The 125107-nt window shown below is 40.9% G+C and overlaps 2 protein-coding genes across 3 annotated transcripts; one reads left to right on the top strand and one right to left on the bottom strand.

Moving 5' to 3' along the window:
* Window positions 1-12256: 12256 nt before the first annotated feature.
* Window positions 12257-12882, bottom strand: ctxnd1 (cortexin domain containing 1; the record flags this gene model as incomplete). Its single annotated transcript, XM_080509493.1, has 2 exons — window positions 12826-12882; window positions 12257-12505 (listed from the first exon to the last, which is right to left on the bottom strand). Exon 2 carries the CDS (start codon window positions 12437-12439, stop codon window positions 12257-12259), a length of 183 nt encoding a protein of 60 aa, XP_080365619.1. The 5' UTR covers window positions 12440-12505; window positions 12826-12882.
* Window positions 12883-34539: 21657 nt separating this feature from the next.
* On the top strand, window positions 34540-109463 carry arnt2 (aryl-hydrocarbon receptor nuclear translocator 2). Of its 2 annotated transcripts, none has more exons than XM_080497168.1 (19): window positions 34540-34684; window positions 48433-48544; window positions 53575-53622; window positions 58623-58824; window positions 59414-59627; window positions 64433-64535; window positions 72041-72106; window positions 72942-73027; window positions 76488-76564; window positions 78817-78951; window positions 80172-80246; window positions 88581-88732; window positions 96923-96995; window positions 98085-98208; window positions 98320-98422; window positions 98515-98653; window positions 100519-100669; window positions 106147-106292; window positions 106600-109463. In XM_080497168.1, exons 1-19 carry the CDS (start codon window positions 34654-34656, stop codon window positions 106696-106698), a joined length of 2136 nt encoding a protein of 711 aa, XP_080353294.1. In that variant the 5' UTR covers window positions 34540-34653; the 3' UTR covers window positions 106699-109463. The 2 variants fall into 2 exon arrangements, with proteins under 2 accessions (XP_080353294.1, XP_080353293.1); XM_080497167.1 differs by having other exon boundaries at window positions 58611-58824.
* Window positions 109464-125107: the final 15644 nt, after the last annotated feature.

Here is a 125107-nt window from a genome sequence, read left to right as displayed (position 1 = left end):
GAGCCAGCCGTCCCTCGTTTCTGTTTGGTGAAGTGAGCCGCTCCAAGATTTTTATGGTTGCTCATATTGTGAATTTTACAGTAAAGTCTGGGAGCAGAGTCAGACTCTCGGTTTTCAAAAAAAAGCACATTTTGAGATGATATAGTTTTTATGTTTGTAACGTCAGCTCCAGGTAGCTAATAAATAGAGGGGGTGTAGTAGTACCCAGGACCCAGATTCAATCAGTAACACCTTATTTTAACCAAATATTATTTTTTCCAAAATTAAAAAGAGCCAATAAATGGAAAAAGAAAAGTTAACTAAACAATATGGATAAATTAAGTTGACTCCAATAAAAGCAGGAGAATCATATCAAATCATCGGCACCAAAAGGAAACATGGCTTGTTCCACACTAATCAAATATACTCACAGGCACCTGAACTGTGGTAACCTACATTTACTCACTCACACATCCACTCCTCCTTCAGGGGAGGGCCGTGGCCTTCACAGTAAAACAGTGCAGGAGTGAGTGACTCTGTCATACCAGTAAATAGCGTTGTTGAGTCATTTGGGCTATGAAAAGCACAAAACGCTGATACTTTCAAACCTATAGGTACTGTGAGCTACTGGAAATTGAAAAATAGATTATATTATAATTCAAACAAATTCAAACTAAGTCCTTATTGCTCAGGTCAGACAAACAACTTTCATTGGCCAAATAGTTGCTGTTGGACCTGGTGAGGCTGGCAAGAAGTGGCTGAATATATTCGTCTTCATCAGAGCTGCAACTGTTGCACTCCACCATTTGTTTACTGTAAGAATCCACATGGGAAAGATTAACAATCATTACACTCAACAGCTTGCAAAAGCACAATGATGTTAAAATATTTGTACACACTTAGCAGCTATTGTATTGGTCTTTTTGTTTAAAGACTCAAAATCATCAGAGAGAGAAAGTTTTGACAAATACCTGCTGACAGTCTCTGCAAGATCCGAATCCTCCAAGGGTTCATCATCAGATGAACCCTTTACTTCTGTAATGAAGTCTTCCTGTACTGAGGGAAACCTCCCTGGTTGATCATCCTGAGACGTCACAAAATAATTCGAGTTTTGAATGTAGATGACATAAAGGTAACTGGTAATTTTATGTTGTCATTTATTATGGCAGCAATTTGGAATAAACTTCTAACTGATATTTATCATATCAAAACTCACATAATTCAAACTTGCAGGACCTTCAGGTAGTGTATCTGTGAAGAAAGAGAGAAAGTTGCTTATCCATCAATGTGTGTTAGAAGATATCCTTCTGTAAACTCGCTATGTCAACAATCACATACCTGTCAAATTGGCTGCATTTTGGCTCCTCAGTTCTTCACGCAAATCGTTCAGCTATTTTTCAAGAGAGCTGATTTTCTCTTTTTGGTTGTTGAGGTTTTTCAAATAGGTCGCTGCAACTCCCATCACATCAGTCACTAGTGCTTGCCTATTAATTGTGGGAGCGCCACAAATATACTGTAAAACACAAGTAAAGTAAATCATTAGACCTGCTCAATTTCATTTTTACAGTACCTTAGTAAATGTTATTGTGGTCTTCAGTCTCCCTTTCATATCATTTACATCCAAAATTACATGGTTCTACTGGAAATACCTATGACTGATCAAATGTATTTAACAACTACTTACGTTCAAAATCTGGAGCACTTCATGAAGGAAGTTCCCCTCTTTGGTCTCCATTTCTGGAAGCTGTGGTACCTTCAGGTTGTTCATTTTCGAGTCAGGACAATCTGCAGCAAATATTTAGAATAATATCTTGTCCATTTTTCATAGAAAATCTGTAACACACTCATCATAATTACACACCGATATGATCTATTTTTTTTCTCATAAAGTTGCCTTTCATGAGCCATGGAAGTTCACCAAAAGTACTTTTTTTCATTCAACTCACAGTATTGATGTAAATAAATAATGTTGTCTGGGAGTAATTCCTTGTGTCTTTTGATATAAATGTAATCAAGGGTGTAGGAATGACTAACATTGGGGGGGGCACATATTGAAAACCTGACAGATCCATAAATAGTTTAACCAGAAATGTCAACAATTAACTACATTACAAACCACTCCGAAAAACCACTTCTCTCTCTTTCTCCACAACAAAATGACTTGTCTTAAACAAAACATAATAATTCTGTCATCACAGGACTGTACACTTACTAGCAAGCTAAATATTTCAGAAGTACAAAGACAAATTTAGTAGCACACACACGTACATGGTTTAATGTTTATATTGGTCAAAATCAATTTGATTGTGTTAAAAATCACACTTTTCTGGCATTTACATATTGTTTGAAAAGTTTGAAATAGTTATCTTGTATATTAATTATTTAATAAAGTATTTCTTTACTGATCTGCCATCCTGGACTTCATTCATCATTATCCTAGGGCCGGGGGAACCCATAGTCCTTCTTTCCCAGGGCCCCGTTTTTATGTGTTTTTTTAATTTTTTTATTGTGAGGTATTGTTCATGTCTGCAAAGTTGTGCTGATAGAGACTGTAGCTCAAATGTAGGCTCTACAGAGTCTGAGGTTTGTGTATGGGCTTGATCACTGTGAGGTGATATTTTTATTTATTTCTATTATTAAATGGGGGCTCAGGATATTCTCCCGTCTGCTACTAATTATGATCATTAGTAGCGGACAATTAAATTAGCCATCTCGGTGTGGCATGCACATAGTTAGACTAACTATGTGCATGCCACACCGAGGTCAGATATCTAACAAAGATCTAGCTAAGATCTAACTAAGTTAGACAAGTGCCTAGTCACTTCAGTCAAAAGTTGTATAATATGACTCCTTTAAAGTCCCTCGCTTTGTGTGGTTTAACTTTTCTCAAAATTGTTTTTCTCCTCAGTCCTGCAGTTGATTTTCGAGCTCTGCAGTGCAGAATGATGGATGTGCAGAGATTGCAACCAGACACTTTTTTCACATTTATGTGCCGAGAGTCTTTAAAAAACGTTAAAAAAAAAAAAAAAAGCTGTGTTCACATGATTTGTCGTGGACAATCGTCGCCTCCATCCACTTACACGAGAACAGGAACACCAAGTGTGCACATTCAGGTTGAACTTCAGTGAAATATGAATATTCCTCTTAAGGATATACAGTACAATCTGGATTTCATAAGGAAGGACCACAATGTTTTTGTGTGGAGAAAAATACCATGTTCTGCTGAGATCTGATTTTAGCAAGGTTTTGTAATGATTGGATGTTAGGATTTGCTGATTTACACCTCTTTCACTAATATGTTACCAGAAGCAAATATTAACATCGGAAACATTTTCAGACAATCACAATACTGGTTGTAAATGAAATCATTAATGTAAATTCCTCCCAGTATTTTCTTTCCTTTTGTGGACATTTCACTGCTCTTATGACTTGTGGTTTCAGATCTCAGTGTGTTCTGTTAGTAAATCAGGGTTATGCATATATACTCTTGCACACTTCTATTTTAGGAACTTTTGCCAACAAATATCAAATGATTGTAAAGTCATACTTGAGTTATGTTAGTGTTAGCTTTAAAGTGAGGCCTGTACTTGTTATGATGTGATATAGAGGGAATCGTGTCTACGAATGAGTAAATGAAAATTGGGCAAATTGGGCTTTTTCTCACACCATATGTATTCAACGTCCAAGTTAAATGCAGCAGTTTGATCAAAGCAATGCGTTTTGGTCTGCTGGAAATTGACAGAGAAATTGCTGGGGAGAAATGAGCAGCAGCAGAAGCTGGTAGTGAGGCAATGCTGCCCTGATTACCTCAGGCTCCGTGATGGAAAACCAACCACTACTTGGAAAATAGTTAGTGAATTATTAACTCAGGGAGACTGTTGATTCTTTATTCAGACTGGCAGACAGTGAAAATGACTCAACAAAGCCTGAGTTGCAAATGTGTTTTCAAGGTAAATGTTGGCATAAGTGTTCAGATTTCAGCCCTTTTGTATTTGGGTATAGATTCCAGGAAGGACGATGACTTCAGACTTATCATATCTGTCTGTACTGTAGTTCTTTGCATGGTCAATGACCCAGTTAGAGAAATGGGGTGGTTTTAGGCATTAACACATTAACAGGACCACAGACTGAAAATTGTTGACCCAAAGGTTTCCTACTGTTTCTAATGCCAAGACCCCTCAAGACGTCATTATAGCTTATGCAACTATTTTCAATAACTTTAAATCTGCTCTGATCTTCTATATCTGCCTTAGTCCAAAGACACTGTTGGGACATTTTGAGTCCAAGTCACCACAAAAACATCCAAATCCACAGAGAAAGAAAATTTATTTGTCACACAAATGCCATCATATTTTACCAGGAAGGATTCCTGCTGCAAAAAAGATTCAAGATTGAGTTTTATTGATAATGAGACTCCCAGACACAGTAGTGGACTAAGACCAGTTCTGCAACATAATATGTAGGTATGCACTGAGACCGATATCAGAGTCGGGTATTGGATCCGAGTACTTGTAAACAACCCAGCAAGTGTTACATGATGTAAAAGAGAGCGAGTGATGTCAGGAGCTTCTTTAATATTATTGGGAAGGACAAAATTAAGGTAGACTGTAGTATGTGTTCTTCTTATATCATTTGCATATGGAGTATGACTTAGGCTTCATGCCATTTTATAGGTACTCGTATCAGTACTCCTTTTTGGCAAGTAGCTAAAGGTTAGTACTACTAGTATTCAGTTTTAAAAAAGTGGTATCGGTGCTGAGTTTATTACCACATTCTACAAATCTACAGAGGCGAAGTTGCAAAGGGAATGCTGAAATGTTTAGTAATTGATTAAAAAGAAAAATTAAAATGAACAACACACACAATTTTAAACAACTGGATTCTATACTTTCCCTTCCTTCAATATAAATCGAGTTCAAATAAAATGCAGCATATAAAGATATCTGAGCAGACGCATCTTGATTCACGGCTGCGATCACATGTTTCGCGTCAACCTCTATAAACACAAACTTGCAGTCAGTCGTGGAAAAACAGAAAACCGACTGTAAAGAGTTCTTCGCCCACTTGGCGCAATAAAGACAGTACCAAGAAGAACGGACATGTAGACACCGTCACAATGTCTGCTCTGTGGTAACATCAGAGAGGATGAAACCTAAAAAGCTCAAAAGACATCTTCACATAACAAAACTCATCAGGGATCACATTCATGAGTGGCAGTGGGGGGGGGATTCTGTTTAGGAGCGAGAGATTAGTCCCCAGGGATCTCACTCTGTGCTCTAAAACACTTGGTTCCTGTTGGAAACACACACCTGTGTGAAGCTGGATTTAAAGCCGTTGTGTGTATGAAGTCAAAGCACCGTTCCCGACTGGACGTGACGTCAGAGATGAGATTCGCTCTGTCAACTGCAACACCACACTCTGAAAGGCTGCAGTGAGGCACTAAGGCTCAGCCGTCCCATTAACAGTGCTGAGCTGAGAGAGACAATATAAAAGATAAAACAAACTCAAGCTGAAACAGAAGCACTGTGATACTTTCATTCTTTCAAATATTCACGGTGGCCAGTTTAAGAGGCTGCAGTAGCTTTTTTGTTCATAACATAAAATAAATGTTTCAGTATGACCTTTCAGCCTGTTAAATAAAGCCTATATCTTGATCAGGGAGAAATAAAATTCACTTCGCGCACTAATCCTGACCTACTGTGTATTTGCAATACAGTATGACAAACAAAGATTGAAAATGTAATTCCAGATTAAAATATCTAAGCTGTTTATGACATTGTTTCTTTTTTTAACCAACTAAATTAGTAATGAAAGATGTTTTACCTTGCTGACATGTTTCGACTGGTTTGATGATGTGTTGTCTTAATCAGGGGAAACCATCACCAGAAACCATCGGCTGGCGGGGGGACGTGGCCAGATGATGCCCCGAGGAAGACTGCAGACGCAGTCAAAACACGTCAGCAAAGTAAAACATCTTTCATTACTTATGTGTTGGTTAAAAAGAAACAATGTCATAACATTAAAATGACATAATGAACATAATTCAGCTATGTCTAAGGAGTTGTTGCCAGAAATTTGTGGTGTCAAAATGGGGTCACGGCCCTAAAAGGTTGGGAACCACTGCCCTATGAAATGTTTTATTACCACATTAGTTTTCCTTGCAGCAGCTAACAGCGTCAGAACCAGAGCTTTATGTTGAAGTTGCATAAAGTTTGATAAATTGATGACCAAAATAACACAGACATTGGTGCAGATTAATCCCCTTCAAGCCTCCAGTCAGCAGGACGTTTCAGCCTCTTTCTTTGCCACACCACACCTCCAACTCTGATCCGACCACCTCCAGCCCTCATCCAACCACCTCCACCTTTCACATAACCACCTCCAACCCTCATCCAACCACCTGCACCCGGTTATTAGTCACATTCTCGGCTGTGTCCGAGCCGTGGAAAGCCTTTCTCATCGTAATCAGTCCAGCGCTCCCAAACCTAGAAGATTTCAGATTTCTGTTGTTGTGGAAAGACGTAGAGGACAATTTCACAGCTGAGAGGGAACCATGAGAGAAATATCTCTGAGATAACCGACCGAGGCTCCTGAATCATTGTGGTTTTAGTCTGTCACGTTGCAGCAAGAGGTTTTGTCACGGTGGAGTTCAGGGTTTTATATCCAGCCATCAGACAGCGCACTATATCACAGTGCTCCAAAGGGGAAAGTACGTGCATCAGCATGTCGATGTGCTGAGACATTTTGGGCATAGATTTGTTAAAAAGAGCAGGATTATGCATTCACAGGCTGCAAAGGCTGCGATGCGTTTACTTCCTCTGCTGCTCTAGGTTCACTTGGATCATTAAAAGTTGTTAATGGACTAAACGGAAGGTTCGAGGGCAAAATAACATCACATTAATTTAGAAATTCTAATATGGTTGTAAATCACATCCATGAAGGGTAGACGCTACAGAAGACATGAATTAGATGTGCACGTGCTTGATTTTTTTACTCTTGTTTTAGACTTCAATATCTCGGTCCGGACTTGTTTCTTTCTAATTCTGCTGTCTGATGTCGACTCAGCAGTGCTGGAAGGATCATTAAAAAGAGATTATGTTTCATGGTTAATTCACTCATTTATAGAAATGATATGTAAATTTATGAGCTAGTTGCAAACAACAACAATCCATTCGCTGAAGTAATCCTTCAAGGGAATGAGATCTTCAAGGTTGTGAATCAAGGTCTTGTTTTTTTTTTTTTTTCAGTTTTTTATAATTACACCTCAAAAACGAGGAAGAAAAAGTAGCATTGACTTTTATCTTAGCTCATACGAATTTGTTGGATTTTTCTCTGTAACAGTGTCTTAAAATGATAATTTTTCAAAGTACAGAAATAGAATCCCATCTAAATAATTCTGGCTTTGTGACAGATCATCCTCATATGACCTTTTTTGGGTGTTTCTTTTAGCCGAATTGTCCATTATTTGCTGTAATACTTCGGTATGCTTGATATTCACATCCAACTTCATGCCAATTAATTTTGTGCTTGTTGGGGCTCAGCACTCCATCCAACCACACCCAGAGGAACGTAAGGAAACAAGCATGCAAACAATATTGTGTTACACAGGGCACAAACCTTTACATCATATTATTCTTTGTTGAAATCTATTTGGGTGAGCGCGTATCCAGGGCCTGGTAAATCAGCCCCAAATAGTCCACTGCGCGTGTATTCTCGGAACATTAGAGGAGAAAACAAGCAGAAAAGGAGTTCACTCAGTCCTCACTTTCTTTCGACTCCTCACTTTGATTCTGCTCCAAGTCGTGCTGCAGACTCAGACATAGGCTAACAAGGCTCAGCCGTCGTACTGTGATGTGCTGAGCTCTGGCAATGTTGAAGTGAAGCTTCCAGTGTGTCCCTGCTTCCCTGTTGAGGCTCAAAACTGCATCAAATATCTTATCATGATCTTTCTCAGAGCCCATTGCAGTAGCTGAGATCCTTTTTACATGTAACTTAATTTATATAGTGCAAAAATAAATTGCATTTGGGGAATTTGTTGTGTTTCATTAATGAGGTCACTTCCTGGTGTACAATAAGCTAATTTAAATATGCAGATCACATGATCTCTGTGTAGTATCTGGCTTGATTTGACATATGGGGACAAAGTCAGAGTGCGATGAAAATACCCTCACACTGAGAGATAACATGGAAACTTAACATTGAAAGAGTCTGGAATACAAACATGGGATCTCTTGGCTGAGAGGGGAGAGTGCTAACCAATAGCTACACCAATGAGCGACTTAGGTCTCATTTATGCGACGTTTCAAATGAAAACTCGTAATTTTCAAACAGATCCGAACCTGCAAAGGTATCACCTCAAGTCTGCTTCTAATGACATTAGGCCCTGTTTCCACGGAGATGGTGGTGAACATTTCCAAAAAAAATGTGTTTTGAGTGGCTCTGAGTACTGCTGTCATGTAAACGAACAACAACACAACAAAGATTTCCATTTGCACTTGAAACTGTTGTGTAAATGGGGCCTAACTTCCTATTGTGTCTCCTAGATAATTGCTTTAAATTGATTTTCATATTAAAACTCCTCCACACAAGCCAGAACTTTCCAGATGCTGTGTTAGTTTGTGATGACAGGTGCTCCAGACTCCCACACATCAAAGGAAAAGGTTGAAGAAGGTATGAACCGTTTCCTGGTACCCAGTCTGCAGTAAAATGGACTGTGAAGGCCAGAGAGACATTAGCTGGAGTCTCCCACGTGCTCGGATGCATACTGAACGCTGTCAATGGCGCCCTGTGCCACGATAAGCATGCTTAACATGAGAGAATAGATGACCTTTCCATAGGCGCAGAGCGGCGGAGAACAAGAGGCCGTCTGCACTCAGCCAAGGTTAAAAGCAGGAGAGGAAACGGGACACTGTTTAATTGTCAAGTCAAATTAAATGACTGTTTTACATTCTCACAATGTAGAGCCGGGCTCATTATCATACTGTATGTACCTTGAACTTGACCTTCAAAGCCCTGTGGATCTCTGTATGTGCGAAGTGCGTCCTGGACTCAGAGCAGATTTTCCTCTCTGTACCATGTAGCCTATTATGCAAGTCACAAGTTGATGAGAAAAGACCTCAAGGATCGCAGACGCTTAACAATGAGTGAGATATTTTTGTTCAGTTCAATTGCATTCCTTAGAAAAATGAAACACAGAAACAATGGTAGTTCTGGCTGATTTTACAATCACAATAGATTTATTGTACTGCAGTCCAGTCTGATTGATTAAATCATTCATTCATTCATTCATTCATTCATTCATTCATTCAAACGTCCAAGGATCAGTTTCCGCTGCAACATTTTCAAGTGAAAATGCTTTTATTTTTTTCATTTCAGAAAAGTTGTTGCATTTCCATAGCAACATTTTGAAGACGATGTCCTTTTACATGGAAATGGCCAAAATACATAAAACAATATATTTAGCATGTTGGGCCACTAGTGGGTGCTGTTGTTTGGTTTTGTAATGAAACTGCTATTGGCCGCAATTGTTGTTATTGTCCGTGTGTCTACTCACTGCATGTGCAGAAGAACTATTTACGATGGCCCGGGTGCAAATACACAGTAACAGAATTTCAGAAAACTTGCATTTTTCCCCAGTTCCCATGCAGAGTGTTTTCAAAAAGTTACACCTTGGTTACCTTTTCAAAAGGTAGCCTTTTCAGAGGCCCTGAGCATGGTTGTGGTCTAAACCGATGCCCAAAACATAACAAAGATTTTCAGTTTTCACTCAAAAACACTGTTGTATAGACAGGGCCCACGTTTATTCCACAAATGCAACTCTGGACTTTACATCAGATTTAACTACCTTCATTGACATTTTTGAGCTATTCCTGTATTTGAAAATTGAAAATCTGTCTCAGCTGAAGCAGCTCTGAGCTACAGAAAGAACTATTTTTGTTCAAGTAGATGTGAAATATCAGAAATGTTTCTGTACTATTATGTTAAGGTTGTCCATACTTGTGGCTCAGACATCGATCAGATCATGATTTAGGGCTGTTTGATGCAGAAGACGAAGGCCTTTCAAAGTATGAAACGACTGTCTACTTGGTTTGCAGTGTGCTGTGAGGTGGCTGCACATAATTCTTGATGTAACATCAAAAATGGAAAAAAAAACAAAACATGGAAATGGAAAAAAAAAACATGGAAATGGAAAAAAAAAACACTTCTCACATCTTCTACCACTTTTCTTTAATGGATATTTAAGATCACCATAAAGCAATACATACAACTTAAACTACTTCCCTGTTTCCTCACGCTAATGTGCCACTTTACCCTCTGGGTATCAGGTTGTCCTAGAAATCGGAAGTAAAGGGATTTGTGGCTGATGTGGAACTCAGCACAGTCACGGAATGGCTCTTTTCTGTTTGACAGTAAGCATAGGCACTTCATTACATGCAACCACGATCATCTCAGAGATGATGAATAGTGTCGATTCAGATCGGCAAATAACAGCAGCAAGAAAAACCCAAGTGGATGCTGAATTTAAAGACAGGCAAAGCAAACAAATAGCGTGACAGGTGATGCTGCCCTGAGCTGGGACTCATTGGACAAGATTGGATGCCTGCGAGGACATGCTCTGGTAGCAGCAGAAACAAGCATGACCGCTGCCGGAACAGCCAAACGGCTGCAGATCGTCTGTTTATGTCCACTGTGGAGACCCAGACAAGCAACTACAAGTCAATCAAGTCAGAATTACTTAGAAAACATACAAAAACATCTGCATGTGTGCTTTACAGAGAAACAGCAACTCGAAGGCCACCTCCCCGGACTCTGCATGTTGTGTGACTTAAAGGGACGTTCCTGTAATTTGGCATTGCAAGTTAAAGGGTCCGGCCGATATTGAAGCAGAAGAGGTGCAAACACTTCACCAGGAACCCAAGGAACAAACTCAGAAGGGACATTTCCCCAAATGCAACAACTGTTTTACATTTGGTTTATGGTAAAGTAAGTTTGAATCTAAAGTACATAAGTACCAGCTACTGAATGATATGACTTTCCCAGGAGCTAAAGCTTGTTTCATCACATTATTCTGACATATAGTCTGTGAGACCACCAAGTTAGCATAAGTAGTAGAGTTTTAAGCCAAGTAACAGTTTAGTCTTTTCCCTACATAGGAAACTGAACAAAGCAGAGCACAAATCAGAACTATGAAAACTGATATTGATCGTATTAACAGTTTAAATTATATAAATTAATGTTTGGATTGAATGGATGGAAATACAGAATGTTCAAGAATCAAATCTGATGTATTTAAATGGGAAGGCATTTGTATGTCGACTTCAGAAAAAGTATTCCGACTGATTTGCTCAGTGATAATCAAACTTTCTGATCAGTACAGATAATGCTGACCCACCCAATTTACTCGATGCAAAAACAGTAGATCCTGACTTTAGGAGCATCAATGTTCTACTTGTGTACATGATCTAACAAAACAATAATTCCAAATGTGCATAAATAACATGGCTAACATGATATTCCAATTTGAAAGTACAGATTTTTGATGTATTTTTCACAATTAAGGCAAAACCTCCGCAGTAAAGCCTCTGAACCTTCCCACTGTTACATCTTCAGTCTTATTTTGTATTCTCAGTCTGTAACAACATAAAGGGAAAGCGCGAACGCCAGCATCCACCTGCCATGACTGATTGTGTTTCTTTGAATGTATGGCAGCTCCAGGGACTACTGAGACAACTCTGGGCAGATACAAAAAAATCCAAGTTGGTGTGCTTTGCTGGGTAGTTGTAATAGTAATCCTCCATCAGAGGGTTTTCTCTTGCAGCAGCCCCCCACTTCCTTTCTCCTTGTAGTTATTCCATGTATTGATCTAACAATCTTTACTTATTGTCCTCAGCATGCGCTTGGATTTCTTTCATATTTGTGCCTGTTTGTAAAAGGATTTCTCCACTCTGAAACAAAAGAAATAGCTGTGCAGTGTGAGCTTCATCAAGTGACTTCAGACCAAGTTACACACATACATACTCTGAAGTGCTTCAACATTTAGAAAAACTGAAATGTTTCAACATTATTAAACATTCCTAAATGAGAAAATTCCATTTATTTTTAATATATCAGTGTGCTTAAACTGTTTTTATCTCGTTTCCAAATGGAAACATCTGTACTTCCATGCCGTGGAGTCCATGAAGCCCCCTCCTGCTCCGAGATGTCTGCTGGTTTGGTCATTTGTTGTTGCCGGCAGGAACACACATATACATTCACTGCATATGTGTGTTTGGGTGTGTCAGTCGTCTAGGTGCTGCTCCTCCCAGGTGGAGGTGGGGATGGCGCTGTACGGGTCCATTATGACCTTGGCGCAGCGGATGATCATGGCCATCAGCAGCAGGCAGAGGAAGGCGATGCAGGCCAGAGTCAGACCCTGATCCACATCCACGTAGTCTGGCTCTGTAGTGCCCTCCACCTCCATGACTGCTGGCGTCGGCTGCTGTCCTCAGACGTGGCCACATGCCCTGCTACCATGCTGACGACCCGACTGGAGGCACACAAGAGGGGAGAGGAGGGTACTGGTGAATCTTAGGGGCACAGATTCAGGCTACGTTTACACAACAATGGTTTAAAACGGAAAACTTTTGCATAGTTTTGGTTTTCCGTTTACACGACAACAATGGTCGGAACCACTGAAAATGCAATATCTCTGTGGAAACGGGAAAACGCAACTTTTCTGAAACGAAATACATAATCCTTCATTAATTACACAGGGCATTTAAAAAGAATCAAAATAAAGATTTGATTAAGCCAAATGTAAAATCAATGCACTTTTTGAGGGAAACCTTAATAAAGGAACAGGCAAACCTGATTTCCTCAGACAGGTCATCCCAGAGTCTGTTCACCCTGCAAACCGTCTGGATCCTCCAGAGTTCAGCCAGGTCGCCTGAAACAGATGACAGAGTCCATCTGATCATCCTCAAACAACAGAAACAACTGAAAGATGAGAGAGGTATATACATGTGAAAGAGGACATCAACTCTCTTGTTGAGATTTGATTATTATGCATCTTCCAGATCTTTCTTTTCCACCTTGTTAACAGTGTTTTTATTGTTCTCATGAATTACTTCTGGTGTTGTGTGATTGCTGTGTATTATGTTCATGGCAACGGCAGACACATGATTGTATGATCAGTTTGCTAATCATCTTCCCTTGGATCATATTGGTGCTGACAAGTGCCAATATGATCCTAAACATCCTAAAAGAGCTACAGTTTTAGAGATGCCCTGTCCAGGTTGTCAATGCCTTATGCTTGCCCATTTCCTGGTTCTAACACAGCGTCTAATTGGATAATCACTGTTATTCATTTCATGGCAGTGGTGATATGGCTGATTATGTAAATCGAGCCGTCATAAGCTCATCTGGTACACATTGAAATGCTTTAGATGTTGATAACACAGAAGCCTTTGCATTATACAGTGCATTCATACAATCTCAAGGCCAAGCACTCATCCAAGGTAAATCCCTATAGCTCCACTTTGGAGGTTTACCTTTAAGCTTTCAGTTTAAACTATTAGTTCACATACAGTACAATGAAAGTCTCCTACTTTAAAGCTGTGTCAAAAGTTCAGTTGAATTTTAATGAGACTGTAGTAATCATAGTGCAGGTCTCAATGCACTCGACATGGTCAGGTCAAGACCTAACTGAGCGAATTTAAGTAATTTCGCCTTGTGTGAACTTTGGGCAATGTCAGCCGGCATGCAGGGAAATGCGTTTTCTTTCTTTCTTCTTCTTTTTTTTTTTTTTACATTTTTCTACATTATTAAACACCAGCCAGTGAAACTACTGTATGCTTTTAGATTCAAGCAGGGAAGAAGGAAGGTTTTAAACAAAGTAAACTGTTGACTTTATTAACAACTTTGCTGAAGGCTCACCAAGTAGTAGATATGGTTGAATTCAGAATAATAAATGCTGGAAACAAATGTAAGTCAATACAACCTCAATAAAAGGCATGAATGCACAATGTCTTGTCTGGTACAGGAAAGCATCTTCGTGGACTGAAGAGGCACAATGTGAAGGTGATCTAACAACGTAAAGTACCATCAATATTCACAATGCATGCAAAGTGTGCAAAAGCCTAGGAATTAAAGTCCCGTTGTTTCACAGTGATTTGTCTTGACTATGGCGCTCCATAAATCCATGCTCTGCCGCTCTGAGATAAGCTACATTATCCAGAGTGAAGAATTAAAGGGCAGCACAGAGAGAATGAAACAGCAGTGCTTTTTTACCTTCACTGTTTCTGTTTGTCCTTCTGCTTTGAATAAATTAGAACATTAACTGGGACCATGGTCAGGATTAACCTGGCTGAAGGGAAACACTAAAACAGATGGTTTGAAGCCAGCTACCATGTTTCCTCAGTTTCTATTTAATCCTGTGGATGGCAATGTTTTTACTGGATATGGATGATTTCATACTCTACATCGTGTACATTTAGGGGCAGATCCAGAAGTAGTCAGAACTGGGTCAGACATTTGCACGTTGTTATCTAGGGTCTGATTGACCTGATTCATTAGGTGAACACTTGTGAACTATTAAAGATCTCCTTGATGAAGGCAGCTGCAACAGGATCCCCTCAGTATTTAAACAAAACAACCCTTGTCTGATCCCAGTACTTATCATAGGGTACAATCACAGCTTTCATAGCCTCATCCTGGTATGCAAACTAAGACTGGCCGAATCGCAGATAAACAAGTTAGCTCTGTTTAGAGTTAGCAGATTTGTGGTTAAAAACATCTTAAATGATTGGCGTGTTTTTTCACGGATGGGCCACATGCCAGGCCGAATCTCACAGTACCACAGTGTATAAATATGAGTTTACGCTTGTCAGGTTTGGTCCAATTTAAGCGACCGTGTGACTGCTCTGTTGGTGCAACGCGTGGATGCATGATCAGTCTTGAGACGAGGTCCAAAACCAAACTAACTTTAATGAACTTTGATTAAAATGTGAAGGGAGCACAGACTGGTGGAAAAGCAACCAAATACAGAAAGATACCTGACGGTGATCATATCCCCATGTTTTGTTTTGAATTACCTATTTGGGTAAGGACAGACAAGCTCCATATGGTGGAGGAGTTCAAGTTTCAGGAGGTCTTATTCACCAAGCAAAGTAATAAAGCATGGTTCCCTGCCAGTTTACACCACATTGTTGCCTGCAGTCATTAACAAGACCATGAATCAAGTTGAGTAACTCTGTGAAGGACATCCCCTGGAGGAGAGGCTCAGAGCAGAGTCGTTGCTCCAACACACTGATGGACACTTTTCGCCGTGGTTCTCACATAAGGATATCATTTTGTTGCAAGTGAAGATTTTGTAGTTTCATTAATCCATCCATCTTCAAGCAGGGACTCGAGCCGATCCCAGCCATCAATGTCACTTTGAAGGCCTGGTGACCAAGGACAACATGTAAACTACTCGACAGTCTTCTCACCCTGAGCAACAGTGCTAACCAATACACCACCATTCAGAATGACCAGCAATCTTCCACCCAATTTTGCACCGAACAAAAATATAAATGCAACATTTGTGTTTTTGCTGCCAATTTGTCATGAGCCAAACATTAAGTTGTTACACTTTTTCTATGCACACAAAAAGCCTAATCTCAAATATTGTTCACAAATGTGTCTAAATCTGTTTGTGAGCATTTCTCCATCCACATTGCACGCATGGAATTTAAAGATGCTGATTAGACAGCCGGATTATTGCACAGTCATGTCTTAGCCTCAACACAATAAAAGGAAGGACACTCTAAAATGTGTTTTATCACAGCATGATGGCACAGATGTCACAAGTTTTGAGGGAGCGTGAAATTGGCATGCTGATTGCAGGAATGTCCACCCGAATTGTTGTCCATGAACTGAATGTTCATTTCTCCACCATAAGCCGTCTCCAAAGATGCTTCTGAGAACTTGGCAGTACATCCAACCGGCCCCTCAACCACAGACTAGGTGTAACCACACCAGCCCAGGACCTCCACATCCAGCATCTTCACCTCTGAGATGGTCTGTGTGAAATTTTGACGGCAAGACAGATTCCGCGACGAGATCTTGAGGCCTGTTGTTGTACTGTTCATCCACAAACCATGTTGCAGCATGATGATGCACAGCCCCATGTTGCAACGATCTGTACACAATTCATGGATGTTGAAAACATCCCAGTTCTTGCTTCTCATGTGACTGGTTGAACATTCTATTTAGATGCAAACACTTATGCCCTATGTTGTTCTGGTCCAGGACAACACAACACCAGTTTCCCAACAGACTTTTTTTTTAGATCTTTGTCTAAAGCGGTGTTTGTTGTTTTCAACTTTTGGGTTTATTTAAGAGTGTCAAGTACCAAATAACAAAACAGAATTAGACAGTGATGTGATGTCAGTTTGGGAACTGTGCAGAATTATCTGTAATCAAATTTTTCAGAAGTTTTCTCTGATAGTAATAAAACAGTTTTCTGGATTTTACATATTAGAGTTTTCACTGCAAGGCAAGAAATCCCCTAACCTAAAACCCTTTCATTTTTCTGTAGCACTAATGTTGCATTATCACTCTGAGTAGTTTCATTCATCTCCATAAGACAGAAATCCTAATGTATGCAGAAGAAAAAGAAAAATCTGAGGAGCAGTGAAGCTGCTTTTGTGTTATGGGTGATCAATGATAATTGCTTTTCTGTGGACGTGTAATTAAACTGATTAATGGGTTTTCAAAATACAGGAATTCTGCTCAAATCACAAGTCAGGGACTCATGAGGAGTATCCCACTGACTTATATGTTTTCACTGAGAGGAAATGATTACTCACATTAGTGGATGCTTTCTGATGTTTCAACATAATATGACAGGCCAGAAGTCATTGATGAGGCTGAGCCGGCACAGCTGAGCTTCAGTCAATACAACATCAATGGACGGTGCTCTTCAGACCGTCTGGGTCCAATTGATCCATCCAAAGCAGGGGTGTCAAACTTATTGCCTGAAGGAAAAAACTGGCCTGCCAGAGAGTCCAATCCAGTAAAATGAAAATCACCAGCTTTGAGAAATAAAGACATTACGGTAAGTGTAATATATTTATTTGACCACCAGTAGCCCACAGAAGCATAACTTATTTTCTTTCTTTTTAGTTTGTATGATGTGGTAAATCAGTTCAGGTGATCAGGATTACTACAGAGATGTAGAAATGTGTCCACAAGTTATTCTGACCATAATATGAACTATTTTGCAAATGTGTGAGTAAATGGACAATAAGAACAATGTTTTCCTCTGGAGTGTCATGACTGTCACTCCATATTCACATGTCTGGAATCGTAACTCTATCAATTTTAGCATCCAACATTTCTCACAGGAACAAGCAAAAACGATGTATTTTAAATTGAAAATGTTGTTGTGTAAATGGAACCTAAAACAGACAGCAGCCAACACAGGATATAACAATTAGGACATCAAATCCAAAATGAGGTATTAACAGGATTCAACCAGGGATTGAAACTACAAATACAGATATAGACTTGTCCGTAATCGACACAGCCTGTTTTACTTCTGTTACAAAGCAATAACCGAGGACTCAAATGTCTCAAAAACCTAGCAAGTTTCAAAAAGATACAGTAGTTATTCTCGAGTCCAAAAATCAGGTCAGACAGAAACAGGGCCAAAACACTGGAAGACTGAAAACTCAGCGGAGGCACAAAAAGGGCAAGGCAAGACAGAATCCAAGAACACAGGTCAGGGAAAACCACAAGGGAATAACTGACAAGGAGAAGGCTTGCAAAGGAAACAAGACAAAGTGGCTCACAACACAGAGTTTATGACACAATGAGGCAGACACAGGTGAAACACATGAGGACGGGGCTGCTGCCATCACTACACAGATGAGAAGGAAGCAGGGGACAACAAGCAATTGCAATGTGAAGGAACACAGAGACATGAGGATAGAATAAACCCAAAACATAGGGGGAGAAAGAGCGCTCATGAAAACACACCACAGATATGCAACATGAAGGCAGATGTGAGGTTGAAGACGTATTAGTCACAACATGAATACATGAAGCGTGCAGAAACTAAACCATGTTTTAAACGTTTACGCACAAACATGAACATGAAACAAGAGCATGGGTAATAAAACCTGGACCATAAATAATGACCAAATCAGAACCAGGAACATAGGAAATAAACAAGAAAACGAATTAATACTTGTGCTTCGAACTTACATCTATTTCACACACTGCAGGCGAGAGTACTTAGAATTCTAATCACAGAGGAGAACAAGACTGTCAGTGAGGGTATGACTGCAATAATAAGTGTCAGTCTGTCAGTCTTTGGCCCTGATTATGTTATCAGGCGAAAACTAAAAACTCTCCTTGCGTTTTGAGGTGGTCAGAGCTACAGAAAATCCAACTATTTGAAAGCAGTCCAAGTTCGTCTCAATGTAAACAGGGAAAAGTGAACTTTTCTAAAAAAAAAAACCTGCTCATGCGCACCACGGCCGAGTAAAAAGTTCTTCAGCGAATGTGCAGGTATATGGACAATAACAACAATGGCGGCCTCCAAAGCATCATGACTCCCAGTCAATATTCTCCTGGGACTTGGGAAGTTTTATAGTTGACAGTCAATGTAATAACAAACATAATCTGTACATACTGTGTACTCCCACTGTTATTATTTATATCGTATTGTTGTTTGAGTGCATGTGTGTTTGGTTTTATTATAAAAAAGAACAAACAGCGCCCACTAGCGTCCCAACACAAAAAGGACATTATTTTCAACGATCCTGCCATTTCCATGGACACCATTTTCAAAACGTTGCCATGTAAACACAAAACCTTTCTGAAACGAAGACACATTTATAAAGCAATTTTCCTGAAAATTAGTGTAAACTAAATAGCTCAACAAACTAAAAAAAAAATTCTATGATTCTAGAGATTGGGTCAATCAGGACGATACAAGCAACATTTGAGTGTATTTTTACCGTTCAGAGTACATGTGATACTGAGACTTGTATCTTAGCTGGTGCATGAATCCAAGCAGAGGGTGGAAGAAGTAAAAAAGCTGAAAAAAGAGAGACATTGAGGAAAAGGGTTGGTAAAGCTGAGTGCTGCGGGCTGAGATAAATGCTGTGTGTCAGTGTTATCACTTAAGCTGTAATATATGGTGACAGCCAACCAACAGCCTTTCTATAATTGACTTGGGTGATTAACAAGCTGCACTCGACTTCAAACGCACACACACACACATTCGCACAAACACACAGACACACAAGTACAGTGATAAAGGTCCTCTCAGGAAGTGGATTTTGAGAGGCGAGTGGTTTAAAACAAGGAAAAAAAGCTCAATTCATCAGCTGAAAATATGAATTCCTGCACGTTGTTCCTCATGCACACTTTCCCCCACACTTTCTCCTTCACCTGTGTCACATTTCCAGTTTTCTTCTTACCTGTAATTTTCAGTCAAACTGCCTTTCAGATTCTGTTTTTGAAACAAACCTTCCTCTTTACAATCGACTCTTCATTCTTCTTGTTTATTCATCTCTTCTCATTTAAAGTAAGGCTGGCATGGATATTGATAAATGCTCCAAGAGAAATCTTGGCGCATCCATAATCCATAATGCATGATTATTGCAACAACACATCATCAGGAGGGTGAAACTTACGGTAAACCCAGCTCACGTTCCCTGATTTTTAAGACAAAGGTTTGGTTTTCTTCGGAACTTCATTCTTTCGTATCCAGTGTTAGCCGCTGGCTTGTATCTGACCACATCTCATCCTCTAACATGATTATCTTGACTTTGTGTGGGACATTTTAACTGCTGTACATTGTAACGTGGTATTTTGTATGGGGGGAAACACAAAATGGTTCAAACACCTCAAATGTAAAATGAAATGAAAAATGCTTGAAAAGGATGTTGAAACTTCTAGAATCAGACATAAAAATAGCCAAAAATGTAATGAAATGTTTACTATCCTAAATTGTAATTGAAAACAAATGTTACACATTAGACACAGGTTATGTTTATATTTCAAAAGTTGTGTTAGCTTCTTTTTTGGGATGAAACCTGTTTTGCAGCTCTGGTTAAATTTAATTTTGTGGAAAATGACAAAAGTGGCTCTTTTGGTGAAAACGGTTGCACAGCCACGGGGCGAGAAACTAGAGGATGTGAACTTTCAAAAAACTCCAAGGTTGGTTGCGTTTACTAATCATTTCATTGTGTTTTATCTGTTCCTTTTTTTTTGACACCTTGTAAAAATAATTGCAACAGCTCCATTCAGGACCGCACCCTGACTTTTTATTGCTTCGAAAAACCTCCCCATGGCTGGAGGTTTCTGGGTGGTTGTGTTTGCTCCTCAGAGTTGAGGCTGTGTTCTTTCATTCGATGCTCATATCTGCCGTCGCTTTGAATGACAGCTGAGCATTCATGAGCCGTCTGTCGCGACATGGATCGCGGATCACTTGTATAAAAGTACTCGGTGTGGTTCAAAGTCAGCCCGGCTCCTTTGGGTGCCGCAGTAATCCGCACCTCCCCCTCCTTTTTTGTTCGCTCCTGATCCACAGGGGTGAGAATTTGTGGCCTGCGCTCCCATTCATCTCAGCCCATCTGCCAGCCCGGGGAGAGAAGAAGAAACATAGGGGGGGTGGGGGGCTTCAGGAAAGAAAGGGAAATAAAGCCTGGACAGAAAGGCTCAGGAGGGATGAGCGAGTGTAGACGGAAATATAAAAACATGTTGCCATAGAGAAACAGCAACTTTGTTTTGTTTTTGTTTTTGTTTTGTTTTTTCCAGGAAATTGTTTTTCTATTTTTCAACTCGGGAAGGTTCTTATTTAAACCAACTGTGCTACTGTAAGCCTTTAGGAGTTTGTTTTTATTCCTATACTACCAAATATTTTATTATGCTAAAGTACATTTTTCAGGTATTTGCTCTTCAGTATGGACATTTTTCTCACTCCCTACATTTAAACACAAATATTTCCACTTTCTTTTTACATTATACAAATTTCTTTAATACATTTAACATCTACGGATGATAAATCGACTTTTTAAAAAAAAGAGTTGAAGTATCGCATTTGTGTAACCGTGAGATTTAAAGTTAATTTGTACAACTTCAGCAAACCCCTTGAGAACCACATTTTTTTAATGTTGTGACTTTTAAAGTGATAAATAATTCAGTGTTTCAAGAGCAGCACCTAAAGGTAGTAGTCCTATACACTAAAGAAGATAAAGAAGTAAAATTAAAACCAATGTTTCCATTCCCCAAAAATAAGTAGACTACACCTTAACTTTGAATATGAGTAATACACTATCCAGTTAAGTGTTTGATGTGAGCTTTTTACCAACCACTAAACCAACCATCTACACATATCAGGCTATGTGTATATGGATTTTCTCTAGCTACTCCAGCTTCCTCCAATAATCCAAAGACACGTGTTTTAAATAGTGACTCAGAATTGCATGTCTGTCTTTCTGGGATCTTTCCCAATCCGTGCCCATTGTGGGCTGGGATCAGGTCCAGTTCCCTGTAATCCCAATTAGGATTAAGCAAGTACAAAAGGTAAATATATTCACTGTTAAAATCAGTCATTTGGGGTTTAATTCAAGTTCAAAGAAGAGGAGCATTGGATTAAACTTACATACTTTCATTGATGTGCAGGCCAGAAACAAATAAATTCAAGTGCACCCCATCTGGTATGAAAAAAAACAATCCTTCACACATTTACACAGCACTCTCACACTTAACTAAAGTTAGGGATGTAATGCAGCATCTTAAGGAAAAGCAATATAACAGTTAGAAATGTGGTAAAATGTATTTAAAGTAAAAGCTGTGAGACCATCTTGAAGCACCATTTTCCATTAAGAAGTTGTCGTTTCATGCAGCTGAGGCCAATCTCCCTTTGCAGAACACTACAGAAAGAAAAATACATCTCATTTCATACAGGAAAGCAGAGAATGGTTATCTTACCAAAAGAAATGTGCTGAATTGCAAGATGAGTTCGCATCCATGTCTGATTGGAACATGTTCTATTCAGGGGTTGCAGTTGAATCTGAACCAGATCTGCTGAGAGGAAATCATCTTGTTTAGATGAGACACAGGAGGAATGTTTCCGAAAATCTTTTAAGGCAGCTTTTTGATGAAAGAGGACGAGGCTTTGTTACGACTTTCGAGATCTCTCTGCCTTAACTTTATGCAGTTCATGCTGAAATCCCAAGAATACCATAGTGTTTTTGGAGGTAGATATACTGTGCAGGAAGCTCTGGTTTACTTACAAGTTAGGGCTCCTGTGACAGGGTAACCATTAAAAGAAGAAACAAAAAAACTCAATGTGAGTACATTTGGAGAGATATATTGCAGAAAGAACTGAGACATTGTTCAATAGTATTCGCAGTATATAGTGTTTTTCTACTGCATTAGAAGCCCCAAACATACTTTATAATCTTAGTGTAGTTCACACACAAACACAGTAAATAGGGGTCCAAACCTGTTGTTGAAGTCAAACCCAAGGCAACTGGAGGTGTTTCTTTGTGAAGTGAACCAAACTCATTGTGTGTGACACAGAAACTGCTTGGTTATCATTGATAGAATGCAAGAAACTACAAGGTGGCTGGAGGTCGTCTTTGTTCTCATCCATCCATCCTGGACGTTCCCTAGATTTGTTATAGCAGAGATAATCTGGAGACTCTCCAGTGAACAACTTAGCACCAGTGATTTAGCCAACTAGTATGTCTTTAGAAGTTACCAGGAGCACACAGAGAAACCTCAAATGGGTAAGAGGGAACATGCTGAGAGTGAATTGACAGTTGTAATCACATCACCAGAGGTGCCAAACGCATTTTAGTTGAGGGGCCACATACAGCTCAATTTAATCTTGAGTGGGCTGAACAGGTAAAACAGTACCATGTTAACCTTTAAGTTTAAACTTTAATGTGATATGTGATGAGAATGTCAACATTTTGCAAAACATAACACTTATGACGGAAAATCGCTCCAATTGCACCATTAAGCCAATTTTAATGAAACCTTCTAATAATGTGTGTAATGTGTGTAATGTGTGTGAGAGTTCATATCCGTTTGTAATGCTACTGCAGATGGCTCTGCATCTTGAATGGACAAAACAACACAGTATCCTCAAGTATACATTTTTTTATGTAATCTTCCTTATTACACTCAATTTGTCTCATTTAACTGAACAACAGCTGGTGCAGGAGTCTCCGCCATGATTTAGAAGCGTTCACAGCTCTGTGCACAACGACTGTATAGTCACATTTAGCCGTCTGCCTCGTGACATTTTAAAAGTTGCTCAGCAAAATGAAAGGTCAGAGGCAAAAGGAAATGTGGAGCACAGAGAGAAAGAGAGAGAGGAGGAATAAAAAGAGGGAATTTTTCCATGCATGCAACCAGGTTTTGCAAGATAAACGAGTTAGTGAATTAGTTTGTCCTTTGTCCTACTTCTTTTCGGATATGGTTGGGCATTTTTTCTTTAATTACTTATTTTTGGCTTTGATCTGTTATGTTAATTTGTTCTGTGGGTTTTTCTTGAATTGTAGTGTTGTTGTTTTGAATAATCTCATTTGTGCTCACATATCCGAAATCAACTTTTCAATCAAACATTGCAGAACCACTTGTTGCCATGGGGGGCAGTGTTTGAGCATCAGTGGCAAATAGAATAAATGGTGAAATTTTTAGAGCTGCAGGTGTGTGAGAAACCTCCAATAATATTCACCACATTTAATGGCCTTGTGTAAATGCAGATTTACTTACACCGTTTGAAACACATCTCCATTTTTGCTTCACACATAAATGAACCTTTGGGTCAGATATTTAAACTGACTAAACCACTTGGTTGTCAAGAATCTGGTGATTCAGGAATATATCAATGAACAGAATATTTGATTTAGTTGTGTAACTAAAACAACAAATTTCAGTTCAGTTGTTTGGATAAAAATAGAAGAGCTTCCCCCTCTGTCTTTCAGTCCCTCTCCATTCAGTTCAATTCAATTCCACTCAATTACAACTGATCCTTGGTCCCAGGATCACCACGCCTATTGGCATTCAAACATGTGAATACAATGGTTTTAGTTGGATAATTTTGCAGTATTTTGGGCCTATCATTGTTTCCACAGGCGTCAGATGGCACGAGCAACCTCAGGTTGAACTGCTGTTCCCCCCTGTGAGCCCCCCCTCGTCCTGCACATAATGTTTGCTCTGGTCACTCAGCTCTGCCTCGCTTTGTTTTCTGCCTCAGGCCCAACACAGCTCTGGGGGCTGGGAGGACATGGACAAGAGTGGCCAGGTAATTCTCACAAACAAATCCTTAGAAAGCTGCTGGTACTTTCATCCATCAGGTGTGTGACAGGTGAATGGCCTGCAGGAAGGCCTGCAGCTCTACAGCCTTCACGTGCAACACGATCCTGTATGTGTCACAAAAAGTAATGGCTTCGAATTGTGACGAGAGACTGCGCTGAGAGGTCTATGAAATCATAATTGTTGTGATTGTCAGAAAGTATTTCTTTTGGTGTCCAAGTGGTTTCAACTGAGGGGATTGTTAAAGCTCCATGCCTGCTTTCGTTCAGACAAGACTCTGGAGAAGTCACTAATGGATCACTGAGGGTCAGACAAACACACACTTTCACACCGACAGGCAGGCTATCGCCACACATTGACATAACCTACATGACAACGACGCTCATAGAAAATGACGGAATAATATTCTGAAAACAGCCTCCAAGGTAGAACGCTCCGACTGTGTCCTTGTAAAGGGGGGGAAACAACTACCTTTCTGAAATGCTGCTACTTCTCACATACGCTCTGGCGCAATACCTAAATAGTTTGTTTTTTTTCAGATATGTGAGTAGATGGACAATCAGAACAATGTTTCCTCCAGAGTGTCACGACTCCCAGTTCATATTCTCCTAGGACTTGGGAGTTTTATAGTTGACAGTCACTAACAACAATCCAATTTAGTCACTGGGTCCATAGGAATGTCAGTGTTTTCTTATTGTTAATGTTTATAGCGTATTGTTCCAGCAACCAACCAACAGCGCCAACCTATGCCCTGGCATGCTAACTACATTGTTTTCAGGATTTCTGTCGTTTTCGACAAACAGAAGTCACACACACACACACACACACACACACACACACACACACACACACACACACACACACACACACTGGTGATAATCCATCATCACGTTAACTCAACTTAGCTTTGGTTAAAAAGAGCCAAACTAACTTGTAGGTAAGACTTTACATACATCAGTGCAGAATGTCTTTCCAAAGTCCAGTTTATCCAGCCGCATTGAAGAACAGTTTTTTTGTCCTTTTGCGCTCGGACTGGATCCAGATCCAGGACAGGTACCCTTGGTTGTAATTTACTTGGCAAATAACATTTGTTTGCTGCCAGTAAGAGCAAATAGTAGAGTTTACGTCCGGCCGGGGTATCGACTTCCTCATCCTCCTTTGTCATCGATCAGCATCGGGTGATGTATAGCGGCGCTGAAGGCCTCCATTACTAAAGCGTCTTGATGTAGTCGAGTCTCCAGACATTATGAGCGGACACTATGAGCATACTGAAAGGCTCTGGTCCAGTGCTGCCTGACTAAACCTGGGAGTACAGCTACAAACACAGGTCACCCTCATCCCCTCATTCTCAGCCTTTACCTACATTCCTATGGTCTCCCAGTTGTTCTCTTCCCTTATTTCACACATTTACTTCTATCCTTTACTTATCCTTCCATCACTGCTTCTCATTATCTACCACATGCATCACTTCATCCACTCACCTTCATCCCTTACTATATCTCATTGCATCCATCCAGCTGTATTCATATTTCATTGCATTGAGTCATCCTCATTCTAGCAATACCATCCAGTATATCCATTCATCAGATTTAATTCCTCAACTTTAGTTTCATTTGTTCATCCTCATACTTCACTTACTCTCCCATGTTTCATACGTTCATTCATATCTCTCCTTTATTGTCCCTCATTGCAAGTATTTCTCATTCCAAATGCCTAATTTCATTCATTCATCCTAATCTTTCAACCAGTATTCTTCCATTCAATATTTCATCCTCAACCATTCACCCTCATCATGCTCAACCCTCCCATACAACCACTTATGTCATCCATCCATCCACATCCCTCACCACTGTTCCTCATCTCATTCATTCATCATCATCTCTCGCTTTCCATCCATCCCTGCATCATCGGTGTCATCATCATCATCATCATCATCATCATCATCATCATCATCATCATCAGACCCCTCACCCACCACTAACTGCTTTTTTTTATTCATCCTCATCCCTAACTGACATTCCTTCTTTTAGTCCTTCATTCTCATACCTGATCTAGTCTATTTTTTTCAATCAATCCATTATCGATTCACATTCATCTTCACTCGTATCCTTTATTGAAATGCTGCACTCATTACAGCATGTCGAGCAGCTGATGTTATTCGCTTGTGAAAGTTCTTGGGTTGCACCACTCGTTGCTCATATTCCTTTTAAAGGCATAAACTGTGACGAGGACGCAGGTAATTGCTTTGAGGAGGTGAAGGCCGAACACTTCTGGAAGCACTGCCACTGTAAGCCCATGCCATAGGAACACAGCAAACACAAAAAGTGGTGTGTGACCAACTACCTGCTTCATAGATCCTGAAACAAACATAAACCCTTCTACATAATGCTGAAACATTTGCTTGCTAGGATATTTTGAGCCATTTTCCAGCTTTTAAAAGCGTATTTTATAATTGAGTGGCTTACACAACCCCGCAATTAACTCCATCACACTTTCTTTCATTCCTCATTAGTATCATGACAAATTGCTGCTCTGAACTTCAATTCCACTGCAATGTTTTTATGAAGGATTTCCCTCCACAACATCCTTCACTCCATGAATCTCGTCTGTCCCTGCGCCAGCCCCTCAACCAAGTTATTAAGAGTTTTATTGCTTCAGTAATTTATTGGTTGAAAGTCTATTTCTGGTGTCGAGGCTCAGACTCTGACTTCTTCCTCTGCATGGAGACCAAAACTACACGTCTGTGGCGAAAATCTGCATAACGAAAGCTGAGTCTGGAAGACGATAAACAAGTGGGACGGATGCTATTATGCGCATCTGGTTTGTTTTTATGTGGCAGACAGACCGATGAAACTCTTTATTGATCCCGGGGTGAATTCAAATTGTCAGCTGCTATTACAATAAGATTAAATTGATGCACTGCAAATATATTCATATATGCATATATATATATATATATATATATATATATATATATATATATATATCAACAGAGAGACATACAACCACACACACACACACTCACAGTCACACTTGGGGGCCATTGAGGGTCACCGGTTAACATGCATGTTTTTGGATTGTGGGAGGAAACCCAAACACACACAGGGAGAACATGCTAACGCCACACAGAAAGACCCCACTAGTTTTTGAACGTAAGAGTTTCTTGCTATGAGGTGAGAGTGAGTGAGTGAGTGAGTGAGTGTGTTTCTTCCTTGAAACGTGAATGGTACTGTAAGGAAAAGATAAATTGTGTAGCCTCATTCATTGGATAATTTAGCCAATACTGCAAAGATATTGATGCCCTGGAGAAGGGCATTAACCTGCTTTCAAACCTTTTCTCCTCTGAAGTGGAAAGAGGACACCAGAACACTTTCTTTTTACGACACAGACTGAGATCAGACTGAGGTTCACTATTAAAGCTGTCGACCTCTCTGTATATCTCCATGATGAGACTCACACCTGACTTGATAGGAACTGGTCTGTACAAGGCCGGGCATGCTGTGTTTACTGGGGAGTGAAATTTCCAGCGATGAAAGGATCTTACTGCAGATTCATTTGTCCAGCATGGCTGATGGGTGAAAATGGGTCATTAACGTGGTCCTTTAAATCAAATAGCTGGCTCCCACTTCTTGCACTGAGTACAGAACTTATCTGCCATGTTTCTTTGACACCCCCACCCCCCAGCCCCTCTCATTTCTCTTATCACTCAGCAGTCACAGTCCATCCCACAGAGGCCAAACGCTCCAACAGAGAATGTGCAAACGCTGCCATTGAGGTTCCTGATAAGTCACTGTGCTGTTTCAAAGTTAGAAGAGATGAAAGTGTAACAAGGTGAGAGGCTTCAGAGACTCATCATGTGGCATTTGTTGGTGATGAGAATACAATTGGAGTAGAAATAATGTCCTGCAATGATTAGCCATTAGCCGTTTAACTTGTCCAATTTAAGTGTGGTAGAAGCTTGCCTATGTTTACAATAATAATCAAGAAAAAGGTTAGGAATCACTGGTCTAAAGCACCATAATTGGAGATAAATGGTGTTCCATTGCTGTCTTGTGTAGGATTTTAGCTGTTTACAATTCCTGAACCTTGGATTTGTTTTGTTTGTTGATGCACAACATGTTTTCTATTGATGAAAGATGTAAACGGCAGTTCAGCAAACCAGGCTATCTGCCAGGATGCCATGGTGTTGATGCAGTATGTGATGTAACCTTGTCTTGATGAAATATGCAAAGCCTTCTTTGAAACAAACATTGTCAGCATTAAACCTTCTATGTACTTTCCAGCTTTGAAGGAGCCATTACAGATGTGTAAGAAGCTGTGGCCATAAGCTGCTGACCTGCAGATGCAGATCCCAGAACCTGGCTGAGTTCTTTCCTGCAGGAGACCTTGTCCACAGTCCAAGGACAGTGGTCTCCAGGTTGTGACTGGTAGATTAGGGTATAAATCCCAACTGACCACCAATTCCACTGAAGGTTGAAACAGGAAGTGCATCAATTTGTAAAAGTTATGCCAAGTCAAACATATGGATCACAAACCCTTGAAGTAAGCCATTACTGAACTGGAAATAGATTAGTACTCCTTGAAAAAGTAGTAATAGTTTATTTGGAATAGAAAATATATAACTCGCACATTACATGTATTATGAGCTATTATAGGTCCCATATTATGCAACATTGACTTTATAATGGTTTTCTCACAGTAATATGTTTCCCAGGGGCCTATGTATGAGGGCCCAGGAGTCAAGAAAGTCTGCCATCATTTTCCAAATGGGAGATTTTCCCTTCATGATGTAATCTGGAGAAATGATACACACAGAAACAGCCAATTCCCAGTTCACTGGAGGGATTTTTAGAATGGCTGTAAATCAGGACCAAGTCTGGATTTTGGGAAATACACTTTGAATACACTGCTGTGAGACCTCTGACACATATGCAGATTTGTTTAAAACAACAACAACAACAACAACAACAACAACAACAACAACAACAACAACAACAACAACACATAAATGTATAATATGGGACCTTTAATGAGGATTTCTTAATATTAATAGAATATAGTGTTGCGGAGCAGTCAACTCTGTGCAGGTCAGTTAAATTACATAATTTTAATGATCTTAATGATTTATTCATCCATTAAGATCGTTAAGGAGTTGAAAGATAGATAGACAATCGAGAGTACGACCCATCCATACGCCCATCTGCTATACTGCTTTATAATAGCAACATGGACCTTCATTGGAAATGATTACGATGAAAATAGTTCCTGTTTCCAAAGGCTGTTTGATTAAAAGGGCCTCTCATCCAGCTATTTTTAAGATTGTTTGCACTGGTTTTAGTTTTGTTTACTATGGACTCTTTCTGATGTGTTTATGCTATAATGAAATGGACATTAACGCTGATGGAAAAACAATGAGAGTTTTTGGCAGCTCTTAGCTGGCAGAGCAAATTGAATAGAGTGAAAGCAGGTATCAAACTTATGTGAACTAGTTGAGCAACGGCTCAGTTTATTTACATGTAAAAATGTTTTTAAAATCATCTTGCTTCAACTTGTGTGCTGTGAATAAATAAAACAACCTTCTGCTCCTCCTGCATAGGCATTATTTAATTATTACCGTACTGATGCTGAAAATTGCAATTCAAGACTTTCACCCGTGAAGCACAAAGTTAAAAAGCAAAACATTTCTTTGTCCTCCAGCCTGATTTGATCCATATCTTTCTAACATGCTACAAGAACCAAGAATACAACTTCACGGGTCGTCCAGTATCAGTTTTAAATTGATTTAACCTCTAAGGACAGCTTCACTACATCAGCCACAAGAAAAACCTCACCCAGTCACAACAGAACCCACCATCTTCATCCAGAAGAGCCCTTTTTTTAAACAGCATCCTCAACCTTTTCTAGAAGTGCACTGTAAACATATAGAAAAGACAGCAAGCAGGAGACAGAAATGCTCCGTCTTCTTACCTGCTGCCCTCACATCCTGCACAGCAGCTGAAGGTAGGACGGCTGCCGGTCTGCGCTGGGGAGACGAGGTGAGGAGTCGGCAGTGGATAGCAGGTTAATGGAGAGGCGGGATGGAGGGAGGGCGGCTCAGATGATGGGGCCAGATGGATGGAAAGCGGGGGGAAAGAGTCACTGGTGGCTGCTGCATCTTCTCTCTGCATACTGAGCCCCACAAACCGGGCAGAGCAGAGAGCTGCACACACCCCTACTCCACTCTCAGAATCTCACTCACTGTGCGCTGCTGCATGTGTGTGTGTGTGTGTGTGGAAGATGCAGCAAGTGTGTGTGGCAACATGTTGTTTTAACTGCCATCGGAGGGTGTGGAAGACCCGTCACTCCATAAAGACCTGTGGGCTTTATAACCTGGGTAACTCTCATTTCTTAGAAACATCATTACACAAATTTGATAATTACTGTACGTATGAATAACAGGCAGCATTAAAACAGCCCACAATAAGGCCTGATTTACGCAAGAAAGATGAAAACAGCATTGTTTTTGTATTTACGTGTTTCAGACGTAACAAACATTTTGTTTTTCGGTTGTTTTTATAATCAAACCATGTTTGTATATGTTCAGAGTAAAGTAATATATAATATCTATGCACCTTTTAGCTGTTCTTCATTGTATACACCCATTGAATGTCCTGTGTGTAAGAATATGATCCACTTCCGCAGATTATGGTTTAGTAAATGTTAGTGAAGGTATGCTTAATTAAAAGGTTTGCATTTTGCTTATCTTATGGGTGTACCTGTGCAGAAAAGTATTTACTGTGACTGCAGTGCGCAAAGATGAATTGTTTTTTGAGATGAACAGCCACGATTTTAGCTTATAAACAGAGTGAAGATATCAAAGCTAAACTCGAGTTGCTTTTATTGCAGTCTTCAGCTTAACTGCACACAGATTTTGGGCAGATATCTGGAGCAAAAAAAAAGAAAAGAAAAGTTCTCCTGAGAATGGTTGTAATCCTGTACTGTACATGTTTGTTCACGGTGGTCGTAGAATCAATTTTATCCAACCTGAGGTCCAGGATCCTGTGATGGGCTGGTCCAAGGTTGTCACAAATAGATAATCTCCAGTATCCAACTTACAAACCCCTACCCCCTACTCCAGCCAGGGTTTGAATCCTTCCCAAAAATCTGTCCTCTGCTTTTCTCTCTGTCTATCCTCTAACCTCAAACTGGAGTAACAGGGAGTCTCCGCCTCTGAGTCTGGTTCTGCAGGTTTCTTCCTGTTAAAGGAGAGTTTTCCTTTCCACCATCTCCTCTGTTTGCTCATGTGGAATTGTTGTTTTGGGAAATTATGTTTGTTTGGCACTATGTAAATAAAATTAATCTGAATTGTTGGAAGCATCCATTATTGGAAGCATCAAGCATTGTAATGTTGGTGGAAATGAGCTTTACTATGATTTTTAAGGCCGAAAAAAACAACGATTGAAGAGATGGTCCACAGTCTCTCTGAGAAACAATACCTTTCTTCAAGGTCAAGGTCATCAGTCGGGAGTAGTCAGTGATCAGTGCAGGCTCCAATTTCTCTGCAGACAGATCATAACTTTTTCAGCTACTTCCATTTATTTTGTTATGAGACAACTACATGTTGATGTTGCCGAGCCCAGTTCTTGATATTATAAATTGATAAATCAGAGAAATGTGGGATACACATTAATTTCTGCATTCTAAAAACATCAAGGAACTAAAAAGAAATGTTACCACTATGAAAATTTGCTTTTATGGTGGATTCTAACCGATTTTAATACTAATTTCATCACTAAAATACACAAATCATCTTTCATGTGATTGGTTTTATTAATTCACTGCATGCAGACAGCATGTCCTAGTTGGTCACATGGTAGATTATTTCTCCCAAAGCTTCTTCGGAACCTCATTCTACTGGAAAGCCTCATTATTTCCTTTTCAATTATGCCACATTTTTGAGGAACATGCATTTGTGGGATGAGCAGCAGATTTCATCTTGAGTGGGCTAAGCCAGTAACATAGTGCCATAATAACCTTTAAATTTAAACAAAAAATGTTGTCATTGTTATGGTGCAGAGTATATGTGATGGAAATATGTATATCTTCAAAAAACCAAACAATTACAACAGAAAATGAATTCAATCCCAATGCAAAGATAATTTTACTGAAACCTGGTGAAAAATACAGTGGAATGTTCAAAAAAATCAGTCTCACCGTTGCGTTTCATCTGCAACTCCTATGCAATTTGTTTAAAAAAGTGATTTAATTGAAATGTCACTATTTTCTAGCCGGATTGGGGTCTCTTGCAGACCAGTTTTGACCCATGGGCCTTATGTTTGACACCCCTGTGATAATGTCACCATATCTACTATAGATTTAAGCTCAGTATAAGGTTTAATTAGATTAATGCGTAAACGTGTATTAAAAGATGTGCTTCAACCTTATCTTATGTTTCAGTTCTTACAAATTATTAAATAGGCGATCAAACTGCGGCAGGAGTGATGAATTGTTCCTCTGTGGCTTTAAGTTACACTGTGCTATAAAAGCTATTAAAATACCCAGCTCCTCCGGGTGATGTGTTCTGTTCATTCCCATCAACAGATTGTAGATTTTATTTCAATTCAGTCCCGCGGATGCCATAATTACCTCCTCAATCAACAACCGTCTACCAATCTGTGTCTGGAAACAGCACCTTCTTTCCCTCCTTTCTAAATAGCTTGAAGCTTACTAATATAAAGTTGTGGCAGAGCATTAAGTGTTCTGTTTAAATTAAGTTCATGTGCTCTGCACATTCCCGCATTTATTTGTTTGAGCTGCCTCACATGTGAGCCGAGGGAGTCAGAAACAGAAAAATATACACGTTGTACCGGAAAACCACTTCGCATTCATTTGATTCAATTCATTTTTATTCCTTCAGTTACCACACACACCCATCTTAAGAATAAAACAACAGCAAATCCTTTGTGGGAACACTGAGTTTGGCAGAAAGGAGAGTTTTAGTGAAAGAAACTATTTACCATAAAACAGAGAACAACAATCACAAATGTGATTAATGCAGCACAAGCTCATAGAAACAGAAATTTTACCTAATGTTCAACCTACAAACACTTCGAATTCAAGAGTTTAAATCAGTTAGCAATATAATATTGTTCGTTTTTTATTACCGGTAACATTGTTTTGACAATTTGATCCCTTAAATTATTTCCAGTTTATTTTATTTTATTTGTATGTGGTTTAGGGTATTCACTGAATCATTGAAGTTAATAAAGTTGTTGATTTGTATGTGTCTCTAGAACATCTTCACATCTTTGACAAAAGGTTTTGTGAGTGTGAAACCCTACCAGACATCTTTTAAACTAGCGTGCTGTGTATTTGTGACTGTAATTTCATCATCCATTTTAAAAGCAATCATTTTGTACTAACCAGACTTGCACAGCACACTCATGTATATTACACAGATTTACAATTTTCAGCCCTGACCAATTGAAATGCTTAAATTAATCAAGCATGGACTTGACACCACCAATGGAAGTAAAATTACTTATAAATTTAAATCTGTTATCAAAAGTGCAACTTCTATGTTTAAAAAAAAATAGACACTGTATGCATGATGCACATGTATGCTTCAAAATGACTTTTTTGCTGGATGCACAAGACTGTAGAGCTACTTTAATAAATGTAATGTTACATAGTTTGACTGGTGGGCTGATGGCAGCTGTGGATGGACATTTCCGCTGTGTTTGAGTCTGTTTGTGAGCTCATATGCATCCTTCAAAAAGTAATATTGAAAGAAGCATCATGCAGCAGAAAGACTTTTTGCATGCACTGTGCACATGCAGCTTCAAGAAGCCGTCTGCAAAGAGCGTGCTTGCAGCAGGAATAGTTCCTTCAAAAAGTCTTTCTGCTGCAGACAAGCATGGATGCATGTGCACACAACCGGTTCCAAACACAGTGTAAATCTCCATCCACAGCTCTCATCAGTCCACCAGGCCCACTGTATAACATTTAATGTATTCAAGCAGCCCTAAAATCTCGCGGTGTTACCATTCAGACATCTTGCATTTAATTAAGTCTGCTCTTTCGGATTTTTCCCCCCTCATTAAAGGTAGAGATTATAATCCCATCTGTCGGTGCACTTCTGCACAGAAACTGTTTATTTTTTTGTTTCTCGATCGCATCCACGCTGGGTTTTTTTCTCCACCCCCCCTCTTCCTCGCGCTAACGGATGTGAGGTTGGAGGCAGGACCGAGCCTCGCGTGCCAAATCCGCGGAGTTTCGACGGTTCTCTCACGGGGGCTCTCCGGCCGTATTGTGCGTCATCTCCATCGCCGCCGTTTTCTTTTCTTTTTTCTTTTTTTTTTTTTTTAAAAACCCTGCTGAGGAAATATGGCAACTCCCGCTGCGGTCAACCCCTCCGGTAAGTGTGTGCCGGGTGTGTCGGTGCAGATCGGTGGTTTTGATTAGATTTCCCGTCCCGTTCCCGAGCGGAGCGGCGAGCAGAACGAAGCGGGGTTTTGTCTCGACTGTTCCCGGAGAACAGGCCGCCGAAGCCTGCCTCCATCCAGCATCCAAACCCCCCCCTTCTCGTCCCTTCCCCCCACCGAGTCCCGACGTTCACATCGCGGCTTGCTCTCCGCCGCTAACCCAGTTAGCGAAACGGGACAAATGTTGCGTGATTTCTGCGTTTTCTGCGTCTTTGTTGTGGTATTTTTGTGTCTGTGAACCTGGCGCGGTGCGTTCGCTTCGCCCCGGCCGTTCTTCTTTCCTCACCCCGCGATACAAAAGCTTATTTTGCATACCGCTGCCCTACATCTTGTATTCTGTGTTAGCATTTGTTTACATGTTCTTGTCACGTTATTGTGTTTTTCTTCGTCTCGCCTGTTGATTGCTGATGCCGTAGAGGATTTTTTTTTTGGGGGGGGGATGTTGTGCATCGCTTTTCAAAAACGCTGGAAAAAACCAGCCGATGCAAACAGGGTTTTATTGACAGCGAACGCAACTTGGATAATTCAGGTTCCCTTCAAAGTCCGTGAGCAATCTGGCGTCAAGCCACAGTGAAAGTGATCATCCACGCATAAAATCAGAGGAAAACTTCAAGGAGAAAAGACTCTTCTGTTACAGAGTCGAAAAATGTGCAAACAACCTTTTTTTTAATTGCAGCTCAGTCCAACATAAATTACAACACATCTGAAATGATGTGCAAGAAAACTTCTAAATAACTAAACAGAATATAACATATTTTATAACTCTTGAATCTATGTGGTCTATGTGCAGTAGGTGTGTTGCCTTGTGCATATGTTATGTGTTGGTGTCATACTGCAAACTAGATTGGTAAAACACAACTTAGTTGTGTAACACACATTGGTACTGAATCATCTGACTTTATCCGCTTGTGTAATATATATGTAAAGCAGGAAGGTTTAGATGATACAGGCCAACATGTGAGCTGGAGACAGGCTGCTGAATGATTCCAAACTGGCCCTTGAGTTGACTGCAAATGACAAAGTAACAGATATATTTAATTGTTCGATAAAAGTAAGAGTTTTTTTGTGCAAGTGTTTAATACATACCAACCCTAAGATCTCAGTGATCAATGTTGAAGTGACAGATGGCTACCTTATTCTTCTAAAAGTTCACGTTTTTAATTTTCTTTAAAAACATTTGATTAAATGTTAATAATATTATATTGATCTATCTATCTATCTATCTATCTATCTATCTATCTATCTATCTATCTATCTATCTATCTATCTATCTATCTATCATTTTCCTAAAATAAGGGGGAACTTGATCCATTGCGTAGTCAGATTGTTTTGTATGTGGCTCCTAATCCAGGATGAGCTTGACACCACTGATGTAAGTGTTACTTCTGTGTCAAATCTAAACATTTAAACCTCTAACAAGGGTGCGGCTTTTATATAAAATGACAGTGTGTTATTGGTGTTCGCAAGTCTTTGGCTTAACTTAAATGTTTTTGCAAACAATAAATCAGAGATTTTTTGTTTGTTTGCATTTTTGTAAGAGACAATATGGAGCTTACAGTAAAGAAAGGTTTGGAACAAGAGGATTTTAGGATCACGTCAAAGGAAACTTGAAGGTTGAATGAACAGAGGAACTGTGTTTGCGCTCTTGACTTTGTGGCCCGGCCGTGGACATGGGGACCAAGACGGGACCTCTGCAGGGTACTTGATTGAGACTGTCAACTATAAAACTATCAAGTAGCAGGAGAATAAGGACGGGGAGTCATGACACTGGAGCAAACATTCTTTCTTTTGTGCATCTACTCGCGCATCTGCAGAGGAAGTATTTAGTTTGGCAGTGGTGTGCATGTTGCGCAATACAATCCAAAATACACCAAACGTATTCACTTAAACATTGTTGTGTTAACGGGGCTTAAGACACGTGGCCATGGGTTTATTTCCAAGATTGTCTTCCAGTTACTGTGCCGAGTTGTTGACCTGCACTTTGAGGTTAGTGGCAGGACAAGGATCACTAAACGTTGCCGTTGGAACGCGTACCTCAAGGGGTAATATTATGCAAATTCTCTTTCTAATGGTTGTCCCACAGTAACATTTGTCCCCATACCTGGGAATGACGCTCCAGCAATTAAGAAAATCTGTCATCTCTGTCACTGTGGCTTGTTTCAGTTTTAAAAAGGGTGTGTTTCAATGAGCAAATCACAAATCAAACCCTATATAGTGTCACTGGGAGTTTAGCCAATCCCAATCAAGGTAGGCCCTCCCTTTGACCCTCCCACAATTAAGTAGCTCTGCTCTGGCACATGGCACCACGATGGGAAGTATGTGATGTGTGGGCGGACAGAGCAGATTCTGAATGGAGCTCCTATGATCCAATATTCAGATGGGTGAAAATCAAGCAAAAGCTGGATTTGGTGAAATAAACTTTGAATACAATGCTTTTGGATCCACAAAGCCTATGTGAAAGTATTGAAAAGATGCATAATAGCAGATCTTTAAAGGTGCGGCTTGTTGGGTTAATGTAATTCCTCCTTGGGGCTCTGGGAGGCAGTGACAGGTGTTTGTTGTTATTGTTTGTTGACACCAAACACTAGATTTGCCTTTAATATTGGTGTGAGAGTTCCTTGCTGCTGCTTTCTCTCTTCTTTGCCCTGAATGTGGGAAAAGTGGTGGATTGACTCCCGCCATCATGTTGTGGTACAATGTGGAATCTCCAGGCTGGTTGATTGCACTGAGCTGTGGAGCTTGTTGACTCTTCTAGATTAATCTACAGCTTGCTCATAGTTATTTGAGGCGGTTTTGTTAATGTTTGAGACCTGAACATTCCCATCATGGAATCATGAAGTCGTAGAATTAGTAATACTTGGTTGAATTTTGAATTTTAAAATGTTTTTCGGATGTTGCTGTAAATCGGGAGCTGAAATATGACCAAAACCTCTGGTTTGAAATATCTGGTTAATCTTCATATGGTTATTATAGATTTGTATGTAATCTTATCATTTAACTTTGTCCCCATTAGCCTCCTGATAATGATAGTTTTGTTGAATAATAATCACATCCAGTAATTTGGAGATTGGTCTTTTCAATCTACGAATTACTGTAACAAGTATGTTGAGCCACAGTTACAGATGGATCCAGATTCATTCACCGAGTCACACATCGGCTGACTGAATTTAACCTTAATTTAACCTATAGGCATAATTACAGTGTTGATATCTCTGCAGGCTTCACTGGCTGCTGTTTTAATGTGGCTCAAGCTGACTGTCATGACTGTGAATTACAGTGGAGGTAATTGCAAAAAACGCACTCTGGCAATAACGCCAAAGAGTGGCCAAGTAATTATTCTTGTGAGAGAGGGGGAGAGAGAGAGAGAGAGAGAGAGACTTGAAGCATCCGAGATCTCCATCTGTAACAGGTCAACCGTATTCTACCTCACGCTCTGTATCACTTCATTGACGATGTAAATGAAAAGGGAATATAAATAAAGAATTGCTTGTTATTAGCGCTATAGCTGCATGCAGAGTGTTGAAATGAGGTGCTGTTAGAATGAACAATGAATATATGGGGAGGAAAACATTCTGTCAGATAATAGAAGGGCGTTGAGAGAGGACAAGACTAAATCCTTCCTCTTCCTCTTTCTCTTGGTTGAAAAAAGTCTCCCAGTGGTTGCAGATGCAGCAGCTCCGGGCCATGCACATGTTTTAAATGTTGCATGCTGTGATCCAATGATCTGCTCAGATCTCAGATGCGAGATATGTGCTGCTTCTCGATCCCATGATGAGTGCGAGTTCCAGTTAAGTCAAGCTCGCCGCCACTGCTGGTTGTGCTGCCGGGGGCTGGAGCAGGGTAAAAGTTAGTGGCCTGATCTGTGATGGGCCTCGCGGCTCACCCTGTGCGTGGCTGCTCTGCCAGGTAGAACGACCTCGGAGCAGATAGATAGCCCCGGGGATGCTGGAACGCTGTGTCACTACAGGATTATCTCCAGCTGGCTCTCACCCAGATCCAATTGGTGTAAGAGCATGACAAGTGAAATGATCTAATGAGGGTTGCGTGCCTGCGAAAGCACAGGGATGATTCAGGGCCGGTAATGAAACCACACGGCATTACTAGAAACACAAAATGACCGAGAGCAGATCCTCACACTGTTGCTTCTGACTCTTTTTAAACCTGTGTTGTTGTTTAAGACACTAGGTCCCACTGAGCCATTTGTCAAATAGTGGATAATGATTCTACATTGACATTATTACCCATTGCTGTAGATTTATTCTTCAAGTCATTTGTAATTTATCAGACACAATTTTCATTCACACACACACACGTTCACTGGTTTCAGCTCGTCAAACGTGATGGCCCATGTACAGGATGATCTAGTTCAGTAGTTACAATATTTGTGAAGATGCACGTAAAGACAGAACCATGGAAAACAATTGTATTCAAAAATGTGTGTTTTCTATTCCTGCAACTTTAACTTAAGAGGTTTTTCCTTTGAAGTATGTGGAGTATCTCTATATATAAGCTGTGCAAATGTTGTGAATGTTACACTTTTGTTGGAGCACTGGATTTGTTCAAGGTTTGTTCCCACTATGGCCCAGTTTATACAAGATGTTTAATGAAAATGCAGTGAAATTGCTTCAGAAAAGTTTCTCGTTTACAAGGCAACGTTTTGAAAAGGATGCAGGTTTACATGGAACCAGCAGAAACACTGAAAACAATGCAGTTACAATGCCAGGCCTTGAGTTGGCACTGTTGGTTGTTAGGGTTAGCAGGTAATCACTATAAGTTACTCTGCATGCATGTGGAATATTTTGGCCCCTTTTTTATACAAAGCGAAAACACATTTTTTGTTTCAGAAAAGTTCAACATTTTCATGGTAATGCAGAAATGCTGAAAACAATGTAGTTTCCCTGTCGGGCCATTAGTGAGTGCTGTTGTTTGTCTTTTTAATGAAACCACACACACATGCGTGCAGAGAACAATACGCTATAAACATTAAGAACTTGTCACAAGGGCAGTGGTATGCTGGTGCAGTAGCAGCGTTTTAGAAAAGTCGCTGTTTCCACAGAGACAGAGTTGGAATGTTTTCAAATTGTTCCACCTTGGGAGCCATTTTCAAAAAGTTTCGGTTTCATTGGCTTCGAGCAGCATGGCTGTGTAAACAGACACTGATAATCACAATGAAAGTCTTCTGTTTTTGCTCAAAACAATGTTGTCGTGTAACAGGACTAAAGCTCACTGGTGTCTCTAGAAGAGGCTCGTCTTCACTTCTTTTGTTATTGTTCTTCAACAGCCGTGGCGTGTTAGTGGAAGGTTGTGGTTTGAATCCCACTGAGGGCTCAGTCAGGAAAGTAATTTGTTATAAAACTTGTGCGAAATCAAGCATGTAAATCATCGTACGCTGTGGTGAACCTGGAAGCAACCAGCAGAAAGACGATAATAATCCATCTTTTATTGTCTTAGATTTCATGTGTTTGAATTTGTTGGATCACGTTTTACAGTCGATGCACAGTCTGTCATCATTGAGTGCTTTATGCAATGAATGAATCAGATTTCCAAAGTTTGCATAGAAAATATAGATTTATTTTAACAAATACATTTGCGGAGTTGTTCTCATCTCTCATTTCTGTGGTTTGAATGTTTTACTTTAAATTCAAGCCTTGTTATTGATTTCCTCAGATTTTTTTTAAACTGCAACCGGATCCAGTTTTCTTTTTCTTGTAAATTTGATGCATATGACCAATGTTAGTGTATTTGTGGATTGTTTTGTAACCCAAAGAAATGTTGACCCTTGTGATACAATGCACTGATCAAGTTCAAGTTTCGACAAAGTGTTTTGGTTTTGATGAGTAAAATTGCAAACCCATGTGTAGCTGAATGCACATAATGTCATGACATAACCCCAATGATATATGTGTAAACTGTATTTTAACCCTAACCCTATTTTTATTGTGGTAGCTCATGTCATATTCTATTATAGCAAAGCTATATGTTTGAATATACCGTATTTTCCGCACCATAGAGCGCACCTGAATTTAAGCCGCACCTGCAAAATGTAACAAAAAAACCCACATATACTAGCCGCACTTGACGATAAGCTGCAGGTGTCCATGTTTTCTCACTGCAAGAATTTCACTGCAGGAACATGGAGATTGCTTCTATTTTCATTAATTCTGGCAAATCTGTCTTTCATAGCGCAGGAGCTGCACAACACTGCGCTGTGTTGTGTCGCTCCTGCGCCTGCTGCGAAGCCTGCAGACATACAGAGAGAGGCACAGAGAGACAGATGCTTAATCAGCAAGTGTTTTATCTCCGTTGATAAAATATTTTATCGGTTATTTGCTGATTGTGATTCTGAGAAAGAAGATTTGTCAGCCATGGAGTCCAGCTTGCTAGTTTACGTGATGCACCTGAACGCAACATTGGCGGCAGTCAGCTGCCGGAGCTCTGGATCACGGGAAGCAGCACAAGACGAGCTCACGAAGAGCAGAAATGTCACTTTTAAGGCACATTTTGGAGAAGCAGAGGCACTGTATACATGCAGAAGTAGAATCTGGTGGCATGAAGCCCTCTAGCCCGTAAAAATCCATAAATTAGCCGCACCGTGTTGTAAGCCGCAGGGTTCAAAGCGTTGGAAAAAAGTTGTGGCTTATCGTGCGGATCTTTTTAAGTTTTAAAATGTTAATGACATTTACAATCATTGAACTTTCCTTGTGCATTAATTTCAAAGAGTGGCAATGCTGAATGGGCCCTCATTTACACTCTTACTCGTATTACCGGTACTTCTGTCTTTGGGGCCTATGACGTTTCGTAGCTCGCCGCTCTAACACTGTGTAAACAAAGCACTGCTCCCCTTTATTGGTTATTACAGGCAGCGGGCACAATGTCGGCCTCCTCTGAAGCTTGTAGACCAGAACATGTTGACATACAGGTTGAGCTGCATTTCTATTTGCAGTTGTGGATCGTCGGTCCTTTCATCAAGTTTTGTGTCTCATGATCTTTCAAGGATCACGTTACTGTTGGCAAGCTAGCAAAGTTCTACTTCTTTTTTTTTTAATCAATCAAGCCATCAACAAGGCCATGGCCCAGGAAGGGATTCTCCTCACATTAAGCGCATTCAGTTAAAGCAGTTCAGGTATCTGCTCAGGATACGCCCTGGTTGCCTCCCATTAGAAATGTCCCAGGTACATCCGACTGGGATCAGACTCCAAGGTCAGCTCAGGACCTGCTGAAGAGATTATATGTCTTGCTTTGTTTAGAATTGGTTTGAGGGTCAGTGAATAAACTAGCGGAAGTTGTAACCCAATGTGGACTAAGAAAGTACGAAGATCAATTTCTTACTTCCAAAGACTTACATTATTTCAAGCTGGTACATTAAGAATAAAAGTAACTGCAGGTATACTGTAAATTCATCAAACCTATTTACACTGTTTGGCTGAATATTTCCGATACAGTTATAAAGTTATTACAGAAAATTGGACTGCTGTTGTCATTTAGACTGATTTTAAAAAGGCTAAAATGATTTGCACCAATAAATTCCAGCATCATCTCTGGTCATTAAGATTTCTTGGTTGGGCGAGTAGGATTCAGCTCAGCCGTGTTGACTTCTTGCTTGTCCTCTTCAAACCTTCTGTCAATTTTACTTGTTAATTACAATTTAGTTTTTTAAATCATCAGTGTCCTTGGGGAAATTCCTTTTTTCACATTTACGCATCCTATTTGTAGGATGCAGTGGGCAGCTGTATTGGGTCAGACTGTGGTAATCAACCTTTCAAACTTCTGATCCCAAGTCTATTCTCCAGCTGCCAGGCCACCACTGCTCTCATTAATAGTTGTGGTCTTGGTTTCTAGCGTGTGTAATTACATTTCTGGGAGACATAAGAGCACAAACACTTCTTTCATTGCATTTTGTTGCCCATCCAGTTGGTTAACAAGTTTTATTTGTGTGTATTTTCTTTCTTTTTTTTTTTTTTTTTTTAAGTCCCGATGATCCGCAAATATATTGGATTGTGTGTAATTTGTGTTGTCTTTGAATAGCCGCGTGATATCCTCAGGCTGTTTGTTAAACATTGCAGAAGTTTTGCATGATAGGGAAGAGCAAATAAAAGCCACAGTGTTTTGAAAGAAGTGGTGATGGCAATGGGGAAGGTATGCTAACGTTTCCTCTGGTCTCCGAGCTGGCTCATTAAAGCATTTGACCCGAGGGCTTTTTAGCTTTTTGGCAGTCTGCAGATGCATATATGACTGAATTTAAACCAGCCTTCTGATAGAATAAGCATGTGTCCTTTAAAAACTCGGCAACACATAAAGGCTGGAACTCTTCCATGCATGTAAAGCACCGAACAATCTCTCAACTTATCCACTGAGAGACGATTGTTATCTGTGCATTAGTGTGTGACTGCAAAGAAACTTTAGCAACTGATTTACAGCAGCACAATGTTAAATTATAAAGTGAAATGAACTTCCTTGTGGCACATTATCACTGGGCCTTGTGCACGTAAAGCTTTTTTCAGTTTTACATAAAGCTCTTTGCACTGCTTGCTCAGCACATTGAACAGCAGATGGCAGGATGTACATCATGTTACCTTTCACTAGCTAGATTTTTCCTGAAAATGTTGGTGTAAACCAATCGAGAACTGAAAGATCTAACAGGTTATTCACAGACAGATTCCTTTCAAGGATGATGTGCTATTAGTTGTTGTTTTTCTTGGTTATCTGCTTATTGGTTGGATAGCTTGTGTGTCTCTAGGACCCCTGGAGCTACCCTGGCCCCGAGTATTATCCTCCTGGCAGGGTTGCCCATGCCGAACAGGTTGGAGGGTAAAGAACAGACGACCAGTGATCCCCTGGCCCTCCAGGTTGGGGGGATTCGGCATTGGGCTAATAACCTGCTCCCATAAGACCTTCGTATTGCAGAAACTGAAACTAGGCTGTGCCCTATTGTGCGGAAGCAGAGGTTCGAGGTGGAACATGAAGCTGTTCGACCGGTTGTCCAGAGGAATACAGCAAAGTGCATGAAACGCCCAGTAATAATACAAATGTACATTTGAGAGCTTGATGCTAAAAGAACAATTCAGACAAGTATATAGAACTGTAATAGTATAGTCCAATAAGTGTTCCTCCACTGCACTCTTAATGTTTGTGTGTCTTCATCATGGATTTAGGCAGAAATTGGTGTTTTGGGTGTCCATCCAAAAATTATGGGGCAAATGGGTTGCGGTTGCTTCATAACCATAATAATATATTTCCTTTTCCCATTTCGTTTTCGAAGTAAAAAATAGATCGATCATAGGGTCATATAATTAATCAATCCATATATCCACTTTTCCATCGATCTTCCTCACTCATCATTCTGTTCATCAATCCACCCATATTCCATCACCAATTTATCTATACGCTTATCTATTTGCCTACAAGGCCATCAGTTGACCTCCCCCTTACTGATCTGTCTTTCCATTGATCCTCTTACCAACAGAGCGATCTACTTACCAATGTATCCATCAACCTAAACGCCTACAAATGTATCCCCTGATCTATTTACAGATGTATCCTCATTGCACCACAATACCAATCTATGAATCAAACTAAGTACCCTACAGATCCATCAGAATTATTACTTGGTGTTCGATCTACCTACTCATCAATCCAAGTACTGGTCTATACCTCAGTCTTGAAAGTGTCAACTCGCAATATGCTTGATTGATTGCTTTCTATGAATGAAGATTTTGTGGGGGGGAAATTACCATTAAAATGTAACTTCATCAACATTTTTGGACAGAGAAGTGTCAGTTAACTTAAGACATACACACTGTGGTTGGCTTTTTGAGTTTTGTTTGCTCCATTAATGGTCAGGTCCTCCAAGAATTCACCTTGGAAGCCAATTATCCTTTGGTTCAGACTATTTTTGTCAGTGATGATCTGGCACAGTTGAGCCAGATTAAGCACAGAGTTCTACAGGATTTTTTGATCATAATAACACTTTGACAAATAGCCAGAGGGGGATTTTCACGGTGCCTCAGTGAATTTCACCTTATAAATTAATATAGTGTGTTTTGTGCTCGTGTGCAGCGAATGTCCATCAGACAGATGAGTCAGCTGTTCGCAGATTAACTGTGTGTAAGTAAGCATTTTAAAAATATCTTTCATAAAATGTGTTTCTTTTTACTGTCACCTTTTGATTTCATCTCAACATAGTTTATGGAGCTTGTTGCTTTGTGAAAATGTCAGTGGGTTATATACTTTAATTGACATTTCTCTTCAATCGACGACCTTTTATGGAGAGAAGTTTGAGAAGATACCATCTTGAAATCAAGATTTACCAGATAAGTTGGAGTGGAGTTGGAAAAAGAGGCAGAAGCAGTCACATATTGAATGTTTGATCATTCTCCAGCCAAACACTGAAAATAAATCAGGGTTTTCTAGTCACAAGTGGCTGAAAGTGACTGACTGATATTTGACACATGTGAAATCCTGTTAACTGTTATATTGATCCTGAGCGTATTACCTAATGGGGCTGGCTGAATAATAAACTATACGTAACACTTGAGTGGCGTGAATCAGACTGCTTCTTTAGACCATTTCAGACTTGTGTGCATGTGCATCTTTACATGCATTGGTAGTTGAATGTTGTATTAATGAATGTTGTGTTTTTGAAATACAAGTCTATTTTAATTCAATTCAATTCAACTTCATTTCTATAGCACAGAAATACAACACAGTCATTTCTAGGTGCTTTTGATAGAGAAAAACCCAATGAAAGGAAAGGAAAAACTCCCAGAAAGGATAGAAGAGAGGCAAGGATAGGACACATAGATAGTTTGAGTAGGGGGAGGTAGAGAGAGAGGCGGGGTGGGGTGGTGCATGCAGGGATCAGGAAATGCCCCAATTTTTTATCATGTAGTTTATACTGGACCGAAGTAAAGTTTGATGAAAATATTTTTAAATAGAGGCTGTCAAAACTCGTCTCCATAGGAAAGTATGAAATGTACAAATGTATGCAAGTATTCTCTCAAAATGCAACTTGAGGTTAGTATAAGGTCAGAAAAGGAAGCAGTACAAATTATTTTTGTTCAAGTTGGACAATGTGGGGGTCTGCGTGACGTCATCATCTCATAATAAACTTGGTCTAACTTTAAAACCTCAGAATCAATTAATTAATTCCTGGGGAAAGTGTTTCGCAATGCAGCACACACAGCAGTGTTTCCAGCTCTAACACAGGACAAATGATTGGGACTATTTTCAGGGAGTTTAGCGTGGAGTAGGAGGTGTGAATCGCCTGCTACCACGGAGGAACTTCTGTTCATTGTCAGTGTCGTTCTCCTCGGCGAGCTAGCGTTTTTAAAACGGTGACGTCTGGCGGCAGAGCGGCGCCTCGCTGTACAACGGCTTTGCAAACATCCACATTGATGCTTTTGCTGTGTCTTGATCGTGAAATACATCCAAACAGCGAACATGTTGTCATGAAAAGTTGGATAGCTGCAATGCTACTTCCCAAGCAACTTCGCTGGCTGCAAACTGTGGAGTGGATTTCCTGACTCATTACTCCGCGTCTCATTGAGGCCTGCCTCCGTTCAGGAAATCCAGTCCACATTTTGCAGAGCAGCGGAAATTCTGACATGAGACCGGTTTTAAGAGGATATTAACTGGACCAAGTGCATTTTTATTGGTACTGTCCGACCTACTTCGTGATCACTGGGCATGGCAGTGTTTGGAAACAGTCCTAACTGTAAGCTTTAGAAAATAAAAAAAAGTCTGGCCTTAAAAGTTTCAGTGAGGGAAGCTGACACGGCCTGTACTGTGTCAGCTTCCCGAACTGAAACTGGGATCTGGTTCCACATAAGGGGAGCCTGAAAGCTGAAAGCTCTGCATCCCATTCTACTTTTAGAAAACCGAGGAACCTCCAGTCAGCCAGAGAATCTGAGAATGAAGAAATGAAAACATGTTTCACGATTAAAATACACCAACAGTGCAGTATGTGTTATTGGTTATATAAGCAATAGTTATGGTCAGAGTGGGTGTAATTCTGCTGAAATTGAACTCGAAGTTGGTTTGTGTGAGGTGCACTGGAGTCGAGAAAAAAACTGTGTGAGTGAATCCTTGTTTCAATGTCTACCTGGGGCACACAACTGAGGAGACCACCACATTTCTCAAGTCCAAGTTGACTTGTGAGGATCAAAGTGCATCAAGATTTACATGGACACATGTTTTGAGATTTGTTGGCGTTGTGTTTTAGCGTTGTGACAGTTGTGTTCAGGCCGGGTTTTAGCTTTTTAGTGACTTGTTGTGAACTCATTGTGTAAATGAGTGTCCCTCACTGGTTATGTTGTATAAACATGTTTGTGTGTGCACACAGTTCTCTACAAGCTGAACGACACCGCTGATTGTCAGATGAAGCACTCTCTTCATCAGATTACGCTATTTTAGAGCCGTGTGTTACCCGGAGCTACTTCATGAATCAATGATGGAACGCTGCTGCTGCTTGGATGGCTCTCACCTTATTGTGTGTGTGTGTGTGTGTGTGTGTGTGTGTGTGTGTGTGTGTGTGTGTGTGTGTGTGTGTGTGTGTGTGTGTGTGTGTGTGTGTGTGTGTGTGTGTGTGTGTGTGTGTGTGTGTGTGTGTGTGTGTGTGTGTGTGTGTGTGTGTGTGTGTGTGTGTGTGTGTGTGTGTGTGTGTGTGTGTCTTTGGAAGAAAAGACATAGGGGGGAATACACACTGTATCAAATATTAACTGTGTTACTTGGTGCACTGGGTCATACTGGAGGGTTTGTTTGGCCTATCAATTGCATCTGGATGAATGAGTGACTGAGTGAATACAGTGGAAAGATGGTGAAGCAATCACAATTACCTGTAGTTGGCTATTGGACATAATTTGTGCTGTTGGAGTCTGCGTGCATAAAACCCCCCCCAAAAAACCCTGATTGAACTCCAAAAGCATCACCACAATGTGCATACAAGTTGGCGTCCAGGCTGTGAGTTGCACCTGCAAGAAAAGCAATAATTCAGCCCAGCACTTTGAGTTTTGACTACAAGCTTCTCCCACATATAAAAGTTTTCTTTGAATCCCATGAAGCACATTTTGCTTAGTGCAGCATTTGGCATCCTTTTCTTGGCATGTTTCTTTTGTGAGAAGCCCACTAATGGTTTTGTAAGGTCACTGCATTGTTTGCAGTCTGACATCAAACCAGTAATGGTGGCTTCATCTTAATGGGTCAGCTTTTTTGCACCAAGGTGAAACTTTTTGAAAACACTCTCACTCTGTCTCCATGGAAACGGGGGGGGGGGGATAGTGCACATGCGCACCGTGGCCGTGGTCTATTGCTCCCCTGCACATGTAGGAGTCGATGGACAATAACAATATCGATGTTCTCCGGGGACTTGGTAGTTTTATTGTCGAGTGTCGGAATAGCAATCCTTTTTGTTCGTCTATCTATACAAATGTTTATGTACTTCCACTGTTAATGTTCCTTGCTTTTTGTGCTCTGTGTGCATGTGTATGTGATTTGATATATTTATATAATACATTTTTTATTTGCATTTATTCCATGTCTGTTTACAAATCTGATCAACTCGCATTAAAAAAAGTGACCGTTTTGACAATTTCTATCAAACAAAGTCCTTTTTCAGCATGTTAACCCAGATAAATAAATCTATTGACTGTACACGTGCTCATCCTCTCCCTCGTGTTCCTTCCAGAAATGGGCAGCGAGTTGCCGGGGACGGTAGCGATGCCAGGGGCAGTTGGGTCCGGCCAGGTGAGGATGGGAGGCGCCGTGGCAGGCCGCGGGGGCAAGAGGAGATCGGGAGGGTGAGTATCTCCACATGCGAGTGAAAATGACACGATTGTCCATGTAAAATTCTCACTACGGTTTGATGGAACATCACTCAGACCAGCAGCACCTAAATGAAAAGCTGTATTGGTATTCTTTAAAGACTCGTCACAATCTTTACATATTTTATCACCATCAAGACTTAGAAATGCAAAAATCAGGATTATACTTCTTTTCTTGAAAATGTGCACACTCGATGCAATGTGAACGGGAATTCCAACTTTAATGAAAATCTACGCTGAAGACAAAAATGAGCACAGATGAAAAATACTGTGAAAATCAGCCATTGAGACAAATAGATTCAGAAAATTGTGAACCACTACAGTAATATATATTATATATTTATTTGTATTTGTAATGTGTTTTTGTGAAAGAATCCTGATGGATTGACTGCATGACTATTTATATAGACTGCAAGAGTTAATAGATTTCCCTTTCAAATGACTAATAACGTTTTTATCCTCCATTCCAGCTGTGAAGCAGCACAAGTATTAAGTATAATAAGTATTACGTATTTGGACTGGACTATATTGATTTAGGGAAACAATTGCTAAAATGAGTCTTTCCCGCTTGGATACATTGTTAGAAACACATGAAATGTTGTCTGTATTTCGTAAAGTTCAATATATATTTTCACATCTTGGCAGTGCTATTACTTCAAACCTTTTGTGTGGGCATATGATTGCAACATAAATACTCCCTGTTCGCACTGAGTCGAACAGCATTTTAAGTGTTTTCAGTGGCTCCTGAGCACCGTTGTCATGTGAACGGACAACCAAAACGCAACAAAGGTTTTATGTTTTCGCTTGAAAAGTCCAAGTCAGCTTTCCTGGAGATATAATGGGGATACAAGGAGTGTTCATATAGGAAAACGCTGTACATTCATGTGTTTTCAAAGGTCAGCTGGCTTTAACATTAAATTTTTTTCCTGATGGCTTTTACATCCGTTGGGCTTTACATAGTTATACACAGTTAGACACAATATCACTGGTGTATTACATTTTCATCACGTTACGTGTCTTTTAACTGATTCATTGGTTAGTGAGACCCTCCTGGATGTAAGAACAAAGAAGATCTCAGCAATCCTTAAAGCACTGATTGTCATGCACACGTTTTGGATTTCATTGTTCTATCAAGATGGAGAGCTTCAACAAAAGAAAAATCCATTATGAATAAAGCCACATTGGACATGCAAAAGGCATTTGCAGCTTCTGCATCGGTGTGGAAGGAACAGCAAAGAAACGAGCCGGATACAGGACACACTGCGAACTACAGTGTCGACAATGCGACTCTAATCCTCAGGGTGCAGGCCAGTACATTTAACCCATGCACAGGCAATAGGCCTACATAAACATGAATAAATAATACAGACCTAGATATGGGCTGTGTGGTAAATAAACACGGCACGGCGACCCAGCTGGGACTGCTCTTGTCTCAACTGCTTTACTTATTCAGGTGTGTGTGTGTGTGTGTGTGTGTGTGTGTGTGTGTGTGTGTGTGTGTGTGTGTGTGTGTGTGTGTGTGTGTGTGTGTGTGTGTGTGTGTGTGTGTGTGTGTGTGTGTGTGTGTGTGTGTGTGTGTGTGTGTGTGTTAAGCCAACATCAGGTATGCAACAATCATCTCTGTGGCCTCCGTATGCAGACAGTGTAGTAGTGCTAAAAGCATCCTGGCAGCTCACGCTTACACTGTACTGTTGTTTTTTTCTACCTCCACTATACAGGGATCAGCGATATTCGTTTACACGCATAAGAATATATATATATATATAATATTTGGTCAAGCTGAAAGCAGATCAGTCATCGAGGTCAAGACTTAATAAGACAACAGAAGTAAAGCCTTGATATGATTGGGATAAGATAAGCAAGAAGTTTCCCTCTTTACTGCTTCGACTGGCTGAGAGAGAAAGGGTCAGAGGAGAATAGATAAGTTCTTAGATTCCGCAAACAACCACAGAACAGGCGGCTTGTGGATGGATCATAACCCAGCAGCTCCGGAGTCAGAGATCTGTGCAGGACGGCTCAGAGGACAGAGAGTGCTATGAGGACAGCGAGGACGACACACCGGGCCTCATGCATGCGGCAGGGGCGTGTAAATGAAAATGAGGAGGGGACCGCTCAGTGCGTCACGAGAGCTGCCCGAGCAGCATAACTAAGCAACGGTTCAGGTTCACCTGAACTCCGCTTACTTCAGATGCCTCGTCAAAAGGCAACTTTTAAACCTTGTCTTTTAAAAGTCGGAGAAATTGTTGTCCTTGCCTCCTCAACCCAAACCGAGAGCCGGTTCCTCAGACAGCAGCCTTGTGTGGTTACTGAGAGTGACTGTACATGAAAACTCTGGGGCATGTTGGTACTTTCAATATAACATTTTTGTTTCATTGAGGACAATTGTTTGTGACTCTAATTAAGGGATTATGGCATTCTGGTCTTGAACTAGATCAGCAAATGTTTTTCTTCATGATGTCAGAGTACTGTAAAAGGCCGTTAGCTGGTCCGTGTGGATGGTCGTATGCTTTTGGAGATCTTGAAGACAGATTTAACTTCCAGTTGGTTTTCTTACTGCTTCTGTCATGTCTGAAGACGAGAAGGAGCTTCTTCCCCCAGGCTGTCTGCCTGTTGGACCGAGAAAAATAAACACGGCACGTTGCCTCGTATATACTGTTTATTTGCAATATTCAACCTTGGCCTACCCACATTCATCTATTTATCGTTTCTCTTTTGTGTGCCCTGAATGTCTTTATTATTATTAATGTCATATACTTTGCTATTTTCATTATGTGTGTTCTAGATTTTTATTTTTATTCTTCCATCCCATACAACATGTTCTATCTGTGCGGAACAGTTGCTTAAAACAATTCACTGCAGATTATATTATGTATAATTGTTGTGTGTGACAAATAAAAGCCTTGACTTGGCTTGACCAATTTGTTATTTTCTTAGTTTCATGTGAAAGTACATTGTTTTTGCATTTGTTTTTCAGAAAAGTGTTGTAGTTACACTTCAATGTGACTGTCAGCTATAGAACTCCAAAGTCACAGGAGAATTTGCACTGGGAGTCATGATACTCTGGAGGAAACATTGTTCTTATGGTCCAGCTACTGAGCATGTGCAGAAGAACTGTTGTTGTACACTGAGATGGAGTTGAAGTGTTTTTTTGTTGTTGTTTTTTTAAAGTTGCGTCCGTGGCTCCGAGCACCCGAAACTCAACAAAAGTTTTCTGTTTTCACTTGTAAACATTGTTGTGCAAATGTGGACTTAATGACCCAACATAAAGTTAATGAAACCACTCCTTGTTCTACAAAGAAGCTTTGAATATTTAAAGTCTCTTTGAAAAGAAATAATTTCAGAAATTTGGTTCAAATAACATTCTTCGTGCTTAAATTGTCAGCAGATTCTTATTTTTCTAGTTTTGCATTCTGGAGTTAACTAATTAATCAGCTCCTGATGCCTTCTCTTGAATTTCTAGACCTCTAGCCTGATTCTGAACAAAGAACTTGTGGTGCTCATGAAGTAATCGTCTAAACGGAATGCTATTACATTCCTTCACAATGATGATATGAAGAGGTTAGTTCTCTTGATTGAAAGTTGATTATTAACAGCTGAACCTTTTGTATGAATTATCTACTGTAATTGCCAAAAGAACTGAAATACAAATGTGCCATTTCTAGTTGATAAATCAGTTTCCTTTGACATTTAGGACACGTCTGTGGTTGTTCATGTCTGAGAACAAATAATAAAGCAGACAACCAGAGGAGTCTAATTTTAAAATGGTTTCTGGTTATTCATTAAATGAAAGCTTTGCAGATTCATAAGTAATAAGTTAAATCAGATAAAGATAAATCATAAGTTATAAGAGTTTTAGGTCCATTTGAGTAATTTAACACATCAGATGTGATTATCAAAAGACAGTAAGTCCTGTCATGGTGGCAAAAATACCTTGGAACTTCTGAAATTGCACAGGCTTCTCTCCAAAATGAGCACAGTGTGCTGGTTGCTTCCTGTTTTTAAGCTTCTGCTGACTCAAACTCCCCAGTCAGCCCCCACCCCCCATTTTTTGAAAACCTATAGCTTGGCGCATAATGTCTTCTACTACCTCTCCATCAGAGGGCGGTAACGAGGTGCCCATACGCACCTGGTTGCTTTTTTGTAGTCTTTACGGTATCTTCTAACAGTCTTAAAAAAAAAAAAGGGGAAAAAAATCCTAATTACTCAGGATATTTGTAACAATTGACCTTTTTTATTACCAGGACACATTGAAATGGCTCTCAATTTCAAAACGGTTGAAGATTCCATTTCTAGGCTTTCATTAAAGCGTTTTTTTTTTTTTCCCCTGAAGATTTGCCTCTTGATGAAAGTGTCCATTCACGGTATGATGATAGTCTGGTAATCAAATGATAGTTGGAATCTTATCAGAAAATGTGTTTGGTAAAAGCTGTCAAACTTGTGCGTTAGCTCGGCTTTGACACATTCATGTTGGCCTTTCAGATAAAAAAAAAAAAAAAGGTTTTTATCTCAGATGTGTTTGTCACTGTTCATCTCATCATTGTCGTTTAAAAATTCTGCTCGAAGCCTTTTGATTCTGCGTAATATCCAAGACTGCACTCTGTTGGAGAGATTCGATCTCGGGGCTCGAGTGGAGTGAAGCTTTCATCACGTTTCCCTGCGATGGCACGTTGACATGAAAGGATCCACACGAGGCGATTGATTTATTGGTGCGAATGTCATCAGACTCGGCTTTACAGCCATGTGAGGAACAGCTGTCAAGTCAAACTCATGTTCCCCTGATCATCTATGCATAAATGGCTCTGAAGGGGGTGGCAGGGTGCTGCTGGTCTCTGGGTGAAAAGGCCGGTCTTCAATCCGTCACAGGGCTGCTGTTAGGGGATGATGGAAGAACTTCATGAAGAACAAGCACAAGCCTGGAGTTAATGTTTGGTTTTACTGCCTTTCTGCGAAAGGACTGTACCACACCGGGAATTGACGGAGTAACCCTGTTTCCCTTTGTTTCTCAGAATGGACTTTGACGATGAAGACGGAGAAGGACCCAGCAAATTTTCAAGGTGAGAACACAGATTGCAGACAACACCGGTCCTGTTCAGAGTGTCCGAGAAGTAGTTTATAAAGACTTCCTGGTTCTTGTTTCAGGGTATCTGCAGGTAAACAAATTTAAATTGATGAGATCAAAAAGTTTAAATTGTGTGGATTTTTTTCACAGTCATACAGTTTTATCATAGAAACCCTGCAGGTACCCTGTTTATAACACTGACAGCAACTCAAACACCTCATCACATATATTTTTAGTTCTCTCCCATCCAAATACAATGTTATGCTTATATTTTCCTTTTTTCTTTCAAGAGGAACTGAAGTTTTCTCTGTCACTGCATCTCAACTGTGCCTTCACTTTTTATTTCACAACCTCTGTGTTCTTTTCTGTCTGTGTTGTGTGTAAGTCTGTAGGATGTGCAGTAAGTTTGTTTTTCCTGAGGATTTGTATCTTCCACTATGGGTGTTGTTAGTGGGGAGGAGGAGGAGCTGCTGCTCTCTGCTGGCCACAGGAGGAACTGCACACGTAATGATGGACGTGCGGTTCATGTGGGGTGGAAAGCTTCATGTTCACACTGTAAAGAGTTTTACTTCTGTTCATTCACTATCGACATGCTTCTCTCATCAAAGCGCTAATGACCCTAATTGTCAGGAGCTTCAGTTCATCGCGATTCTTATTGTGTGATTGTGTAAAAATGGTTCGGATCATTTGGCGGGACATCATGGAGAGGTGAATGGAAGTGTGCTGCACTTTATGAACTGGTAAATAATGGCAAGAGTCAAATCATTCATAGACTCATGTGGGCACAATGTTTTCCTTTTTGGCTTAAAAAAATAAAATCACATTAGTGATCTGTAAAGTTGTTTTAGTTTTTAATTGTTTACTAATCAGCACTTTTAACAATGTTATTTTTGGTCAGTAAATGGCAACATGTGTGTTCAACCAAATTAAAATAGTACGAGTTGCAGATAGCATCGTTTGGCAACCATCTAGAACAGGGCTGTCAAACATAAGGCACGTGATATAAAATCGGACTGCAAGAGGCTCTAATCCGACTAAACCACCAAGCAAAAGGTAAACATTTCAAAGAAAAGCTAGATTTTTTTTAAACTAATTTCTTAGGAGTAGCAGACACAACACAACACTGAGACCTGAGCTGAAATATCAGGGATGTTGTCAGGGAGTGTTTTTAAAACATGCAGAAAGCAACAGCTGTAGGAGAAGGTTTTTTGACATTTCACTGTGTTTTGCACCAAAACGTTTCATTGAAATGGATTTTATGTTGAGAATGTAATTTGAGTTTTCAGTAGTAATTGTTTGGTTTTGTGAAATTATAAACATTTTCATCAAATATTCTCTGCGCCACAACAAAGATAAAATTCAAAGTTTAAACTTGAAGGTTATTATAGCCCTATAAAGAAGAACACTTCTGTAATTGCGTTCAGAGCTGTAAACATTATATGAAACGAATACATTGTTTCTAAAAGAGCATTTGTTTTGTGTGCACTTTACTGACATCTAGTGGACTTTTCCAGTTTTAATATGAAAAGTGTCCAAATCATGATGTCCAGACCTGGTTGTGGATGTTATGCATGCATGTCTCCAATATACATCATTATAGTGAATGAGCAGTCGTCAAAGTCTGCAGACGGTTAACAAACTGGTTGTAGTCAGATGATCGGATCATTCAGATCGGACAGCCCTTGATTCAATGATTTTGGTTACAGTTACAGTTTTTACGCAGTAAAAGTTCTTGAAATGTATCCTTATAAAAGTTAATACATGCTCAGGAAAGGCTGTTTAAATCAATTTAATATGCAAAATAAAGCAACATTAATTACAAAACAAGCAGTTGGGGTTAAAATAACATTCTGGGTCATTCTGGGGAAGATTAACGGAGGGTTTTCTACTGATTTCCTTATTTTTTGATATAACGTTGCCATTATGACTTACAACAACTATGTAAAATATGAATACTTTGGATTTTACTAGTAATTCAAGATATGAACATTCATTGTTGAGGGGTTTAAAAAAGTCTTTGGGGTATTTTTGAACAAGACTCTTTTTTTGTCCTCTGAATGGGTTCTTATCAGAATAACTAAAGATATGCAACTTGGTACACGAGCTGTTGAACAATCAAACTAACTAACTAACCAACCAGAAAACTACTTTGTTCGCCTTTGATTGGTTGAGAAAACACCAGTTAAGGTTGTTGTACTACACTTCAACTTTTCTCCCAAATGTTCACAAGGTAGCTGGGTTCATTGTATTGCTGAAGAGCACACAGGAGCCACAAGAGCAATGGAAGCAATGGGAACGAAGACGCAACCCAACGAGTACCAGGCTATTTTAAGACGGAGGCGGTTACTTGAGCAATGTCTCATGTTTCCATTTTTTTTCCCCATGATGTTGTCATCACATTTTAAACATCCATCACCATCAACATATAATTATTGCATGCAAGGAGTGTGGACAGTGAAGCTGCTATGCAATGCTTTTGAAACTTGTGTTTGTACACTGCATTACATGCTGTCCCCCTTTCTCCTCTCTAGGTATGATGATGATCAGATTGCTGGTGGGGATAAGGAGAGATATGCCAGGTAGGCCTAGCCAGCTGGGGCCACAGAGGATTTCCCAGGGGCTCAGGGATCGACAGGCTGTTGACCTGTTCTGACCCTAAACAAGGGAAACGCTAACGAAAGGCGCGAAATGATCAGAGCAGTGTTTGCTTTCAAATCACATTTGATCGAAATTGATACAGATGTGTGGATCGAAGTCAAACACTGAACAGTTCAAAAAGTGTTGGTGGGTGAAGTTTTCCTCAGCTAAGTGATCTTTCGTCAGATATCATGTAGACAGACTGTAGTCTTAGTAGATGCATTTGATCAATTATTGAATAAAGGAATGACCCCAGAGGCCGACAATTTCAACAGTTGGCCGACCAACCAACCATCTTATCAACCACCTACCTTAACCCAGTCTTTAAACAAACCGACGAGCAAGCAGGAAACAAAAACGACAAATTCTCCGACCAAAGCAATCAATCAACCAACACTTAACCAACCAACTACGTACCAACCAAGATGACGGCAATCCACCAGCCAGCCAGCCAACCAACTAACCAACCAACCAACCAACCAACCAACCACTTAACCCAGCCCTTCAACCAACCAATGAAGAAACGAGCAACAAAAACAACAAACCAGCCAGCAAACTCGCCCGATCCTTCACCAAACCGACCACCCAATCTACCACCTGACCTTCCGACCCGAGCCACCAATCACTCAAGCAAACTAACCAACGAACCAACCAGCCAATGAAAATTACAACAATCAGCCAAGCAACCCGTGATCCGATCATCCAACCAACACAATCAACAATCCAGCAAGTTGGCCAAGCAATTCCATCATCAAACCCACCCACCAACCCATTACCCCACTAACCCAGCTCTATTTGAGTAGCATTTTTCAGCCTTAAAGGCTATAGTTATAGCCTTAAAGGTTATGTACTATAATAACTTAAAAACATTCACTTGTAAAAGAAAAGGAAGTAGAGATGTTTGAAGGCTGGGTAACGCTGATTAAAGAAGGCAAACATTCCGGAAATGAGAAGTCAAAGAGAGTCAAAGTGTGTTTAAACCCCGACACAGAATGAATCGCTTATTACACAGAGCTCGGAGCTAATCTCTGTCAGCACAGCAGGCAATTCTTCTGACATAATGTATCAAACCATTGGCCAAGAAAACACTCTAAAATCATCTTGTGTCAAATAGCAGGAAGTATTCAGTAGCAGTAATATCACTATGAGTTTATGGGATTAAAACAGTCTCTATTTCTAGATAAACACATTGGACACAAGTTGATCCTTTTTAAAATAAATTTACCAGCGAACACTTGCTCTTGCTGATTCACAGAAGAAAACTTGTTCTCCCTCGGGGGAATCCTTCTGTATTATGAGGACTGCAGTTCTTTTTTTAAATTATTATTTCATTAATGTTCTGTTTTCATCTCAGCCCATTTAATTTTCCACTTATTGATTTGAAGAGAAGTGTAAGCAAAGATGAGTCGTGAAGCCATGTAGAAACATAGATGTGATTTACATAGCCGGTTGTACTGCTATCGACTTGCATGAATAAAAAAAAAAAAGCTGGTACTGCAATTTTTTCTTCCTCTGACTTTATGAAAGCTGTGGCTAAACCTGCTGCATTGCTCCTGATGGAGCCGGAAACATGATCACTGGTGTCGCATTTGGATTTTCTCCCTTGCATAAATGCATTATGAAGAAATCTAGAGATTTTCGGCTCTTAATTTGTTCGATTTTGCAGTAGAAGTGACCAACATATTAGTTATTTAAAGACAAAAGTCAGAGGCCCCATTTTCACAACACTTTCAAGTGGAAATGCAAAACTTTTGTTGTGTTCTGGGTGCCCGCTGACCTAACAACATGCCCGAAGTCAACTTTTTGAAAACGGGTTCCAAGGTGGAACTTTTTGAAAAGGCTCCAACTCCGTCTCTGTGGAAATGGGGCATGCTGGCAAGCTAACTACATCATTTTCAATGTTTCTGCTGTTTTCATGCAAACAGATAAGATCGTTTTCAAAACGTTTGTCTAAATGCAAAACTTTTCTGTTGGGCTTTTCTATTTTCTCTATAAAAGCACATTGGAATGACTGTAATGTATTTAAAAATGTCTTTTTTTAATTAAAACAAAACAAAACAAAAAAAACTTTTCTGAGATGGAAACGCAAACCGATGCAGATTCACTAGAAATGTTGTTGTGTAAGTGGGGCCGAAGATTGATGAAAGACTGATGACAAATGGCCAGTTTCCCAAAGGGGATTGTGACTCCAATTACGACAAGTGTTGTGTTTTTGGTACTTGAGTAAAACTAAACCTCAGTAATGAATCCAAACGCATCAGTGAATTCCAAATCCCCAACAGTACACAGGAAGTGGTTCGTCGTGTGAATCTTCCAAGTACCTGACTGCCTTACCCTCTGTTGTAGGGAAAACCACAGCGAGATCGAACGACGCCGGCGTAACAAAATGACCCAGTACATCACCGAGCTGTCGGACATGGTGCCGACCTGCAGCGCTCTGGCTCGGAAGCCAGACAAACTGACCATCCTGCGCATGGCCGTCTCCCACATGAAGTCCATGAGGGGCACCGGGAACACGTCCACCGACGGGGCCTACAAGCCTTCTTTTCTCACTGAACAAGTACAGAAACTTTGTGCATATACAAACAAGGCTGAATGTTAAGAAATGTGTGTTTGTTAGGGCCACGCATGAATGTTAGCTTTTGCATATTCAAAGAAAAAAGCCTTTAAAAAGTTTCCAGACGTTAAACGACTCAACCCTGAATCCTCAGAGTGGTTTGCGCACACTCTGTGACGATGTAGATAAATACACAGCAATGTTAGAAGAGAAGCTAAATGATCCAGAAACTTTGTTTCTGCCATAAACAAGCCAAGTGTTTGCTTATTTTTAGCATCCAGGATAATGACGCCATAGTGCTTCTATGGGATTATCATGCTGATTATGATGAATTAGTGCATCTAGTACTGCTGATTGTAAATAGGTCACCTCCCACAGTTTGAGTTGATAATTCACCACCTCTTTAATGGTACACAACTTATAATAGCTGTTGCATTTGGGTGTATGTGTGTACGAGCTTTACATGTGTTATGGATACCTGAATTTGTGTGAAATACCCAAAAAGCAAGGGAAATATACTTGACGGCATTTAGAATAAGTCTGCAGGAAATTAATGTAAGTCGATGTCTCTGTCAATGTGTGTTTCCTGCAGGAGCTAAAGCACCTGATCCTGGAGGCTGCCGACGGCTTTCTGTTTGTGGTCGCCGCAGAGACAGGGCGGGTCATCTACGTGTCGGACTCTGTGACGCCGGTGTTGAACCACACGCAGTCGGAGTGGTTCGGCAGCACCCTGTACGAGCAGGTCCACCCCGACGACGTGGACAAGCTGAGGGAACAGCTCAGCACGTCGGAAAACTCCATGACAGGTACAGGTCTTGTTGTTTTGGTGAAGCTGATGCCCTTCACTTGACACATTCAACATCTGATGTGCATTAGGTTTAGATTTGAGTGTTTTCTGAACTGTTGTTATGGTCAATAACATTCATTACTTATCTACCTCTCTGTAGTCTAGCAATTTAACATTATTGGTGATTACACCGTGGCCACACCCATAGGCTTTTTAGACTTACTAATTAGATTTAAACACACATTTTTTATCATAAAAGGACACCTGGGCACCTTCTTGTGTATTTACAGGTAGAACATGGAGTAGAGTCGTGGACACAACACTGAGACGCTGAGATCATTGCGAGCAAACTCGCATTAGTGTCATAGCCATACTGTTGGGGTGAATTTGTAAAAACCCATAATGCAACAGCTATAGCAGAAGGTTTTTTTGGGGGACATTTCACTGTATTTTGCACCAGAAGGTTTCATTAAAATTGGATTTATGTTGAGATTGTTGTCATTTCTGGCAGTAATTGTCTGTTTTTGTGAAAATCTCGATATACTCTGCGCCACAACTAAGAAAAAGTTTCCATTTGAAGGTTATTTTGGCACTGTTTAACCGGTCAAGCTGCGATTGTAGTATATGTGGCCTCTGAGGTAAAATTTGCAAATATTTGATCTGAATGCAATGAATGTAGAAGACGTTTACACTTCCTGTGAGCACAAATAGGAAACGTTTCTATTTAGAGGGCGTTATGGTGCAGCGGTGGCCTGCACACTCGCCTCACAGGAAGTTTGTCTGTTTGATTCCAACCTGAGGCCAAACACCTTTGGAGTTTGCATATTCCCACTGAGACTGGGCTTTTCTCTTAGTTCACGCACAAAAACATGTATGCATGATGAAAAGTGGACTTGTTCAGGGTGTATCGTGCTCAATGACCAGCTGGGATAAATTCAACCCAACCAAAAAGACTAGATATTTGCTGGACATCTGACTTTATTTGCTTGTACTCCGTTTTAATCAGAGAAAAGGTCAAATCTAAAATTAAAGACACATTCAACTGTGAAGGTTTGGTCTTCTGTAAGAAGGGAGCAGTGTTGTGAGCTCGAGTTTGCTCTCTAGAGGGCAGCGTTGTCTTGTTGAAATTCCGCCTCTTGACGCCGAGCGGTCGACTCCTCAGTATCTCACACTTTGTGTTTGTGTCCCTTCGTCTTCACATTCCACCCGGTCGGCCCTGTGAAGCGCTCCGTGCCCAACAGCACCATGTAATCCTCATAAGGCGGTAATCTCCGTGACAGATGAAGGCGCCACAAACGCAGCCTTTCAAGATAGGCTTCATTCCCTGAATGAGAGGCACGATGTTTTGGAGGCACGGTCTGAACTTCGGAGGCTTTTCAATGACACGAGAGGACCAGAGCGAGATCCCAGCAGCCACAAGCGGGCCAAGTGGTCATTTCCTGTGTACCAGTTGTTGCTGCCTGTATCTTGTTGTGGGAATTCAATTACTGGTTTTTGTGTGTGTGGGTCCAAAGGCTTTCCTCTTCTACACTAATACAACGTGGCGTACGTACAGCAATAAACCATGGTTGTACATTAAGAGCGTTTCCAAACGTCACAGACTGAACTGCAAAGCCATCTTCTTGGAGTCTCTGTGGTGTTTTGCGGCACGTTTCAGTAGGACCACCTTCATCTCACTCCGACCTGTTTACACTTCTCAGTGCCAGTCTTTCTCAGTTTTCCCAGGTTTTTGAGTTATTGATTGTGGTCGTTCGTGTAACGCAGCAGAAGATATTCGTGCTTCAACAGTCTGCTTTGGATTGTGGCTCAAGTCTTAATAAAGCGAGGAATTCAGCACCAAGAGCTACGTTTAGCGCAAACTGAGACTGTCCTGAAATCGATTAGAAGTCAGGAAAACAACCGATGGTGTTCATTAGACCGGTCAGCGTAAGCATTATGACAGGCGAAGTGAGAGTTGATGTGTTAAGAAGAGAAAAAAATGGACAATTGTTGCAATTTGATAGATTTTAAGGAGAGATGATGTCGCGACGTCTTCATATTGCAGCTCTTGTGAGGCGTTTCCAGTCCGCATTGGGCAGTATCCATCGAATTGTGGAAGGAAGAGAAATCAGTGAACCGGTAATGTTGTCTCGGTCAACCGAGGCTCGGTGATCCACCTGCGTGAATGCTGTCCAGATTACTGTATGTCAGGTTGTGACAGACGTCTCTGTTAGTGTTGTTGGTAATGTGTCAGAATACAAGGACAGTGCAGAGGCCAAGCCGATGCTTTAAGCCTCTGAGATACGACACCAGGACAGGTAATCGCTTTTGAATCAATGACATTGTGTGTTCTAATTTAAGATTGCTGCAGTCATTCATTTATTTCTAAGGATTTTGTGGGGGGTTTTTCTGCTGAATTCAAAATAATTAAACAAGAAAAATAGTTACTTTTGATGCAACCAAGTTCATCTTAATCTACAATGACACCTTGTTTTATTATATGAATGTCACTCGAATCAAATTTAGTTTATATTTTTCATGCAAAATACCATAAACTGTAATTTCTGGATATTACAGATGTTAGTTCCTCTGAGAGTCAAAATTACATTTGCTCATGTTGACTGAAGCTAATATTGTCACTTCTGATATTCATCAGCAGGCCGACCTGTGAAACAGATAGTGAATGGTTTGTGTCTCTGCTCGCATTTGTCATCACTGCAGTGTTTTGGCATGTTGGCGATGAGACAGGACGATTGCAGGCTTTACTTGAAGCAATCTGTTGGATTCCTTGGGGAAAAAAAAGTTTACAACCAGTGTCATGTTACTTATTTCGACGGCACCAAATTACTGAATTGAATGGCTTTATTCTCATTATGTGTCACATACAGTGAAATTATGGGTATTGCTCCCTTTATGCGTCATTTTAAAGTGTAAACAAGTAGATAAATAGTTAAAATCATTTTTAAAAAGGTTAGACAAATTGTACACATAAGGGAAATTGTAAGGTAACAATGCAAATGCATTCAATAAATTTAGTCTTCTTGATTAGCAGATAGTGGGGGGAGGGGGGGGACCCAACAGGTTGCATTCTTTATTAAAAATGGGGATTCTCCACTAGTTGCTGAGTCGATCGAAAGATGTCAAATTGTTAATTTTTCCTTCCACGTGGAGCCTCTTCAGTCATCGGTCTGATCCAGTGTTTGTTCTGTCTGTTGTTAGTTCGTCTTGTTGACTGGAGGTGTTCTGTGTAAACACATTCGGCTCCAGTCACAGAAAGCTGTCATGTATTTTTTCCCTGGGTGGGTGAGGATGACGCAACTGTCGTCCAACTGTTCCCCGACAGAAAGTTGCAGGCTGCGACTAATAAACTGGTGCTGGAGTGTAAAACGAGACACCCCCCCACCCCCGCGCGGTGGCCATGCAGGTACAGCCGAGCCGGAGTGAGAGAGAACAGACAGTGTTTGTGGAGTTGTTGATGTAATCGTCTGCGTCCCGTGTTTACCTCCTTCGCTCTCCGTCATGCATCATCACGGTGTTTGCGTGAGAGGTTCCAGTCGGCTTCATAGATCCCAGATTCTCTTCATTCCTGCTCCAGCTGGAAGAAATCAGAGCCGCGTTAATGATGGCCGAGAGCGCTCGTGCAGGTTAAAGTAACAGCGCTCGGCAGGGTGGGGGGGGTTGTCTCTGACTTTTCCACTACGTCTAGTCCTGCGCTCCTCTTTCGCTCTGGGATCAAAGGTGGAGTTCCTACAGCGAAGTTCCACCAACCTCGACTCACAAGATTGATTCCTCTTTTCTTAGTGTCGCGACCTCTGTTCAGCGGTGTTGACAGTTTCAGAGACGGAGCACTGGATGAAGACTTGGCAGGTCCCGTTGAGCCGTCTGAGCGAGCCGTCGTCTGGCAAGCCCCGACGATCAGCTGTCTCCCGCTCAGGAATGCCTCTCGCTCCATCCAGAAAACAGAAACTGCTGGAGGAAATCAATGTGCACTTGTGTCACGCTAATGGCAGTTTGATGTTCGTCCACAGTGGCCTTTTACTGTAATTCCAATAACATTCTGCGGAATGATGAATATGATACAGCTTGATTAAGTGTAGAGACTGATTAGGCCATTCAGCTGCTCTATTTTACACAGACTTGAAGTTTTTACACCGGATGCCTTTCCTCATGTAATCTGGATTTGATCCTTCAGAATCTACATCAATTAGGTTTTAAAAAAAAAAATATTTATTCTTTATCATTTTGCACATAGGGGAAAAAAATCATTATGCAATCACAAATATTTGAATGTTATTTTTTAATGTTACACATTTTATGTATGAAAAATTTTTTACCAGTCTGAGATAAACTGGAAAATCTGCAGCATTGGGATTTGCTCTGAAGGAAATTTCACAGAAGATTGATTGCACCCTCATATACATTTCACATACTGTACATCAAACATTCTAGTATTATTGAAGGGATGCAACTTGATTATGCAAAGCGAGTTGATTCTCATAATGTGAGCTATTTTTAAAATGATAAATCACAATATTTACATCAAGAAATTAAGATCTCCTCTTAAGAGGAAAGAAAAATCGTATCTTTATGTTGCATCATTTTGACACCACTGTAGTATCTTACGAAGTTCAAATTCGATGGATATCTTTAATATTACAGTAAATTTAAATGTCCGTTTTTGTTTCAACTCCACTGAAAACCCTCACATTAATTGGGATGATTGTTGGATATTTAGTTGTTTGCCCATTAAATGGATGAACGCCACATCACCAGTAGACACAAGCGTCAGCCTCGTTTTATACAGGCAGAAAGATTTAGTGAATTGGTCTTTTAATGTCTCACCAGGACGGATTCTGGACTTGAAGACGGGAACGGTGAAGAAGGAGGGGCAGCAGTCCTCCATGAGGATGTGTATGGGCTCCCGGCGCTCCTTCATCTGCCGCATGAGGTGGGTCATACTGTGGGACTTTTTTTTTTTTTTTTTATGTGTTTCTATCTCATCTCTTAAAAACACACCTGACTGCAGTCCTGAACAAGTGTTACATTTTAATAACTCAAAAATGGAAAGCTTTTAATTTCAATGAAGTGCATATTAAGACATACAAAACACATGAACTTGCAGCTTTTTTAAGAAAAATCCCTATTCTGATACTGCCGTTTATCTCAGCTGAGATGTTGATGCGAGTATTGGTAGTCACAAAAACAAAACAAAAAAGTCTGGTCAGTTTTTCATTTATTCATGAGGTGTAGTTTGAAGACATTAGATAGTACACCTTTTCATGTGAAACCAACTTCTAGAAGCAAATTGCTTAATATCGGTCAGATTAAAAAAAAAACCCAAAAAGAAAACCAACCTCCTGATCTTTTCATAGCTTTTTGAATCTAAATTGAGCACATTTAACTGAAAAGTATCTTTTTAGTCATTTCTAAACCCAAAACACTTTCGCTAAAGTTAATTGGGTGAGAAAATTAAATCAGTCATCAGTTATGACGTCTCCTGAAAGGTACCTCAAAATGAGCAAACATGGATATGTAATTCATTCACATTGCTATAGAATTACACATCTGGTGACAGGATCATTGTAGAAATTACTGTAACGTCATTAATGTAATCGGATGTAACTGCTGCGACAAGTCAGACCCTTTTTGATCTTCCACCATCGTCTTTAAGGTTCCACATGGAACCTGCAGCCGATGATCTGCTTGGTGTTTTTTGGCATCAGCAGTTTGTAGAAGAGGCTTTTCTTTTCCACTATAACTGCGCTCTGTACACAGAGGGAGCCACATGAAGACATGTCTGGATCACTTTGGCGTGGAGGGACTTTAACCTCATCCAAAAACATGCTCTATTGGACTGTGTGGGCAAAAATGTGACCTTGAGAAAACCTTTCTAGGAAAGAAAATGCAACTCACTGGTACTAACAGACATCACATCACAGTTTTATAATCTCGCCACTGTGTTTTAAGATTGTATTGATCACTTTTAAAGCTAAAGTACAAACTGTAGACAATAAAGAACCAAGCTTTTCTCATCAGATCCCCTCGGTTTTTTTGGAAAAATCGGGAAATAAAGCTCACAGACTCAGTGACCATTCACCCCTTTTTAGAGACTTCATCATTTATGTGATGATGGGCTGTTTTAATATACTATTGAATGAAATTTCACTCTGAGAGCTTGTTACTTTTTTCATTTTATATCTGACTTTTCCTGCTATTTTATCATTATTTTTGAGATCATATTGGGTTTTATGATTCACTTGTGCTCGAATAGTTAGATAATTGGTTTAAGCACTTTGTAAAGATACTATATGAGTCAAGATATTGTTGTTGAATAACTGCTCTATTGATTTTTAATGATATTGCACAAAGTCCATGTTGATTTCTATCTGTAATGCCACTGTTGTCCATAAGATGGCTGTCTTCAGTCTCTGTAGGGTCCAATATTGTCTCTGCTTTCAGCAAGGAGTTTGATTGTGAAGTTACATTGTATGAATAGGCAATTAAAATGGCAACGCGTTCACTGAGTTGTAATGACTTGGCATTGGGTTTGGCTAATAGAGCAAATCAGAAAGATGACCACTTTGTTTACTTCAGTCGGCCATCAAAGTGATCACAGCATACGTTCAACTTTTGACGAGATCGATTTTTAGAAACCCTCTTTTGTGAATGGAAACACCCAATTTAGTTAAAAATGTAAAACGAGAAGCACAATAGGTGCTATTTTGATTGTAAAACCACAGTGTCTATGTGAGATGAGGTTATCTGTAACATGTAGAGATGCTTTGGGCTGAACTGGCTCTCGTGGTTAGCAGCAGGGGCTCATGCAACGTGACGGCCAGCCGGCAGTATGGAGCCGACAAAGTGACAGCCATTAGACGCTCACAAAGACACAAGTGACAGGCTCTTTATTTTCCCCACTTACTGCTGAGAAGCAACACCGAAGAGCCACGCTGAGCTGTTTCTAATTAGCTCCACAAGTGATTTACATTAGAGTTTCATATGTGATTGATTGTGTTGTCGAGGCGGTTGCTGCCACAGTGGTGCCGTGCCGACCCTGCGTGGGGCTGTCATGGTGCCCGGGGCAGAGGAGGAGACTTGTGAAGGCGTCTCGGGGTGGTGAACAAATAGGTTGTATAAGTCAACTGAAGACGAATCGTCCATACTTTGATTGGCAAATGAAGAGGAAAAAGAAAACATCAGTTTTAGACAAGAGACACACGGTAACATGAACAGCATCTCTCATTCAACAAGTTTGATTGATCGGACACATTTAAATCACAGACCCACCACTGTGAACTGTATGCCAGAGCTGAGTGGCCTTCGCTCAGTGCGAGGAGGTACAGGCACTGGATGAACTTGGTATACAAGGCTCATGGCAAGACAAGGCAAAAAAAAATAAAAATAAGCCATTTCTGGGCTGCTTTAAAAGAAGACAAACTCGAGTATATACCCACATCTCCAGGGAGTTCTACTCTCCTGGGAAAGACCCACAATTCCCCTGAAGAATCCAATCTAAACATTTGAATAACAGCTGATATGAGGCTTTGAATGGTGATTACTGACTGTATGAAGCCGGCTGTATCGCACTGCGATCCGTGTCAGCTTGATATCATAACTTTTAAAAAGCAACAAACTCCTCACCTTAACTGTGTATTAAAATATGAAGAGCTTAAAGATTAAAATTGTTTTAGTTGGACAGTGGCAGATCAAGTCAGTCAGTCCACCATTTTCATCAATACGCAATCAATTTAAATGGTCAAACAACATGCAACAGTGTGACGATTTGTTTAACCCATCCATCCATCCATCCATCCATCCATCCATCCATCCATCCATCCATCCATCCATCCATCCATCCATCCAGTTCAGTTTTATTTATATTACACACATAATCTCATAGTCATTGCAAGGCTTTCTTCTCCTGGTAAAAACTTACCTCTTCCACACAAGCGAACATTAATAGGTTGTTGAATTTATCAGATTAGAAACACAGATCACTGCAAGAGAGACATTTCTTCACCAAGAACCTGTTTGAATAGAAATGTTTTTGAGGTTTTTCTTTAGACTTAAAAGAGCCGCCAGACTTCAGGAAATGTTTTTATCAGTAAAAGTAGGTCTCATCAATGATTTTCTATTCATTTTAAATAAGAATTTGTATGAAAACACCTGTTTATATTGTGACCCGACTGTTTTGCCATCCAATTACCAAATGTAATGAAGTCAGACTGCTGAAAGAATGAGATTTATTTAACTTTTGTTCAGACAGTGGTGAAGCAGAGGAGACATGAATTGACATAATCTGAACAGCTTGAGTGACAATAAATCTGTAGTAAAGCTCAAGATCGAACAATTCATCGTTGACCCATTTGACATCACGTGTTAATCTGATGCCTTGAGAAAAGGCTCAAATGTGACATGCTGCTGCTGCTGATATCAGAGAGATGCAACCAAACGGACTTTTGCTGTATTCTGTACAATGACAATAAGGCTTCTTAACTTAACTCTTAAAAATAGTAAGTAATCACTTCCTAAAGTTTACATCTAAAACTACAAGAATCTCTATAAAATCCGAATTTCGTTACCAGGAGCTTTATTGTGTGTTATAATGGATAATGGATGATGGCTGTACTGCATAAAGGCCTGTTGTTTGAGGTGCTAATGTGGTAAATGGCTGGGGTTCATTCCTAAAGCTGAAATAAATCTCCATTTCTAACTAGTGAATCAAATAAAATCGGATTGAATTATGATCAGTTATACTCCTCTTTCTGATCGATAGGAGTTTGACCTCAATGACAGTGTGTAAATATTAACCGTGACTAAGCGCAGATTGACAAACCATGGGGGAACCGAAAAGCTTTACATGACATTTTTAATTTAAAACGGAATACTTTTGTTGAACTTTGGAAAAAACTGCTTCCAAGGTGGAACTTTTTGAAAACGCTCTATCTCCGTGGAAATGATTTAAAGCTTCAACTCCGTTACCGTGGAAACTGGGAGGAATGCAACTTTTCCGATACCCTGCTACTCTGCCCCACGGCATTAGTAAATGATTTTTCCGCACATGTGCAGCAGCAGGACAGTAAGAACAACGTTTCCTCCTGTGTGTTGTGACGCTCAATCAATATTCTCCTGGGACTTCAGGCTCCAGAGTGATGTCTGTTTCACATCAATTCAGCAACAATAGGAGGTCATCAATGAATCCTAATCTTCTCTGGTTAAAGTTAGTAATGTTACCTGGTGTAAAGTGATCACTGCAGAGGCAGACCAAGCTTTACTTCCAGAGAATGGGTAGTAAGCAAACACTAGACTTTTGCAGGTGGCGATCATGAGAACCATCGACACTCATGGTGGTGAAAAAGTTCAAATGAGAAGTTTCTCGTCTCGCTTTAAAAATGCATGTGGTTCACGTGTTATTTCAGCAATTGCTTTTCCAAGATGAAACATAAATGTATAAATGGGTCTCTGAATGAGCTTTGCACAAACTGTTTTTACAAAGTACTCGCGTCTTCTGAGTATACGCAGCGGAATTGAAGGAGTTGTCGTAGGCTCTGTGTGTAGATTCTTGTTCTGTAACGTCGGATTTTGAAGCTGGACATCTGTGACAGTGTGCACACACCGGGCTGCCTAATACCACTCGGCACAAGTACAATATATGACTCATACCTGCCTTTTTAAATTGGGATGTTCATGGACCCATAACCTATTTCACACTACCCGAGCCTCAAGCCATATGCTTTTCTATCTCGACGTAATGGCATTAATATTTTTGCTCCCCAAAGGTTGTTGGTTAAATGACTGATGTTTCCATACTTCACAGATAATTAGACATAGCAAGCTTGCCATCTTACATACATTTCAGTAATTATTCCCGTCTGTTGTGTATCAGTGTATCTCCGCAGCTTCGCAGCCTTGAAAACGCAGATCCTTGTTAATTTCGTCTCATCTCCTGCGCTTCATGTGAGGATATGAGATGGTTTGCCCTACAGGCCTCGTTGCTCCTTGGCTCCAAAACGACATCAAAGCGGCTTTTGACTGCTTCGAGGGTTTGGAAGAATTTGTGTGTCAATGAACAAAAAAAACCACACCTTTTCCAATTTTGCCTGACACGCTGTGCCGGTGTCAGTGCCAGAGTGTGTCGAACCGTCAGGGGGCTGCTTTAGCCTTGTTTTGTCTGGATCCGTCACAAAGGGTTGCGAGTTGCACGAAAGCCACACTATGTTATGCTCCTATGAAATTGTTGAACTGACTTCTTTTTTTTTTTTTCCTCTTCCTGTTGCTATTCAGACTCTGCATAATTCAAACAACATGCTGCTGGGACAGTCTGAAAGAGGCTGCAAGCAAACACTGAAACGCAAACCCCTTCTGTGACACACACATAAACATCGCTGAGAGCAGCACAGTAGATCAGTGGGCGAACGTTTCAGGGAAGCCAATATTAAAGCCAGGCTGACTTATGCAATGTTCAGACACGGGACATGGCTTTTCACGGAAAAACACAGCGTTTCTGAACACTGCAGGCCTCGAGGAAGCTTGGCCAGAGGCTGAAACCGATCAATCAAACCCTGGGGTTCATACATGTCGTCAGGCCTGCGACGGAAAGGCTAAATAGATCCAACGGTATGGGACACCGCCGCTAACAGCGGTCACTCACTCATGAGGCCAGCGAGCTGCGAGATGATGGAGAGGAATGTGTCATAAGGAGGATGTCTCAATGTTTGAACCATTTCAACTGGATTTATAGTGGGAGGAAATTTGTAAAAACAATGAAAGCAACTGGTTTTGTGGATGAATTGGTCGTAAAGAAATGTGAATATCATATTACTTCCCACCTCACCCTAGTATCTCTTGACTTTAACCAACAAAACTTGGAAACATTCACAGTGCTGCAGTCAAGAGTAGTAGAACCTCACCAGATATAATAAGGAGTTGGAACATCATTTGGCAACAAGTTCATCCAGTAGATGCAGATCACATGTGCATTTGTTCATTTTTTTTTTTTTACAGAACTGCTTCAGTTCAGGGAGATTCTTCTGCAGGGAACATCCTCGTATGAATCCGGGCTGAGCCGTGACTGCAGATCTAAAAAGAGAATTTGTTTGTTTTAGGCCCTCCTTTACATGTTTTCCAGTAGAAATGGAACCAGTTCATTGCATTTTGGGTGTTTGTTTATACGACAACGGTGCTTGGAGCCACTGAAAACAATATTTCGAACACACTTTGACTATATCGCCATGGAAACTGAAGAAAATGCAAACTTTTCCGAAATGTTGCTACTGCACATGCTCACCATGTAGATGGTAACTTAACTGTCATGACTCCCAGTCTACATTCTCCTCGGACTTGGCAGATTTATAGTTGACAGTCACTGTAATAACGATCCAACGGATGTCTGTGTACTCCCATTCCTAATGTTCATAGCATATTGTTGTCTTCGTGCATTCGTTTGTTCATCACAAAAACAACCGACAGCACTCACTGATGACCCTACATGACCTCTGAAGCCAACTCGGCCACTTCCAGGGAGAGTAGTCACAGTACGAAATGGCCTCCGTTTGTGGACTGGTGAACCTCAACAGTCTTGACTTTACAAATCCTTCCTGTCTAATGCAAATCTACAATTCTTATTGGAAGGTAATCAAAGATTTGACTTCTGATCCCAATGAGCTGTTTTTGTAATCATTATCTCTCTCTTTTTCTTGAAACACAATTAAGTGATGCATATTGTATTTGTCTGTGCTTGTGACTCAGATGATGATCGGGTCATATATCATAATATGATAATTCCGTAATTCAGGGATTTATGTAACAATGTTGTGTAAGGAAGGGGAATCAATAAAACACAAAACCAAGTCGTCAGGAGTTTAAAAATAACATAAAATGCTAATAAAAAAACAGCCAATGCTGTTCTGATCCTCATAAAATGCGATTCTGTGTTCCAGCTCTTGTGGCTGAAGTTGCTGTTTTCTGGCTGTTCCCTGGTTTGTTTGCAAGATGCTGAGGAAGAACAGAAAAAGCTGTGGCTCTGTGCTACTCATAAAACAAAACAAAGCCAAAAAAAAAAGTTATTCCTAAACTTCAGACCAAATTTTGTGAAACCAAATCCAGCTGCCCTTGAATGCTTGTACTTGCTGTTTGTGCAGAGACGTTCAGTCCCTAAACACTTCCAGTGAAAAGGATTGCTAATAAGAAACACTGTTCAGACTGCGGTCTGCCTATAATGAATGTTTCCTGTGATTGAAGCTGTACGTTGAGTATTTGTTGAATGATTATGTCTTTGTTAGTGACTGTTTGTGCTTCCTCTGCTGCATTGTTGTGCTGCAGTTGTTCTGTTGAGCACATCATTCGTCCCCCACTGTGGAATTACAGTCTGAGGCACTTTGTGACAGCGTCTGTGAGAAGTGCTCCATAAATAAACTTAATGTACTTCCTTATATACTCGTCTTTGTTGTGTAGGTGCGGCAGCGCTCCACTGGATCACATCTCCCTAAACCGCCTGTCCAACATGAGGAAGAGATACAGGTAAGAGACCCTCGGAGCATGGCCGGGGCCACGCTGCAGCAGTCCCTGAGTGTTTCCAAATGGTTCAAACTGTGGAGTCTCTAAATAACTGCAGACTTTGTGCAGTTTACTGTATAATAGCACAGTTTGTTTTGTTTTGTTGATGTTTCACTGTATTTTGCACTGGCAAAGGTTGCTGCATATAAACGTAGAGACATCTCAACCATGATGACATGAGAAAAGCATGGAGGTATAAATACAACTATGTTAAACAGGAGCTCTGCGCTAATGTGCACATACTTGTTCCGTGTGTGTGTATCAATTTAATTGTATTATTTTTATTGTTTTTAAGTAGCAACGCCATACAGAATGAGTCAATGGTCTCCCTCTGTTTGTTCTGTTGGGTGGGGATGGGGGTGAGTCGGAGTTGGTGAATTACATTTTTGTAAGGTTTCTAATTTTCACAGGATATGTGTACATATAATTGTATTTTGTTAATGGAAAAAAGGCAATTAAAAAATAAAGTTTAAGTTGAGATTGTAGTTGGCTTTGTGAAATATAAAATCAACATTTTCATCACGTATGCTCTGCAGCACAGCAACAAAAAAAAAAAGTTCAAGTTTAAATTTAAAGGTTATTAGGGGACACATTTTGGGGTTTGATGTATTTGAAGATAAAAGTGTGTTGTATGTGGCCCCTGCACTAAAGTGTGTTTGAGCCCCCTGCTCTAAATCCTCCTTGGAAAGTTGACTTTGAGCGTAAATTCCGACACTGTTGAGTAGCAAATGTGCGGTTTCTTGTTAAATCCCCGTGTCCCTAACACGCTGCTGTATGTGTGTGTGCGCTTGATGATCAGGAACGGCCTGGGACCGTCCAAAGAAGGAGAGGCTCAGTACTCGGTGGTGCACTGCACCGGCTACATCAAAGCGTGGCCTCCCGCAGGTAAACAAACGCACACACGTCACATTTCAACTCTCTGCTCTTCTGCTTCACCCAAACTCCGTTTCTCCCCCGGGTGGGGTCCCGTGCAAAAGTCAGCGCGGCCCGGCGTAACCTGAAGCAGCTGTGGGGCTGGCGGATCAGCAGCTGGATTCCGCCGCAGATTCACTGGGGTTTTGGAGGGGGACTATTTCTTCAAAGTCTGCACCACGCTGCACTTATCGCTCCGTCCAGCTGATGCGTGAAAACAACACAAAGCAAACACGAGACGTCTTTGTCTCGGTGGGAGTTTGACAGCCTGAGTGTTTTTACGGTCTGTCTTCTGGGCTGATGAATTTGTCCGCCCACAGGCGGATGTTTGTAGTGAAAACACGCCTGTGTTTTTTAACCGGGTCCTTCCCGGGAGCTCCAGGTGTCCGTCCGCTCCGACTCCACCATCCCCGCCATGAACTTTTCCCCTACCAAACCTCTGCATGTGTAACGGGCCGAGACTCTGTGGAATTGATGGAAATTGCAGCTCCCACGCTGACCCGCTCTGCTCTCATCCACACCACAAACATCTGATCCAACGATAAGCCGTCAAAATAATATTTGCAGTCCTAAATCTCACCCTTAGAGCTTTAAAAAAAAAAACTAAAACTAAATAAGCTGGCTTTCTGATGATGGACGACAGTTGTTGTTTGCTTCTCTGTAATAAAATCTGTCCAGAGAGATTCCTCTGAGGTCTCCTGGTTTTGTTCCAAACATCTAATGGAACTGTCCTACTGACACGCCGAAGAAACACCGAGCCAAAAACACCGAGCCAAACCCCCCCCAAATCTGAGGTCCTGCTGTCCCCACGTTCACCTCGGTGTGCTCCCTGGTGGAGAACGGACAAAGAGGTCGTGTTTGGCTTTTTAAAATATCGCACATTTCAGTCCAACTCCTCACCACAAGGTTTATTCTTCTTTCGAATGTGTGTAGAGCCCTGCGATGCCTTTCAGAAACATGGATACCGAAGATGGAGTCTCATGGATCCAATAACTTATTTACAACCTTTTGCAATATATATTGCACAAATATGGATGGTAGAAAATGTTTGTTTATATAGTAGCACAACACGCCATCAAAGCCTCGACGAGTTTTTAAAGTCCATCAAAGCAAATTTTGTTCACCAACACTGTAAATGTAACATTTTCAATCAGTCTAGAAACCTCATTTTCAGCCATTTGTGTGGTGACGCCACTAATCTCTAGATTATAGAGCATCTTCCTCCACCAACTGATATAACTTCTAACGTCCAGTAACATCAGATTGATCCTGTAAGGTTCTGTGAAATTTGAGGTTTAGCAAATGGGTAAATAAAAGATATTTTACAAAAGATAAATTCTTTAGAAGATAGATCACATTTGTTTTTGTAAACATTGAAGAGACATTTACACAACTTTGGGCAAACATCGTATGAACACACATGTTGACACCGTTTACAGTGGTATGTGTGTGTGTGTGTGTGTGTGTGTGTGTGTGTGTGTGTGTGTGTGTGTGTGTGTGTGTGTGTGTGTGTGTGTGTGTGTGTGTGTGTGTGTGTGTGTGTGTGTGTGTGTGTGTGTGTGCGCGTGCGCGTGCTCTTTGTCTGAACGGCCGAGGTGGTGAAGTGTGGCGATGAGGCCGAAAAACACAGAGTAAACAGGAGTAAATCCCCCTCTCCAGGCTGGAGCGCTTCCAGGCGACCGCGGATGCACGCCATGTGTGTTTTGAAATCGGTGACACATGATTCGCTTCCTGGTGCTAAAAATACCCCTCAGGAATGTTCTGGACACGGCGCTGCTGGCGGCGGCCATGAGGCAGACACGTATATGAGCGCGCGCTCACACACACACTCATAAAGTGCAGATGGAGAACAGACCGGCGAGTCGCACACATGCGCCGCACGCTCAGGTCCGACTGTGTCGGGACGGGAAGGAGGATGAAGTCATTCTCATACTTGTGGGAGGAGGACGACAGCCCTGTGGTCATGGTTTGATCTGCCGTTATACAATTAAACCTGAATCCAATTACTTATAAAACGTTTGACTGCGTCGTTTAGTGAATTCAGTCCACATAGAGGGTTTTAACTTTCCGAATTCCAGGAACTCTGATCAGATGTTAACCGGAGGCTCTGAAAAGGCCTCTTTTCTAAATAAAGACCACGTTTGATATTGTTTTGAACAATACTTTCAGTTTGCACTTGAAAATCCTTCACTATCTTAATCATTCAAATGTTTTGATTATTTTTAATCAAACATGTTTAATTGTTTGATTTAATTGTTTGCTTTTTTAACAGTCTGTTAGGAATAACATTTCCCACTCGGAAACTTGGAATGTACCACTGGGAAAGTAGGAGGTTTTAAGGCAATATATGACAAACTGGGAACTTTCCACTTGGAAAGTGGGAGATTTCCTACAATATATGGCAAACTGGGACATTTCCACCTGTAATGTTTCATGCAATATTGGACAAACTAGGAACTTTCCACTGAGAAAGTGGGAAATTTTATGCAATATTTGAAAAATTGTGAACTTCCCACTGGGAAAGTGGGAGGTTCTATACAGCATGGTTGCAGTTTTGGTGGAAGTTCAAACTAAAATAGTGTCTGTAACTGTAAAGATTAGTAGGAACTGTTACATCTGTTTCTGTGTATGTTGTCTACAGAAAACGGGACAGGCGTGCGTAAATGTGTGAAAGTAGATTACACGATCTTAGATTAATTTAATCCTTCTTTAGCTTGATGTTTTAATGACAAAGTTATTTGTCTCCTCACAAACTGGGAATCTGGACCTTGCCAACTGGTAACTCTCCCATTTCCCAACTGCATGAGCACAACACTATAATTGCTCTGGTTTCAAATGCAGATTTAAACAAAACCGCCTATTTTCAGTCAGTAAGTGTTACTCTGTCAGTTAAAAATGTGGTTTAAATGTCAGTTTTGACCAGGAGCTGCCCACATATGACTTCAATAGAAGAAAAGGTCCCACATTTTGTTGAGAAAAACACATTTCCAGCCAGCGATGGTGGAGCCGGCTGCACACAATGGCTCTGTGAGCGAGCTCCAGTGTCTGATCTGAGCCCACTATAGTTGAATTAACAGCACACAGACGGTGGAAAGCTCTCATAGCAGAGGTGATATTGATGTGTCTGTTTGTGCGTTTGTCTACCCCCCCCCCCCCCCCCCCCGCCCCAGTGGCTGGATTACCGTGAATGAAATCTGTCTGCTGCTGTGGCTCAAAGCCTGCGTGCAGCGTGGAGGCTTAATGGTGAAAAAATGAGCGATAAATCATCGGCGAGGAGCAGCGGCTGTGTCAGCCAGTAGATTACCTCTCTCTGCTGCAAAGTTCAAGGAGCAAATAGAAAAATGAGTGTTTACACGTTTGGAGAAGCTCTTGTTAAATGACTCTCGTGGCTCCTTTTGGCTTCACGCCTCTCTCATTTGCTTCTCTCTTCCAGGTATGACGATACCAGAAGAAGACACGGAGGCGGGTCAGACTGGGAAGTATTGTCTAGTGGCCATCGGTAGACTGCAGGTGTGTGTCGCTTTAACGACTTTAACGTTTCAGAGTGTGTGTGTCAATTACCTGGAGTCGGCGTAAAACCATCAGCAGCTGTACTTTCATGTGTTGTGGAGGATTTCTTACCAACATGTCTTTTGGATTTCTCATGCCTTTCACGTCACAGATCTCACCTCAAGTTTAACGTGTTTTCTATCAACCGCAAAGTCTTTGTTCTCACTCCAGATGGCAGAGTGTACGTGGACTGTGTATTAAATTGTGAAACAAGAGCGCAAAAAATATACGCTCGAAATATTAAAGCGCCACAAAAACGTAAAATGAAAGAGATCAGAAGAGCATAACGATAAAAACCATAAAATAATCAAGTTAGAAAAAACACAATATATGTAACATAGTTTAATTAAAAGCTCTATTAAGACTGTTTATACAGCATTTTAAAGTGAAAGTTTACAGGACGACCATGCTCTGAGTCACTTAAAACTAGTGTTTGGAGGACAAACGGAAATCATTAGTCGACTAGTCGGGTACCGCTACTCGTCGACGACTTCTGATGGAAAACAGCAGCTAAAATATAAGCATTGACGCTCGAAAATGTACTTTATTTAAGGGGGGAAAAAAATGCAAAATTGCGTATGAAATAAGAGAACCTGGCGTTAACCCAGCGGACTTTATGTCAATGTTTGGGGAGTTCTCTACCCCGGGTGCAACACGGTGGACATTTCTTATCAGTAAAAGACATAAACAGCTCCATAGATCGACACTGTGTTTAAAGCAGAAAGGCTTAAACCAAATAAGTAACACTCGGCAGATTTGTCATAACACTTCAAACCCCAAAGTGAGTGTTCAGATTATTTTGACGGCCACATGCTGCTGCTTCCATTTACTGAAAAACCTTCGTGTCACATAGAGGTTCAGTTTCCTGTTTCACTGGATGCTCCAGACTTGGAGAACTGCTCAACTTAACAGACCCAACAGTGGGTCAGTTAAGTGGACAATGGCAGGTTAGGCCTATTTATTTAATAATATAATAATAATATAACAATATAGTATGAGAACAATGAGCTCACTTTTCGAGAGTGTTTGAGATCGTCGCCAAATAATGTTGATATTTATAGATGCCGTGTGATACCATATTACCGCCTCTCATCTCAAAATAAAATCTGGTTGGGAGCTGGTTCAAGGTTAGTTTGTGTCTCCTTACATGTTCCTTTGTGAGTTCAGAGAGTTTTTATCTCTTTGTCTCATTTTTCAATATCATGGCTCAATGGAAGGTGGACATCCTGGAAATTCAATTAGTGGGAAGGGTCAAGTGAAGATTTTGATTAAAAGTAATGATCTGGGTGCAGAACTGGTTATGAAGCAGAATTACAGTTCAGGGACAAAATTAATGGAGCATCGTGCTTTTTACTGTACCTTCATATGTACGTCTTTAAAGTCTGTGCACGAAGAATATATTCTTCTATGTTTTGATACACTAAAGAACTGATTTTTTTTTTCTCCAAGTTTGTCAAATCAAACAATTTGCAGCTTTAGCTCCAATTTATGAACGCATGCTAACTTAAAGTTATCAGCAGGAATGTTATTCTACTAATGGTGTCAACCCGTCCGTGGCTGCACGGTGGCTATAATGGTCCAGAGGTTAGCGCTTTCAGCTCACAGCAAGAAGGCATTTTGATGTGCTTTTTGACTCCGTGCTGCCATTTTCACATAAACCCAATCCGCTTTAAATGGTAAAAAAAATTTCAGTTTTGTTCAAAGGGTGCCGGCCATACTGTGGTCCAATGCTTGTAGAGGAAACATTTGCTTCTTTCAAAAACATATTTCTGCATATGAAATATGCAAATGTTCCTTTTTAAAAGATCTTCCGTACCTTGTGTACTGTTGCTTTTCCATTTGTAGACATGTCCAAACTTCAGTAAATTACTGTTTTGGTTTAGACGCTCTGATCTTTTGTTACTGGCAAAAATTAAACAGTTGGATGTGCATCAAGGAAATTAATTACATAGGAACTAATATCCATTCACTGAATTAATTACTGTGAGGAATTTCTTTGGCTTTTTTTTTTTTTTTTAAGAAACTGCCAAAAGAATAGCGGATTATATGATTTCGCATCATTAATTAAACATCAATGAGTTTGTTTCTAATCTGTGTGTGAGTTGGCTGTGAGCTGCTGCCGACAGTCCAAACAGAAGCGAGGAGACTCGTGACGATAACATCAGACTGTGAAACACTGACTGAGCAGGATTTCTGCGTTCTGCTGCCTTCAGGTAACCAGCTCCCCGGTCTCCATGGACATGAACGGCCTGTCGGTTCCCACAGAGTTTCTGTCGCGACATAACTCTGACGGCGTCATCACCTTCGTCGACCCGCGCTGCATCAACGTCATCGGTTACCAACCTCAGGTATCAAGACATGGCCAATGAAGGGATTTAAGGTTCCTGTTAAATACAGCCTCTTTACTGTCTTCTGTAACGATGAGATCCTTTTGTCTGAGGATAAACTCTTTGGGATTCACTCCTTCTCGTGGTGTTTGTTGGGCTGGTGCTGCTTCAGCTTAGAGTTCACCAGTTGTTCATGTAAATAGATGCATTTAACTCTGTCCATTGCTTTTATGAAGCCATAGTCTATGTAACACCGTCGGTAAGCGTTTTATTCCTTTTGAGAGATTCGTCTTTCTCTTCAGCCTCACGCCCCACTATTTAAAAATTGAAGAACCTATCTTTTTTCAAAAAAGCCATCTCTTAATTCTCTTTTTTGGTGTTCCGTTTGAACCCATTAATGACATCAGTTTCTTGTAGCACTTTGAGGTTCTTTAATGTGTGTGTGTGTGTGTGTGTGTGTGTGTGTGTGTGTGTGTGTGTGTGTGTGTGTGTGTGTGTGTGTGTGTGTGTGTGTGTGTGTGTGTGTGTGTGTGTGTGTGTGTGTGTGTGTGTGTGTGTGTGTGTGTGTGTGTGTGTGTGTGTGTGTGTGTGTATAGTGACATGAATTGATTAAATGCTGATTCGCCTAATTTTAAAACAAATTAATACCCCTTGAAATCAAGAGGGCTTCACCAAAACGAACAATTATTACCGAAAATGACTACAATATCAACATAAAGCCAATTTTAATTAAACCTTATGGTGCAAAATAAAGTGAAATGTCCAGAAAACTTCTCTTATAGCTGTTGCATTTTGAGTGTTTTTAAAAACTCACCCTGACAGCATGACTTTGAGTTGACTATAATAATAGTTTGCTATCCTTCATGGCAGCATCGACAATATCAGCCCAGGTCTCAGTGTTGTGTTGTGTCTGCTACTCTTAAGAAAATTGTTTAAAAAAAAAAAAAAATGCTGCTTTTTTTTACATTGTTTCAATCAGCTTGGTGGTTTGTTGAGATTGGAGCCTCTTGCAGGCCTGCTTTGGCCTATGGGCCTTATGTTTGAAACCCCTGGTCTGAAATGACCAGAAATGCATGTCTGTGCATATTTTCAGTTCAAAAATCTTTCAAGACATTTAACCAAGTCCATTCCACTAATATACAATTGCTTCAGCAACATAGACTAATTTATTTTTGGTTGGATGCCTTTTTCCTACTCTAAACCCACATAAGCTCCAAATTCAACGTTGTCTTCTCCTTCAGGACTTGCTGGGAAAAGACATCCTGGAGTTCTGCCATCCCGAGGACCAGAGCCACCTGAGAGAAAGTTTCCAGCAGGTAAGACTGAATGTTTCTGTCCCGATTGGATGATCTCTCTGATGCTTATCTTGAATTATTTTGTGCTCTGGCCAGAAGAGCCTGTGTACAGTCAAAGAAAAGAAACAGAAGACAGAAAAGTCTTTGTTTTTTTTGTCCTCATCTGGAAAACTGTGGACATTTTCAAAGCAGAGTCAAAGTGTGCGAGCGGGAGCCACCGATTCCATACTTAAGAGGTTATTTTCCCACCACACAGCATCTTTGTTCCGCATCAGCAGAGGAAACAGTGGAGAGCGGGCTAATGTTCCTCTTAGTGGAAGCCAAATGTTCAAAGCTATAGTTAAACTTCACCATTAGGGATGTGAATGCAGTCACATATTTGGAAGTGGAGATCATGTCCCGCAGGGTGGCCACAAAACCAGGCTCACACGGAGAGATTCCACAAAGACGACGGCACTGCCTCAAATTGACCGTTTTCAACAGTTCGCACAGACACAATCAAAGTGTCCGACTTTAAACGGCCACAACAGAGACGCAGCAGATCTGAGACCTCCCAATTAGTCGCTTCACCCATTCGGAGGAACACCACGTCACCGCTTCTGTGCCTCTATTAGCACCCCTGGATACCATGCCGCCATTCTGCCTCCGTACCATCCGACGGTGGCATAAAACCACAACAATCCTCAAACCGAGTGAAAGTGTGAAACGAGTTCAGAAGAGATAAATCGCTTTCAGTAGCCGGTTTCTTGCCTCGGGTTAATGGTTTGAATCGGAATGAAAGTACCAAACAGTCAAGACCGTCAGTCCAATATATCAAACATGGACAATGGAGAGGAAAACAAGATATGCAAGTCATACTCACATGTACAAGTCACGTTTATTCTTCGACGTTCAAACGGAACTGTTGAAATGGTAACAGTTTCTCTGCTTTTCTCCAACTCCCTTTATTCTGCTACGTTTCAGTTTTCTGATGTAGATTTTATACTTTTATATTGTATTATGTAGCTTTTTCTATCTGTTTGTTTGTTCATTCATTCATTTGCTGTTTTTTCCCCACGTAGTTGTACTGCAGAAGTCAAAATATTTCCAAGGCCCCCCATTTCAAGTTAAAACGCTTCATTTTTGCAAGTTCGTTTCAGGAAAGTTTTGTGTTTATGCACCGACATTTTAGACATTTTGTTTACACGGAAACCGCACAAACACTGAAAACGATTATTGTCCATCTCCGCGCACATACGTATGCATGCTGAACTATGTACTATGGCCTTGGTGCTCGTGGGTTCCCAGATTCTATGGAACGGGAGCATTTTCAAAAAGTTCCACCTGTTTTCAAAACGTGTTTTCAGTTGCTCAGAGCCGCTGCTGAGTAAACACTGCCTCAGTCTACATATCAATCACAGTTCAGTCAAACTCGTTTCATCTCTGCTGAGTTCAGATCAGTTCATCGGGGATGCACACTGGTAAAGAACTGCACAAATTATCGTGGTTCTACTAGTTTTTCTTCCCGAGACCTTTTTGATGAGCACAGCTGCTCTGTCAGTGATGGTAACTCCACTTCAATCATCAGTCATTTTAAATCCAGCACAAACCGCAGAGTTTTGTATTTCTATGTAGAATAACATTTCGATCGGTTGATCTGTGACAGCAGAATTGGGCAAATGCCCTTGGCAGTGGATGTTGTGTTTCCATAAGCTTCACAAGCCGCTCTCCTCCCTGCACACCTCCGACGAGCATGAAAGCGAGGAAAGAGCACCTGCGGTACAAAGTGCTGAAAAGCTTCCTGCGGGTTCTGATGGAGTTGTGTCGGAGCACACCGAGCACCAATGCTCGGCTCTGTTTGGAGCCGCAAGGCTGCAGATTGCTTCGAGTTGCCCCGCTGACCCCCGGCCACTGACGGAAGCCCCTGCTGGGGGAACACTGAAAGGAGGAGGCCTGCTTTGATCAATCAGGTTTTTTTTTTTAATATCCCACGGACGGCGTGGATATTGTGCGTCTCACACTGTGGGAAGGAGGCAGCCGCAGGTGTCCCAGAACTCACGTGGACGCCGATTTGGTTTCCTTCCTGCAGATAGTGGACACCCCTTGGTGGTGGAAGTGTCCCCCGCTCGGTGGGCCTCTTTTAGCGGGGTAATGAGCCCCGCCGCTCTGCAGAAATGGTTCGGGGATCCTGCGAGGAACAAGGCGGAGGGTTGAAGGTGTTGACTCCAATTGAACATCTGCAAGATGTGTTGGAAAAACAACACAGATGTAGGTTTCACCTTGAAGTTTACAGCTCAGAGCTCCATGTCTCAATATCAGAGTTGTTTCTACAGAGAAGTGGGGGCCACATGATGTTGGTGGGTTCGACTCCCACTGCCGACAAGTTACCAGTCTCAGAAAACTCTCAAACCTTCAAAGAGGATCTTGAAGTCTTTTGAAAAGGTGGTTAAAAGAGAGATGATTGACATGCGTCACGCATGCTCTTTCTGTCATGCATGTCGACGTGGCGAGATGTAACCAAATGTGAAAAACGAAGCCGGGTCAACACATAAGTGCATGGCTGTATGTGGGGACTGTAAATAGGCATACCCACAGCTGAAGGGCTCCGTCCACAATGAGGACAAGCTGATTGATGGCTTTACATCAGGCTCCTCTGGTCCGGCAGAGCCGGTTTCTTTCTAACCAGTCATCCGTGCACGGCGCCTCGGTGTACCGGCCGCCCTCCTTCTGGATGCCCCGGGCCTTGATCTCTCACACCACAACTTCCCTCCCTTGGCTGGAATGTATCACCGCCTGGATGGAGGCCTATTGTCTGTATTCAGCAGCCATGAGGTGCAAACAGATGCAGGACTTGAGACTTTTTTGGGTTTTAGATCACAAATGCCCTCCGACTGGAGATGTTTGCAGTGGTAGGACCTGTTAGTCTGTCATTTCTTGTGAACTTACTTATGTTTGTGCATCTTTAGATTTTAAACTTTATGTTTATTAGTTATGGCTACATGTTTGCTTACATTTCCTCATTTCCTCTCTTACTCTACTCTGGGTCGTGTTCAAAATCTTTGGATTTGATCACTCTCCACTGCGACCACACTCTTGATTTTCCAGCATATTTAACCTGAATAATTTTAGAATCTCTACTGCGCCGCATTCTATGTTTTCATTGTTGGTGGTTTCTGAACCTATGGTGAAAGTATTTTTCGATCTCTTTATTGTTGAAAATGTTCAGAACCTGCAGATTTCCTCATCAACTTCTGATTGGCCAACACATTCCAGTGACGCCAAATACTGCTGGACAAACACACCATCACCAACATGCTCAACCAGGACCTTTTGAAATAAATTCAATGAGTGGTTTCCTTTGTCCGATCTAGACTTTATAATGTGCAATATTGTGATTGTCTTTGACATGTTCACAAACTTAGATCAGGCAAGGCCTCAGTCCACCTGATCTACATTTCACTACTTGCGATAACATAACGATGCAAACTCCTCATGAAATATCCTCCAAGCAAGTTCAGACCAGGAGCCTTTTAGTTGTGAAGCAACCATCCTGCCATTTTCCAGCCCAGATTGGAATTTAATCGTTGGAAAAGGAAATTGTAATTCTCAATCTGGAATCAAGTTGAAGCAAAAGAAAAAAAAAAAATAATAATAATAATAATAATATTTTTTTTAAAAGTGCCTACAGGGGATCGTTGATGTGACGCCTGTGTCAGTTTGAGCAGGTTGATGGTAAATTTCTTCTACAGCTGGAATGTTTTGCTGCTCTGCTCACTGCACAAACCTCTGGCTTTCATCCAGCTAACGCACGCACGCACACGCACACACACACACGAGCCTCCATACATGATCCATCAATGTTTTTCTATTCCAGCAGTGGCGTGTCTCAGCAGACGTGCTCTCCGGCATCACACCTGTTTCCAGTCTGGGTTCACTGAACGTGCTGTTTGAGTTTGTCTGCCAGTATTTAGCGTCCTCGCTCAGCAACACGCCACGACTCTGTGCAAATGTGGGACACCTTTAATTTCCTTCCGTGTCACATACCCCTGCGCGATATTCACAGTTAAAGTGATGGAAGCGCTTATCCCCCATGCCCGATCGATTTAACACATCCCCGTGATTTCAGTAAAGCGCGGACGCTTTCATAGACTGTACAGACGGATGTGAAGAGGATCCACATCTTTCATTTGGTGTCCTCATTCTTAACTTTGCCCAGTGCTCCTCGCTGAAGATTCATGATTAAGATTTATGATTATTATTAAACCTCCTACTGAAGCTTGCAGTCCCTCCAGGATTTTGCAAACTTTCCTGTCATAACTGCAGTCATGAAACTTTCATTTCACAATCGTTTTTCTCCCAAAATTGCAATGCCTTTTGCAGCGTTCCTGACTTTTTTTTTGCAGAAAGTTGCATTAGTTCAAAAAAATTGGAGGGAAATAAATCACTGTCTATTTCAAAGTACTGGCTCTTAAATGTGATGATTTGGTGTGATCAAAATTGTGTTTTATATCTGCGTTTGTTCACTAATGTTTTGGGAAATCAAAGGTCAGATAGCTTCAGCTGCTTTTCTTGGATAATTTCCCAGTACAAAATATTTGAAACCCTCATCAAGGCATGGATATAAAAGTCATCTGGTCTTCTTTTTTTTTTTTAATTTCCTCTAAATAACAAGACAAAAAAATAATTTATTCGGCGAACAGAAATGTTGATGAAAAGTTCAGGCTCAACAGCGACACCTCTTATCTTTGCTGTGGTCACTTTACACCGCTGAGTATTACAACATTTGCTCAAAGAAGAAAAGATTCATGGCTAATCTGAAGGTTTAGCTGAATGAACCAGCAGGTTCGGATAACCTAGTGCTGATTATATGAAATTCATCGATTCAGATTTGGATGAATGGTTGTTAATAAACATTTTGAGACGTGCAAGTCGACTGAAGTCCATCTACATTAGCTGACAGAGACTCCAGCTCTCCATGACTCCTGCTGAGAATAAAGTCGGTCTAAAAGATGATTAGACCCATGGGATTCATTCAGTTTTCAGAGAAATATAATTGGCCACTTTTAATAAAAGTCCAGTGAAATGCCAAGGAAGTGGTCCGACCATCTTTCTTCTGACAGTCACTGTGTTCATTTTGTCTTTCTGGTGATGTACAAATACCTTTGTCACACTTACAAGTCAGTCTTTCCACCCCATTAAATGGCTGAATGGTTTAATTTCAAATCATCTCCTGAAAAATGGTCAGAAGGAGGGCCATTTATGAGTTACTACTTGTGTTTTGCTGCTCAATTTAACAGTTTTAAATGGTATCAGTCATCTCCATTTATTTGATTCCCCCAAAGACGTGGTGACTTACGCTGTGCAGGATTTTCTCCAGTGAAAATCCCTCAATGCTTTGCCAAAGTAGTCAAATTGGGCAGCGACAGAAATGTGGCAGTGACCTGATTCCTGCGGGCATGTCTGGTTTTTAAGGACACGTTCCCTTTTTATTGTAGGGCTGAGAAAGAACAGATTCTTCAGTTGGGTTCCCACTGTTGGGTGGTTTTATAAGAGTCTTTTTCTACAACCCTTGTCCCTGTTATCATCTTCAAATAATATAAACTATATACTGTATCTACTGTAGAGTTTCAATGTCCGACCTCTCCTGTTTGGAGAGAAATCCCCAAAAGGTTTCTTTTGCAACGCAAAACATCCCTCTATTTGGGATTAGCTCCAGTGGTCTTTGGCCACAAGACCGTGACAACGGCCATCCTCAAATGGTCTCACAGTCCAACGTAGGACTGATCTATATCGCCACGACTCTCTCATTTCGCCTGTGACGGCCCGAAAATTGCAAAGCATGTAACGACCATCATCCCGATTGGTTTAATAACATCCTTAAGTGTCCACGCCGGTTCCTTTATTGGTTGGTTTTTTTTTGGTCAATATGTGTACAAATGTATGTCATCATCTCACTGTGAAGCAAATCTGAGAGTTTAGATAAAGGAACCCAAACCTAAACCCGAGCATGTAGAATAAAGTCTGTGGAAACATTTAATGAAAGCCATTCATTCAGTCCTTCCTGTGCTTTGTAAGCAAACAGGCAGACGCATTTCTGCACAAGAAAGCAAATGATGGAGGAGGAGGAAGCAGAACAGATGGAAGGAAAGGTGCCTCGCTGAGCGTTATTGTATCACTTTGGAGTGAATTACAGCACAATGCATCATTCATATGATCATGCCTCACAACATCATTCATGTTATTTAATGTTGCATTACTAGAAATGCAACTGACGGCAAGTATGTTGCTGAATGCAGAACATGGATTTGTGTTTGTCGAAGTGAGACAAACAATTTGGAGTAACAGATTGTGTGTATCGTAGTTATTATTATTCTTTCTTTTAAATTATAGTTTTATTTATTGATGTCATTCAGTTGGTGAAGGTGTAATGCAATTAGAATAGTATTATGATCTTGAGGCTTTTCTTGTGCAGTTTGTCTATCTTGTAAAATGGTATAACCACAATAAATGAATGTTGAATGTTTTTAGTTGTTTGTCATTCAGGTGTGTTAATACTGTTAACATGACTTAGATCAGGGGTTTCAAACATTTTCAGTTCAGGAGCCACGTGCAGCCTAATTTCATTTTGAGTGGTACGAAGGTGTAAAAAAGTGGCATTATAACCTAAAGGTTATTAAACTTTAAAGTTCCTCTTTCTTGTGGCGCTGAGTGTATGTGATGAAAATGTCTATATTTCTGCAAAAAAACAAATAATTACTGTTACAAATGGCTACAATCTCAGGATAAAGCCAATTTTAATGAAACATTCTGGTAAAAACATGTAAAAAAAAAAAAAAAAAAAAACCTGTTACATTTTGCGTGTTTTTCCAAACACCCCCTGACAAGCATGGCTTTGAGGCGAGTTACACTGCAATTTTCTCTGGGTGTCAGTGTTGTGTTGTGTCCTGTACTAAGAAATTTCTTTTAAAAATGTTGTTTCCTTTGCGCGAGTCACCAATACATGCTGCTGTTGACACCACTTTTTCTTAGTATTTTTAGTTGGTTTTATTTCTCTACCTTCTGGACTGAATGATAACTGAGGCCTATTGGAATTCGCAAAATATATACATTGGGTTTTCCTGCATCTTCTTAAGTTTACTTTCCTCAGAGCTGTGAAGTCATACCACTTTCATTGTGCTATCACATCAGATATGTCCTCCCATAACACAGGCTCAGTAGTGCACAGCAGAAACAGGCTTATTTGACTGCCTGTTTCCCCGCTTTGTTTCATTTCCTCTCCTCCCTTCTGCTCTGTGATCTCTGCAGCGAGAGAGCCGCAGTGAGAACTTCTCCATCTCCCACTCCACTCCTTGTCAGCACGTTATTTCAAAGTCATTTAAGATCTCGTCCACATTGGGATGATGTGTAATGCCTTCGTTTCTCAGACTTAACACTCGGCAGAGGAGAGCGGTTTGAACCGCCAGGCTCTTGCAGTGTAATACAGCAAAGATGTAACCGCTGTGTGACAGCAAATGAGAGCGCTTCCTCTGTTTTCATCTTCCATCTGAAGATGATTTCATCTTATTTACATTGAATCAAACTTTATTTATGAAGCACTTCTCATGCAGCTTGGTTGAAGTCAAAGCGCTTCACAAAAAAATGCAGACAGAACAAAGAATGAAAGGAGAAAGAAACTGTAAAGACAAGACAAGGAAAAAGTGGTGAAATGATAAAGGCAACATCAAACCAGTTGAAACTGAAATTAAAGCACAATTATAAAATATAGAAATTAAAATAAATTGAAAGGGGGAAAAACAATAATGCAGTAAAACAAAAAAGTCACTGTTTATATGATGTTTTCAAGTGAAAACGTAAAACGTTCGTTGCATTTTGAAAACGCAACTTTCGGGAAACTGCTCCCAAGATGCTCTGTGGAAATGGGGGGGGAACGCAAGCCTTCAAAAAATGCTCTGACTCTGTTTCCGTGGAAACAGGCGAAGACACGACTTTTTAAAGAAATGCTGCTGCTGTATAGTAATCTTGTAAATGCGAAATTGTTCTGAAACGAAAATGTGAAAACGATGCATTTTCACTCAAAATGTTTTCTTGTAAACCGGGCCTGAATCACATAAGATAAAGACACACATCACCTTCTTCTCTCATTACTTAAAGATCTGCACTTGAATCCATTGACTAACATTGTTTCTTGTGTTGTGGAATAAATATGTTTTTGTCTGCAAATCTATAGAAAATTGTCACGGGATTAAAAAAAACCAAAATGCAGGCACATGCTGTTCATGGCAGTTTTAAACTGTGCTGCTCTTTCCAACCAGCTCTCCCAGCTAATGTAAACGCGGGGAGTCATCTTCCTAACGCGAGGTTTTCCTTCCTCTGCAGGTGGTGAAATTGAAGGGGCAGGTCCTGTCGGTGATGTATCGCTTCCGCATGAAGAACAGGGAGTGGATGCTGATCCGAACCAGCAGCTTCACCTTCCAGAACCCGTACTCCGACGAGATCGAGTACATCATCTGCACCAACACCAACGTCAAGTACGTTCCGCATAAATCACTTTTTACTCTCCTCCTCCTTTCACCTGTGCAGCTGTGCTGAAGAGGCTGGGGTATGATTAACTTTCATCATGTTTCACTTTAAAACTTCAAGTTTGTTGACTGCAAAATGGAAAAGTTGTAGCCCTGATGCAATGACAACAACGGTTCTTTTTAGGGTTAAATCATACATGAGATCGCTGGAATTTTAAAGCTTTCCTCAGTGAGCTATAAAACCACCAAAAGGCTATTGAAATGTGTCAAAAATAGTACAGTATCTACTTTATTTAGCATTTTCTCACTTAAACTTTTTGTTCTTTGTTTTATAGAATGGGAGAGTGATGACAACAATTCTGCAATTTGGGGTTTTTATGCATTTTCTAAGTGTTTATACTAATCAAAATGTCTAACTCAATCAGATTCCGGTATTTTCTGAAAAATCATCAATCATTCAAATGAATTGTGAGACGTCCTGATGAGTGTATGGATAAGATTAGGATTTTTAAATCATTATAACAAAGATGACATATAAGATGTTGAATTTTAATTGAACAGTCACTCAATTTAAACTTGATGGCAGCAACATATTGCAGAAACATTTGGACAAAACTCACAACAGGCTGGCAAAGAAAGTTGAGGACAATTCGAATTGTAATAATAATTTACTTGAATTGATTTATCTTTTTTCTTTAAGATGGTTTTTTTCATGGCTTTTTTCCTCCAATTTAGAGTTTATATAATTTTTTTTTTTTTTTTAAAGAGTTTACTGATAGATTTTTCTCTCTGTGGTAAATGTGTTTAAATTGAGGGAGAAAATGGTGTAATCAGAACCATTCACACCCACTAATACAATAACGAAGTTAAAATAGTGCGAGGATAAGTGGAAAAACTTTTTTCTGGTCAGATGTGTCAAACTTTTTCAACCTTTCTTTCCAAGCAAATCCAACATTATTTGTATTTCACATTTAAAAACAACAACAAAAATTGCTTCACAATTAAAAATTATAATAATGATCAAATAATATGTGGGCAAAAACAGGATTTTCTTTGAAAGAAGTTTTCAGCAAATGGTAAGAGATTTTACTTTTAACATCTGATATGTTTTCTGTGTTCTAATTTAAATACAATATTGGTTCATTCAAGGCATTGCGAACTTTTACAATCCTTCATTTCCTGAAGATTTTGGTACATTAGACCACCCCGAGGATCTGCTGTTAGACTTTTTTTTTAGGTGCAGCAACCTCTTTTTGAATAGCAAACACTCCCAAAACAACATGTGTTCTTTGAAATTTTCTGGAAAATATGTGAATCCATAACACAATATGCGATCCCGTCTGATTTAGCATGACCACTTCTGATTAACTGCAAACACTTCCAAATTCGTGCAATCCCTCTGATTTATTGCACTCGCAACTCACTCGGTGCAATCACTTTTAATTCATCACGATAACACCTGTTTTAACACTTCCGATTTAGTGTGATCACTGGTGCTGCACAAATGCATTGCTGCTATTCGTTCAGGGAAAATACAACCAATCAACACTAAGAATTGCTTTTCCTACAATAAAACCATGGTAGGTGCAGTTCGATTCATTGATCTGACTTTGGATCAGAGTATTTATCAAGGTTTAACATACTGCTGAAATGAACAGTGTGTTTTCAGAGATGAGAAGTGTTTTACAGTAGTCGACGGCCGGGCTGCAGCTGATTTACTCATCAGTCATCAAGAAATTGTGTGTATTGTGCCGGCAGGCCCGACCCCTCGTCTGAACACGGATCAACTCGGATCCAGCGCCACACACACACACACACACACACACACACACACACACACACACACACACACACACACACACACACACACACACACACACACACACACACACACACACACACACACACACACACACACACACACACAGACTTCGATAGACTCTTCTTGATGAGCACTGCCATAAGTTCAGCCAATTACCACTTTCCCCCTCCAGCTTCAGTCATGTGTGTGTTGGTGTGTGTTCGCCGTTGCAGGCTCCCCCAGGCAGAGGAGCCAGGCAACATATTAACAGTACGCTTTAGATTTATGAGGTCGCTGTAGAAAAAAAATGGATCTCATTTATCAGAAGTTGAAAAGCAGGGAGTGTTCTGCGCTTCCACAAAGCATGATGAATCACTGTGATACCACTGGCTCACATCCTTATAGAGATACACTGAGTGCTACATTCAAGTGGAAACACAGCCGGCACTGCGGAGAACGTAACCAAGGAGGATGTACGCTGAATGTAGGAGAAACTGTTTCAATTGGAACCAATAGACAGTTAAACAAGACGCAAACGCAAAACAAAACGCAGAACAGTGAACACCAGGGTTACTTTGCAAGACATACAAAGACTCACTCAGTTACTCAATCACGAAGTCAGTCAGTCAGTCAGTCAGTCACTAAAGTCGCGCTTCCACCACACAGACCATGCCGCAGCGGGAGGGTACGAACCCAAGCCCAACTCTGTCGCGCTGTCCCACCACAGAAAGTTCGGTTAAAATGTAGGCAGGGTTGTGAACGACTGCAACTCCGCAGCTGTCTGAGTCGTTCTCTGCGACACATCACAAACTTTCTCATTTTAAACAGCAGTGTCCCGCTTCCGCTGAATCTCCTCCTCTCTTGTTACTGAGAGGAGCGTCTGCACCTCTGCGCCAACGTTTGAACAACAACGGGAGGGTTTACTGCAGATGTAATATTTGAAAATTGTGGGCAAGTCGAGAGTAGCGATCGTCACTCACAGACCCGTTCCTCGGTGCAAGGTACCTCAATGGTGATGGAAAATCGAAGCCAGTGGTCGTGGTTTCTACCGTACCGTCCACAACTTTTTCAGTGGGACCACAAGAAAACCTGTCCTGCCCCGCCCCGCCACGCCACGGCACAAAAAGTGCGTTGGGACCGCGTGTTAAGTCAGTCACTAAGTGAATCAGTTACTAGTGGTGCTTTTCCACGAGTACCCACTCAGCCCGCCTCACCTCAACTCAGTTTTGTTCGTTTTCCATTACAATATAGTCCGACTGCGGCGTGGGCGGAGACATTAGAGCTTTTCCCCGTTGTGCACAATTAGTCACCTCCGATAGAATCTGTATCTTCTGATGTGCCGCAAACATGCATTTGGAAGAGTGGAGTTACAACTTCTCGTTGAATATCAGCTCAAATGATAGATCTTGAAAATTGGATTGTTATGATCGTGCTTTAGTATTTGTCAAGAGCTTTTGTGCGTCACTCTGCGGTGTTCCAGTTTTGCCGGTGCCCTTGTTAACTTCTGCCACCAGCCGTTAGCAGCAGCTGATGTTTAAATAAGACAAACAAACGGTGTGACACAACGCTTTAATGTAAATGCGGTTAAAAGGCTTTTGCCAGGACAAATACCGATTTTGATCGGGTTTTTAACATTTGCTGTTACACTGGGACAGTCGAGGAAGTGACTGACTCGTCTGTGCTGTGACACGCAAGCAAATCAGCGGCGTGCCGTCTGCTGACGTCACATTTCCTACTCGCCTCAGCTCGCTTGGAACCTCGACTGAGCAGGTACCATGAAAGTACCTGGTATCAGGCACTAGCACGGAATGGAAAAGAATCAAAGGCAGGAAACCCGGGTAAAGTTGGGCCGAGTAGGTCCTAGTGGAAAAGCACCACTACTCACTCAAAACAGAAATTTCCACTGGAGTTGATATGGAAATGAATCCAGTCTTTTAGTTTGAAGTCCATGTAATTTATTGGGAAAGTTGTGCACAGTGAAGCTGAGACAACATCTCCTGGATTCATATCCAGAAGATGGACACCCCCCCCCCCCATCTCACACGCACACACACACCACACACACACACTTAATTTTACTGTTTGACTTGCTCGGTGCACCGGAACCAAGCTGAACTGTAGACTTGGGTCAAGAAGCGAGCTGCTGATTTTTTTTATTTTAATCAAACCTGTCTGTATGAGGAATGATGTGGAGCAGAGCAGCACTGAGACTGCCCCGATGTAACGTGGACGAGTTTCCAGAAAATCCTCCTCATGCAGATGGATCAGCTGTGTGGCACATTTTGGAGAGTTTACTGTTATTGAGACATGATGCAACAAAATAAACACTTTGAATATTAATCCAACTACATTGCAATACAGTTTGTTAGTCACTTCAGCAAAAACATGTTGATGTCCCTTTTAAAACATCTGTTACCCGACTCGGAACAAAAACAACTCCTCGTTATCTAGAGTTTTGAAATAGATAAATAAAGATCTGAAAACAAAATAAATCGTTTTTAGTTTGGATTAAACTACTAATACAGTATAAACTTGGCTGTCCACACTTCACGTAATCCTGGAGCTGTACTATCAACAAACAGTCTGGAGAAACCGTGCCTTCAGAAAAATGACCCTCATATATTTGAAGTTCCACTTACTGAACTCTCTCGTTTGGCGTCTTTAATGAAGACGAGTCGTTCCTGTTTTGTAACCTGTCATCTCTCTCTCTTTTTAACCAAAGTGCCTCTAAATAACAGACACTTTGTTTCTTTTAGCGACAAGTGCTATTTCACAAATAAAATTCTTGCTTATGTCCTCGAAGTTTAAAAGTGTATTAAAGCACCATTTGACCAAGGTCCATAGCGTCTAAAAAAGTGTCTTTTTTTTTCTTTTTGCAAACCAGCATTAGCACTTCATTTCACTGTTTTACACCTGAGGCTTTCATTGAAATTGGCTTTATGTTTTGATTGTAGTCATTTTAAATATATTTTTTTGATGGAAATATTGAGATTTTCTATCACATTTACTCTGCGCCACAAAGAAAAAAACTTTAAATTTAAAACTCAAAGATTATGACGCCACTATTCTGCCAGTCCAGCCCACTCAACATTGAATTGTACTGTACGTAGCCCCTCAGCTAAAATGTGTTTGACATCCCTTATTTAGAGTAAATAAGTAAAGTGAGGAAATGCAGATTTCCAAAGTGTGAGTGTACTTCGGGGTTTTTTGATCTTTGTATAAACTTTTGTGGCTAATGAGAAGCTGAGGTCATGAGTAACTTGTTTCCTCTTGTCTAGTGATTTGGCTTCATGATATCAGCAGACAAAGGCATTTAAATAATACATATTCATTCATGGATCCCCCCCCCCCCCCCCCCCCTCTCTGTAAAAGTTGGACACAACATCTTTTTAATGAATAAATTGGCACATTTTGTCATGTTTGGCCATATTTCCTGTCGTTGCTCTTCCTGAATCACGCAGACCTTCCATCTGGACTTCTGGTATTTTGGCTAAATCACACATTGCCTGATTGTTAAATGGATTTGGAGTGGAAATGAGTTGAGTGCAGACCCCGGCTGAGCTTCCTGCGTGTCCCACCTGCTCTCCGATTGTGTTTGGACGCTGCTTCTCAGGCGGCCCCTCCATTTAAATTGTCACTTTGAATGCAGTTTCCTCCGTCGTGGCTTGAAAGGATCTCCTCTCCAAAAATGGGAGAATCTCCACTCCTCCCCCTAACGCACCGGGCCCCGTCTGATCAGGTAGCGAGCTGTTAACTGGAAGCTTGGAATCTGAGGTAAACAGTGCCACCGACGGCTCCAGTTGGCGGGCCGTGCAGTGCCAGCTCTGACCATAATAAAAGCCTTTGCAGGAGCCATTTTCCAGCTGATTTTGCTCTGGTGAATGCAAGGAGGCTGCAGGGAAACGACTTGATGGACTTTTAATGCTCCGGCTCTGGCAGCCTGCTCCTCAGCCCCACTCCTTTCAGTCACATTACATCTACATACTTATTGGCCGGCACACTGTGTGAGGGCACACGCTTCAATAATCCGACACACAAAATGATGCTAAGTGACATTTTAACACAGCAAAGTCACCAAATGTAACTTTCCATGTTCACTTAGTGGACACGGTGGGTAGAGAAAAGGATGGAAGAGACCAAACACGTTTTTAAATACTTTTTGCTCCATCATCATTTTCTGTGGAGCCTCTTGAGTTTAGCCGGCGGTGAATCTTGATTTGATCATTTTGCTTGTTAAGTGAAGCATCTGAGGACAAAACCGGAGAAACTACACTTTCAGAAGAGAGTTTATCCTAAAATGGCCCCTCTGTAAAATTGATTGTCCATCTGTAACTAGAAAACATTCAAACATTAGAAGAGATTACATCCCATTGTTGATTCCTGTTGTTTGCATTGGATGTCGTCATTGTCCGCATGTGAACCCTGGGAAATATTTCACTTTTCTGTATGATTTCGTCCAGGAATCATGATTTGATCTGTTTTTAAGGGAGAGTCTGTATAACCTAATAACACACAAAGTATTCTGATATTTATTGGCTGTCCAAGTTCATTCCAAAGCATCTGTGTCTCATTCAGGTCTACATTTGGACCAGGTCACAACAAAAAGTGGATTTTCTTCCTTTTTAAAGCTCCTCCGTAGTCGATTTGCCTCCATGTTTAAACTCATAGAGCTGTTTTTTGTGTGTTTTTTAAGCTATGCAAAAGTTAAAAGTCTGTTCCTTAACTGCAACCGAAACAACAGTAAGTCTCCACCTCTGACTCTGGTTGTGCAGGTTTTTTCCTGTTAAAAGGGAGTTTTTTTCCTTCCTACCGTTTCCTCTGCTCATGTGAGATTGTTAGTTTTCCTCTAAAAAAGTGCCTTGAAATGACTGTCTTGTCTTTGGTGCAATAGAAATCAAATTGAATTAAATAGAAAAGTGTTCGCATTATACACAACGCTAAACTCAAAGTAAGCGGGAAAGAAAGAAATGGCTGCATGTGCGGCTCGAAAGAGTTGTACCAAAAGAGTTGCATAGAATACGGCTTCTTTCATGGACACACTTGGAGATTAATTAATCTTTTGTGATGGAAAAAGCGGTGAATGAAAGTTTGAAATTGCGAGCTGAAGATGCCTCTGCCACATCATGCTAATGGTGAAGTCGCCATGATGCTTCCTCGACCGTACCTCACCATCATACTGATGTCGAGCTTCGTGTGACTGCCCAACTATTCACCTTTGGTTTTCATTAGTCTGCAAACCATTTTCCAGGTACTGCTGGGGACTGTTGGCGCCGGGAACCAACTCCAGGTTTGCACTGGGAATGAAGAAATAAAGTAGAATATTTAGCTTTCTCCCTCGTTTCGCTTCGAGGCAGAACAACCACGATACTAAATGATCTCTTTCAGTAGACTCTTGTCTGGATGTGAAATCCCAGCAGACTTTGAGTTGACGTCTTCCACTGTGAAGGAAACAAACTGTTCTTGACGAAAGCCGACAACGGTCTGGTTTTGTTTTTCTGTGAGCAAAAGGTAGACATCAGCAGTTCTGTGGTGTGAATAACAAACTCCAAAAAGGTTAGAGAGTACATTATTCGTCCTTTGTTTAATGTTTAGAAGGTTTGTTGACTCTTGACTCAGCCGAGTATCATTAGCCTGAAGGTTCATGATTATTTCCCAACAGGACTGTGGATGTTTATTGTCTGCGCTCAATGACAACATGAAATAGTTATCAGGTTAAACACGTTGTGTTTTGCATTCCGACTTTGATGCAGATCAGATCTCATATCATGATGAATCCAAGCAACAACAAAAAAAACTGGGGTATTTCACTGGATTAGCTCACGTTTTCTAGTCTTTGGAATTTTTCGGTGTTAATATTCACACCTTTTTCATTATTCTCCCTCTGCAGGTTATACTCAATCACTGCACGCTATTGTATAGTCGTATCCTGTTTCTAACATCATCTGAAAGGCTTTCTGACTGAAGTTGTTTCTTCTCTCTGGCTTCCTGCTGGTTCCTCTCTTCGCCTTGCTTTGTGTCGAAGCAATGGCAACGGTTCAGTGAATCACCTGCAAGTCGGTGCATTCTAGGATATGTCAGGTGTGCAGCTGAGGGTTTCTAACGAGTCGGCAGCAGTGACGCAAATATAGCACAAAGGTTCTTATTGTTGCTGGAGCCGCGCCAGAGATGCACGCAACTGAGTCGGTCTCGAAATGATGCGGTTAATTCAATTATCTGCAGTTTTTATACAAGTTGTCAATCAGATTGTACGTAACCTCGTCCTCTTCAATCAGTGGGTTTTATTATGGCGTCAAACACTTAGTCTCTAATTGACTAATGAAAAGTTAATCAGTCTGTTCTCCTTTGAGTTGAGTGGAGCTGCTAATATATGAGCGAATGTGTTTTCTTGTGGTTTGCAGGCAGTTACAGCAGCAGCAGGCAGAGCTGGAGGTTCACCAGCGAGATGGACTCACTGCCTACGACCTCTCACAGGTAACACTCTGCTTCTGAGGCACGTTTACACCACGTTTCAAGTGGAAATGCATTGGGGGGGGGGGGGGGTTTCTTTCGTTGCTAAAAAAGTTTCGCCTGTAGATGGCAATGTTCTGAAAACAACTATACAAAAACCGAATAAACTGAAAATTATCTAATTAGCATGTTGGGCTACTAAAGGGTGCTACAGCAACGTTCTCGTTTGTTCTGCCGCCGTTGTTCACTGTGACTGGAAAAACGCTTGCGGAAGGTAAACACATGCGATTTCAAGACGGATTCATCAGAAACTTGATGCCCTCTAGTGTTAGGGTGGAAAATTACCTCACAGCACATGCTACTTCCATGCAGAATTCAAAAGTTCCATGACACCGTCGAGGCACCGTACTGCCATTTGTGACGGAGAAGCATGTTTGAATCACTTCCAGTTGAAAAGACATTTTTGCATTTTCGTTTCAGAACAGTTTCACGTTTACGCAGTAACGTTTTGAAAAAGCTATCCGTTTATATGGATAGCTCATAAACAGATGAAATGCTGAAATGAGATGAAGCTTTCAATGTTGGACCACAAGTTGGCACTATTGTTTGTTTTTGTAATGAAACCACACACACATGCACAGAAAATAGGTTATAAACAATGGGAGTACAGACATTCGTGTGGACAGACGACCACAGATGAAGTTGTATTGTTATTACGGCGACTGTCAACTATAAAAGTACCAAGTCCCAGGAGAATATGGACTGGGAGTCATGACACTCTGGAGGATAACGTTGTTCTTATTGTCCATCAACTGAGCATGTGCAGAACAACTATTTACAATGACTGTGTTGCACAGTAGCAGTGTTTCAGAAAAAGGTTTTCCCATGTTTCCATGGAGTTGGAACATTTTCAAAAAGTTGTTTCCAGTGGCTCCAAACACCTTTGTCATGTAAAACGCAACAAAAGATTTTCACTTGAAAACCGCGTTTGGAAAATGAAGCGTTAACATGCGAGAATGTCCTCCCTGAAGTCTGAGCTCGACTCTTCACATCAGCCAATTTTTGGTGTAGATTTTCTTGTGTCTATGTCTTGAACTTGCCCCGCTTCCTCAGGTCCCCGTGGCCGGCGTCAGCAGCGGAGTCCATGAGGCGGGAAAGAACATCGACAAGACGGAAGCGCTGTTCACCCAGGAGAGGGACCCTCGCTTTGCTGAGATGTACACCGGCATCTCTGGCTGTACGACACACGTCTCCGAATACGCTCTGCATCGTTTTTCTTTTTATAGTCTTCTTTCTATTTGCTTTTCGTAACTCCCTCTCTGGTGTGTGTCTGTGTGTGTGTGTGTAGCGGGAGATAAGAAGATGATGGTTCCGTCCTCTACAGCTGGAGGACAGCAGCTGTACTCCCAGAGTTCTCCCTTCCAGCAGGGACACTCGGGCAAAAGCTTCAGGTACATGTCACTGATATGACTGTGTGTTAGGATCCTGAGTGAAGTCTGACTGGGCCTCATCTCTAACTGTGTGTGTGTGTGTGTGTGAGCAGTTCCTCTGTGATCCACGTCCCCGGTGTGAACGACATCCAGCCGTCGGGCTCGTCCAATCAGAACCTGGCTCAGATCTCCAGACAGCTCAACCCGGGCCAGGTGGCGTGGTCAGGAAACCGCCCGCCCTTCTCTGGACAGGTAAGAGCGCCAGCTGAGCCCGGCGTACCGTCGTCTCCCCGCAGCCACTGTTGCACTCGGAAATGTCTGATTTGTTGCGTTTTGTGTCCATTCCATAACCTCTCTCAGGGAATGTGCCCAGCATGTGTTTCTAAACAGTCTCATCTGTTCTCCACGCACACACACACACACACACATACACTCGTAGGGTCGTTCCACTGCACCAAGCTCTTTGTTGTTCAGTAACCTCTGACTGCGTCGCACTAACTAGATCCAGATCGCTACAGAAAATGTGTTTCCACCTCCATAAACACAGCTGACAGTTTGAGCTTGCAGGGTTTCTGTGACGAACCCTGACACTTGTGATAACTGCTCATTCTCACCGTGTGGTTGCTTAATATTGGAAATGTTGTCAGACACTTCTGGAAAGTGGTGACTTGTTCTGGAGGCATTTCTACTGGAAGATTGTTTTTCTGAAACTGTCCGGAGGCCCGCTGCGTGCGCAGCTCAGATCTTAATGGATGAAAGAATCTGTATCTTTCCATGGAGGTTTTGGTGGAAACCTCCCAGTTCCCAGCTGGGAAAATCTGACTTCCGATTCTGGGAGAATTTATATCACAAGACAAGCCGAGTCATCTCCATTAATGTTAAAATGATCAGTATGAACACATTTATTAATGCTTTATCTTTACAATGCAACAAGTCTTTTGTATCAGAGGAGCAACAAATAATGTAATAAAACCAATAATGCAATAACTGCTGATGAAGTAATAATTTTAGCTATTTCAAACATTATAAAGTCAAAAGTGTAATGATATATAAGAGCTAATATCGTAATCACATATTGCTAGTAATTTCATAAGTTATTGCATTGTTGAAGTGGCATTAAATGTACTTTAAAATAATGTAGTAATGCATAAATATGACTCGATCTATTGGAACTAAAAGGTTTCTTTGCCATTTTTGCACAGTTTCTCATTCAAAAGTAGTCATCATATTTCAATATTCATTCACTGAAGATACAAACAGCAGGTCTCTTTCTTAGTTATGGTTCTAAAAAATACTTTTATATTTGAAATGGCCAGATTGTTACATTATTGGTTTGTGCACATGTCGGTGCTGAACATGGAGCCAACGTTGTGGTCACTATAGTTATCTTTATAGATGAAATGTTTTGGACATTATAAAATGAACGCAAATAAATGAACATGACTTTGTGTAAACACATGTATGTCTTCTTATGTATCAGGGGTGTCAAACTGTCAAACAGGTCCCACATACACACATAAATATTATCAAAAGTGGGCCAGACCAGTAAATAATTACATTGTAATGTATGTAATATATAGTATATAAATTACTAGAACGCTAAATCCCCGTCTTTGTTTTAACGCAACAAAATATTGATATGTCATTAAGAAGTCCACATTCAATGAAGTATCATTTTTTATCCTTCACCCATGAACATGTTGTTGAAAATCATTAAACTGGCTGTTTATGCATTCAAATATTGTTTATCTCTTTGACCATAAACATTCCTACCAGATGCTTCCTGACCTTTTTTTTTTTTTTTCAGCAATTCTTCTTTTAAGATGTGTAATTTTCCCAAAACATGAGATTGAGTCAGACACACCTCACCAACATGCAAAGGCCAGAACTGTCTAAATAAAAGCAGTTGGTCATTTCTCATCTCATGATTATCCAAAGTGTATTATTGTTGTTTACTTTTACGTGTCCAGACAAATTCCTCCTCAAATCTCAAATTGTCGTTGCAAACAGAGTAAATGTTACTAGACGTCCCACCTCTGAGCTCAATCTTTGTTTTGAACTTATTCTTTCATCCCGTAGTGCTCAGTGTGAAATTCCCTCTATGTTTTCCTCTCCAGTCCAGTAAAGCTCAGTCGAGCCCGTTCGGGATCGGCTCAAGTCACAGCTACCAGACCGACCCGGCGTCCTACAGCCCCCTGTCGTCTCCCGCCACCTCCTCGCCCAGCGGAAACGCCTACTCGGGCCTGACGAACCGCAGCACGGCTTTCGGTGAGCCTCTATTTTTTATTTTTTTTAATTGAGCTCCATTTACATATTGCAGCGTTTCTGTCCTGCCTGCTTAAACCAAACCACGTCAGGTGAGTCTGCTTCAACATGTCAGAGACTTTTTTGTACGTGCTCCCATTTTCACTAAAATCCCATTCGATTTGACTTAAAAATTTGTTTCATTTTTTTTGTGTGTGTGTGTGTGATTTTTGCAGAAACGGTTTGCCAAATCATTAACAACAGTAATAGCACAACATTCCTCCATTTTCCACACATTTTGATGTGCTTTTTGTGCACTGGACTAAAGAAAAACGACTAAAGAAAAATCAAATAAACCAGTGCCTCAGGTATCATTTTTGAGCCTTGAATCTTATAGAGACCGCCACATTGAAAAATTACTACAATCCCAACATGAAGCCAATGAAACATTCTGAAGCAAAATACAGTGAAATGCCCCCCCAAAAAACCTCTCTTATAGCTGTTGCATTCTGTTTTTTTTTTTTTTTAAACTCCCCCTGACAGCATGGCTTTGAGGCCAATGCGAGTTAAGCTTCTCGCAATGATCTTTGTGTTTTGTTGTGCGTTTTCTTTTACGCTGTTACCAGTTGCTTGTGGCAGTTTGGCGGCCATATTGGAGCACCAAATACAACACAGTCGGTGCTTTTTACGGAGAAATGATATAATCTATATTTTATATATAAAATAGTGTTCCTGGTGTTTGAAGTTGATGGAGATCCAGACATCATCATCTGAAAGCATCTCACATGAGGATCTGTCACACCAACATGGATTCGACAGCGTAAATATAACATGATCGTTGACTCTGAAACAGAATTTGAGTGTCATGGTATCGCTGGGCTCGTCTCTCCTGCCGAGGATTCTTTACCGGCTAGACTGAAGTTAGCTCATATATATCTTCTTTAAACGGATTGTTTGTATTTGTTGGTAATCAGGACAGCTAGTTAGCTCGTCTCATACGGCAACAAATATTGTCACCAGGTCATAACTGTAGAAACATTAGCTGCCGCAGTGTTTGAGCTAATCAAAGCTAAAGCAAACGGTTAGAGCAGCAATGTGCGTGCGTGTGCGCGTGCACCTTATTAAACTCCAATCAGTTCTGTGCTGATTAGCACAGCACGCCACAGTAATGGCAGTTTGTTTACTCGCCACCCATCAACCGGATTACCTGGAAACTGTATCTCATGTGCAAAGCAGCAAGTCGGTTGTTTCTGAGGCCATGTTAGAGTAATAACAAGACAATATATGGCGATCAGAGGCGATTACAAATGTGGAGAAAGACGTGTCGGGAGCTTTCTTTTCTTCATTATTCAGATGGCAGAAATACACCGGCAGCAATCAATACTTCAGTGTGCGCTCGGGAGGAAGCAGTTAGCACTCGCCAGTAATAAGCACGGTGTTTACGGGTGGGTAATGAGGGACAAAGACGCTCGCTGAGTCCGGAGATTTCTTTTCAATGCACACAGGTAACGGATGGATGATGAGGCAGCGTCACTCATTAAGTGTTCCTCAGATCGGTGCACCACCAATCACATGGCTATTGTTTCTCTCCGCGGCTCATTTGCTCTTTTTCATCGGCTCCTTTTAAAAAAAAACAAACGAAAGGGAAAGGTTTGAATGCAAAAGTTCAATTTCATAGTATTTAAACATCATAACACATTCAGAGCAACAAATCTCACAAGAAAATAATTGGCACTTTAAATTGGTAATAATGAGTGAAAGTGTCAAAGTTCAGATACAAGAACAATTAGCTAACCAGGTTTAAAAAAAAAAAATCTTTGAATATCAACATTGTTTGTTGGGAAACTAAGAGATTACTTTGCAACGACTATTCGTTTAATCGTTATTTTTGTTTCGCCTTTATTTTCTCAGGTGAAGTTATTACATATTTTCATGAAGAAAATGAAAAACACATGAGAATTGGGCATTTTAAAAGGATTTTTTTAAACATGATTTCTGTAAAACGGCTCAGAATGAACACAGTGTGCTTAATTAATGCCTAATGAGCAATAACTGGACACAAATATAAACTGCCGTCTCAACCTCGTCTCAAAAAGTGCAGTAAATATTCTTTAGAAAGTAAAGTACAATTTGAAATGAACATAATCCTATTCCTTTTGCTTGTAAATGTTTCAAATGTTAACAAAAACAAATGTGGCAGACACGTTCGTTAATGCAAAGTTTGCAGGTCACAAGTATTCGTTGTGGATTAGTGTGACGTTTCCTCTGCTGGCATTTGGTGAGAAAACAAGCCGCTTCCAGTAGAGGAATGATATTAACTTATTGATCTGTGATTCAATTAGTTGACAGCTGTTTTAATAATTGATTTTAATCAATTAAATTGATAAGTTGTTTGTTTAAGTCTTTATCAGATTAATTTCCAATTCACCGACGATGATTCTGCATTAAATTCATTTTCAAAAACACCATTCTGGAAGCATGTGTACTTGAGATGAGACATTCGGTAGAACTACAGTCAAATACATGAAAAGAATTTGCTCAAGGGGAAGAATAAAGTGTCCTTTTAATGTACCAAGTTGGCAGTTGCATGTAGTGAAAATGTGTTTTTTGTGTTTCCAAAATTGGGAAATTATGGTTAAAAAGTGTGTCGATGTGTCCATCGTCTGCATCCATACAAGAGAGAAGTCAAACAGAACGCAGAGAACCAACAAGGAAAATAGTAAAAGTGAGGGCGTAAATTAGATCAAATTGGGATTGATGGACAAATATGCCGGAGCATCTCAACAACTGAAGATGAAGTATGTAACGGAACGTGTTGTCCAATCAAAATGCGGCATTTCAAACTGTTGCAGAAGTTAATATTGGTTCTGATGGAACCCTTTGAGCTTGGACAGCTTCACCATCTTCTCACCATTCTGGGTTTTCTTTTCCTGGTCCATTGCTTGAAGCAACAGAAGTCTGAGCGCGATCATGACATCTTTACGACCGAACACTTGGAAGAACATATCACGCTCTTTTTGTCATTTTATGGATGATCGTCCGGTTTCTGAAGAATTCGTATCACCAGGCTTGCATTTTGGAAACAAGACCATGCTGTTCTGCGTCAAAACATCGAGTCCCACTGTCCATCGCGATGTTTCTATGGGAGGTACAACTTTCTCTCGTGGCTGCTGCCATAGAATCAGAGTTCAAGAACAGTTTCACAAACGCTTGAAAGTATCAATCTGGATCCAAATCTCTCCGATTCCTAACTGATCGATCATCTTTTGGGATGTGCTGGACAATTAAGTGCGATTCATGGCTGCTCCAACTCACAACCTGCTGGACTTAAAGGATCTGCTGCTGGAATCCTCCACAGCAGACGGCCAGAGGCGCAGCAGAGTCCACGTCGGCTCAGAAGGTCTGCGGAAGAAGGTTCCAGACTGTAAGAGAGGAAGTCTTCATACGTCTTGCGTTTTGAAACGTGTGGTTCTCTATCGTCTCGCACAGCGTCTCACATTTCACGGAGCGGGACGACCTTACAAACCCTGCGTCTCCTGCATCCCCAGAGGACACATTCATTTGGAAATCTACGGCCTCCCACACACTCTGCTGCAAGTTTTTAATCCCCCCCGAGAAGTCGAGGAGAAGTTCTGACTGATGTTTGTAAGAATCCACTTTTAAATTGCTTCGGTTTGATTTAACATCTTGTGTTTTAGGGGATTAGATTACGGCTGCGCGTTTCTGATCGGTGAAGACGTTGAAGAAGCGGTTCAAGGACTACCGTATTTTCTGGAATTCAAGTCAAAAAATTGTTATTTGATCTTGGTCTTCAGCAGCTTTTGTGAAACTTTTCTGAAACAGAAAGGTGAAATATCGTGTAACCACGGCCTGTTTGCTTCTGGCTGCTGGACAGCCTTTTTATATGAACATACAAATGGACTCCTGGTTCTCTGATGCCTCTTTTTTTCTAGTTCACATGTCTTATTAGTTAGTTTTTGGTTGTTTTTGTACACTCGACACCCCAAACTCCCTCCCAGTCTGTAGAACGTTGCGAGTCTCATTCGCTCCCATTCAGCCCGTGTGTTCATCAGCATTTATTCATGTAGAGCTGTTGTTTCTTATCTCGCTTCCATTCCACTTCACGTATTCTCAACCAGCCTGCCTCTGTTTTGCTTAATTACCCCCCCACCTCCTTTTTTTTTTAAATTCTCTCATTAAATCTAATTTATTTCTCTCGCTCTCTCTCTCGCTCTCTCTCTCTCTCTCTCTCTCTCTCTCTCTCTCTCTCTCTCTCTCTCTCTCTCTCTCTCTCTCTCTCTCTCTCTCTCCCCCCCCCCCCCCCCCGCTTGTATTTGCATGGTGATGAGACAAGCTTCTTGTTGTGAATGCTCAGACAGCTTATCAGTCTGCCATGTGCACGTCTTCATATTCATATTAGCAGCAGACAGTTGTGTGGAGCCGCTCGGTGTTGTAGGTCAGACAGAGGAGGGTTTCTTTTGTGTCGTTTCAGTGAGAAACACTCGAGTTAACCCACTGGGCTCAAGGCACAGACATCCACACATGTAATGAACAAGATGAAGAAAATTCCATGTGTATTTTCTCCTTATACCTATCAGAGGCGGGAGGATTTACTGGAACACTTACAGTCATACTCGGATTGAACATGTGACAGTAGGACACACAATCACATCAATGTTTGAGGCTAAAACTTTGAGAAACAACAGGACGTCTTTCAGATGAGAGCGCAGCTCCACGTCAGATGGAGGATGTAAATGATCACCTCCTTCAATGAGCACAAACTTCACATCAAAACACGTCAGACATGCCAACAAGCCACCGTCACTCGTTATATACACAAGTTATATACAATTGCAGATAGCATTTAAGAAAAAGAAGAAGATAGATTATCTACATCAAATGTAAACGGTGCAAACATAAAAACGATCAAGATAAATAATGAGTAAAAGAGCAGTAAAGAGACCTTTCTTTAATGCCTCTGTCCTACTGTTGGACCACATTTTACTGGTGTGCATTAATTAGTTAGTAACAACATTACCACTGTGTCGTCTGTTCATACAGATTTCCGTGTGCTCATCATTGTTAATGTTTATAGCGTGGTGTTCTCTGCAAGCACGTGTGTGGTTTCATTACAAAAACAACAAACTGTGTCAACAAGCGGCCCAACCGGAACACTAAATTGTTTTCAGCGTTTCTGCAGTTGCCGTGGAAACAGACATCGCTTTCAAAACGTGGCTGCATAAACGGGAATCTTTTCTGAGACGAAAATGCAAAATCAATGCTTGAAACGTTGTCGCCTGTGAGTGTGAAGCAACAGTCACGTTAAAGCTTGTAGTTTGTCCTCTGTTATCGGGAGGCAACCACACTTGAGGTCAACAGTGTCAGTCCACGTGGTCGGCTGGGTTCCGTGGACCAGCGATGCTGCGTTCGAACCCGTCGGGCGCACCCCGCGCAGGTGTGTGCGTTAATCTGGAAGTATGTGTGTGTGTGTGTGCTTGCAGACGTGTCGGGGGAGAGCAGTCAGAGCGGAGCTCAGTTCCAGGGTCGTCCCAGCGAGGTCTGGTCCCAGTGGCAGAACCAGCATCACTCGCAGCAGGCCGGGGAGCAGCACACACACCCCAACCCCAGCCAGACAGAAGTCTTCCAGGTGAGACACACTCGCCCAGTCTTTGTCAAAAAAAATCCAGCAGTTATTCTCTTTGAGTCGGTCAAATTATTCGACCCTCACCATGATCAAAGCTGCTCTGATGGGGTGGGTGGGTGTGTGTGTGTGTGTGTGTGTGTGTGTGTGTGTGTGTGTGTGTGTGTGTGTGTGTGTGTGTGTGTGTGTGTGTGTGTGTGTGTGTGTGTGTGTGTGTGTGTGTGTGTGTGTGTGTGTGTGTGTGTGTGTGTGTGTGTGTGTGTGTGTGTGTGTGACCCTTGACCTCTGACCTCTCCCTCCTGTCTCTCTGCAGGACATGCTACCCATGGCCGGGGATCCCACCCAGGGGACGGCCAACTACAACATCGAGGACTTCGCCGACCTCGGCATGTTCCCACCATTCTCCGAGTAAACCCCGCCCCCCTCACCCGCCCCGCCCCCTCCCTCCTCCTCGGCCACGTCTCAGAACTGGACTGATGTTTGCATTTATCTCTCACGATCTGTCTGGATTTTCTGTATAGCTGGATCATCAACACACACAGCCATGTGCAGCACAGTGAATGTGAGGCAAGCACGCACACACACACAAAACACACACTCGCAGGCTGCAAAGAGATCTCGAGTCCACAGAAACGATCGTCTCTGTCTCTATCCAGGATTTTCCTCGTCCTTCTCATGAGATCTGAGAAGTTTTCTTCAAAATTCCCGAGCAGCCACATCCACGATTTCTCCACACGGTTTTCCCGCCAATTCAGAGAAGAAACTAAGCATTTATTGAAAAGTAATCCCGCTCTCTCAACAAGGCGCTGATAGTACGACACGAGGTGGTTTTTTATCAGAAATGTCGGGAAACTTTAATTAATTGGGCCGAACACTCGCAGCCTCTGCAACAACTTCTTCTTCGTACTGTACTTCTTCTATCTTCAGGTTGTATTTCACTGAAAAGAGAAAGAACCCGCGGCGGTATTTCATCACGGCTTATCTGCAGTGGCGTTCGTCCGACCTGACTGGAAGTTGATTCGAAATGAGCTCTTTGAATACGATGCTGAAAACACTTGAGTCGGATTACATCACGTCGCATGCTGCTGTGCATTTATCAGTTGCAATAAGCAAGAGACTTCAGAGTCTGTGACCACGTTTTCACGTCTGCCTCGGCGGCTTTTGATCCACCTGCAGCTGAGAAACAGCCGCGTGTCCGACGTCTTTGTGCTGTAGCTCCAAGCTGAAAATATCTTTAGATATGACCAGAGATGACCAGTCATGTGGAAGGAGAGGGTAGAAGGGCTTGTTGTGGATAACTCTGCCTTTTCAGATAAGGATTTTCAAAATGAATCATTTGAATTGTTTTGAGATGGGGGAAAAAAAAAATATAAAGCCAATCAGATTGCTGTCATGTTATGAGGTGGATTCGACAAGCACTTGTGAAAATAACAGCTGGGGGAAGACTGTGTAACAAATATACTGTTTCTGCGTGAAGTTTGCTTTTAAATCCTCATCCATCTGCCTGGTCTTGATGCTAATAATAATAACAACAACTAAAATAATGTCTACTTCAAACGTTTCAAAAATGCACACTCAAGTGTGAAGATCCTGCAGGTGTTTTACTATTTTTACACCCGTTATATCGCCGCCCACAAGCATTGGTATGCACCCTTCTCATAAGTCTTACAACGGTAACTTTGAAGAATTGCCAGGCATTAAATATTCAAGTTTGAAGTCGGGGAAAAGAAGCAGAAGCTTGAAATGATTGCACTTGTTTTTACACTTCTCCAGCCATAAAATTCAACAAAACCCAGACTTTCTGTGCCGGTGTTAAATCAAGGCCACACCTTGATTTAACACCGGCACACCAATGAGCAGGAATGTGTGGAGAACCAGTTTTTTAACCTGCACCGGCGTCGGATTAGAAAACCAGAACTGTGTTGGTGTGAAACCAGCAAAACATTTAGGGTGGTAAAGACGTGGTGCTTAGTGTTTACACGACAACATTTTCAAGTGCAAATGAAAAAGCTGGTAACTTTTTGAAAACGCTCTCACTCTGTGTCCATAGAACCGGGGAAAATGCAAATTTTCCATATACTCACCATTGTTAATGTCTTAAGTGTTTTGTTCTCATGCATGTGTGTGTGATGTCATTACAAAAAGAACGCCCACGAGTGGCCCAACATGAAAACTACACGTTTTAATTTTTTTCCTCCCGTTTCCGCAAAACATTTTTGAGACGAAAACACAATAATCATGCTTTTTTTTTTTTTTACTTGGAACATTGTCATGTAAACGGGGCCTAAACGGGACGGGGTCGAGTTGAATACGTGGTCACAAACTTTTTATATTATCTTCATGAAGAAACCGTAGACCTCTGCTCAATCTTTAAGTGGAAACGTGTCCGGAGACGGCAGTGGAGTCATTGTGGCTGCAGACTGGAAAAACTTTCCCGAGATCTTCCCATGAGGACGTCGGCAAAACGCTGAGCCGCTCATCTCACTCACCGCTGTCCTTGCCATCCAACTTATGTGTAACCTATATGTAGTGAAGCCCTGAGCTATAGACAAGTAAAAGGAAAAAAAAAAAAAAAGCGAGTGTAGAAGGATTCTATGTATAAACAAAATAAAAAAAAAACAAAACAAAACAAACTCATTGCTGACAGTTGCTAAGCTAAAGGCTTAAAGTGCACTTCATGAAGCTAACTGCTAATCACACCAGCCTGCTTTAAAAAGGGAAAAAACCGCCATACCGTCCAAGCAAATCGCAGTATTTACCGGTGTATTTGGTGTTCTTCGGCTCTCGCTACTTGACTTTATTACTTTGTAACCTTTTAAAGCCAATCAGAGACTGAATACTACTTTGTAGCGGGGGAGCTTTTACATGATAGATTGTATAATGTCTCTGAGACAGACGGAGAACCTTCAGACATCAGAGTCCTTTTGCTAAAGATCTCAAATCGATGTTTTTCTTTTCGTTTCCTTCCTTGTAAATAATGTGATTTTCGACTCGTGTTACTTTCACACAGTTAATTTTTTGTGTAGGTTTTAATGATATTGTGTGCTATGTGAGTGCGTATTTAACTATCGGTATTTAGTTAGTCAGTTAATTGTACATTGAGTTCTCTAGACCTGTATAAATTGTGTAAATGTGACCCATTATTTTTGTGTAACAAATTGTGCTTGTGACAATAAATTCTTATTGGTTACGTGGCTTCCATTCAAAGCTCAGCCTTCTGTTCTTCAGGCTCGTATCACCAGATTTTAATTGATCGATTTTGAGTCGACGTCTTTCTCCAGACAGGCAAGAATGCGACAGTTACACGTGGTGTATTGCTGTCCTTTCAGGACCGGCAGAATAAATAATGTCACGGTTCAGAAACGACAGAAAAATAGTCCCGAACTGGATGGTGCAAAGTTAGTTCAGAGGTTTTCTGTCCTGACCTTTAAATGTTTAGATGAAGACCAATAGAGGAAGTGTAAAATATATTTTACACATAGCTTCTCCACATTTATTTATTTGTTCTTACATTGATGATGACAATGTAACAATGCCTGTCCAAATGAAACTTCCAGAACATTGCATTTGCCTGTTTAAGAATCAATACAGCCAAATGATAAATGGTTTTGAAGAACAAAACATAAGTTTGCACAAAAAAAATCTTAATAATGTTGTGCATAATCACTGTTGCATTAAAATGTGTATATGATTAAAATGTAACGTCCATGGAATCTCGTTTTAGAACAAAAAATTGCTACTTTACTAACCAATAAATATATTCCTTTGTTCCATCATTTTGAAGTTCAGTTTGACCTTTGACCTGCAAAATCACCATGTCTCCAAAAATTGTCCCTGTGATCAGGGATAACATGAGACATAAACTCAATCTGCACAGTTTGAACTGGAATAAGTGACATAAGAATCATAAATCAGTTTTAGTGCAAAGAAGTAGTGCAAACTATAAAGGTTTAACGGATACGTTGCATTAAAAGCATCAAAGTAAGAACCATTATATTTTTTTACTGACTGTGGATCCAAAGTGTGGCTAATTATATCAAATAAAGTGAAAAACATTAAGATGTTTGGCATTATATTATCCTAAATTGTAATTAATTCTAAAGTACAGTTGTGAGTGTCATAAATTTCATGCAGTGTGAAAACCCAGGTGGTTAAAAGAGCTCATACTCCAACGTTTGAATATTAGAAGCCATATGATCGGACAACACATTTCCTAATGAAAATTACCTGAAGTCCAAGAACTGAAAATGCAAGTTTTTTATTTTTTTTTATTTTACAGCTGGTACCCTGTTTTTCTGTTGACACTGAGCTGCAGAAAAGGTGCCACAATAAGAAATGAGCGAATGGCGCCAGGTCAGTGTGGCGGCCAGCCTTTGGTCCTGAAACACTTGGAGAACCACTCCAGATGCTGAAACCTCAGAGAAAAAGACCAAACTGCGCAGGCAGCGGAGCTCCTCAGCACGGATTGTGTACTTTCCATGTCCTGCAGCATTTCATCTTCCCACCTCTGCATATGAGCCTTGCATTAGCCTCCTAAAGCCTGTTGAGTATGTGCGGAATGCCAAAAAGCTGCAATCTGTTTCCCTCCGCTCACGCTGGCAGCTCGCCCGCTTGGCACCTATTCTCTGCAGCCTCTTGAACAAACTGCTCGACAATTTGAAAAGAAAATAGTTTCCCTGCATTCCAGCCTGACTTGACACGCACTGCGATTAGCCTCCCGAGCCCCGACCGACACCCGCTAAGCTCCGTCTGTGACGGACGTCTTTATTTTCTCTGAATCCGTCGCCCGGCTCCACTTCATCTCTCCCGTGTGATTGTCATTAGCTGATAAGTGAGTGTTGTAAATATCTTTCTGCTGCTCTTTACTGCGCCTCGCCTCGGGCCTTCAGAACCATCGCCACGTGCGCGTGAGATAGAGCTGCATTTGCATAAGCCAGCGACGCGCGCACGCGTGCACGTGCACCGTGGTTGGCGGCGCGGAGCTGCATTCTTGTCCGCAGTCGGCCTGTCTGGCTGCTGACAGGTCGATCTTAAATCATGCCGCTGCGGATCTCCTTCGCGCAACACTGACAGCAGCGTTTAGACCGCAGAGATCACGTCAGCACGCTGATACCTGCACACACATACACTTTGTTGTTGTTTTCCTCACATCATCCAGATAAAGGGATGGGATATGAGGGTCCTGGGGTAAAACGCTCTTTTTTTTTTTTTTATATCAAATTCAGTTACAATTTCCCAAACATCCAGTTTATAGAGCATCGTCCTCCTATTAACTGATTTAATACACTCAGAATCCATATTATTATTCATGTAAAACCATAATGGTCAGTGTAAATTATTTTCTATACGTGCTTCCAATTCTTCTGTCTTGAATTCATGTTTCTTTAATATGATAATTCTATTTTAATGGCTGTTTATCATCTCATAATCTCATATGTTGGACCTTATGAGCCTTTAAGGACCAAAACCAGCCAGAATTTGAAGATAATAAGCCAAATATATGACGGCAATGTTCATGAAAACTGCATTGTCCTTCTATAGAAACTAATTTCTTTTGACATTTTCCTGGTTTTCTGCATGAATACGTCATAAAAAGTGATCTGATCTGCATCAAAGTCGCGACGTGTTCATCCATTTACCACAGCAACTTTTCCAAAACCTCTTTATGAACACACTTGTTAAAGAAGCATGTGATCCTTCAGAAGAGAAGTTATGGTATTCTGAAGTTTACAAACCTGACAGAGCCATTCTGAACCAGAGCTCAGCGAAGTGAACAGCTTCTTTGACTTTAATAATAACTGTGAACTTGATGAACTCTGCAGGAAGATAAAGAAGCACTTGAGGACCATGGAGGAAACTTGGATCTTCAACTACAAAACTTAAAAATAACGTTCAAATCAGATCATTTTATTAATAAACCACTCATCATATTGCACAGCAGAAGTAGGCATGTATATCGACTATATATAGAGAAAAAAATCTTGTTTAGCATGTTTAGGTGAGTGTGGAGAGGAAAAACTGTTTCAGATGAAAAGATTGAGAACATTCATATGACACTTTTCTAGTGAGTGACTCTTTGCAATGTTTCCAATCAGCCATAACATTATGGCCCTGTTAACGTCACAATGATTTCAAGTGAAAACTTTTAACTTGTCTGTTTAAACGTGTATGTTTCCATGACAACACTGCCACTGAAAACGTAACTCTTTGAGAACAGACACCCAGTACATGGCATGGTAGGAGACTCACTACTTAATGGCAAAACATAAATCAGTAATTCTGCAGGAAAGATGGACAATGAGAAGAATGTTTTCTCCAGAGTGTCATGACTTCCCGTCCATATTCTCCAGGGACTTGGTAGTTTTATAGTTGACAGTCACTGTGATAATAATCTAACTTGGTCGTCTGTCCACTAGAATGTCAGTATGCTTTTATTTTTATTTTTTACCTGTGTATTGTTCTCTGCTGCATGTGTCTGTGGTATTATCATAAACGAACAGCGCCAACTTGTGGCCTTGCATGCTCACTACATTGTTTTAGCATTTCTGCAGTTTCCATGGAAACTGACATTTTTTTCAAAACATTGTCATGTAACTGCACAACTATTCTGGAACGAAACCTCGAGAAACTGCGTTTTAACTTGTCCTGTAAATGGGGCCTATAATGCCAATTATCGTGTATCATGATTGTTATAAACTGTAAAATGTTCACCTCAGGTGGCATCCCTGGACTGGTCTCCACAGTCAGATTCACATCAATTCCAGCCTGATTTTGTCCTGAGGCCAGATTAATAATCGTTGCACTATTGTGCTGCCTGGTTCAGCCTTCTTTGCAGCCTTCTTTAAAATGGTAAAAGTAAAGATGCAAGGACTGTCCCTTTACCACACTTGAATCCAGCATTAACTACAACCATTCCATAATTAATGTACTGTACAGTAACATGCAGGTTGATTCAATAATTTCAGTCTTTGTCGAAAAATCCAGCAGTTATTCTCTTTGACACGGTGAAATTATTCGACCCTCACCATGATCAAAGCTGCTCTGATGGTGTGTGTGTGTGTGTGTGTGTGTGTGTGCGTGTGCGTGTGCGTGTGCGTGTGTGTGTGTGTGTGTGTGTGTGTGTGTGTGTGTGTGTGTGTGTGTGTGTGTGTGTGTGTGTGTGTGTGTGTGTGTGTGTGTGTGTGTGTGTTAGCTGTACTGACCACAGCCTGCCAACCCATCCAGGGCGTGTGCCCTGCCTTTTACCCACAGTCACCTGGAGAAGGTTTCCAGCTTGCAGCAGCGCTAACTTGCATTCAGGGCGTAAGAAAGATGGATGGACGTTCAAAGACTGGAGCCGTTTTGAGCAAAACCTGATTCAAATCTGTTCACCATCCACTTCAAAGGAATCTGGCCCGCCACACTTCTCCAACACATTGAACATGTTGTCGTCTTTGCGCATGCCAAGCAAAATCTGTTCTGTGAGCGAGATCAATGCGCTGTGATGAAGTTCAGATGGCTTTCCACTGAAGCTTCTCCCAGACTCTGGGACTCCGCGTTCATGAGGTGAATCCAAGGTGGAGAATCCTTTCCACCGGTAAATGATTGATTATCTTTGTTTTAGGGTGGAGACTGGAAGGACTTCCACTGCTCTTCAGTCGATCTAGAGTCACTTTTTGAGACTCTACCGACACGTACAGCCTTTTTATGTTTCAAATGTGCACATGCATGACGTGTAATGTCAATCAACGCTCAGTCTTAATCCTGCTGACACTCTCTGCAACTTTTTACGATGGCTCTCCTAACGTGACTCCGGTCCATCAGTATGTGGAGGTCTTGCAGGTGACCCCCCCCCCAGTATGAAGGAGCAGGGAGGAAAGGTTATATTAGAGAGGTCAGGATTAATTCTCGCTGTCAGCTACCCTCAGTATTTTCTACCTTCGGCTACAATTAGTCTTCAGTGAAAGCTATGATTGAACATGAAAAGCCTGTGAGTCCCGTGTGACAGCACATGCAAGGTCGGACATGTCTCGACTGACTGATAGTAATTATGCCTGTACAAAGTGCAGCTAATGCAGTGCAGCAACCGTCGCCAAACATCGGTTGCTTGTTTTTTTCCCCCCTCGCGTTTTCCCCCCAGAGCTTTAAGAGCTAATTGACTGTGATTAACAGACCTCCTGTCAGAGGACTGATGGTGTCTGAGAAGAAAAGCAACAAAGAGGCCGGACGTACTGGTTGACTTCTGCCGCCCGTTTAAAAGCTGAGATTCTGCTTGCTAAACTGACGGCTCCATGGGCATCCAGCGCCGCAAATGTTACTGACTCCCATTAACAGCTTTATTGAAATGTGACTGTAGACGACTTCCTGGAAGGAAAATTATGAGGCTGTCATGCAAAAGAACATATTTGAAAAATGTGATTTCTTTATAAATTTTTTGAAAGTGATGTTTGGACTATTTAGTCTCTGAGAATAAAAGTAACAGTCGGAAATAAAGTGGCCCTGACTGTATGTACACGTTTTTCAAATGGTCTAAGAATCTTTTAGAGCTGTAGAAATGATGAACATTGTTTATGCTTACGTCACCAGGCCATGGCAAAAACACAAAAGACAAATTCCACAAAGAAAAGACTCAGACTCAAAGTCCAGACTCCCATTCAGGGCCTGTTTATACAACAACCTTTTTGTGTTTTCATTTCAGGAAAAGCTTCACATTTACACAGCAATGTTTTGAAAACAATGTCAATTTAGATAGAAACAGCAGAAACACTGGAAACAATGTACCTGCCATGTTGGGCAACTCCTGGTTGCCGTTTTTATTTCATCAAACCATCCATGTAGGTCTGTATGCAAGAAAAAAATGTGTTTCCCAGTGTTAGTAAATTAACTGCTGTTAAATTTAAGAGTGAAGCGCACACATTGCATTGATGCTGTGAATCAATACACTGTTGCCACAGTTACTTAAAAATAACTAATCCAATTAATGATTAGTTACTTCACAGATTACTTGTTTTGAAAAGTAACAAAGCTACATCACAAGTAACTTTTTAGTTACTTTCAGCAGCTGCCAACAACACCCCCCACCCTTGAACATGAAAATTGTAACCAGTTTTACCAAAAACTCTGCTGAACCCTGCCTCCTGCTCCTGCATGCATGTGCTGCATGTGTCTGTCTCAGTTTGGAGGAGAACTGAGGAGTCAAGTGGCCGGTTCTGTTTGATAATAAAGCAGCTTTGCAGACAAGGAACTCAACTTGCGGGACACTATAATAGTAATGCACAGTGACTTGGACAAGTAACTTTAATCTGATTACTGGTTTGGAAATAGTAACATGGTAGATTACTAGTTACTGAAATAAAGTGGTCAAATGAGAGTAACGTGTTACTAATTAACGCGTTACCGGCATCACTGATCAATACATGTGATTTACTATGGCCACAGTGGACAAGGGCAGTGGGAGCATTTCAGAAAAGTTTCCCTTTTCGGCATTTCCATAGAGATGAAGTTGAAACGCTTCAGAAAAATTCTGCCTCAGGAGCCATTTTCAAAAAGTTGCATTTTCAGTTGCTACAAACACCGTTGTTGCACAAATAGATGCCCAGAAACAACTTCTTAACCCTCATCTACATGCTTTCGGGGGGTTTCTCACTGCTGTTGGGCCTCACAAAAGAGAGGATTACTAAAACAGCCACACACAATATTAACAATGGGAGGTATTCTCAGTATCTCTTCTGGGAGTAACTCAGTGTTCAGTAACTTGGATTGAACTACTAACCTTTAGATTGTAATACAACCTGCTCTACCAACATGAACCATGCACAGTAACACGATCACTCTACTGAGACTCTCCAGCTTTTGGAAACGAAGCCCTGTTCTTTGAGGAGTGTTGGCTTCAGCCCAGAGCCACCAACTGGTTCTTTCTGGCTGTGCGCTCAGGTCAGCCATGTTGCCTGGAAGCAGGTGTGTAAGCTGGCACGTCCAGCATCACCTCCTCTCCTCTGTCCCGGAGTTCAAGCCCTGTACAGCGACACTGCAATACTTTCCCGTGGTCACTGAATTCAGTTTTCTATTTGCTGAGCTCTGGTTGGTTGATCAGCGATCTGCTGTCTCGGCAGAGTTTTATGGCACGTTTGACAATGCAGATTGGATTAAACACATTAGCGTAGAGCTGTGAAGCATCTTTAAGAAGTCGGCGGTTTACATTTAGGGGCCCATTCACCACAAATTTACCCTGGCTTCTATAAATTTGTGGCGAGGAATTACACAAAGCCAGGAAGTCGGTAGAGAATGGGCTGGGTTTCTACTCCTGTGTGTGTCTGCTATGAGCTCTGTGGCCATCCTGCTGCATGCTGCTTCACACCGAACCACACATTAGCGCTGTGTTAGCCTTAGAAAGACCACCAGGGTTCATGTGACAAGGCAGAACAGTTTTCTTGCTTCAAGATTTGTTACAGAATGACTTTCTACAGTGGGTCAACTATGTACATGAACAGTTATTATATGTAGTAAGAGGTTTTTTTTCCCCAAAACTGACATGAATCAAACCTTCCCAATACAATTTAGGTGAAACACATGTTAATCATGTTCAGTATTGATGTTAAGTCATATGCAAGTAATGTAATTAAGACCCTCGTTGACAACAATTCAAGCGAAAACACAAAAACTATTTCTGATGTTTTGAAAATGATGTCAGTTTTCACATAAAAGGCAGAAATACTAAAAAGGATGTAGTTGGCACGCCAGGCCACGAGTTGGTGCTGTTGGTTGTTTTTGTAATGAAACGACACACATGTGCACAGAGAACAATACACTATAAACACTAACAATGGGGGTACACAGACATTCTAGTGGACAGACGACCAAGTTGAGAATATGGACTGGGAGTCATGACACTCTGGAGGAAACACTGTTCTTATTCCCCATCTGAGCATGTGCAGGATAACTATTTATAATGGCTGTGGTGTGCATGTGCAGTAGCATCTGTATTTTCTGCTGCTTCCACAGAGACGGGGCATTTTCAAAATGTTGCATTTTCCCCCAGTTTCATGGAAATGGATTCAGGGCATTTTCAAAATGTTGCATTTCCCTCTGTTTCAATAGAAATAGTCAGAGTATTTTCAAAAAGATAAGTCTGGGCCCCATTTCCATGGAGACATTTCGAGCATTTTGAAAAAAGTTGACAAGTTTCAGTGACTCCGAACATAGTTTTCATGCAAATGGATCTCAATGAAAGTTTGGTGTTTTTGTGAGAAAATATTGTGCAAAATCGGCCTGAGTAAATAACCCAATATAGGAAATCAACTTAAGTGATTTCACCCTTTTTTTATTGCTAATCTCATACACAAATGGCAATAACAGTCATGCAAGATGAGTGATTGAACATGCAACCTTGCAACTGAAAGACGACCTGCTCTACCCATTGAGCCTAAACACAGACATTTTTTTTCTATCTTGATGAAAAGTGTTGAAACTCTGTCAAACAAATATGTTCTAACTTAGCATTGAGCTCATGGAACATCCATATTTTTCACCAATGCTGCTTCTTGGTGACATTTTATTGGATGTTGAAGCATCACACGCTAACAAGGCAAATAAATGAGGGATCTGAATGTCATTACATTTGCAGTGGTTGAGGTCTTTCCCAGTGCATACAAAAAGAAAGAGAAAGACATTGTCTCAAGTCCAAACTTTCAAAACAGCACAGACCGCTTCCACGTTCAAAACATCTTTTCTATCAAGAGTAAAGTTGTTTTTTTCCCCCCACTCCGGCTATTGGATGAACCACGTTTCACCTCTGCTTAACACTGAATGCCTGAAGTTCTCTTTGTGCTACTTGAGACATGCAAGTAGACATAAGAAAGTTTACTGCCTTTGTTTCTTCCAAACACATTTGCACACTACTTGTTACATTATTGTTGTGTTGCTTCTGAGCAGCTCCTCAGATGCACTTTTGCCAAATTGTCAGTTAGCAGCATAATGTTGGCCCTTCCACAGAGCAGCGCAGGTCGTCTGCTAATGAGGACATACACAGAACTGTTTCTCTGGAGCGAAGTAACAGGCTGTTGTAAAGCTGCAACAATCGGTCCGATGAGTGTTTCTCAACAATCGAGTCTACAGTTCGAATATATTTGGTTCTCTTTAGTTTATTCACAAAACTCAAAAATGAGCAACCGTTTAATTGGGTTAATCTAATAACAAAGTTTTGGGGGAGGAGCCACACATTAAGTGCTGACAAAGACCAGAAGACAGGAGCACATTACATCAGTTTTAAAGTCACTGCATTGGTTCCCTGTATGTGTCAGGATTGATTTTAAGATTTCATTATTCGTTTTTAAATGTCTTTATGGTCTTGGGCCTTCTTAACTTTCTAACTTGCTTTTACAATATGAGCCCTCACAGTCCCTGATGTCCTCTGTTACGGGTTCCTAGTATCCGGACCAGGACCTATGGTGAGATCTGGTTCTGTCACTATGGCCCACATTTGTGGAACAGCCAGCCGGAGGGTCTGAGGGCTGCGGAGACTGTTGGTGTTTTTAAATGCAGACTCCAAACTCACTTTTCTAATTTGGCTTTTAATTAGTTGATTATTTTACTTACTTTTTTCGTATTTTTTCCAATGTAGTCAGTGTTTTAGCTTAATTTATCTTATTTAATTTATTAATAAATTTAAAAGCTCCTATTTATTTTTAATTAGTTGATTATTTTACTTACTTTTTTCTTCTTTTTTCCAATGTAGTCAGTGTTTTAGCTTAATTTATCTTATTTAATTTATCAATTAAATTTATAAGCTCCTATTTATTTTTAATTAGTTGATTATTTTACTTTTACTACTTTTAATTTTGTTTTTCTTATCTTGCTGATGTAGCCAATGTTTCATCTCAATGTGACAGAGAGGTGATTACGCTCTTGATATGAATCAGGTGTGCTGCATCACCTCTCTGCCCATAAAAGGAGGAGCCGCCCAGACACAGGTGTGACAGGTGAGTGTGAACAAACAGACCAGCAGAGGAGCCTGCAAGAGGCAGCTAGGTCTGTGAGTTTGTTTTTGGTTTATTTAATAAAAGAAATATGGACTTCATGACATTTAACTCTGCGTCTCTGTGGGTGAACCCGGCGGTGGCGTGGTCAATTTCTACACTCAATTTCTTTTATTTTAATTTATTGATTCATGTTATAGGCTCTTATTTATTTTACCCCAGTGTTTCCTCATGGGGGCGCTCCGCATCGCGAGTTGAGTCTGGTCTGCCTGTGGGGGGGGGGGGGGGGGGGTGCTGTCCTGGGGAGCATTCTGGTCATGGCGGTGGGAGCAAATCTATACAATTCCGTTCATCATTCAGTCGTTCAGTAGCACTATGTATGTATGTCATCTTCTTTACCCGATTAACATTCATCGTCATCGTCCTCTCGCCTCCACGTTTCACATTTAGGGATGCACATTCACTGTTCTGGCGAGTTTCACGTCCAACACGCTGGAGCCCATCTGATCCAAACACATTTATTTTGTTTCTTCTCCATTCCAAACACATTTATTTTGTTTCACCAAAGAATGTGCTGCCAATATTCATCAGACTCCTTTTTATGTGCTTTGGCAGTCGGCTCTTGCAGTTTTGTGCCATTTTAACAAGTAACAGATTTCCTATATGACACCATTGGTAGAGTCTGACTTCACGTACGGTAATTTGCTCTGTCTTAACTTTTAATGAGACACACTTTATGCAAAAAAACCCACCAGATCAGAAACACTGATCCATTCAAAATACCTCGGGCCAAGTTGCTTATAACCATACTAAAAAGTAAAAGCATATTTCAACAATAAATGACTGACTTCTGCATGTAATTTCTCACCTAGTCCAGACTCTCTTGTCCAAACTGAATCCATCCAATCCCTGCATGTGCTTGAACAATGCATTAAAATGAATTAATTATTTCTCATTGAATCTGCCACAGTTTGTACCTAAAAAGTAGAAGCCTCTGACTAGCGCCCATCAACAAATGTCTTATTACTTTTAGATCAGCCATTGACAAATTCTTTTATCCTGAAAATATATGAATTTGATAGAGCTGAGGAGGAAAGAGATTTTAAATACATTCAATTCATATGTTGGCTGTCTCGTCAGCTACACAATGCCAGCAATAGGAGTTGCATCTGTGTTATGTTGTATGAACTGAATAGGGCCCACGATGCAGCATTTCAGAATTGGAGACAATAGATTTAACAAACATTTAATGGAAAGAAAATTTAAACATAACTGCAGGCCAAAAGGTGTGGGTTTCCATTCAGACACACAATCTTCACACCCAAGGGGCTGGTAATTTACAGTGTCTTGCTAAAGGACAGTTGGTTATGTAGACAGCGGGAGGTGGGAAATTAAACATGAAACATTTTGATTGAGATTGAGAGACGACCACTCTACCAACCAAGCCACAGCTGTCTCCATGAACACACCGAGGGAAACGAATGATGTGACGAATACTGGGAGCTGAGCCGGAGTCTTTGCCTTGAGCAGGCAGGTGAGCGCTTGATTGGTGGCAGGTGTGTAGGGGAGGGAGGGGAGGCAGAGAAGGAGGAACAGGAGAAGGAGAATGGCCACATGGTGCAGCAAGGAGAGAAACAAATACAGGGGGGAAAGAGAGTCTCGGGATGGAGAAAAACACCAGAAACAAGAGGGAGGAGAGGAGGATGCCCACACCCAACACTGTCATGAAGAGGAAAATAAATATGTAAGTCTCACTGGTGAATAAGACACTTTGATTTGTGCAGATGTCACTGATAATCCAGGGCCAGCAGCTGCTGTCCCAGAACTGCTGTGAATTTGTTCCTCAGCCTTTATCCCACAATTTGTGTTTTGTTTTGTTCATCACTGTATCAGTTTCTCTGCTTTTGTCCAGTCCTTCGCACGTTTCTCACACACCCTGAACACCCTCACACATCCCTATGTTGCTCTTTGTTTTCTGCAGCATAATTTGTCACTGTATACAGTGCTATACAAATGAAAGTGACTTGATTTGACTGTTAAAATGTGTAGCTTTTTCTGGCTCCCGTCATTCAACTACAGTAGTAATTGAGGCTTTTCTGTGTACTGTAGCAGCGTTCTGTTGTAATACAGTGACATCTAGTGGTCCAAGATGGTATGTCCTGATTGTTGTTCAAGGTGACATATAGCCTTTGGATATTGTTTGTGTATGGAGTAGAAATTAAGCTTTAATCCCCTACTGCCCTGTTTAGTCATTAGTGATCTCGGCACTCAACAAGACCATCCCTGATTCAAGTCGAGTTTAATTTATATGTCCTCCCTGTGCATATATAGATTTTCTCCAATTATACCAGTTTCATCGAAACGCATAGAAGAATCCATGTAAGGAAAATTGGTGGCTCTAAAGTCCCTCTCGATGCTTTTGCGTGTGTTTATGTGATGGACTGGTGATTTCTCTCCTTTCAAGAAAATGTTATGCTGCCTGTGAAAATGTCGACTGGTCGAACCGCAAAAACAGGAGAAATATTGACAATATCCTTCCCAGCGTTCGAAAGGTGACACATTAATAAACAATTTTACATTTTCAAAAGGCACATGAAGCCTAGTTATTATCAACCTTATCTGGAAATTGAGCCTTTAAGCAGCTTTAAGTGGAACAACATACTGAAGAGACACTGAGCTTTAAAATTCCCTTTAACAGATCACATTTAAACTCTTCAAAAGTGAGTGAGTCGGGCGGATGGTTTATGTCCCGGCGTACAGTAGACATGAGCGCACCCCCATTCAATATCTGTTAAATGTCATGTGATTTATTATTGGATCACCTCAGAGTAACTGCATTAGTTCTTAGTGGAACAACAAGGTCTTTGCTTTAATGAAAAGAAAAAAAGAAACAGAGGAGTGAACAGTCTGAATTGAAAAATACAAGCCCGCACAGTAAAAACCCATTATTTATGAAAAGGTCAGTGCAGCTTTCATTACTGAGATGAGAATCTCTGTTAGTCAGTATGTTCACATTTATTTCTAATGACACAATTGGTTTTCTGCAGTACAAAGGACACTAGTGTTACATACATTTGTGGGAAGTTTTTTTTTGTTTTTATTTAAGCTGAAATCCTGTACTGGTTTTTTTTTTTTTCCTTTGAAGCATCTCAAAGGTTTGTATTTTATATTCCCGTCAGGTGACAATGTTCAGGCTGCAGTTGTTTTGTGGTGTCTGTCTCTTTCTGTTTGTCTCTGCTTCTTTCTACTTCTGGAGATAAATTACAACAATAATGAGAAAAAGAAACCAAAGACGTTCTACTAATACTTACTACAAGTGTGTTTAAAAAAAAAAAAAAGTCCTTTATTCAACAAAATATCTAGGAGTTGCAGGATGTTTGAAGGACTTAAAATAAATGGTATGAGCTTGTGAATAATGCACATTCACAGACCTTGCCTTTGCATCTTTAATATCTTTATTTTAAGTGATGTGAGGCATTCACCAATTCAACCACAACAACTTGTTTTTTCATCTGATAAATGATGTGAACCAATACCAGCAGATGCTAAGGCCACATAAACACACAGCCAGGTATTTACAAAAAAGGATATTTCCACCTTTAAATAAAATTAATTTACAAAACCCTGCATAAAAACATGGCTAAGAGCTACAATAACCAAACCAAACCTGGAGGTGGCATTATAAAGAGAAACATAAAGGCTTTGCTCCTTGACATAGTGATTATAAATGCATGTACAAATGTAAAAACACGCACACAATCCATCGTCATCACAGTAATCAAACCGTAAACAGGTCGTACACCTGATGCTGATGACCCCTGAGTGCCTCTTTGCAAATGTAAAGACTGAATTTCCCCACATTGTATTTGGTGGCTCTCAGCTATGTTTATGTGTAAACAAAAGGTCCAAACATGTCCATAGTTAATGTGTTGCTCACTATAATAAACAAACTCGCATTCACACTTGCAGGTCATTTGGAGGGAATAAGTCAAGTGATGGGAGGTGGTATAAACAACCTTCCTTATTGGCACATCTCATTCACCTCCTGCGGACAGCAGCCACAGAACAAACACAATTAGCATGTTTCACTGAAATACATTTTTGAATTGCTTTTCCAGATGTATTTTCCATTTACAGTTTAAAGGTTGTGATAATCAGAAACACAGTATGATGGTGCGATCAGTGAGAAAGTAAAGGTCAGACAATTGAAACTCTTCACTGAGCTCCAGCAGAGGTTTTCCTGTACAAGTGTAGAAATTATTTGCATGTCTGGGCAGTTTTCCAGAACATTAACAGTTTTTCCTCCTCCTTATCCTTCACTTGAGTTGTAATATTTCACACACAGGACCACAACATTGCAAGCAGAAGACAAATACTGTTTCAAGTGAGGTATCCGAGTTGTAGTTCAGCTTTTTACCCATTTTCCTTTGTGACGCATTCTGCAGTGGGGTATTTCCTCTATTCTGGGGTTTGCAGATAGATGTAGGTCTGGACTCGTCATGTTAATTTTTCAATGGTGCAATTAGTCCAACCACCACTGTTCACTGTAGGTAGGCTTCACTTTTCTTCCCAGGTTTCATCTGCTGGCCCATAGAAGGCCATGCACCGTTTTGGAATAAAACGAAGAACGAGTCACCATGTGTGATACTTCTTTCAGTGGCATTGTCCTCTTTAGTCTTGGTCCATGGAGTCCTGCTTGGTTAAATCTTTGTAACATGGCAAAGGCTGGGTGTAGCTCGCCACAATATTCCGTCTCAACCTGAAGCTAAAGATCCTTGTTGTTCATGATGCTTTTAACCTTCGAGGTGAGTTTGGTCTTTAAGCCACATTGAAGAAGCATCTGAACACTTTAAGTGGGTTCGAAAGGCAACATTGGGAAATTGAGGCATGCATTCACGATGCTGAAAGCAGTATGACTGTCTACAAGACAACAACCTGGACCAAAGCAGGAGTTCATCAACAAGAGCCTGAGGAGCACCTTTCAGATTTCATAGCAAAGAAGAATCTGTAACAACCATTTGGAAACAATTGAAAACAACCAGCGTGTGGTCTGATTGGCCAAACGCTGACGAGGCCAGATGGACAAGAGGAACAAGTTTTTGTTTGTTGATAATGTGTTTTCAGCAGACATTCAACATTGGAGAGAAGAAGGGGAAAAAAAAAAGAAACTCTTAGTCCCTTTTTTTTCTGCAGTTAAACCAACATCAGTATTTGGTTTTAGGCCATGGGAAGTTTTTCAGTTCTGCTCAACATGATTTGATCATCCTGTAATGTATTGTCTGGTTCCCAACTCACTTACTGAAAATAGGATCAGGGATTTTGTGTCTTTTCCTATTTCTGTATTTCAATAGCTTGGGATTTTTTTAATTTAAGATCATATTTTGTTGATGGTGAAGATTTTGGTGCCAAACGGAGACAAGAATGGAAACTGAAAACAACAGTGGTTACTTCCATTACGTTATTAAAGGCATAACAATTGCAAAACCTCTGCAAAATGTGTTTGTGTGTTAAATTGTGCATCAGCGAGGATCTGTTCTTCTTTTCACAGAACAGAGTTTCTCTAATTGCAGGTGGGACAGCTGCCCCGCCAACCCATCCAGCACACAAAGACACAGTTTGTGTAGTTGTGAAGCCATTATCAAGGTTTAGCAATGCCAACACATTCTGAAAGGCAAAGCATCAAACCTTCTGGTAGATGCATCACCTGAACGCGTGTTTGTTTTTTGTAAGTGTTTGGAATTCACAGAGTTGTCACACCCTGCAAAGCAGTGTCCACGTAGGGCTGCTGTTTGCCTGCTGCTGTGTTTCTCTCCTCTGGCCTTCAGGTGGGTGTGGAGCTGCTGGTTCTAACCAGAGAGTCTGTGCAGG

The sequence above is a fragment of the Blennius ocellaris genome (assembly GCF_963422515.1).
Source record: "Blennius ocellaris genome assembly, chromosome: 1".
Lineage (NCBI taxonomy): Eukaryota > Metazoa > Chordata > Actinopteri > Blenniiformes > Blenniidae > Blennius > Blennius ocellaris.
The sequence above is the reverse complement of the archived record's forward strand: the minus strand, read 5'-3'. Positions and strand labels throughout refer to the sequence as shown.

Coding starts and splice junctions, on each gene's coding strand:
- arnt2 (XM_080497167.1), top strand. CDS start 34,654: ATGGCAACTCCCGCTGCGGTCAACCCCTCCG. Junction 48,545..53,574: donor GGCAAGAGGAGATCGGGAGG/GTGAGTATCTCC, acceptor TTTGTTTCTCAG/AATGGACTTTGACGATGAAG. Junction 78,952..80,171: donor TCATCGGTTACCAACCTCAG/GTATCAAGACAT, acceptor CTTCTCCTTCAG/GACTTGCTGGGAAAAGACAT.